General features: G+C 41.4%; 6 protein-coding genes across 8 annotated transcripts; 2 read left to right on the top strand and 4 right to left on the bottom strand.

Annotated features, from left to right (window-relative positions):
- Positions 1–41,669: 41,669 nt before the first annotated feature.
- Positions 41,670–48,285, bottom strand: otomp (otolith matrix protein). Its single transcript, XM_072365496.1, has 9 exons — positions 48,154–48,285; positions 47,801–47,937; positions 46,723–46,825; positions 46,367–46,552; positions 45,719–45,893; positions 45,096–45,163; positions 43,997–44,181; positions 43,576–43,747; positions 41,670–43,403 (listed from the first exon to the last, which is right to left on the bottom strand). Exons 1-9 carry the CDS (start codon positions 48,242–48,244, stop codon positions 43,393–43,395), a joined length of 1,128 nt encoding a protein of 375 aa, XP_072221597.1. The 5' UTR covers positions 48,245–48,285; the 3' UTR covers positions 41,670–43,392.
- Positions 48,286–53,531: 5,246 nt separating this feature from the next.
- Positions 53,532–59,742, top strand: acvr1l (activin A receptor, type 1 like). The gene is made up of 10 exons (XM_072364994.1): positions 53,532–53,690; positions 54,435–54,518; positions 54,945–55,199; positions 55,338–55,549; positions 55,803–55,902; positions 56,615–56,761; positions 56,881–57,156; positions 57,563–57,760; positions 57,903–58,033; positions 58,776–59,742. The coding sequence occupies exons 2-10, from the start codon at positions 54,446–54,448 to the stop codon at positions 58,905–58,907; spliced, it is 1,524 nt and encodes a 507-aa protein (XP_072221095.1). The 5' UTR covers positions 53,532–53,690; positions 54,435–54,445; the 3' UTR covers positions 58,908–59,742.
- d2hgdh (D-2-hydroxyglutarate dehydrogenase) lies at positions 59,738–64,182 on the bottom strand. The gene is made up of 10 exons (XM_072364993.1): positions 64,052–64,182; positions 63,235–63,589; positions 63,064–63,121; positions 62,840–62,979; positions 62,568–62,761; positions 62,299–62,467; positions 61,990–62,133; positions 61,772–61,914; positions 61,034–61,199; positions 59,738–60,925 (listed from the first exon to the last, which is right to left on the bottom strand). The coding sequence occupies exons 1-10, from the start codon at positions 64,052–64,054 to the stop codon at positions 60,663–60,665; spliced, it is 1,635 nt and encodes a 544-aa protein (XP_072221094.1). The 5' UTR covers positions 64,055–64,182; the 3' UTR covers positions 59,738–60,662.
- A 907-nt stretch (positions 64,183–65,089) lies between these two features.
- LOC140270333 (RNA polymerase II elongation factor ELL-like) lies at positions 65,090–74,345 on the bottom strand. Its single transcript, XM_072365467.1, has 12 exons — positions 73,954–74,345; positions 71,141–71,185; positions 70,904–71,025; positions 70,145–70,305; positions 68,893–69,191; positions 68,572–68,696; positions 67,515–67,998; positions 67,342–67,429; positions 67,200–67,257; positions 66,624–66,795; positions 66,285–66,329; positions 65,090–66,176 (listed from the first exon to the last, which is right to left on the bottom strand). Exons 1-12 carry the CDS (start codon positions 74,086–74,088, stop codon positions 66,048–66,050), a joined length of 1,863 nt encoding a protein of 620 aa, XP_072221568.1. The 5' UTR covers positions 74,089–74,345; the 3' UTR covers positions 65,090–66,047.
- A 6,412-nt stretch (positions 74,346–80,757) lies between these two features.
- Positions 80,758–82,601, top strand: LOC140270649 (uncharacterized). Its single transcript, XM_072365847.1, has 2 exons — positions 80,758–80,968; positions 81,754–82,601. The coding sequence occupies exons 1-2, from the start codon at positions 80,758–80,760 to the stop codon at positions 82,599–82,601; spliced, it is 1,059 nt and encodes a 352-aa protein (XP_072221948.1).
- Positions 82,602–83,173: 572 nt separating this feature from the next.
- On the bottom strand, positions 83,174–118,753 carry LOC140270074 (single-stranded DNA-binding protein 3). 3 transcript variants are annotated; one of them, XM_072365150.1, is made up of 18 exons: positions 118,427–118,753; positions 110,500–110,572; positions 109,745–109,806; positions 106,725–106,809; positions 95,536–95,625; positions 91,799–91,882; positions 90,443–90,502; positions 90,264–90,330; positions 89,896–89,960; positions 89,678–89,739; positions 89,271–89,316; positions 88,983–89,018; positions 88,821–88,872; positions 88,535–88,605; positions 88,078–88,156; positions 87,951–87,979; positions 87,690–87,791; positions 83,174–86,299 (listed from the first exon to the last, which is right to left on the bottom strand). In XM_072365150.1, the coding sequence occupies exons 1-18, from the start codon at positions 118,480–118,482 to the stop codon at positions 86,270–86,272; spliced, it is 1,149 nt and encodes a 382-aa protein (XP_072221251.1). In that variant the 5' UTR covers positions 118,483–118,753; the 3' UTR covers positions 83,174–86,269. The 3 variants fall into 3 exon arrangements, with proteins under 3 accessions (XP_072221251.1, XP_072221250.1, XP_072221252.1); XM_072365149.1 differs by having other exon boundaries at positions 88,818–88,872; positions 118,427–118,751; XM_072365151.1 differs by lacking the exon at positions 91,799–91,882 and having other exon boundaries at positions 88,818–88,872.
- Positions 118,754–144,179: the final 25,426 nt, after the last annotated feature.

Below are 144,179 nucleotides of genomic sequence, written 5' to 3'. Positions count from 1 at the left end.
GCAATCAATGAGTGTGAAGGGAGAAGAGGAGATAGAGAATTGTATGTCTGTGTGTGTGCCTTACCCATGTGTGTCTCAGTTGACGGAGCCCATCTTCCCTGGACCTCCATCACCTGTCGAGTCTTTAATAAAGTCTCCATGTTGGGGATTCATTGACTCTCAGGTGGCACCGCATCTCTCTGCATGAGCTGTCTCACACATGATCAACAACACTATATATTCTTTTAGAGTATATCTATGCCCCATGAGTATGGTGTATAGCTTTTAAGTGTCTATTTGTGTGTCAGTTCTGTCAAGTTCTGTTCAGTTCTGTTATTTTGGCATCATTAGCTCATTGTTTCTGAAAGTTATTTCGGATAAACTAATTTCTGTATGTGCAAATGAATATTTTTTTTATCAAAGGGGTGCATATCTAAGAGCTAACTCTTGCTTGGTACACTCCAGGGTTTGGTTATCCGCGTTCTGTAAAAGATTCTTAGAAAAGTTTCTGATGTGATGACTATGAATCAGAGAGTAAGTCATGTCTTAGAATTTTTACACATTCAAAAACACCGAATAAACTATTTAAACAAGACTCACCAGATATTTCTTTTCACCCAGAAACATCATGGGAGTCTCCATATATAAAATGTTAGGCAAAAATAAAGAAATTGCATAGGTGGGATATCACAAGAGGTTTAAACAATTCAGTTTATTATTTTTTTAATTTATTAATCTGAAGGTAAATGCCCATGAAGCATACACCTAGACCAGAACCATTGTCTATGACATGACATGATAATCCAACATTTGCCCTGTTAGAGCCTCTCATGTTGCACGCTTTTTTATTAAAAGCATTTCCACGCAGACCTTTATCTAACCTGACCAATTTCAAATCCCCTTTAGCCCCCTGTTGGACATTATTTTCTTTAACTTATTACCTAATTTAAAAACCATTTCCTGTTATTGTCATTTATTGTATTCTGTTTCATTGTATGCAACTGTAATTGTTTTCTTTATCAAATTTGTTCAAAAGCATTTATTTATCCTACATAAAAGATGATACAGAGAGTTTACCCAGATATTGAAAATGTGTAACAATGCAGTCTCCCCAATTTGTCCAGTGTATTATTCCCCTAATTCTCAAAAGATGAACCTACTCTGTTATCACATGTCATCATTTTCCAAATGATCCCAATTGCTTTGGTTGTATTGTTTGGTTGTATTGTTTCTGAACTTTTGTTCCAATGAAGCTCATTAAACTGAAATGATGCACAGGGATAGAGGTTGATTTGTGAGCTTGCAGCATAGTGAACTGATAAAGCCATTCCTATGGAAACAGCTCTCCTTATTGGTATTCAGCACCTGTCTGCCTCACAGACCCATCATAGATCCAGCAAGTTAAAAAAAAAAAGCCCATTAAGAAGCAGTGACTTCACTGCTGTAGAGCAAAGCCACACACATACATAAACACACACACACTTGAGCATCCTGTCTTTAATGTGCTACAGATGAAACACCACTACATACAATAAGCCAATTAGCTCCAACACCAATAGACCCAATATCAAATTAGCAAGAGAAGAAGTCATTAAGTGGTCTGTGCTGTAAATGTGTGCACACAACTGGTGGCTGTTCACCATTAAATTTGGACACCATGCCATTCTGTCACAGAGAAAGGACACTGGTTTGGTCAGAGAATTAATTTCTCTCCGGCTGTTGTCTTAGGGTTTGGCTGCAGTTTTAGAGAAATAAAACGATTTTCAGACTCAAATGATATCCCAACTGACTGAAGAAAGCAGTGGAAATAAACTGTGCACACACACATGCATTAGGACGCTTTCTAATCATTTATCTTTTAAAAACAATAACAGCAAGTTATAGATTGCACATAAAAATAGACAAACCTTTCATTTCTAGTGTTTTGATTAATGAGCAACAACCTGAACTCTAAAAGGTCCTGGCACATCTGTTGACACAAGAGAAGCTAAAATGAACCTTTTTTTGAAAATATGCTGCCTGATGCTAGGTACATCATAACCGCGGTAGGCTCCAGCCCGCCTGCAACCCTCAGTTGGATTAAGCGGGTCTAGAAAATGGATGTATTTTGGATGATTTTACACCATTTTCCCACCTAGCCCATGTCACACCAGGTCCAAATCAAACAACTATTAGTTCTGGACTAGTCAAATGTGGATGTGATGAGCAAATGGAGTTTAGAATGTTTCAACACAAGTTTTCTGATATTTAAAACCGTTACATTGGTTAGGAGGTATTTTATCAAGACATGGCTGTTTGCTGTCTGCCTGTGTAGTCTCACAGAACATTGTCATTTAAGTTTCCTTTACCTGCTGACTTAGGCTCACCTATCTAACATCAGATCAGCAGTAAGATGACATTATGAATTCTGCTCATTTCCAGACATAGGTTCAGAGGTTGAGATATAAAAATATGAATATTACTGCTTTCTCAAAAACAAATAAACACACACATGTACTGTGCATCCACGACCACCACTGATGAAATTGCACATAATACAAGTTTAAAGTTAATTCATAAGCATAGACTATATAGAATAGATAGATATTGTTGAATGTTGCCTTAAATTAAGTGATTAAATTGAGACTGTTTGGTGCAGTTAAGCGAAGCTATAAATGTGAGATACTGTCGCACCACTTCTTCCTGTGATGAGCACATCTCGCCCCTATAAAGACTTGTGCTGTTAGGCAATGAACAGACTTAGGAAACTGTTTAAAAGATTTGCTGTCTGACAGGGATGTTTTGCATGTTTACCCCCTGGTTCCTCTAGCACATGTTCCTCTCCGATGTTATTCTGACAGGGGCATCAATGATGCATCCTTGGCTTAGTGTATCAGACACAAAAAACATACAACGGGTCAGAGTAAGAGGATATTTTGCAAACTGGAGCCCTTATCAGTGCAACTGAGGCTTTATTGTTAAGTGCTGTTGTTTCTCTTTGGTAAGAGGTGAAAAGAGGTGACTCAATACCACATCAGTATGTACTTACACACAACAACTCAGGGTCACAGAATCAGCAGAGTGATGACAGCTTATTGATTAGAGTGACGAATTTCGTGACGTCAGCTCTCCCTTAAGCTCGGTACAAACTTTGGAATTCTTGGCTGTCCCAGATGAACAATGACCGACATGAAAGAATTGTGGGAATATATTTGATTGTGGCTTAAAACAGTAGTCCTACATAAGACAGTGAGTAAGGTTCAAAGAGCATGGTCTTCCAACCAAAGATAGTAGGAGATAGTCAGAAATTTAGGATGATCCTTGCACTGTTGATCAACATGCACTATACTAGCACTATTGTGTAAAAACCGAAACATACCTAAACAGGTAAAGAGGCAAAATTGGTTGATTTTAGACAGCGAAACCTTGTCTGTACAATTTATATTATGGCCTTAACATCAAACATAAAGTCATAGCCAAGCTCTTTAGATAGCTGTTACACAATGTAGCCTGCTATGAACTTATAATATTCCTGAAATTGCAAAGTGTGCAGCTGCCTTTACACATACTCTGTTTTACCTCTGTTACGACCTCCCTTAGCGGCCAAGAGGCATATTAGTGGCAGATTAACTTCGATCCCCTCCCCATTCTGCCTCTGTACTTTCACACAAGGCACAGATGCTCAATGAAGGCGCATTAGTCTGGGCTTGAGAGTGATATGTAAAAAGGCCTACTGACACACATGCACCTCAAAATAAACAGCCAATCAGCAGGCTTATACCAGTAGCTCAGACAGACTGAGGCAATGCATCCACACCTTTCTCCAAACAGTGTCATGGAAATTGGTGTTACACAAGAAAGGGTGAGTAAAAAGTTATTCAGCTATATACCTATATACTAGTTGAGAATTTATGAGCTCACCAATTAACTGTAAAGTTTAAGGGGAGTTTTTTATGAGTTTTTTTTGGGGGGGGGGTATTGTTCAAAGAACCAATCATGAGCTCACTTTAACCACTTCTCCCCTTCAGACCCTTCAGTAACTACTAATCTTTTCTTTCCGACCATCTCCTTTGTCTTCTTCTTTGCTTTCTTTGCCTTGTCCTGAGGTATTTCTCCTTTGTTTCACTCACCCTCCAGTTCCCCCATCCTCCTGCAGTCCTGTCATCTGTTCCGGTCTCTCCTCATTCAGTATCTTCATAACTCGACCTTCCCCCTCCGTCTTCTCTCGCCTTTCCTCTATCTCTTCAAAGTCATCTCAGTCTTTGCTGTCATTGCACTGAGAATTACACATCACTCAAAGCTGTAACATCTGACAAAATGCTGTTAGCTGACATTGTCAGTAGTAACGTACAGTGATAGAGAAAGTTCACTCAAGCAGTCGTCCTATTATTCCAGCAGACACACACATACACACACACATAAAGTGTACCTGCATTTTGACAGTTGTACATACGTCCAATTTACCTCATAGTGGCCTCCCAAAGGGACGGCCACAACTGAACAGTAACTCAAAATAACAAACACAAGCGAGTGTGTGATGCATCACACAGACTTCCTCTTCGACTCCCTGTCCCACAATGGTTTAAATGTATTCAAGAGGCTGGTAACAGTGGCAGCATAAGGTTTTTATCACTGTAATTTGCAGTCATACATCAGGGTGACAGTGGCCAGGGCAAGACGTTGTCGGCCCGCTCCCAGGCACTAAACTCCACTCTCGACTGACACACGCCAAGGGCAGCCGGATAATGTAGATGTATGAATTCAACAACATAACTTTGATGTTGCAGATCACAGTGCATCATTCATTGGCATCCACTGTGAGACACAAATGTGTAGGATGCTGTTCATCTACAGCCGTGAGGATGAGATAAGGGATGCACAGGATAAGCGATGCACTGGCCATGGCTGGACTTCAATCAATGGAGCTCCGGTTAGAATATACAGCTATTTATGCAGTGTCTTCCTTCTGCGTTCAAAGGAAGATGGCCAAGGGTGGGGGTGGATTTATACAGAGGGATGGAGGAGAAGATGAGAGGGATAAAATGTCATAGCTTGGGTTGATAGACAGGGAAGTTCCATCCACTCCATCTACCAATGTACGGAGAGTTAGAGATGAAAAAAGAGGGAGGGGATGAAAAAGGAGCATAGAGACAGCCACAGGGTAGAAAGGGACTGCATTATGGAAAATCTGAACAGAGGGAGAAAAAAGGGGGAAAGCCAAAGGATTAGGGAGGCAAAAGAATCGAGGGGCAATGTTATAATTGTCTGTCGGAGAAGAGGAAATAGAGAGAAAAAATTTGCAGGTTGATGAGGTACAGGTAGATTTGAATGACAGTCTGAGGGAAGAGAGAAGGAATCGTAAAGGTTAAGAGGGATTTTCTCCAGTCTGTTTTTTTGCATTCTACTTTAGACTACTTTCATCTTGTGTTTTTGTCTCTTTTTGTATGTTCTAAGTGTGCACATGCCTTTGTATTAAAGGAACTGTCTGCATGTGTGTCAAGTGTACAGGTGCAGATGGATGTGTGTGATCACCTGATCATTTTAAAGAACTGCTCTTAGTCAGTGCGAGTTCAGTCAGACCTGACTTTATGTCTGGTACATTTTGGACTTAATTGAGACCAGCTCCAGTTGGCCAAGTGGCTTCTCATTGCTGAAGTTGAAGGGAGCATAAGGAATGAGAGCTGAAAATAAAACAAAATGTCACATAACCTGTTTTATTCAGATAATCAAAAATCATTTTCAACCTGTTGGTATTGCATATGGTGGGGTGCATCATCATTGTATGTTTATACATTGTAATTTGTATAGGACTGAGACAGCAGTTTTTATCTAAAGAAATAAAATAAAAAAAGACCAAGACAGCTCTACCCAATCTTAATAAAAAATGATCTTGTATGTGGCTCTAGATTGAAATGAAAACTTTATCACTTCAGCTTTGGACTATGCCAGACATCTGGTAAAAGTTTTATGCAACGCTACCCTTAACATTTTGACAAGCAAACAAACCAAACCAACCTAATAACCTTGGCTGAGGTAAGAATCGCTGCTGTTCAAGATTACCGGTGCTCCACTTCATGAACTTCTAAGAAGACTTCTGTTGGACTTCTTACATCCTTGACATGTTGAGATTCTGTGACTTCAATCAAGGCAGAGGTCAGCACTAAAATACTTAGATTGCCCATTGTCTTATCTGCTGTTGGTTCTTAATCTATAACCAAGGATGTCATCGCATTCCCCTTCTTTTTCCCAATTCCCAATTCAATAAGACGATAGCCAAATTTGGATCTTGAACTGTTTGGATATACTGTAATGTGTGTTTTTGTTGAACTTCTGTAAAGCAAAGTACTCCATGGGGACAATAAACATTGTTTATGTGTTTTTCCTAATGTAAATTAGCTTGTTTCTTGTGTACATTAATGTATGCCACTTTGTGTTGAGGAATGTATGTTGTTTTTCAGTTTATCTGTAAATAATTATGGTTGGTATGCATGCGTGTGCACGTGTACTTTGTATAAGTGTGTATGCGTGTGTGGTCGTGTTTGTGCACCCATGAATCTGTCTATCCCTGTAGCTGTGCTTGCACTATATGACAGAGTGTGAATCACCAGAAGCAGCAGAGCCATAAAGCCCAGAGCTGTTATGCAGGATGGCTCCTGGAATGATCACAGGGTGGCTGTACTTCCATTTCCTAGGCAGCTGTCGCTGTGGGAGGCTGAGGGCTGCTGTCGTTATGTTTGCAGGGACCTGAGGGTTAGCCAGTATATAGTCACGCCTGACAGCTCAGCCAATGGCCATAATGTCAGCGACAATGATTGAACACATGAAATATGTGCTCTTTGTCCGTGGTACTGGACAGGGTGGAGGTTAGAGGTAGGGTCAAGGTAAGGGTTAAGGCAAGAGGAAAATTGCCTGTTTGAAAAGAAAGCATGCCTCTCTAGCTGTGCCTCCATCTTTTATTACTCTGTGTTGAGAGCTTGCCTCAGTGACAAACAAGATTTTTGTCAGATCTGATTTCTTCTTTACAGCAGAACTTTGCTGGTTACCCCAGCATAACACTGTAATATGAAGGTTATTAATAATGCATACATGCTGACTGCCAGGGCGGATCTATATAATTGCACCAGACAAAACATTCTTCTGATATTTGCTAATGCAGCATAATTTTGAATAATATGACTAGCTCATTTGGTAAAGCTGCTATGAAAATTCCAGCTGTCTTTGATGGAAGCAGATACACCATTTACTAGTGAAGAAAAGCTAACTTTATCTTCATTTTCAAACAGTAAGTTTTTTATTTTGACAATACACATTTTCAAAGGCCATCCATGAATCAGGACAATATGGATTGATTAAAAAATGACAAATACCATACATATGCACTTTAGCTGTAACCTTTTTTGTGTTTATGCCTTTTCCTTTTATCCATTATTCAGTTTTTTCCTTTGTATGCGATCATTCAATAATGCCAGTGTTTATATAGCACCGTTGGCACTTGCTGCTGCCATTGCAATATGGGTTGCCATTGCTTTGTGTGTTTGTAGTATTTATATTAGTCATAGGATATTTTGTGGCACGTCTTGGGTTTTGTCATTTACCTTCAGCTTCAGAGACTACAAGAAAGCTATAAGGAGCAGTGAATGAGAAATAGCAACATTATCATTGTTGAGTGTTTCATAAGCTTTTTTGCAGGCAAGCACATCCATCAGAGCTCCGGGGTTGGGTGGAGGCGGGAAGCTGGGGATGCAAGAACCTGGTATGAGGGGGGCTGCACTGTTGTTTGGTGGTTGTTTCTGCCTGTGTCTAACTATTGGTGACTGGAGATAGCAGAACAGTGTACAGAAGCTCAATGGTGCCATCAACAGGTGCAGGAGCACAGTGCTGCTCACTAACCAGCTCAGAACAGTCAACAGGGCCATATTCAGTGATCTCTTTTTGGGTGTAATGGTGAAAATTTATCAGAAATATGATCAGGCCTTAAAGTGAAATATCGTCTCTACATGGGATGATGAAGGATTTATTGGACTCAGGGATTAAGGTGAAGATGAGACCGGCTGGTGTTCAGCCTTTTCTCTGCCAAGGTTAGACTCTCCTCTGGCCTTTAAAATCCTGTCAGCAATGCTCCTTCAAATACATGCACACACTCAGAGCTTGGCCTTATTCTGCCCAGAAGCAAGGTCAAGGTTGGAACACATTTCAAAATCAAGAGACTACCTCACCTCACGCACTAATTTACCAGTTCCGTAGTCATACACACACACTCATACATACTAGATCTCACAGTAAACCAATCACACGACACAGCAGAGTTTTTTCCTCCATATATAAGCACAGCCCATCCATCACTGAGCCTCAGTGGACCCTTTGTGCCCTCTGGCTAGTTCAGCCTAGCAGCAGCAGCAGATACGGACAAAGAAGGTCATCCCAGTCCTCAAAAAGGAGAGGAGCAATAATAATCTCTACTCCTCTGAGTTTGTCTGTGTGGATTCCAGCTGGTTCCCTCTGATCTCTCAGTTTTTCGTATAGATTTTCCATCTGACTGCAGTAAACTGTCTAGCGGAGTGAGTGTAAAGGGTTCGGTGTATATTGCATGTTTCAGTCCAGTCAATGTAGCGCTGCAGGGAACACACACAGATTCACCCCTCTGATAGCACCACCAGGGAGATAGAGGAAACGTTGGAGTGTGTGTGTGTGTGTTAATGAGATTCACAAAGTGCTTGTGTGCCTGTGTCTTCTCCATTAACCAGTCTGTCTGAATGCAACATAATAGATGAATGAAAAGCAAATTAGACCTCAATAATTTTGAAATACATATTTGTTTCTGAAGTTGAAATCTGAATTAAGACTCTGCTCAAGGCAGTGTTTGGGAGAGTGCCAGACATAAAACTAATTAAAGGCTAATATGATGAAGGCGGGTGTGACACTCTGTTGAGACCAAATGGAATAAGTACAAAGGATTAATACTGCAATGCATTACCACATTGTACAGTATCATTATGTATGATCTGATGAATGTCACAAGACCACAAAAACATGCTTTTGTACTTTGATGAAATTTTCCTGATAAATCGTTGCATCTGTCCTCTTAATTGAAAATAAGCTCATTATAACCACTAACCGTTGTAACGGTCAAATAATGTGGAAAATAAGAATTGTTGTGTTTACATTGACGTAGATGGAGCTTTTCATATCTACACACCTTGCAGATCTCTCCTAGACAAGCTAAAAAAAGCCTCTCGAGAGCGGCTATCAAGTTTTCAAAGATTCTTGTGTCTTGATCTGCAGTCTGCAACTTCATCACCAGATGCCACTCCATCTTACACCTTATGAGCTTGACAACTCTTTAAATAGCAATCTGCAATCCAGTTTGACATCAATCATTTTTTAATACTTTTGCTGATACCTTAGACTGCAAATAAATCATGGATAGAGTTGCTGTGATGTATCATTTTGCTGCCTCGGTTAGTGTAAGCTTATTGACATCTCGTCATCTCTGGAGTCAGAACTGACCATATTTCGACAAGAAGCTGGAGCCAGAGAGTGATCCTTGAAAGCTGAATGGGCTGAATTATTTTCATATTTTTAAATGGGAATCTGTTGGAGGCAGAAAAGATTTTGAGCCAGGGCCAAGTGGCCATCGGTGGTATTGCAGATACATGACTTCGTGTCTGACAACTGATGGTTAGGCCAATGTTTTCCCTTTCATTCTATGACCACAAGCTGCTTTCACATACGTTACACACTGTATTCACCTCAGGGGCATGGCTCAGAGCGGGAGAGAAGTGTGCACAAGTGTAAACCGTGTCCAAGTTTGGTGGAAGTTGCTTCGTGGCTAAAAATATACCCAGGAAGTAGCTAGTTTTTCCTGCTGCAGACTTGGATGCAGGATGTATCTGTCAAGGTTTCAGAGGAAAACTCTGGCATCACTTTTACTGATGACGATAATGAGGAGGAGTTAAGGAGCAGATAAGAAGTTGTGTGTTCATAATATCCTCAGGGCAATACAGGAGTTTAGAGAATTTATGACATGTGAATATGTTAAGGTGTTGTCACAGAAACCCCAAACAGCTAAGCATCTCAAAATATTACAGTTTTTTTTGCTTTGTTTTGTTCACAACCTAATTTTCATCCTGCCCTGTTGAGACACCATCATGGGAAAGCTGTCTATCCTCCAGAGTGGTGTAGAGATTGGTTTGTAGAATGCCATCATAAACAGCAGGAAGGATGACCAAAACGTAACATATAAAATGTAAAATATAACCCCAGAGTGAAATCCCTTGTAATTGCTACATGTTACCTCATCTCCCTTACCCTCCACACCCACAGATCTGAGATGAATAGCATTAATTATTTTAACAGCGTCATTTTCTCCCACAGTACATTTTTCCGCCAGCGCAGGCAAAATAACTTCAGTGCTACTATTCACTCATAAAATACATAAAGCAACTTTAATGGAGCAAACTGTGTAAATGTTACCTGTTTTGTGTTACTTGCATGTAGTGACAACAAAACAAATGCCTCACTTTTTTTGACACAAGTAGGTTACACCTCGAAGCGTCACAACAGTAGTGTCGTGTTAAAACAGACAGAAGTGGTTCACACTCATCAAGTCTCTTTTGTCTCTGCGGACTAATTAGGGAGTAATCGCTGTCAGTTTAGTCTGTGAATTTATGCAACATGACGCATTCCGACAGCGCTCAAGGGTCTCGTGTATCCTAATCTTGATCAGAAACCTAATGTGGTGCCCTGCTTATTTATAGCAAGCTCTTAACCTTTAGAATGGCAGGGAATGAGTCCAGGAACATTCAGGGAGCTCAGGGATTTATGCTCCATAATAAAATAAGATTAGTCTCAACCTCATAGGAGGACTCTTCCCCCTCTGTTCAATACAATGTTGCAATTTGTTCGGCTGATAGAGAAGATAAAGGAGAAACTATCTGATACCATCATTTAAATGAATATGTTTAATGATCATTTTCCTGTGGGCAAAATGTTTGTTTTATTTGCCAGTTATTTATAATATACTGTAGACATTCTGCTTGTTTTACTGTTGATCAAAGATAATTAAAAAAAACATTTCAGTTAAATCAACCATTGTCAAATGCTACATGACACAGTTTTCCACTAATTATAAAGTCCTACATTTGTTAAATGTGAAAAAGAGTGTATTTTCTTTTGACAAAGCAAACGTGGTGTTTTGAATTCAGTATCATGTCCCTCTCTCATCTGAGAACACCTGTTTGTAAAATGAGTCTCTTCAACCACTGGTAAACCTCTTATTATGGAGTAGTACTTAACAGATGTTTGGAAATGCTGGTTGAGACTCTCACTACTGCTTTGTGACCGTTAACAGCTTAGATGTTGTGTGCCTCTGTGATGTTTTTCCAAACGGAAATCTGTGGTGTCACTTATTACACTTCTAAAAGAATGGTATCTAATTCCTGTTTTTTTCATACGTTTAATACTTGTGTTATTAGAGGGTGGGCTGCAGACAGTTGTGAACACTGAGCGGCAATTTGGCAATTCCATCAAATAAATTCATCAACATGCCTGCTGTACCCCATCTGAACCACACTGTTTTAGGATGTTCCACCGCATAATTACACCTTTGTCCTTAATCTGATCAGTCTAGGCCGTTAAATTACCTGTAATTAGACCATTAAAAAAGCCCATCTTGGACCTGATGTTTTAGCTAGTTATAGACTTAACTCTAACCTTCATTTCAGTTTGCCCATTTGCAGAATAATGGTATGAATGATGTGACATTTAGTCTGGATTTAGTTCACCATAGCACTAAAACTGCATTTTTTTTAAAGTAACAAATGACCTTCTTATTGCCTCTGATAATGGTCTTGTCTATGTGCTGGTCATGTTAGTCCTCAGTGCTGCATTTGATTGTACAGATCACAATATTTTATTAAAAAGGCTTGAACATCCATCAAGATCAAGGATATCAGGAAGTATCCATACAGTACATGCATTTTCATTGTCATGCTGATTACATTCAGCTCAATTTATCAATAAAACCCGAGGAAACTATTCATTTAATGAAGTTACAAGTTTGTCTGTATTAATATTAGGGCCTGGCAGACAGTTTCTGGCAAAATAAAGGGAATTGTTTTGGGCCAAAGCCACGTGTGCTAGCGTTATGAACCTTGGAGTTATTTTTAATCAGGATTAGTCTTTTAATCACGTAATAAAAAAGTGTCAGAAGTGGCTTTCTTTCATCTCTGGAAAATGGTCATCCTTCCTTTCTCAAATCTATGCTGAAAATCTACTTCAAACATTCATCACTTCCAGGCTGGACTACTATAACACCATTTCAGCTGAGTGTTTAATCAGCTCCTCCAAACCTTTTAGCTGATTCAATAGGCTGTGACTAGAATACTCGCTAGTATCATCAAGTCAGGTCACAAATATTTTGCCAATGACTTACTTTTTGTTTAATTTGTCTGCTTGTTTTTTCTGTTTGTTCTTTATCTGTGATGCACTTTGGGTTGCATTTTTGCCTGAAAGTTATAATGATATTATGAAGGTACAATAAGTTCAATTCCCTCTTCCATTTTCTGATGGCTTTTTGATTGTGTCTTGTCCAGTGGAAAAAATAAAAGTAGTGTGATGGCTTTCTTTTTTACGAAACGCACCAGATTTCAACACAAGACCTATTAATTCACTATGGTCTCATAAAAAAAGTCTTATCTATTGCACATCAAGTTATGTGGCGTGTTTTGTTTTGTATTTGAGGTTTCTGTTGTTGATGAATAGATGTGACTGAGGACCTGAAGGCACTATACACATTCACAGTAATGGCTAAGTAAAAGGTACACTGGTCCACAGTGCAAAATGTCACAATTTAGGCTCCAAAATCACTATATAACTAGATTTGCCTTTAAAAATCATGACATGCCTTTGCGACAATACACAGGAGAGAGTTAGATTTTATATATATATATGTATGTATGTGACAAACAAATGGATGGTCTTTGTCATGTGAGCATTGCCAAACAAGTAGCAGCTTTGCTGTCACACAAATTTGTAGCACATTCTAGAGAGAGACTGAGCTGGCTGTTAAGTAAAGCTGAGGATTTTAGTGTGAACAGTGATGGCCTTTTTTGGTGCCTGGTTCAAGCAGCCATTCAAGAAACAGCAGTTTCAACACTTTCTGTTATTTTTAATCTCCAAAGACAGCAGCTTTGTCAGTTCACTAAATGCTAAATTACTTGGTCCTTTGATGTTTAGATAACGATTGTGGCGATATCCCAAAAGTTTGCCGTCTCCTAAGCCATACTGCCTGTATACAAATGTACACATAAAATTGTTTTAAAGGCTTAATCCAGTGTTTTTAGAATAATTATATCAAAGTCTGAATCAATAACAACCAACAGTAAATAAACTCATATGGGAAATAGCATTTCAACAAGATATATCTGAAAATACATCTGAATTAAGCAAGTAAACAGTGTTTCAAATTTCAATCAATTTATGGTTTTTTAACGTGCGGTCACCTATGAAACTGCTCAGCAAGTTTGTGTTATTTGATACAAATCATGTGGTTTTCACAAAGCTGTTTCCTTACAGTGCAATATGTGTAAAAATGTGTGTCTATAGACTAAATAGAATAAATAGAATAAATTGCGCATCCATACTGTGATTAAAATACTTATCACACCACAATTCTACAAACCACACTTTTACAGGCTTTGAAGAGTGTTTTCAGTGCTGATGATAATGTATAATCTGAAAAAAATTAAATAAAATTCCCGTTCATTTATTAAATTGGGCTTCATCATATCTTCCCTCCTTAGGCTTACAATGAAAATGACTAATCCTATTGTCTTATTGTGGAGTTGTACAGGAAGAAATAGAGTAATGTTGTAATGAAATCAGATTTTGATTCTAAAAAGACTAATGGTGTTTAAGGATCTATGAAAAGGCAAAACAGTCATCTACTGAACGTAAAAAAAAATCTGTGAGCTGTTTTTGTCAGCTGTTTAAACTCTTACCCTACTAAAAGGAAGCATAGTGTCTTAGTGTCCCAATTTTACAATTCAAATTAACCACAATTTTGTGTCGAGAGTCAATTCACCAGTAAATGAGATTCTTTTGTGTCTTTAAAGAATACCCTTGGCTTAATACAGAGCCAAAAGTTCTTTATGCCCACGTTTTCTTTCAGTGGTCTGTGCTATTGGATATATGCATGGGAAGCACTAAAATGGCTCTTTATAATGGTTCAAGGACACTTAGCATTGAAGAACATAATATATGCTTTGCTGCCAGCGCAGAGAGGACGGTGGGTCGAAGCACTCAAGGACAGCAGAGCACAGTGTGAACATGCAGAGTGTATTTACAGTGAAGTAGATGGCAGATGAGATGAGGGCTGGCTTTAATAGAGCAGAGACCTGCTCTCACAGCCAGCTGCCTTCAGAGGCCCCAGAGGACAGGTGCCAAGGAGAGGAGAGGACCAGTATATGTATGAGTGTGAATAAAGTTTTTACAAGTATGTGCAGACATTAAAGTACAAAACTTGGATAAATGGTCATCTGTCAGGGCTATGACCAAGGTCTCATTGGAGAAATGTGATTAAGACTGTGTGAACCCTGGAATGTCAGGGAGGGAACAAGAATTTTCAAATATAGAAAAATTATTATTACTAAATTATTCAAATACGGTTGACTGTTATAATGGTTTGTTACTAAAGTAATCGCTGCTTCTACCTTGACTATCCCTTTAAATGTATAAATACACCATAGTTTAGAGAATGATATAGAACATTTTCACTGTTCTGCTGTATATTTGTCTTTATCTACAAGCTCTGTAGTAGTCCATGTATCTATGTGAGTATTTTTCTTTATGGACAATCTATTTCCCAAATAGAAGTTTAAGTTTAAAAAGTTATGTAGTATTTGAAATATTGTCTAATTCTTTTCATTATTTTGTTTTGTTTTGTTTGATTACGGCAACAAGCTGCTTATAAATGGCTTGTGTTCACTTTTCGTGCTATTTCACACACTTTCGCCTCTGTTCATTTTTCTTAAGTGTAAAGGCTGACAGAACAGCACGACTCTCGGATTTAGTTTAGTTGCAAGAAAGCTCATCTTTCAAATCCAAGTTTACCTATTTAATGTTTAACGACATCAAACTGATGTTGATGTTTAGTTTGATTAAATTAATATAGTAAACAAAGGCATTCATTGATCACGCTGCAGTCAGGATAAGATCTAAAAATAACGCAGCTGTAATTGAAGTGCTCAGTTCAAGCAAAAAGAGGACAGCAGACAAGGAAACAGACTTACCAACTGTATAACAATGACTGATGATGCTAATGTTCCATCTGCATTATTAACAAGATAGAAGTTAAATGCAACAAATGGCCATTTGAGAAGGAGCACGAAGCCCTAAACCTCACCTGAAATCTGACAGTTATTTATTGTTTTCACACATGGACTCACTAGGACATTTGGGAACTGTCTGTGTAAATTCAACCAAAAGTCTGGTCTGACTAAGTTGGACATTTGTGTTCTCACACACAGCCATTGTCGTTATTGCCTGGAACATCTTACGGCTGCCTTACAAGTGTGAAGGCGACTCTGTATGTGTGAAGTGGTGTGACATTGGTGTTTCAATATGGGGGCAGCACAAAGGCATCTCTCCATTTATCAGAAGTGGCCTGTGTAATATTCACTTCTACATACCTGTTTTGTTAGAAAAATTACTATGCTTATAAAGCCTAACTCTTTCCTGGTTGGTGTAAATATAGCCACATGTCCTGTTAAAAGGTTCCTTTCCACAGTCGCCACAGGCACGCTCATGACGGGAGATTGGACTGAAGACAAGTTTTGGTGCAATCTGTTGGTTTCCTTAGCAAGGATATTGTTTTTTGAATTGGCTCTATATGAATGAATTGGGTTATTTTGAAATGAATGAATTGGATTTAATTGGATTATGATTACAATGAATTGACTTCCATTGGCTTGAATTGGACCATATTATTTAAGTGCTTCGAGATGACAATTGTTGTAATTTGGCGCTTTATAAATAAAACTGAATTGAATGTCACAATTAAGTTTGTATGTCACAGGCTACAGAAATATTTTGCACAAGTGTCAATATCTGAGCTGATCTCTGTCTCATTTTTCAGTTGAGCAGTGTGAGGGCAGTCAGAGGGCCATGAGAGTGACAAAGAGGCCAGAGAGGCTGCAAGTGACCTGGTCAGCCATGATAGCAATTAATGACTAGACAGTGTCATCTAAAGGACTACACTGTCATTCGGTTAGGGCTTCAAATGCCTCTTCAAATCCAAGGTGTTCCCTGCCTTTTGCCCGATGGCAGCTAGAATAGGATCAACATCCTGGACCCTGAATTGGATTAAACAGCTGTTCACGATGTATGTCACCAGACATCTTGGGTCTGCCTTCCATCGTGCTGCTCATAAGCACAGCCTGCAGGTCCTGCTTGAACAGAACAGAACCTGTGTGTTGGTGTTGTGGATGATGGAGGAGGTGGTTGAGTACAAGGTACAAGGTTTGTAGGGACACACATGGCTAAGAAAAAAAATGTTCATGTGACTAATATCTTGCCTTCATATACAACGTTCATACTACAGTATACCATGAAAGTGTTTTTTTTTATGCTTTTTCTGGTGTGTGCCCTTGCCAAATTCTCCAGATATTATTACGGCTTCCAGATCAATTCTTTGCACATGATTTTTTTAAGGGCTGACGTCAAAAGATCAAGGGGACTGCGGGACGCTGACAGAATCATTGGAGGTGGCTGAAGTAAAAGTGGAAGGGATCAGGGATCAGTGGAAGGTCAGGAAAGGACCAAAGAAGAACTTGTTTCTATTATTTTGTTATTGCTACTGATCTACTTTTAAGACTGTGTCACTAACCTTCCCTCAATTCATTGTGAAAAACACTGCTAACACAGCACAAAAGCTTAAACTTGAGATGAGACTGTGAGAAGATGGTCTGTTTTACCAGGCCTTTCAAAGCAATTGCTCCCACTGTCGTGAAAGAGTCATCAATCTCGTAAACTGATCCGCACTGGAATAGATCATAATTGGTATATGAATACCAATGTATGTGTATAGATACACATACAGCTTGTGCCGCCTGGTCACGAGTGGTGAACTTACCAAGATGATCGGCAGTGTTTGAATCTAGCTTTCCGGTTTAAAACAGACACTTCAAATGCATTCAGTAACATCATACAGCCTGATGCATTATTAATGGAACGGCTGTTAAAGGATAAAAGATTTCCATATCAGGGTAAGTTTGCAGCCACCCTTTTCACCCTGCATATTGATCTGTGCATCTTAGTTTGAGTACATCAGCATGAGTCAAGGAACCACAGCATCCACATTAATGGAAAATATGTCAGGATAAATCTGAATTTTCCTTTAAAGCTGCTGATACCACTATGCTTAAAAGCTGCTAACACACCTGACTGTAGAGCTCAGATATACGCAGATGATGACTTTTAAATGGCTCCACAGTGTTGATGACAACATGTTATTATATTTAAAATATATCAAAGAAAATCAGACATTGGCATTTCATCATCCCGTCACTCTGCTAGCTGATTTGAATGTGTTCTCTAATAAGAATTATAATACCAGTGTTGTATCTGACATTTGCAAAAGGTTCCTAAAACCTTTTTGAGATAATTTGACTTTGAACTGAATTCTGTTCAGCATATTGCTGTGATGGTCCGAGCAGTAAAGGATAATCAGGCACAGTCAAGTTCAGGTTCAAGTCAACAAAAAGGGTTTTTTATTTAACCCAAATATAATTAAAATCCAATCAATACAAAGAACAGCAAAGCATTGGGCCCACAAAAGAGATCAAAGTAACAGAACTGCACTCAACCGGTAACTAAACTTACTCACACAAACTGACCTAACTAAATGAGACAGAAAAACTAAGTGAAACCAATAACACAAACCCAATTCCCCCTGATGCTGGAGTGTGGAACTGTCCAATCATCAGCTCCACACTCACACTGCCGGTTCCTCAGCCAAGGGACTGGAACAGCTGCAGCAACTCAAACAAAGACAAACTGAAATACCAAGACATGACAAAACAATGTAAACTAAAAGGTGCGCACTCATTTCAGAATACAGTGTTTGTCAGCTTAAATAAACTAATGCCAAACAAAACCAGTTATAAATTGCTCTACAAATGAAATCCTATTTATGAAGAAACAAAATATAAACATTATGTGTATAGTTGTATGTACTGCAGGTCACCACATTTGTGTGGCTGTAGAAGCAGCCATCACAATTCCATTGAATAGACTAGAGTATTGTACTTTCAGAAAAGACAAAGAGGTGTCTTTGTGATGAGTACAAAGAACTTAGAACTTAGGCTCCACACATCAAAGGAACTCAGAAGGCTCAGGAGAAGGTAGGTGAGCTTCCAAGCATCATTCCAACACACCAGGTGCTGACTTACTGAGAGTTTGAGAAGCAAAATGCTCATATTCAGACATCATATTTGATCATACTGATTTTCTGTCTCTGACGCTTCAGTGGCAGAACTTTAACAAGATTTATCTGCGTTGCGGGTAAGTGCTCTATCTGTCTAAAACTAAAGGGGTGTTTGTTTTTGACAGAAACCTTGGTGTATATTTGAGAAATGTGAAGAGATATGTTATTTCAATTCAGCTGAAACACAGAATAGTTCGTCATCCCTCTCAGAGATGGTCAAGTAAATGTAAAGTTTTTAATGTTATATTTAGCCCAAATGAAAATGCTATTCGGTGATCAATGATCAACCCTGTTACTCAAACCCTGTCATAAAAAGTTATTTCATTACTTTATAGATCCAGCTATTTCACGCACTAAAGATTGGACATTGCTTTACTTTGTATGAGTGACGACAAAGTGAAAGACAAGTTTCTACATTTTGTGTCAAGTAAATCTGGGGTTCATAGCTCAGCTTTTTCACTTTGAGTACGAGAGTATTACTTCAGCAATGTGCTGTGGGATCGATGTCAATCTCAAAAACAAGTGTGTGCAAGTTTTAAACAGCCAAAAGAAATAAAAGGATACTTCTTTTTTCACTTTACATCAAATTCCTACACACATTAATCCAAGTTTAAAATCAAATTATTCTGTAAGTGTCTTTTTGATTATAACTTAGACATAAACTGCATCATTTTACTCAACTTTGGTTAAGATGGCTATAACTTGATAAAAGAGCCATAGAGCCACAGAATTTTTTTTTTTTCATATAGATTCATTTTCTGAATAGAAATATGTTGTGTTATTGTGTGGTGGAGAAGTTTTAAAAACTGGTTTAAGTGACACAGAATACCCACAGGCACTGACAATTGAATTTCATCCTTAAGAGACATGTGCTTCTTGGGCAAAAATAGTCCTGACATGTGAAGGTAGATGATCCCCGATCAACCTAATTATGCTAAGATCAGGTTTGTGTGAGTACAATATCATCTGCTGCAGTAGTTTCTTTTACTTTTTGTAGCTACAATTTATCCTGTTGAAGTTGAGCTGTATGTTTTGAGCCATTGTCATTCTTCAGAAAGAATTTATGATTGATTCGTTGCCTATTTGATGGTTTTATGTAATGACATGCTTGCACAGAAATCAAACTGACAGATGGATTTATGATCTGCCATTCTTGGTATGTGCAGACCATTTGACGAGGAGAGCTTTAGAGGCCTTATTTAATCCAATGAAGAATAACAAAACCAAAGAATCATATGCACCACAATTTGTTTCAACTCGTCAAAGTGTATCTCGGCTGAGTATTTCCCATAGGTACAGATCATGATCTACATTTATGCAGAGAGAAAAGCTACATATATGCTTTATATGCTAACATTAAGAAGCTGTTTAATTGATTGAAAACACCCCATAATCATGTCTAAATATATGTATGCTTCTAGAAAATTTCTGCAAAAGGGAAAACAATCTCATCACTTCAGCTCTGAGACTGTCAGAGTGTCCCATTAAGATCAGTATGATTTTTCATATTGCTCCTTCATGTGGAAGGAGCTTCGATGTTAGGAAGCACACATTAACAAGAAGAAAGAGGAGCTTGAGATGGAAAGACTCACCACGGCCAAAAAAAGAGAGAGTTCCAGAGAGAGTCTGCGCAAATGGAGGAAATCAGGAAAGCCTAGAGAAAAAGGATAAAGACACTATGTATGATGAAAGGAATGGTTTTATTAATGAGAAGGAAGAGATGGATCTTGTGACTGATATAAAGCAAAATGTCATTTTGAAATGATCCCTTTGTTAGGGATCAATATAACAAGAAAACCACAATGACCTGGGGCTTTGTGATTTGAGCATCTGAGCAAATGTCAGTTTAGCTGCATTAACAAAGTAATACAGGTGTCTGCATTCACACTGGCTTTTGTTTTTACCCCCTCTTTTTAGATAGTTCCCAATGAATAAAGGTTTTGGGTGAATATGGAAGGTGGATACTTCTGGTGGAGGGTAGAGGTAGGTGCAGGTAGAGATCGAAGGTTGATTCTTTGTTGTGTTGGTGGATGGGGAAGGTAACAGATTGAGATTATATTTTTTTTCTTTTCTTTTTTTGCATTGGATGGTAGAAGCTGAGGGTGGGGATGGAAGGTGGACTTTTCTGAAGGTTAACAGCATAGAGTGTAGGTGGAGCTGCCTCTGTCTGTAGAAGGATAACAATTATGCTATCAAACTAAGATGAAGCTGATGGCAGACTACATCATCTTGTCTGCAGGTAGAGTAGAAATTAAAACTACCTGCAACAAAGGGAGATGACTCAAACATGTTGGAAGCTGGAGATGAAAAGGGGATGTGATGGGTGGAGGTACTACAGAGGTTTCAGGGTGAGGTTACAGAGTGACTGACTGCAGAACATTGTCTGCTTGAGTACGATGGAGAATAAAATTGGATATGAAAGGCAAATTTTTTTCTCAAGGTGGATGGAAGCTTCAAGTGGAGACAGGAGGTGAATTGTTGTACAGGTAGATAGTAGAAGCTCGAGGGCGGACATTTTTGCAGCCCTTTCAACCCACAGACTTCTGTTGTCACTAAAAAGTTTGCTATAAAACAGTTTGTCCTCCATATGTGTCTTTGTTTGAATGGTAGCTGTTTCATTATAAACTCAAAATAATACATTAAGTTCAGGTTTATTTAACATGTAAGGAAAAAAAAAACTTTTCTCTTTAAAAAGAGATGTACAACAGAGCATCACGGTCTTATTAAAAAGGCAGATTCAGCTTTGGAGCTTTATCATGTCAATTCTCATTGAGTTTTGCTGCCTGATACTTTATGAAAATGCATGAAGATTTTTTGCACACACTCAGCAGCACACACATATACTACTGATAAAATCATAGGAGAAAGTGTTGAATATTCCCACTGACTGTGTTTAAATGTTTAAGTTGTGCAGTACTTTGTGTGTAACTGGTGGTTTGAGGAGGTGAACACAGATCACCCACATTAAAACCACCTGCTGTGAGTTGTGCAGGACCACCTGAAGGCTCAGACAGCTCTGACTCCTCAGGTCATGGACACAGGATTTCTGGCGCTGCAGTATTGGCAGCAGATTGTTTTGAGGTTGGACCTCTCCTCTGCGGATGGATTCTCAATCACTTTGGGGATTGCTGTCTCAAACTTGTTTGAACTATCTCTGTCTGCGACAGTGTTTTGGTGGGTTGCACATGTCTAAGGTTTGCAAGCAGAAAGTTGTACTGTCACCTGAAGATTGATAGAATATTGATGGAACATTTTTTTTCTTGACATTCAGTTTCGGGTAAAAAGATGACATCATGGCTAATTTTCTGGCGATTTGTTGCTGCAAATCAGCATGAGGGACACTGCTGACCTTTTTTTGTATTAGATGAAAAAAAACATCTGTGAGAGCAGCTGTCCAGTAAGAGAGACCCAGTTAGTATGAAGAAAACATCGACTAAATTACTGAGTAAAGTGAGAATATTCTGGATTCTCAGTGTTGGTCAACTCAGAACTGTGAACTCTGTGAAATTATTTATATTGATGCTGCATCACTGCATATTTTAATTTGCTGTTAATTCCTAAAATTGCTATTTGCTATTAATTAGAACAGTTTAAAGCATTTGGCAAACAAATAATGAGTTAAATAGGGAGGTGGCCATGTTGAAATAAAGCTCCTTTCTGGTGTTCATGGACAAAGATGGAAAAATAAAGTTACACTAAGAGAATATGACTTCTTTCTGATACTTTAATCAAGGTTTGGTCTCTCCTTTCCAGAGCAAATTTATTTCTAATGCTGTTTAGCTCTTCTAACTGGTGTAATTGAATATATTCCTCTTTACACATTTGTTAAGAATAAACTGTAAATTGTATCTACTCAGTGAAAGGTTTGTCCACCCCCAAACATGAATACAGTTCTTCACCATTATCAGCATCAGCAAAACATTTAAACAAAACAGAAATAAGATGTTTTACGCCAGAGGTGAAGAGGGAATATTGGGGTTGGAGGTCTTACATTGGTTTCAGGTGGAAGAGCTGGAAAACACTGTCTGCTGATGTGTGATGGAACAAATGGATATAAAAAGCAACATTTTTTTTTTTTTTTGCTGAAGGTAGATGAAAGAAGATCATGATTGAAATGGAAGGTGGGCTTTTTTGCATGCAGTAGGTCAAGAGCTGGAGGGTGGAATTTTCTACAGGAGAGTAGATGGTGCACTTCAGTGGAAGTGGAGATAGACGGATGGTAGGTGCTGCATAAACTGATTTATATATATATTGAATTATAATTTAAATGTTTTTGTAAACTCACATGTCTGTCTGAACAGTTATACAGATTATACCAACAGATTATACCAATTTATTTCTTATTTCTCAGTCAGCATTGAGTAAACCCATTTCTACTTTCTCTCTGATGAGAATCACATCCTGCAGTTTGCTGCAAGTTAAACAAGTTTTCCTCAGATGGTAAACATGTGACTTTCTCTACACCTGTCGAATTTACTTTTTTTCTCATTAGATGGACTGGTTAAGTTTATGAATTAGAGCTGACTAATGCTTAATATTATAAGCCAATCACAGGCAGAGTAAAGAGGATAATGCTTCACCCAAGTCACCTGCAGCTCTTTTGCTTTACCTGAATTTTCCTTGAAGTGCAACTTAAAGATTAACAACCTCAGTGACTTTAAGTGTAAAAAGATCCCTTTTCAGTCCTTTTTCATATATATATATTGTAGTAAAGTGAGAGATGCAGGGCCCCACAAGCATCACGCTGGTCAGGAGGTGTACAGAGTACAAGTTGACTTTTATTAACTCATCCAACGTAGCCTTTTAACAAAGGGAAAATGGGGTGTTACTCTTCCCATAGCACATAAAACATACCCCCTTCCAACCTGACAGAACAAATCCCAACAGACATATATACTCTGATAGGCCTCCTCTCCAGTTCAAACGAGCCTGTCAGAGCAGATCTGGGGATAAGAGGACAGGCATCATTAACAATGAAATCATACAAATCTTAATTTGTTTGTGCCAACAAATACAAATTAACTCCTGCAAAATAAATAAAGAAAATATAGTGCATTCAAAACTAATCCACAAAATGTACAACATAAATAATTCAACTTAATTAACTGAAAATATTTCCACCCATTTTGTCTACCAATCACAACAATCCCCACCTCTTTCTGGTCTCCATAAAGGAAGACCTATAGAGGCGAGCTCCCTCTTTGAGCCCATGCCCAGATGCAAACAGGACTGGAGAGACCAGGTGACAAACCACACCGCTCCACACCTACAATCCGACCCAGCATACAGTGAGAAGGTTAGCACTTCCTCACATTTCACACCTCCTCCCCCTCTGGTTTGCACAGGTCCGGCAAACTGGACAGATAATCAGCAATAAGGTTTCCCTTACCTGGACAATGCTGTATGGTAAACTGATATGGCTGGAGAGCTAGACACCAACGCAAGATTCTTGCATTCTGATGCTGTTTTGATTGCATCCACTTCAAGGGTCGATGGTCCGTCTGCAATACAAATTCTCTTCCCAGAAGATAATACTTCAATGAATCAATAGCCCATTTTATAGCTAGTCCCTCCTTTTCTACAGTCGAATAATTTTTCTCCCGGTCAAACAGCTTCTTACTTAGGAATAGGACAGGTTTCTCCTCACCTGGCTTTCCCTGGGCTAACACAGCACCTAATCCCACACCAGAGGCATCAACTTGCACAAGGAACTGTTTTGTGAAGTCCGGGGTCTGTAACACAGGAGCTTGACAGATCTGTCTCTGTCAAGGTTGGAAGGGGGTATGTTTTATGTGCTATGGGAAGAGTAACACCCCATTTTCCCTTTGTTAAAAGGCTACGTTGGATGAGTTAATAAAAGTCAACTTGTACTCTGTACACCTCCTGACCAGCGTGATGCTTGTGGGGCCCTGCATCTCTCACTTTACTACATATATGCACTTTACATTAACATTCAGACACGTTTTCATATCAAAATATTGTATTTTTTTTCCAAAATTATAACTCAGCAGTGACACAGCTGAAGACAGTTCGGGAACAAGTTGAATAACAACAACATTCATCATTGTTGCTGCTGTATTTTTTCAAAATGTACAAAACTCTGCTACAAAAACATATCTAAATGTTATAACATATATATCATGTTTGAAAATGCAAATGTTTTTCGTACTTGTGACTGGTTGTTTTAAATGTTAACACAGTAAACTCTAAAATATCATTGAACATATTGAGGATGATAATAGTTTTATGCTTATTTCCAAATGTAAATATGAAGCTCAGGTCTGACAGTCAATATCAATACATTTAAAAATGACTTTGTCCTTAACACAGGCATATTCTTTAAATAACAGATCTCTGAAAAACACATTTTTTCATGACTTATTTTCTTCCATTAACCTCTGTACAATGTGACCTTTTTGTGGACTTTTTTAAATGATAACAAAGTCTGGCATGCGGAGGACTTTAAGAAAGTAATTAAGAGGATAGATACTCAAAGTAAAATGTTCAGAATTAAAATGACCTGAGGATAATAACTTTCAAAATCAAATTTCCATAGTTAAATATGAAGCTCAGGTCTGACAGTCAACATCATTATAGTACAAATGACTTTCTTCTGAAATTAGACCCACTTTTTTCATACAAACATGTTTTCCCATTTGAATTAGTCCAAATATTAATATTAACTTGACTCTTATTTCTGTCACAGTTTCCACAGTAAAAAAGAAGAAGAGAAGACTGTAAAAGTGCTCAAATCTCACATTTTCCATGTTGGAAGTTTGTTGAGTCAAAGGGGATCTCTGGTTCTTTTGAAGAAACGGTGAGTTTTCAGTGGAAGTGCAGAAATCAACAGAAGTGTGTTTGTGTTTAAATGATGATGAGATCTAGAAGATGCACCTGAGGAGGAACCATAGCAACCATGGAATGCTGGGTGTCCATTTTGTGCATTTTGTAACTCAAACATTATTTATATTGATTCTCCATGCACTCTAAGGTTAAAACCCATTAAATTTAGCTGAAGATTTCAATTAGTAGATTTTTTTTAAATCCTCATTATTTGATTGTCCATTAGTCCCTAAAATCTTGGAGCCTAGTTTGAAGCATTTGGGAAACACATAATCATTTGAAGAAAGGTGACTGTGTTGAACTAAAGTTCCTCTCTGCTGCCCATGTTCAAAGCAGGAAAAATAAAGTGATACTCAGAGATGTGACTGGATGTTTGAAGATCTCTTTTAATTCTGTTCCCTCTCCAAAGCTTGCTACCTTACTAGCTTTAGTAAACAAGCTAATAATGAATTAACAAATTGAGGAGAATTGAGGAGCCTGAGCAGCACCTTGCATGAGGTTTTGTGCAGTACTGTACGAGGTGAAATGGTAGATGGTAGGACTGTAGATGGAGCTGCATTTGTTTGCAGTCAGCAGGAGAATGAAAATAGTGGCTGTCAAAAGCTAAAGATAGAAGACTACATCATCAAGGCTGCGAGCAGAGTGGGAACATAAACCTACCTGCAGTAAAGAGAGATGGATGGAAGATGGAGACAGGAAGTGAAAAGTGGATGTGACTGGTGGTGGTGGTTGATAGGATTCAGTTAGAAATGAGGGCTTGACATTTTTTTTCTGGTGTATGATGAAGGATACATTTGGATATGAATTGCAAATCTTTTTTTTCTGAAGTTGAATGGTGAATGCTTCAGTGATTTAGAGGGACAAGGTGACAATGGAGGGTGGACTTTTTGCTCTGCAGCTTGAGCATATATATACATATATATATACATAGATTTTTTTTTATTATGCAGGTGCATGGCAGAGGCCATAGATGGAAGGTGATTTTTTTTCCTCCTGAATATTACTGGTAGAGACCGGTAAAGACTCTGAGTTGCTACATTGGTTTCAGGTGTAAGTTAGGGCTGGAGGACATCATCAGCTATTCTTTCCGAATGTTGATATATGTAGTGCCTCAGACAGGGTGAGTCACAGCACTCACAGACACGACACTGATTTAGTCTATTTGAAAATAAGGAACTGGGGTGGAGGTGGATGGAAATCCACTTGCAAAGGTAGACATATTAATGCAAATTGAGTAAATCAGTTCTTCCACTGCTGATGTGGGCTTTTTTTTTTTTTTTACTTCAGTTTTACTTCAAGGTTTAACCACCCTTATTTAAGATATGTAAAGACATTTAGATATTTTAAGTTACTGGTGTCAAAAATTGCTTAAAGAAATAGTTGACCAATGGACTAGTAGTAAAAGTAATAGTAAAATACAGTAAAATGTCTTGCCGCGACACTTTAGCTCTTCTTCCTCTCATTGCATTGTCTCGGGTAAGGTACTGGTTCTGCCACAGAATCTTTTTTTAAATTTCATTGTAATTAATTTTTTTTTTAACATTTTTTTTACCATTATCATAATGGGAAGTGTGTTGTTATCATGTTGCATAGTGCATTACGTGGTAACGTAACGCAAAATGGTGTTGGGCTGGACGGGAAAGCAATGTTATAAACTGCGGAATCACAGCCTCTGGCTGTCCAGGGCAAAGTCAGGTTTGCAGTCTGTGCTTAACAAAGGGGGGTGTGCTTCAACAAGTCAAAAGCACATAGTTTTAAGGTTCACAAATTTCTGCAGTGTTGCTTTAATTGACTGATGTTGAGTGATAGCTGACAGAAGGCAGGGAGTTTGGGGAGTTCTGAGGGCTAGTGGATGACAAGTCAGAAGGAGGTGTCATAGTGGAGAGAGGGAGTGAGTGATGTCGTGGCTGAGCAGGTGGGGGAATAGAGCTTGGAATAGTAGTGGAGAGCAGGCGTGTGACTGGTGCAGAGGCCATGCAGGATGACAGAAGGCTTGGAAGCAAGCAAGTCTGATTATGAGAATAACAGACAGGCAGATGGCTGGGTTGAGGTGAACAAACGGGCAAGTAAAGTAGACTGAATCTGAGATGCCTGAGTTAGCTCACAGTCAACCAAATGGAACAAAGCTTAGAACCACATTAATGACTGTGACCGATGGAACAATTTGCTAAATAATAGAAGAGTCATTTTGGCTTTATATAATGCAGAAGTTGATAAAGTAGTGATGGAGCAGCCTGCACATGTGTTGCAGCAGGTTGCTCAGGAGCAGGAAGTAGTGGTCATGCCCATGAGTACTTTCACATACAGAGACTAAATAAGTAAGTACACAAGATAAATTAAAAACCTTTGATTCAGTATGTTTGTGGGACTCTTATTTAGTCATGCTTTAAGTATCACTGGACAGCTCTTCCCAGCTGTCTAAGTAAGGACACCAGTAACTTAAAAAAAAAAAAGAAGCCAAATGGCAGTGGTCAAAATGCCTAACTCTTGGTTTCAAAACAGCATTCTCTAAACAATAGGTGGCATTGCGGTGGTAATTCTTAACTGAATTAAAAGAAAAGAATTCAATTAAAAGGAGCTTGTAAAAATCCTTAGCTATTATTTTGTGGTAACATGGACTTCATTTCTGGAAGGAAAGGTTGTACTGTCGAACACATGGAAAGCAGGTCACGGTTGCATATCTTTGTTAAAGGAATTCATGTGAGATAACCATAAGTTAAGATGCTTTATCATGTTCATTTGACACGGACAGTAATTCTTTTCCAATGCTGTGTTTGGTTATAATGTCCCTAACAGTGTTGTGATGATGACAAGACATATCTAGAAACCGCCTTATTCTTCCTCCATCAGTTTGTACAAACACACACTCAGACAGACATACACCTATTCACGGTTACACTTAGTACATCACCACCCTCAGTCTCAAACACCATTTTGACAGCTGTGGAGCAGCTTACCAGCGATGTCACAGAGAGAGAGAAAGCTTTTAACACAGAGAGGTGTGTAATATTCATAAGAAGTGTTCCACTTAATGTGTAATAGACATCGGTGAGTGTGAGCAACACTGATCTGGTCCTTTGGCAATGTGGTCCTCTATAATATTTATGCCAGTTGTGTGAGATAGCATCTACCCTGCTGTTCATTCTGCTCCACTTCTCACATGCAGCATGCCCCCACGTTACACCAGAGAAGTGCGATGGGAGCTTGTTTGGCCCATAGCAGGGTGCTGCTTTGCTCCACAAGAGCATAAGTTTATGGGTGTACTTCTTCAGGGCTTTGTTCTCGCTGGGCTATGTTCTTGTGCTCACAAACACACAACTTTCCACAGTGTAGACGTAATGCAGTGATAGATTGGCTTGGCATGAAAACAAAGTGCACTCTCGTTGTTGCCAACCAATTTAACAGTGATTATCTAAGGGCACGGGCTCAACTAAAGTTTGTTGTCTTTTTTTCATACCATAGTTTAAAAGTTCACTTCATTGGATTTTTGTAATTGGTATTTTTATGTTCAGACTGCCCATTTACAAGGGAGCTGAGGCTTGTAATCGGGAGTCACAAACAGTTCAGCTTTATTATGTGGCTTTGCCAATCTGCCATCCTGCAAGTTGAGAGATTAAGGCAATTCAGAGGAGTCGAAAGAATTAGTTCTTGTAACTTCAACAGAGCATGAAGGAATTTTGCTGTAATGTGGTTCAATTCCCTTGGTTCAAATCAGTATGCTAGATTTTCCAAGTACAGGTAAAAGCAGACTGCCAGATGTACAAAGCACAAATAAAACACTGGAGATATATGATAAATGCAGATGGTCTCATATAACAATAAAAAAAAGTGAAAAAAGAGTGAAAATTGCATGAATCATCAGCAGTAGCCTTTAAAGTCAGATCTCAACCTTACTGAACACAGCGTGGAAGATTTTTTAAGCATTCTCATCTACAAAGATACATTTATGTCAAGTTCACCCCTATTTTTTTCCTTTTTGTTTTGCTTATTCAACTTATACAACTTATTTAACAGCAAGTTAAAGAACAATTTTCATGAAATAACCAAGCAACTTCTCTATTCCCCTCACTAGCAAATGGTAAGGTATAAGAGTTAAAAACACAAGGTTACCATTAGAATTCAAATACATGGTTAGGATTCATCCTTAGAAAATCAAGTAGTTTTTTTGAGAGGTGGACAAATACACAAATTCTAAGTTGTCCGGTGAGACTGAGCTGATATATGATGAAAATTATCTGACTAGTTTAGTCAGACTGGAACTGACTTCTATGCCTGGCTCTCTGCATGGTCATCTTGCATCAAGCTTCACTGTTTCATTTGGAGCAGAGTTAATATAACCCAATTAAAGTTGGTACAACAGCATCATTATAGCAATGCTTAAATGGTCACTTGTATTAATGGCAGATTCACAAGCTATTTGTTGATAGTTTTGAATGCATGAGGTTAATAAGAAGTTAAGTAAAACAGCTATGTGGGGATCAGTGGCAGCTCCTAAGCCTGCAAACACACTATAAGAAAGAAAAGAGAGTGAAAAGAGAAGTTGAAGAAGAGGGATGTGGCTGGGGAAAAAAACAGGTGTGTAAGGCAGGAGAGCGTTTATATACATATAGAACGAGAACTAGAACTAGAATAGACTCAGAACTGTCTGCTTCTAAATTCAGACAAAACTGAAGTTGTTCTCTTTGGACCTGAGCGCTTCAGGGAGAAATTGTCTAGTTATATAGTTACTCTATGGTATTTCTTCTAGTTCTACAGTGAGGAACCTTGGAGTTATTTTTGGCCAGAATTTATAATTTGACGCACATATAAAACTGGTTTCCAGGACTGCCTTCTTTCACCTTCATAATATTGTTAAAATCAGGAACATCTCGTCTCAGGGTGATGCAGAGAAACTAGCCCATGCATTTTTTACTTCAAGACTGGACTACTGTAATTCTTTCTTATTGGGCTCTCCCACATATTCTCTGAAAAGCCTCCAGCTGATCCAAAATGCTGCAGCCAGAGTTCTGATGAGAACTAACAGGAGAGATCATGTTTCTCCAGTTTTAGCTTCTCTTCATTGGCTCCCTGTTAAATTCAGAATAGAATTTAAGATTCTTCTCCTCACATATAAAGCTCTTAATGACCGAGCTCCATCATAACTTAAAGATCTCATTGTAAGATTATGTACAGGCAGTAAGACATTGTTGCTGTCATTAACTTGTGTTTCCCTGTTCCAACAGGTATCCTTTGAATGGTGTTATGGTGTTTTTTCCCCCTCTTTTCCCTCTTTTCTGTCCTCTCAAACCCCAGCTGGTCGAGGCGGATGGCCACCCTTCCTGAGTCTGGTTCTGCCAGAGGTTTCTTCCTGTTAAAAGGGAGTCGTTCCTCTCCACAGTCGCCACAGGCACGCTCAGGACAGGAGACTGGACTGAACAGATGTTTTGATGCAATCTGTTGGTTTCCTTAGCTAGGAAGTTGTTTTTGAATTGGCTCTATATGAATGAACTGGATTCATTTTTAAATTAATTGGATTTCATTGGATTATGATTACAATTAATTGAACTCCAATTGGTTTGAATTTGACTATATTATTTAAGTGCCTTGAGATGACATTTGTTGTAATTTGACGCTATATAAATAAAACTGAAATTAATTGAGTTGAATATAGAAGGAGAGTGGTCTGTGGTATGGTCCAGTTCGCAACACTCAGATTAAAAAATATCTCCATTAAGTAACCCATAGGTGCTCAACAGAATATGAGATGTAGAAGTGGAAACATACACCTTGTCTGGTAAAACTCTGCGCCATTGTACACGTTTTGAAGGCCAAAGCCACTAAATAAATTATGTTTATTTTCCAGTCATCCCTTTATTAGTTTCCTGATCACAATTTGAACAAGCATATAAGGAAACCATTCAGCAGAAAGTTTCTTTCTTTATTGTACTATCACAGCACTTTAATATTAAACTGTTCAACAGTAAAGTGGCAACCAAAATTTATTTCATGTATCGCAGCACTGCTACACTGGTTACACCAGTGTTTTTCAACTCCGGTCCTCGGGACCCACTGCCCTGCATGTTTTCAATGTTTCCCTCCACCAACACACCTGATTCAAATTAATGGCCCCTTATCAGGCCACTGCTGAGCTTGATGAGGAGCTGATCATTTCAATTAGGTGTGGTGGAGTTGAAAAACACTGGGTTACACTGTCATAGATAGTGATAAAAACATTGTTTTGTGGAGGTAAAATGTACAGTATAAAACAAATAGAAGAAGAAACAAGAATTTGAATTAAATTTGTATTAAAAAAAAGAAACTGAGTTGAAAAGATTATGAGAACACGGTCCAAAGGCCAAACTTGGTGGATTTTCTCACTCACCTTGGGCTCTTTCTCTTGGAAGTCGACCAACATCTATCTATCATACATTCAATTCTTTTGTAGTATGTTGGTGAAACCTGAATTTATGTCACATTATTCTCACCTGACTTCTCACCACATCAAAGCAAAAAGAAACAAAAAAAAACAGTAAAACAAAAACACTCTGGAAATTTAACCCAAACAAGCAGTGTAGATGCAGAGTAAATTAGTTTTCCATCTGTTGTCTTTTCCTCCCCATCAGCCTCTCATTTTCACACTCAATCGCCCTTTCTTTCCTGCCTCCTCGCCATCACGTACTCCTCAATTTTCACCCCTCTCCGCTTCCTGACCAGCAAGCTCCCTCCTTCCTTGCCATTTCCCTATGCTCCCCCCATCTCTCTCTAACTAATGGTCCTTAAACGCAGCTCCAGCTGTCATGGTGTTGGGACTAAATCACAACAATCATGAGTTATTATCTGCGGCGTGCTGACTGATTGTGCTAATGTCTGCTCTGATCGCATTAATATCGTGCCTGATTGGAACACATCTATCATAATATTCCCGGCAATGAAGAGGTAATAACTAACATTATCCTGATGAGGAAAAAGACTGTTAGGCTATAGATTAAAACCAAACAGAGATAACAGGAGACTTCATGTTTGGGAACTACTGAGAGCAGAAGGAGAAATCACCACTCTTCTTCTCCTATTGTGATTCCTATGCCTGACAATGTCCTTGCCTCTTCTCCTTCACCTTCCAGTCTGTTTACTGATCATACACTAAACGCCACATTTCGCTTCAGTACATTCTCCTTTTTTTTTCTTTTCCTTACATATTGTTCTCATTTTTCCTTGTCTTGTCTGCCTCTCTGTTTGTTTGTTTTTTCATATCCTTAATTTTTAGCTTTTCTCGTTAAGCCTCCAAACTCATCCTCATCCCTCCTACTATTTCCGTGTCCTTCTCATTCAACACCCCAGCAGCTTATTCTCCCTCCTCTGAACTGTTTGTCCTTTCTCCCGTCTGCTCATTCTTCATCCTATTTGTAGAAATCCTCCCTCTTCTTTCCTCATTTTGTCTGCTTATTCTCTGACAATCCACCTTTTTTTCCCTCTCATTTGCTCATCTCCTTTTGTTTGACAGCCCACCTGCTTTAACTCGTCATCCTCCCCAGATCTCTAAGGATGAGTGTGTGTGCATAATTCTTTTTCTCACTTCACACCATCCCCACCTCTGTCAAACAGTCCACTTGTGAGAGAAAGAGACTGATGGGGAGGTGTGGGAGGGAGTTTCAAGAGTTTTAATGAGCCAGTGTTCACACATATGACAAGAGGGGTAAGAGATGGAAAATTAATCTGTTTTAGAGAGAGACAGAAAGCCAGGGTGTTGGTTGTGTGCTTGTGTGCATATGTCTATATGTATGGAATTTTGGTTATGTGTGTTTGTGTTCAGTTGTCCTATGAGAATTCCCTGGTTCACCAAGCAGATACATTTTTAACTTTTGCAGTCAATACGAATGGGTGCATGTATACACAGCGAGTGAGTGTGTGTGCTGTATTGATGAATGGCCCCGCTCTTAATGTTCTCAACCACTCTGTGGACTAACTAGACTATTTAATCACTCTCTCTCTCATCCCTGCCTCTTCCTCTCTGTTTTTGCATCTCTACCAATGCTCAGTGTTCTGCTGAGGTTGGACAACACTTATTGCACAATACATTACTCCTCTGTATGTGTATTTGTGTGTGTGTGGGCGGAGCATGCGAGCATTAGCACTGCATCAGTCAGTGTCCAGCCTGCTGGCTCGTACACCTGCCGGCTCGTTATGGAGCGCAGGACCAGACAGAGGTGGTTCACAGAGCATAAATCTAACACACACCTACTGTACCCAAACACACACACACCCTATGTTAAACTTGGGTTGACTTACACTCAGTAGCTTAGCTTAACTTCTCCTGTCACCACTAATTGCCTGACTGTGGCCATTACTTTACATTTCATGTTTAACAGTAACACTTGGAATAACCCATTCCTTAATGAGGTTTGGAAAGGGCTGGTCTCAAAATGATTCTTTTATCTGGACTGTATAAGGTAGTGAACATACTGTTAGACACATGCGCACACACACACGAGTGCACACCTTGAGGACCAGACAGGTTATCTACCTGTAATTGGAGGTGGGTGATAGCACGCAAGACGCACACTTTGTGGCGTGTGCTTATATGTGAATAGGTGTGTGGGCAGGTTTGTGTGTGCCTACAGCAGTAATGAGCACTGGGCCATAGGGTGCCCAAAGGCAAGGTTCCATAACAGGGTCAGACTCAAGGACGGCTGGCGCAGATCCACACGCCTACCCACAGTACGCACACATAAAACATATTGGACCAGCAGACCTCAAGCTGATCCAGCGCCATTAAACAATGCGAGGAAACAACATGCTTTTTGCACATCACACCCACCCGTTGTTTCCTCTACTTCTTTCTCTCTTTTATGTGCGCAGGCACACACACCAACACACACAGTGAGACGCCCTCTATTCGTCCCCAAACGGACGAGAGATTCACGCTCCACTAGCAAAGATTCTCAGAGTGTAGGATATTAATGAGAGCATGTCCTAACAACATTACAGAGCTACTGCCCCATGGAGCAGAGGAAAGTAGAGGAAAAGACAGGGAAGGGAAGGGAAGGGAAGGATGGGAGCAGAGAAGAGACAAGGGCTGAAAAAAAGATCATGGAAGAGAAAATATTTAGTGGCACGGCACTGAGAAGATGAGAGGGGAGAATACATTGCCAAAGAGGAGGAAGGAAAATTAAAAGATTTAATGAAAGTAGGAGGGAAAAGAGTATGAAATAAGAGAAGAGATGAAAAAGTAGGAGGTGGAGACGAGTACATGGATCTCACTGGGTGACACAATACTATCTGTTCATCTAGTGGCAGCTGTTGCATTTACATCTTGTTCAAAGCGGTCACAGTCTTCCAGTCTAAACAACCACATAGGTTGTTTGTTTGTACACGAAATACAGTGCATTCAGCCTTGGAAATCTTTTTTAACTTTTTTAACCTAGTTTTGATTAAATGTAAGCACTAAAACTTATCATAGTCCATATTTTTGTGGGGTTTTTTTGTTTTGGTTTTCTATCTTTTGGCTTCTTAGTCATTGCTCTGGTTCAGTTCTTTCTTGGTGCCTTGGTTTAGTCTCTGTTCTGTGTTCTTCTTTGATTGTTTAGTTTTGTATGTTTTTGGCTTTATTCTTTTCATTCTGTTTTTGTCACAACTTGCAAAGCCAATACTGAGCAGACTCTTAAGTAGATACCAATGGAGGAAATCAGCTGTATAAAAGATTTATTGATAAAGGTGGTATGAGCTGGGTTGTTATGGAATCCATAAATCAGTCCAGCAGGAGAGCAGTATCCCAGACTCCGCCCAGGAGGATAAACTCACTCTCCTTCCCATCCCAACCTTCAGCTAAGGGGGAAAAAACACCTCAGATGTCTTCAGTTGTCTTGGTCGTGTCACATCGTCTCATTTACATCTGCCTCCTGGTAATTACTCACCAGCTGTCACTCAACTCATCAACCTTCCCAGTATATATAGCTCTCTGGTCACCTCAGGCATTCACCAGATCATTGTAGTTGGCATCCTGTGGTTCTGTGGTCAGTCTGTTCGTCTTCCGATTTCTGTTCATGTGTTCTGGTACTGTCTGACTTCGGTTTTCTATCTTGCCTCGACAGCACCTTTCATTTAGTTTAAACAATTCTTTGTTCACCTGACGCCTATCCTCGCCTCCTCATCTGGTAGTCCTGCGTTTGGGTCCTTTACCTTAAGCTCAACTTGAATCCAAATCTACTTGGTTAGGTTGAGTAATCCAAACTAATGGACACTGCAGTATTATTGTTTCACAACAATACTGTAGTGTCACTACATGCCATTTGTATTTTGGACTTGTTCATGCAGCCATCAAGATTTTTTAAATATAACATTTAAATAGGCCTGCTATACCTGCTTCTTTTATTTTTCTTTTGCATAACAACCTAATATAATATTTAACATATATATAGCTACATATTACATGTAATAGGGAAATCACTTATTGACACCAAAACTATTTTCTGGTACCTAGAATTAAAAAAAAAATTCTGCTGTAAATTTGGCCATTCTAATATTGGGATCAGCTCAATGTCACCAGAAATGTTAAAATACAGTGTTTTTATCCACAATTTTTAGGTTAGAAATTGTGAGTTGCTGTTCTTTTTAGGGCAGTTGTATTGTGCTGGGTAGTGTCATGTCATGTGACAGAGACGGCAGCCAGTGAGTATAAAACTTTGTAGTTTGTACATTAATTTTGACCCTAACCATGTACGTACCTCCTAACCATTAGCAGGAAGGAATGAAGTTGAAAAGTTGGAATCACAGAAGTTTAAAATCTAAGGTCAGGGACATGCCACCCACCTTCCTCCCAGTATAACATTTTATGTTCTACTCAAGAATAGCAGCTGTCGGCATCATCACATCACGAATTTAAAGGTTAATGGGGGATGGACCTATATTTGCAGTGTTGATTTCAAGAACTGCAGATTTTGGCACTTCTGTGACAACTAAATTCTAAAACTGGCAAAGTCTCTACTTGAAAAGCAACAAGTACGTTACCTAAAAACAGTTTTTAAGGGTCTTGTAGTTTGAAGATGTCAATTCTATTCTACTTATATTCCAACTCTACCCTGATACAATAAAACATCACACTTATACTTTACTACCACTACTATTTCATTTGACAGCATTCGTAACTTGTTTCTTTTAATAAGAACATTTTACACAATGGATGATATGATCAGCTTTTGAAATAAAACATACTGTTAAATATTAAACCATTTTTTTCAGCTTTTTAGGCTTTATGCATTTTCCAAAACTGTGTTAGCTGGGCTCATTCTAAGATTTGTGTTTTTAATCGGCTGCATTAAACATAGACTAAACAGGCCGCAGGCACAGTCATTCAGTTTGTAGACTCAAATGTTGAAGCTTAAAGTTTAGAGTTTTTGTTGCAAGCGAGAGACAGATCTGACTGAAAACTGCACAAAGGATGCATTCTGCACATGGTGGCAGCTTGTCAGTCACAATGAAGCCACACCCTAAATCACCATCATCATAATTATTTTGCTGTAAGTCACAGTATGACCACTTTATTCAATGAGACATGAAAAGAGTGAGTAAACCATAAACTAATTAGACTATGGTGATTTTGCACAAACACCAAATAGAAACAGATGTTCACCGACACTTTGTTTGTGCTCATTAGCCGCATTGGGCTGTATCAGAAAAGTATCTAACTTCTCACTTGATTTGCAACATCAGTAAAAAAAAAATCCCTGATTCCATCTAAGTAGATCTCTTTTTTTGCCAATTCAAGATGCAAAATCCAGTCTGCTGTTGAGAGAGCTCAGTTTGATTGGCTGTTCAGCGTAGCAAATGAGGGCGCAAGAAGGGGGAGGCAGTGATGACAGAAGATTGACTAACTTTACATTTCACGCAATCTTTTCTCATTCCTTATCCTTGTTTATACAAAATAAGTAACACTTTCAAAACAACGTGGCTATGTGGAGTGAAGAAACTGAAGACAAATCAATTTTCATGACTTAAGAGAGACAAGCTTTGTAGGACGTTATAAAAAAAATAACTGTGAAAGATAATTAGTGAGTTATGTCTCCTTGCGCATGCTTAAATTGTGTGTCCTTGTTGGCAGTTTGATGTCTTTGTGTCTTTGTCTTCAAATGCTATGCTGTTTACCCATGTAGTGGTGACACAAGAAGACCCAGCAGGGGCTCTCAAGCTCCTATTTAAATGAGCTAATTTTTCCAACCACAAGAGTTGCTTCCTCCTTGGCATGAAAGAAAACAGATTTATGGAATTTCTTAATTCGCCTCTCTTTTAAGAAAGGAGGTCATGTCCACGATTATTATGCAGTCCATGCAAACTTGGATGTATACGATTCAGGATTTTATCTTATTTTATGTTATATAAATTACTTGCATGCATTCATTTCAACAAATGTCCAAATGTTCCAGCAACCAAAAGAGTAAAGAATATAGAAACATTTATGTCTGATTTTTCCTTCACTCTTCTGCTTCTTTATCTGCTTCTCCTGTATATAAAACTCGGCTTAAATTAGATCAAATTAGCTCCACTTCTTACAGTTACAACCGTAACATGCTGTTTGCTCAGTGATGAGTTTATTATCAGTAATCTCATGATGTCACATCAATTTTTCCCTTCAGTGAACCAAACAAGTTCTTTTACTTAAATACTTCAACTATATTTTGTTACTGATACTTACATATTTTTCTTACATGACTTTTACCTCCAATTGAAAGTTTTGACATTGTTATATTGTTAGTTTTTGTAAGTTAAGCATCTGTATACTTCTCTTATGAAGGACAGTTACATAAACAGGAGAGTAACAAGATTTAGGAGGAGAAGGGAAAATAGGAAACAGCAAAAAGACGATTGCAACAGATGAGTGAAAGAAATGGGGAAAGACAGACGTGTGGGGAGGATATGAAAGAACACAACAGTAGGGAAGAGGAGGATCCTGGAACACATGATGTAAAAAGAGCCCCAGTAAAATATGTTCCCTGAGGCATTATAATAGTTGTAGGTTACAGGAAACGTCATGATAGATACACTGAGCACCACTGGGGATGCAGTGCCATCTAGTGCTTTGTGTTTACAACTCTGTGCAAAATCAGTGAGCCTGCAGCCTTGTGTCACACCCCTTTTCACGCACACCTACTGCCATGCATAAACATCCTCCTCCCCACTGCTTTGCACTCAAATAAGCTGTTGCTGGCGGTCATTTTTCACCCAGTACATGCATCATTATGGATGCAGCATGCGCTGTCGCACAAACCAAGTGTAAAAATGTATTTTGATAGCTGGTCTCATGAGCATTGTTCCATGTATTTTGTGTGCGTATGTGTGTGTTTGTGCTTGCTCTGCTTGGCTTTTATTGTGCAAGTGATCTCGAGAGCATTGTGGGAGCAGAGCGATAAGACTGGTGTCACTGGCGTCTAATCATACTCTGTGTTCCTTATCAGCTCTGGGCTCAGGATATGGAACGAACTGTGAAGGCAGAAAAAAGGAAGAAAAGGATATGTTGGGAATGATTGGAGGGAGAGGTGAAGAACAAGATGGGGTTAGGTGGTAGCAGGCAACAGGGAGAGAAATAGTGATGGGAGATGTGAGGCGGAAGAAGGGGACTTGAGAGAAGAAGGAGAGGAGATTTAAGGGTCTACTGCACTAAAAGCATATAAGGAACCAGAGCCATGTCCTGTGTCCTGCCTCACCTCACCACCCACACAGCACAAACCCACCTTGTGTAAAAGGATCTGCTAACCCAATGCTGCTTCTCACTGTGTGCACATATGTGTGAGTGTAGGCTGTGTGTGGTTTGTGTGTGTTGAGGTTATGAAGAGTGCTAAGGATGGGTGGTAATTGAATAATGACAGTAAGGCCTCTGATGGATTACCTGTCACTCTCCTCCCTTTTCTCCCTCCATCACTGTCATTTCGCTCTTCTCTGCTGTCCTCGCCTCACAACCTCCGGTCAAATTGTGTCCCATCCGTGCCATCACCCGTGCCAGCATAGATAAAGACACCCGCAAATACAAGCAAGATGACAATCTTGTCTGTGCCTGCATGAATTCACACATATCTTGATTGTGATTGGATTTCACAAGAAGAGTGGGAAGCACTCAGATATAGATATACATTGTATATTTATGCTGATATCCTTGCAAGTGAAGAGCATAAATACTGTGGAAGCAAAAGTGCTACCTGTGCTTTAATTTTGACAGAGATCTTTGAATTCCAAGTTGGAAAAGTTAACTGAAGTTGGATTTCAAACTTGAAGGAAAATCACCAGCCGTTGCCGCAGAATCCAACATGGCTGTCCTATGCAAAGTGGTTACAGCTCCAGTAGTATTAACTATTTGTTAGTACTTGTTTCAGATTGTGTCTAATTAAATCAGCTGCACACATAAAAGGTAACTGTTTATGAGTAGCATATTTCAATGGGTTTTGTATCCACAAAATACTGAATAACGCCTTGTTACCAGTTTGTATTGCTAGCCTGGTCAGTGAGCATAACAATGAGCAAACCTTACTTGCTTTTCAATCTGCAACAGGAACAACATCAACTCGAATGTGACTGGATTTCCAGCTTCAAATTCTGACTTCTAACGGCAAATGGGATGCAGCATTGGCATTAAACTCAGATGTACATTGTATTGACAATATGAAGCTGTATCACACCATGTTACATGCTGTGAGGCGAGAACCTTCTTGTAAAGATTTCTCTCCTGCTACTTTTGCCTACTATCATAGTTGCTCGGTTATTTTTTGTCTTCCTTGGCTAAAAAGTGGAGAGACCGGGAGAAACTGATTTGTTCTGCTGAGGGTAAGATCTGCCTATTAAGTCTAAGAAGCTGATCTTATTATTTTTATATTTTTTATATTTTTTTATATTTTATTAAAGAAAACAAATCATAATATTACCAATTTCGTTCAGCAGTTTGCTTAATTTATGGAGTCATATGCAGCCACTTCAGTCTCTATATTGATGATAAAGATGTTTTTCTTGAAAATCATTTAAAAAACTATTTTTCAGCTTAAAAGCTACAGATATTTTTAATATTTGGTTATGAGGAATATAAATGTCCTGAGATATAATTCTGGAGGTTAAGGGAGCTTAACTATGTAATAAAATCCAGTGTAAAGAAATGTATATTTTCAAGTATGGATGCAAGTTTTACTTTTTATTTTCTTCAAAGCTCTATGAAATATGTGCAGGTAGTATTACTGTCAATTACAAAAGTGCAATTTTTTGGAGGACTTGTATCTATTCAATCATCAAATTAATTTCTGAATAATCACTGAAACTCGGATCAAAAAGAATGAATCTAGCTAACAAGACCATAATGACTTATGGAAAAATGTATCGACTGCATTTTTTATGAGCTGCTGTGGAGACAGTATCTTGTGGTCTTCGCTGGAGTTGCACTTTAAGTCACTTTCATAAAGGTTTCCTACCCGACAGCTTTGTCCATCATTTATACACTCTATGGTGGGAATAAGGCATTAGCCTCAGTTTTGATGTCAGCTCATCGCTTGTTTTTTAGTGGTATTTTGTCCTTAGTTTCTTTCAAGTTGGTCTTTCATTTCATCATAAAACATTTGAACAGATTTTCTCCATATTCCTTTCTCAATAATATTCTGTGTTGAACTTATAAAGTTGTGGGGGGTGTTTTGTTTTAATTGTGGTCATCTTTTGGTAAAGCATTCTAAAAACTGCTCTGTTTACTGTCTGATTTTTTTAATTATTAAAACTATTAAATTTATTATAATCACTTTACACCACAAGCAGTGACATACTTTCCACTTTTTCACAGCCACACCTACCTGGCTGAGAGGACAGTGCTGAGACTGTGTTAGACATGTCTTTATTGGTGCATTACAGCACAACGGGCAGCAAAAGAGCAGAGGATTTAGAGTGATTGCAGCACTCTGCTGCAGTGCAGTTCAATCTACAATATCTGCTCGCAGCTAAATGGTACTACTCCATCAAGAGCAGCCTTTCTGTATAGGATTAATGTTGTAAATGAGATGAAACGGTGCTTGTGGGGCCACTGGGTCTGTCCTGAGTAGGGGTCGGTTTCCTCATGGGGACCACCTATGATGACGGTATATCCCTGAGTCACCGGCCTTGCTGATAAGGGATTTTCTGAGTGAGTTAGATTCTGAATGAAGGCCTTTGTGTCCTTGGTCTTTTCATCCTGATGTCTCTGCTTGTTCATTTCTTCCTTTCCCACATAGAAGGAACAAGAAGAAGAGGATCGAACTGACTGCTTCTGAGTGTAAGTGTGCATGAGAGGCAGAGGCACTGAAAGTGTTTGATTGAGCAAGAAGAATGATATCAGGCATAATTAATTTCCACACGGATATCATATAGCTGTGTCAGGATAATTAGAAGTCAAAGAAGAGAGGATTATTTTCTTTATCATGGTTCATTTAATTGGTTGATAAAAAAAAGAAAATTTGCTGCTCAACCCGTTCAGGCAGTGAGGACGATTTACATTAAGCCTTGTTTAAAGCAGTCAGACAACAGTGTGGAAAAAATCAGCACCAATGGTACAAACCAGAGTTGACAAAAGAGACACACAGATGGCAAATTATGAGGTTTTCTTTCAAAGCAGTCCTTCAAAAACCTGCAACCGGGTCTGTTCTACCAGCTGTTCATTTTTCCAAAACAGTGAGTTAAAGGAATACAGCTTAACGAGAAGAACTTCTGCTTATCAGTTTATCCCTAAGCTCAGAGGTGCAGTAAAAGATGGACAAAAGCAATGATGGATGTGAAGTGAAACGCACAGTTACAGTCTGCTATGCATTTTTACAGTACATGATTCATTAGGTCAAGTAAGGCCCATAAACTGGTTGGTGATTTTACTGTGACTCCACAACTACAGTGCCTTAAACATGTCAGAAAAATAAATAATCGCCATGCCTTCATACATAACTGGACTGAATAATATCTACTGGTAACCCTACCCTCGAACATCCTCCTGTTAGTAATTCTTGCTGCCTATCATCATCAACATCTTGCAATTTGCACAGTGTTAAGGTAGAAATGATAGTGACTAACACACAGCTGTTTATGTAGATAAAAGCAAAGGATTTTTCTTTTTTGAGAACCTGTAAGGGGAAATCCCAACAGATGAGAAAAAAAAAAGGTTTTCTTAAGAGTCACACCAGGTTCATTGGAAGCAACTCAAGCCTCAATTCCCTTTCTGCTCAGCGTATAGTGTTACAATACGCCAGCAAGCTGGCACAGTCCAGCCTACCGTACCAGACGTGAGAAAGCAGTGATCCAAAGCAGTGAGTTTTGCGAGCCATGGGAAAGTAGCAATCTTTTAAACACACACACTGACACATAAGAACACAAATGCACACACACACATTTTTTCCTCAGTCACACACAAACAGTATAATATGCCAGACTGCCAATTAGAGCAATTATGGCTGTGGGAAAGTATATGTTCTTGCAAACACACACACACTTACAGTAACTGAGATACCTAAGCTCAAAGTTAATAGCACCCAGTTGTTCAGTGCCAGAGAAAGTAACCCTGTTGGGAGGAGGTGGGAGGGTGATGCTGGAGCAATTTCCCAACAAACATACAGGGTGGAAACAGTGATGCAATGTTTTTGGTGTATGTAAATAAGTTTTGGGACTGGGGACGCACTTTTAATTTTTTTTAATCCTGACAAAGACAAAAAAAAATCCTTTGAAAAGTGATAATTTGTCAGTAACATCAGAACCACAACAGCCAGTTACTTGGATTTGTTGCACTTCTACTCTATTATCATACATTTCAATCTAATTACTCTACATTCCCTACCCTTTCTTTCCAGAGTCCTTTTATGAAAATTCTAGGCTCAATTTCGTGAACATTTTAATAGCTGATTATCCCCTCATAGCATTGTCCTACCCTGCCAGCCTGCACATTAGAGGACATACTAAGTTGGAGGAGGGCAGAGATACAATAATAGCGATTTGTAAGCTGGTGAAATGCAGAGAGAAAACAAACAAGAAAAGCAAAGCAAAAAGACGGAGAGATAGTGAGACGGAAGGACACAGATGGCAGGGAGGAACGGCAGAACTGGAGGATGGAGACAGTGGGGTGGGGTGGAAGTTGATGCGCTGGATCTCTTCCCCTTCCTCCATCAGCAGAAGCCTGTTGGTCGAAAAATGCAGTAATGAGAGCAGCTGCAGTGGATATGCTCACACACACACAAAGCAAAAAGAAAAAACACTCCTCCAGCCACTTTGCCACCCACTCTGCATCAGTAAATCCACATAAACACACTTTTATACACAAGCCTAAAACCACGCATAATCACTCTTACCCTCACACTCGAAGGCTTGCAGCACGGTGGTATAAGAGGGGCCCAGCCAAGAGGTGTAGCTACCCAGAACTCTCTGCAGGTGGAGGGTGGCATCACTGAACAGCAGATCGGATTGGCCATAGCCTGCTGAACTGAACAGGCTGAAGCCCACGGTGGCGTTGCCAAACACATTCTGCAGCAAGGAGACAGTGTGTGACGGATGAAGGCATGCATAGATGTGCGTTGGCGTGTTCTGTGCACGTGTGTCTTTGAGATTGCATGTTTGTGTAGCCAGGGGATCAGCACAGGACTATCAGTCCTCTTGGCATCCCACACACCAGTAAAGAGGGATCACAATTTTTAGCACAAACCCACGTGGTGAGATGTTCAGATCAATAGCTCTGATTCCACAGAGAAATGACATAAACACTCATACACCCACCTGTAAACGTTCCAGGAATTTCCAGACGCGGCACTTATCCTCCATGCGCACCACCACAGCGTTGGCAGGGACCGCTGCCAGGTGACATTGTTCATACTCATCCAGACCAGCCTCAGTTCCATCTGGACACAGCAGCTTGAGGTCCTCCAGCTCCAGATCCAGGGCCCAGGACTCTTGGTTCTTACCTGAGAAAGACGGTTTGTCAAACTCAATTGAATTAAAGGGGCTGGAATATGGGAATATGTATAAATTTGATGTCTTGGCCAGACAAACACTTAAAGGCTGATACCACTCTCTACCAAGAACTACTTTAGTGTGTTTAATTGTTCTCCTTCATCAAATTTTCAATGACACATTTATAAAACAGTATGTTGAGTTCATATGTGGAATATCTTACATTTAACTTTGGCAGAAAACAGATCATATGGAGTTGACCATCTTGAAGTTATATTGTCCCCATATATCAGCACAGACCTTTTGTGTTTTCTTGACCTCTCTTAATTGGTGTAGCACAGAACATTTTTTAACCATATGACAAAGCACGCTTCGTTAAACAGCTGCAATGTTTGCAGATCTGGCATGAAACTGCTCCTTCTCAGCTGTACTCGCAGAGTCTGTGTAGCGTGACGGTGATAATGATCGCCATTAATTTTGGACGTTGCCCAAAGCAGGGGTGCAGATGCAGTAAACGGAGAATTAGGACACAAGCTGGACAAAAATGCCGGCACCTCTGATTCATTCTCTCCCTTCTAATTTGTTTTATTCTTATTGTTCATCTATCTTAGTCTTAAAAGCAGACATGCTATTATCCACTATATTTCTTCAATCAAAAAAGCAACCAACATAAAAACTCAAATAAATGGACATTTAAATGTATTATGGTATACTTGCAGTTGATAAAATGAAAACTAAAATGTAACTGAATGTTGCTGGCAGTTGGAGAAACTCAACCTTGTTTTGCCCGTTACATACTGGATTCCACAGACTTTTAAACACAAAAACAGACTGTGAAACACTGACATCTTGTGTCTCAAAGCAGCAATACAGCTGCATCAGCAGCTGCGTATTCTCTAAAACGCTCAAGTGTTCAAACACTGACCATCCGAGTTGTCAAAGATCGTCGTGTGTTTGACAAAAGCAACGTCGCCAAGGTTTTCAGCCACACACCTGAAAGAGAAAACACATTAGATCTATCAACAGCTCATAACATTGAGAAATAAGCACTGTTAGGAATGGCAAGCTTCCTCTACCATCTTTTTACACTTTGACAAACTGTTTAATCCCCTGTAGTTCTTTCACTCCCATCTCAAACATGACTACAATGTCAAATGCCTTTTTACAAACCACCTCTGCGCAGCATTATCGATAATTATAAAATGCAGGCAATGAGTGGAGGTCTCATTAAAAAGCAATCACACTGCACAGGACTTGACCATTCTTGTAATTGAATGTCTTTTTTATATGGTTACAGTCAGTTTGACTGAGTGCTTTTTTTCCTGTTAATGTAATATTCTATGACTTCATTAAAAAGACAGAACTATGATTACCTTTTCATCACTATCTCAGTATTATCAACACTGTATTCTTTTAGAGCAGGCACATTTTTCCTGTCTGAAATGGAAGTCAAGTAAGGGAGGCACAGAGGCAGCAGACATAACAGATATCCCACCTCTGGGTGCTATTAACAGATCATTTCCCATGTTATTGTTGTTCGTGTTGTACCTGAGCGCCCCTGCCTCTCCGTAATGCCTCTCTCTGTGGTTGTTGGCGCAGATGTGTCTGTCGTTCTCGTCTCCAATGCAGGCCTCGCAAAGGTTCTTTGGGTTGTTGCCTCTGGGATCGTGCTGAGGGTCCTTAACACCGGGCACGCAGCTGTAACCGAAGAAGTTTCCCACAGCTGGCAGCAAAAGCAGAGAACAAGCAGAGTCAGAGTAAAAGGAGAGCCCAAAGAGCTTTCCGTAAGACTTTCTCGGTTGGTTTGGAAGAAGGTGACTAAGGCCGGTTGAATCCTCCAACTTTGGAGCATTTTTAGGTATTAGACTAACTAGTTTGTCAGTAATGCATGAATTCTTGCTGTGAAAATGGAAAGTCAACCAAAACAGAATTTTTTCCTTCTCAATTTTACAATTTAAAGAATTCTACATTCATTTAACATAGATATTTGGAAAGTGGTTTTTGGTTAACAAATTTAAATTTCAGCATGTACCTGTGTTCATCATCACATCCCCACACTCATACATCCCACCTCTCCTCACCTCCTCGTGTCACATTGCTGCTTCCCCACTTCCTCCCTCTGGCCCTCTCAGACACCTTCCACACATTGACACATACAGACACATCCCAGCACAGACATGTCAGACACAGCCTCACCTCTGGGGAAGTTGCACTGCTCTCCAACACTGATTTGAGATGTGTTAACCAAGTAGCCAATGGGAACGGTCCATCCCACTGTGGTTCTTATGCCAGGGTGACAGGAGCTGCGCTCATGCATCTCCAGTAAGGACAGATCTGAGGAGGAGCGACGGGCCATTGCCACCACATAGTAACTGATACCATCTGGACAGAGAGGTTGGAGGGTTTGGGAGACAACAGTCAAGGATGAAATATCAATTAGTATTCTGCATGACACCCTGATTTTGACATATTAGAGTGTCGGAACCGGCTTACATTAGAGTCTGAAAGGTCTTCCTCTACTGAATGCTACAGAGCTCTAATGTGTGACTTACCCACTCCATTATGGGACTCTCCTGCCGCCAGCTCCAGGCCATGGCATAAACCAGCCGCATAGATGTCATCTCCAGACATGGAGGCTGCGTCTGCTGTCCCGTTCTGAGGAAAACAGATTTAGGCTTTTGTAATGGCTGAGTCATACTAGTTGTTCTGGATGCCATGAAAAAATATAGACAAAGAGTCCTTCAGTTCCTTAAAGGTGAAACTGTTTAAATTACATATACATGACAAATGTTCATTAGAAATGTGAAATCAGACAGAAGTAACAGGGAAAAGAAAAATACCAAATATAATGCAAAATACTACATTTGAAAAAACACACAATTTGGGACGCCAGATAGATCAAATGGTTGGGTGGGCGCCCCACGTAAAGAGAGGCTGAAGCTTCTAAACGCAGCCGGCCTGTGTTTGAGTCCCACCCTGTGGCCCTTTCCTGCATTTCAAGCCCCTCTCCTCTCAAACTACTTTAAAATAAAGACCACTAGAGCCCCCAAAAAACCTTGAAAAAGATCATGATAAACAAAAAACACACAATTTCTCAAAGCTGAACAATACAAAAAACATTGAACAAAATGACAACAAAGAAAACAAATTTTGTACAACATAACAACAAAAAAACTATTTAAAATCACAAAAAATGTAAATGTTTGCAGCATAATTATTTGTTTAGGCAGTGTTGTATTTTTGGAAATGTTTGTTTAATGTTTCATTGTGTATCATTTTTTGTCCCTTTAGTTTTCTCTTTCTTTTGAAATGTGAACTGCGTTGGGTTTTACCAAATGGCATTTTGTTTTGGGTTTTTCCTTCTTCTGTTTCTGTGTCTTGCTCTTGCAATCTGCACCTTCCGAGCATTTGAGAATCATTACGAATACACAACTGACATTTCTATGGGAATTTTTTTTTAATTGAATAAACTGCATACACTGGACAATAGACTGCTGAAGATGATTAGAGTAACTATTACATTTTACTCTGAAATCCACCATCTAAGATAAATGATATATTAACCCTAACCCTTAAGCCTTAGAACACAGACTACTCAGTCCACCGTTTCATCTTTATATCATTACATACCTTGATTTTCTCCATACAGTCCCCCGTGTGTAGGCCACGGACACACAGCAGTGTTCCTCTTACTTTCTGGGCTGTGGCATTGCCAGCCAAATCCAAACACTTCTGCTCCTCCGCATCTGACACCACACACCAGGAGACTAGATGGGGAGGAAAACAGTAAGAATAAATTTGTGAATTCAGTGAAAAATTAATGAAAAACTTCATGTTACAGAGCCAGATACTGCGGGCTTTTCAGGGAAACCACGTCTACCACTTTAAAACCAGTTTGAAAATCTCATGAAACATTTCAGATTTCAATCAAGTTCTGTCAAGCATTATCAAACTATCTATCAAATCGTCTCAAATTGGCCCACCTGTAGATTTTTGATTGGAGACACAGCTGACACTCAGAAGAGGCAGAAAAAGCAGGAATGCAACATGCAGTCTTCTCTCGGGACGCTCCATGTTGGCTCTGGTCGGAAACCTGCTTGGAACTAATTCTGTAATTCAACATAGATGAGGAGCAGGTAGAATTCAATGAAAAAAAAAAGTGATTCTTCTGCCCCCTCCCTCTCTCACATCCTTAAAACAAGGAGAGGGAGTATAAGGCAAGAGAATGAGGCAGGTAGGCTGAATGTAGAAAGAATAAAACGTTGCATTATGCCTCCATCCCTGACTCTTAACCTGAAGTTCTCATTAGATAATCCTTTCTCCATCTCATGATAGCAGTATAGCGTTTCTCCCTCCAATTATCCACTGATACCCCGTGGAGAGGACTAGACACACGTAGGCTTGGAGCGGCTCGGATCACCTGGCACAGAGTGTCAACCAGGGGTCTTTAATTAAAAAAGCTGCGGACAATGTGTCTCTGTGCTGGAGCAGTGTTCATGGAGAATAGATACTGGCCGGGTCTCGCTCCGACTCACTGGAGACTGAAGCCCGAGGTAAGCAAGAACAAACAGCACCGGCTTTTGTTCATAGCCAGAGGACCCAGTGGAGGGAATACATATTGGATACAATTCTACCTTTTTTTTCTCTCTTTGCACACATCTGTGAACACACATACACATCAGTGTTTCTCCTGACAAACAACAAGCCAGCCAAGAATTGTATTCTTTGCAGGTGAGAAGTTAAATACATTTACCTCCTTATCCATGTTTTAGATGCAGCATTACACAACTGCAGATCTGCATGACTGCACAGGAGATGAAGGCTCAAATTTGTTTTCATGCAGATTTTTTTAGAGAGGTTGGGTAGGATGTGATATCTGATCTGCAACACACTTGAGTGTGCATGAGAACAGAGGGACTTTTCAAATCAAGTATTCACAAATGCTCAAAGAGCAATGGGAGCTTTTGAGAGATTTCCAGTGAGAGTAAACATACTTTTGCCCATAGAAACTGCTTAGCTGAGATGGTAACAGGCCCAGATTTTAAGACATCTAATTTTGTAAGCATAAGAGTTAATTATGTGTATCAAATTTACAAGAGCAATATGCAAATCACCCCTGTTTATTAGGGAAAGTAGTCCAAAAAACAATATATTTTGTGTTGAAACTGATAAATCTCTCTGAATAAGAGGCTGTGTATGTTGCTCAAAAACCTGGAAATAGCATTCAGCATTTACGGTGCCTTCACAGATGTGCAGGTGACTCGTGCCATATGTCATATCACTATGGACGCTGACTATCACTAAGAAGCCAGCCTGTCCCTCTCTTCTTCAGCCTGTTGGACCTTCTGTCCATTATTTCTGAAAAGAAAAGAAAACGAAACAAAACACAAATTAGCTTTGGTCCAGAGAAGGCAGTATGGATCCTGGATCTTGTTTATGTATTTGTCTTCATTTCTTTGGATGTCAAAGTTTTAATTTGCTTTTGTGAGAGCAGTAAAGAAATGTGTTCGCTGGCTGTGGTTACCAGAAAAGTTCATGATCCCAGCCTCCAGGCCTGTTTTCAGTTGATTAAGATTGTTCTGAATATGAGCCACAGATGATCAAATCCACAAACTCTGCAGTTTCATGTAGAGAAACACCCTCCTTTCCTTATTTCTTGGAGGAAAAAAAGTCTCTCTGGGATGCTCTTTGTATGCTTGATCATGTATAACTAAACTCATTAACTATACTTTAAATTACTTCAAAATCTTTGCATTCTGTCTCTTTTTCAAAACTTGGTTATATGATTCACTTAATTCACAACATGGATATTAACACCATATGTCAATGGGAGCCAGATGTGCTTGGCTACTTTTCACCTGGCATTTACTTCTCAGAGGTCAAAGGCAGACTCCGTCGTTTTCAGTGATGATTCAGAACGTGAATTATTGCTTATATTTGGAAAGTAATAGCTTCAGTTAGCATTATCTTATTCTTAAGAGGTGCAGAGGCATGCAAAAACTACGTAAGAGTGATAAATAAAGTTAGTTAGTCTGTCACTCAGAATAGATAAGCAAGTGGATCGAATGACAACTGGTTGCTTGCTCGCAGAGATTTAAGGATTTATCTAAATTTAGCAAAAACTGCACCGAGCCAACTTTCTAAATACCTGTCCCAAAACGTAATGTGTTATTGCTATAAAGTTATTCCCAGTTTATCAAATAAAGTAAGCAAATAGGCATGAATTGATGTTTATTTATGTCACTGTATGTTCATTTCTCCAGAAATAATAGCTGTCTGTTCAAAAAGCAACCAAAACAGAAGGAAGACTGCTGATTGATGTTCACATACCCATGCAATAGTGGACAGGACAATAATCTTAAACTGACCGAGGTGTTTTGAGGATAATTCTTACTCAGATCTCACATGTCTTACTTGAGCAGGCACGTGTTTCATCAGATTTAAGTAGAAACTGTTTCTAAATGCTGTAATCGTAGCTGTTTTGCTGCATTTCGGTCATTAGTGAGCAAAAACAGACCCACACAGACTGAACTGTGACATAACTGTAAGATTTTTCAGAGCTAAAATTAGAGGATAGTTCCTGACTTCTTCCCTGAGGCTGTTACAGTGACTCATATAACTTGTATTTGGAGGGGCTGCGCTCACACACTACTCCAAATAAATCTGAAAGATCTGATTTATTGACCAACAGAGTAAATAAAGTCTCAGCCTCAAGGATTAAACATCCAACTGATCAGATATTGGTAAAATGAGTTATAAATTAACACATTTAAAAGCGAAATGAGCTATCTTACTCCTGTCAGTGTAAGATTTTACATCACATACAATATGCTCAAATAACTGGATATCTGCAATTCAGCATGTTTTAAGCAGATACAAGTTGAACATTTTTCCTTTCAAGTCTTGTAGTGCACCATCCTTCCTCACTGTTTCCATAGGAATTAAAGGGGTAAGTAGAAGCTGGTTGCCACTTGATTAACTGATCATCAGCAAGTGTGAGCACCCCTATAAATCAGAAGTTTTGGCAGGTTGCTGGTCTGTAGACATCAGCAATTGTCTTAAAGAAGCAGTTTTTGCTGCCCATCGATATAGGAGGAGTTATAAGGCCATTTTCAAATTATTTGGACAGTGAGAAAGATTATTCACATGTGGAAACATTAAAGAGAGTTGATAAACTTCCCAAGAGTAGACGTCCCAGCAAGTTCACGCCAAGGTCAGATTATACAATGTTCGGAGAAACTGGAAAAAACCCAGGAGCTACATCTCAGGCTCTACAGACCTCAGTTAGGATGTTAAATGTTAAGGTTTAAGGCAGTTCAAATGGAAAAAAGACTGAAGAAGAATGGCTTCCCTGGGAGCCTCTTCCATCTAAAGTTAACATGGCAGCATGGCTTAGGTTTGAAAAGTTGCATCTGAACAAACCACAAGACTTCCGCAACAGTGTCCAGATGAGATCAAAGTGGAGATGTTTGACCACAATGCCCAGCGCCACGTGTGGAGTAAACCAAACAGCATATCAGCACAAGCACCTCATACCAACTGTCACAACATGGATATTAACACGATGGTGGAGGAGGATGTGTGCTTGTTTTGCAGCACCAGGACCTGGATACCTTGCAGTTATTGAGTTGACCATGAACTCCTCTGTCTGCCAAAGTATTGTATAGTAAAATGTGGCCATCTGTCAGACAGCTCACACTTGGCTGAAACTGGTTCATGCAACAGGACAATGATCCCAAACACAGCAGCAAATCTACAATAGAATGGCTGGAAAAGAAAATAATCAATGTGTTGCAATGGTCCAGTCAAAGTTCAGACCTCAAGATGAGTGAAATGCTGTGGGGGGACCTTAAGAGAACTGAACATTAAAGAATGCCGGGAACTGAAGCAACTTTGTAAAGAAGAGTGGGCCAAAATTCCTCCATAAAGATGTGAGAGACTGATAATGCAGCCATGTTTCAAGGAAAAACACAATCTCAAGTTTTGTGTGTTTAGCTTTAAGGCACTGGATTCTGTTGTTCGTCATCCAGAAAATGCTATTACATGGTAAGATTTAATGCAAGTCATGATGTTTTTCTAAGCTTAAACGATTATTTAAGAAATAAAACAGCAAGTGAAAGTGCAAGGAAACACAGAATGATTGCAAAAAACAACATTTCAGGCTAAAGTTATTTGAAGTATTCTGGACAGGACACAATCTTGACTCTCCCACATGTCAGTCTGGTGTGCAGCAACTGTCTCCCACCAGTCCGACCTCCAAATGCAGATGTTTTCAACTGTTAAATGCAGAGTAAGAGTCAATATATAACTATATCAATCAAATGTTGTGACGCAGTGTCACTCTATGGAGTCATTTCCGTGTGCAGTAGCATGAAAAAAACAGTGAAAGTTGAGTCTGTGAACAATCAATAGATTGAATTAGCATAACTATTTTATGTTTTTGCCATGAGATGGGATTGGATAATGTCATACAGAATGTCATACTTGAATTTAATGCTGCTAAAGGAAGTTCTATAAATCATAGTAGCATAGGGTTTACATAGTTTTCCACACCCTGCTGCCACATTTTGGCTTAGTTTGTGTTAAATAAGCAAAGGCTCATTGTTATGTTATGTGTTGTTGCTTATCTGAGGTTGTATTTGTTACATATCTGGTAACTAACTGATGATTTTTATCGATCGTGTGCAGATATATAAAACCATAGAACTAACTGAAAGAGGGTGTGCTTCCTTTGTCTACTCACTGAGTGTGATCTGAAAAGTATCTAATTAATTCATTTTGAGGCACAAGAAGGGCGATACAAAGACCCAAAGGTGCAAAAATAACAACATACCACAAAACACTACATAACAGAAAACACATTCAACAAATTACAACATTTCATAAAGCATTACTTTTTTGTTGTGTTGTTGTTTTGATGTTATGAAATACTGAAAAAATATGTGTGTAAATGCTTGTTTTGGGGGGTGTTGATTTTATCATGGTTTTATCTGACATTATTGAGTTCTCACTTAAGGGTTCACTGCTACTGTCCTCTTAAATTTAGCTAAAAGAGTGGCATTAAAAAACAATAGATTAGGAACAACTACTCATATTGTGCAAATATACTCACTTTTTTTCCAATATGGACTCAAATCCAATTGCTTACATAGTCCTGGAGTTGATGGAAAAACACAATGATCAGAAGCCACTGAAGAGGATACTCTCTTTTTGTCAAAGTTCACTTTGATTATAAAGATGATTGAAGTCCTACTGTGAATTTTTTACATGCATGCCGCTGATGTCATAGTGATTTTACAACCTGTTGGAGGACTCTGCTGCCCCACAATGCATCTCGAAGATAATGTTTTGGAGACGTCATGTATAGCTGGAAAGGAAAACAGCCAGTGGGTGGGCTGGGTTGTACCCCCGCTTTCGGCTTTTTTACATTGCAAATCAGGCTGGTATGACTATTTGAACCTTACACGAGGATATACAAACTTTCCATGATGAGTTAGACGTTGTGCTTCGTGTGTGCCAGGTAAGTGGGTGTTTTTATCTCTGGCTTTTAGCAGTCCTCGCCCTGCTGCCCGGCTGCGCTTTGTGCTGCACGGCTAGCTTAGCTTGCAGTGCTAACGGCATCGGGCAGCCGCCTGTCTGACTGGCGCCTCTGAGGCGCCGTGAACGGCCAATAAAACCGTCTAATAACGACCTGTTTGTCACAGCAAACAACCAGGCCTCCAGTCTGTGAGGTTTACCTTAAAGAAATGGCTGCTAGCTTTTCTCGTCCAGACACTGCATCAAAACTGGAGGTTGTGACATTGAAATTTAAAGTGTTAGCTTACTAGCGGAATGAGTATTTTTGTCCATGCTAAGTTGACTGCTAGCCTGCAGATAAACAGATACAGTAGATCAAGTATGCTATTTGGCTTAAGCTTATTTATCAGCAACCCAACCACGTGAATATCTTATGGTGGCCAAACAATAATAACAGTAATAATGGTATTTTTAAAAAATCTGCCAAAACTTGGTGGTATTTTATGTCCTTTGTCTTTGTTATGGTTGCAATTTCTATGATGACAACAATGGTCCTTTATTTTTACTAAACATTTGAAGTATGAAAGTATGAAAAGCCCTCCGCCTTGCTTGTTTTGTGTCTTCATTACTGTCTGAAGCCATGACACGATCATGAGAAAAAAAAAAGAGGGAGTAAATGTGATTATCCACTTTGCAGCAGTGCACTCATTTGAACTCTCCCTGGCTTCTTTTCCTCTCTGTCTGCCAGTGCACTGAAACATGGGTGTTTGCAGTGTCCACGTCCTTCTGCTGCTCCTGCTGCAGACTCTGCAGACTTCAGCTGAGGGCTCAGGTACTGCGCTCAGTTGCATTTCTCCAGATATCGTGTGCAGCTTCCACTCTGATGTCTGTAGTCTTTTCTTGTTTTCTGTCCAAGCCAAACGATAATGAGCAACATCCTGCATATTTCTGGTCGCTTGTCATTTTCAGTTAGAAACTGTTCCCAGCAATGGGGAGCAAAAGTATTACTTAACGCCCCAAATAAGAGTTCAGGGCTTAATAGTTTAACTCAAGTTGTGTTTTTAGTTAATCTGCTAATGACTTTTTTACAGTCAATAGCATTGTAACATGCATTATTTGACTAAGATGACTTCCAATTGTTAGAATGGAACAATTAGGCGTAAACAACATAGATTTTACTGTTTGATTCTGTCAGTGTTAAGCACCTGCAATGATTTAATTTGTCTTGTGTGTTGGACTCGCATCCTGTCTTTCTCAGATGGGCACCTGGTGTGTCTTTGTGAAGGTCCAAAATGCCCCCAGGCCACACAGTGCCACGGTACTCAGTGCTTCTCCTCCGTTAAAGTCGGAAGCAATGGGGTTTTGTTTGAACGCGGCTGTCTGTTGGGGCCAGACAAAATCCGCATGATGTGCTCCACAGCTCCATCCTTCCACAAGGCCATTCACTGCTGCTCCCAGGACCGGTGCAACAGCAACACCACCAGGAACTGGCTGATGTCTCTTCTTCCATCAGGTCTTACGGCAACTCAAAACCTGCTTCATGTCAACATGGAAACTGCCAAATAGAGTAATTGTGCTTGGAATATAGTCTCATATAAACTCTTTTTTTTTTTTTACTCTGCACCTCTTTCTCTACTATCTTTTCCCACAGCCCCAGAAGGTGAACCAGTTCGGTATCGTGTAGAGACATTGGCTCTCTTTGTACTCGGCCCAGTCGTAGTTCTGGTTTTGCTGTCTGTGGTGTCAGTGCTGGCCTGCAGGAGGCTCCACCACGGCCGTCTTCAGAGACTGCAGGAGTTTGACACGGAGCAGGGAGCCATAGATGGTCTCATCACCTCCAATGTCGGAGACAGCACTTTAGCAGTAAGTATAATAGAGGTTACTCTCCAAGCCATGAAAAGTCACAGTGGAGTGAAAAGAGTTACTGTCTAACATTCTAACCCCAAGCATTGTCAGTAGCCACTTTTTAATGGGACATAATAATAATAATATTGATCAGCTGTGTCCCAGTATAATGTCACAATGGAGATTTAACTATAAAATGTTAGTAACGGGGATAGTTTTTTCCTAATCTACATAGCGACGCAGCATCACTGATAACTCTCTCTATCTCCAGGACCTTTTGGATCACTCGTGTACATCAGGCAGCGGCTCGGGTCTTCCATTCCTTGTCCAGAGAACTGTGGCCAGGCAGATAAGCCTGGTGGAGTGTGTAGGTAGGTGTAACACACAAGCTGTATGGAGGATGGATTCACATCTCTTTGACTGATTAGATTTTATTTCAGTTCCACAGAGGTAATTAATGTCAGAACCAGCTAAATCGTTTTGTAACATACAAAAAAAAAGCTAGAATCTTAATGAAGTAGACGTTTAAAACATGAGAATACAGTTGCCATAAGCATGATAATAATCAGGAGAGAAAATCTGTTCACCATTTGTCAAATTCCTAGCAGTGAGCACATCATCTTGGTAAGTGTTGAGTCATTCCTGCCACATACAGACTGCTCTATTTCTGTTTGCTGCTCATTTTTTGGATGACTGTGTATATCTAACCTGTTCTATCACCTGTTATAGGATACAAATCTGACAGCAGTGTCAAACAAATGATGTGCGGATAATAAGATGTCACACGAACAGACAAAACACGAGTTCCCTTTTCCTGTCCCATCATGGTGTGTTGTGACCAACTGACAAATTTCAGCTTTGGCAGTCAAATAAAACCATATAAGTAAAGGGTGTTAGTTTTAACAGAACTTTTACCAGTTTTTAATTGTGCTGCTGGTGTGGAACATCAGATCGGTGTCTGGCAGCTGTTGTATGAGTATAGCTGCAGAATAGAATGAAAATACCTTTAAAGAAAAACGCAGACAGCAGTTGCCTTTTTTGTCTCTCTACTTTGCGATACATTTTTTCTTTCTTCTCTCGCAGGTAAAGGACGGTATGGAGAGGTGTGGCGAGGCCAGTGGCAGGGCGAAAACGTGGCTGTGAAAATCTTCTCCTCCAGAGACGAGAAGTCCTGGTTCAGAGAGACGGAGATCTACAACACAGTGCTGCTGAGGCACGAAAACATTCTCGGTGAGTCTGACAACCTCCAAAACACATGACGGTGTATTACACAGACATGCAATAAAGTAGTAGATTGATAAATGGTTTACAGCTTGACAATCTTTCGCATTTTTGTTTTCTCCTGTCAGGGTTCATGGCATCGGACATGACTTCCCGAAACTCCAGCACTCAGCTGTGGCTCATCACTCATTACCATGAAAACGGCTCCCTTTATGACTACTTGCAGCGAGTCGCAGTGGAGACATCGGAGGGTCTGGCGATGGCGGCATCGATAGCCTGCGGCCTCGTGCACCTCCACACCGAGATCTTCGGCACAGAGGGCAAACCGGCCATCGCACACCGGGACCTGAAGAGCAAAAACATCCTGGTGACCAAGGAGCTGCGCTGCTGCATTGCAGACCTTGGTCAGCCATGTTTCACCTCTTTATGTCCCACTACTATTTATCTGTTTGTCTTTGGTATTTGTTCTCAACACTTGAAGCACAAGGTCTGCCTGATCAAAGCAATGATAATTAGTTTCTTAAACATGAACAATTTGAACCTGATGAGATACATTATACACATTTGTAGTTGTAATGTTTAGTTTCATTTCTTTTTTCTAAAGATCGAAGGCAGGCTTGAATATTTTTGAAATGTTGCTTGTTTGTATAGTTTTGCACTTGTCTCCTATTCATGGATCCCACGCTGCCTCGGAGCCTTTGTCAAACCTAACAGCTATGTGTGCTGCATGACCGGGTGGCCAGGGTTTCTATTTCAGGATAGATCTTAGTCGAGACTTGCTTTAATACTTTATGTAACGGCGTGTTACAGGGCTGGCTGTGACCCACACACAGGCTGACAACCTGCTGGATGTGGGCAACAATCCAAAGGTTGGCACCAAACGCTACATGGCACCTGAAGTGTTGGATGAAACCATTCAGACCGACTGCTTTGATGCCTATAAGAGAGTGGACATATGGGCATTTGGACTGGTGCTGTGGGAGATAGCGAGGCGTACATACAGCAATGGTGAGTGTTTTTCATGCGTCTCGTTGGTATGGATTAAACATCAGTGTGGCGTAGTTAAGCTATCTGTGCGGACAATATTACAAATATACATTGTTTTAAACATCTTTCCTGTCGCTCTCGTCTTTCGAATGTAATTTTCCAGGTATCGTGGAAGAGTACAAACCTCCGTTTTACGATCAGGTGCCAAACGACCCCAGCTTTGAAGACATGAGGAAAGTGGTGTGTGTGGAGCAGCAGAGGCCTTTCATTCCTAACCGTTGGTTCTCGGATCCTGTAAGTCATAATATGTGACTGCACTTCGTTTGTTTGTGTTCTCATTCGCTTAACTTTGGCACATAAACGTGGTAAAATTGTGTCAAATGAATAACTGAATGGGTACATGGATATAGTAAGAATTTACAGGTATGAGGAAACTGATGGGGCGATAATTAGAAGAATCATTCATCTAAACCAATTTGATTACGTGTAACATAGGCTTTCTCCCACTCTCTAAGGTCAACTTCCATCAACATACCTCTGTTCATTTTTGGCTCAACTGGTGCTCTTCCGATCTAATTATATGTAATATAATCACATTACTGTGCTTCTGCTCTGGTCCATGGCACCTGACCTGAAAATCGATGTCACCAACTGTTTGATTATTTCTATTATTTTACCTTTTTTTTTTTCTTTTCTTTATATTTAGTAAGAATTTGCCCTTCATTCGGATTTAAATTGCATTAAGCATGATGTGGATGCTTTGGAGAACAGTTAAATGAAAGGTGATCTCCACTGAGGAAATGATGGGAGATGGGTCTTAATATCGCTTCTGTACTTTTGTGAGGTTCATCCTGTATTTATTTGCAGCTGAAATGACAGACTATAATATATTCGCATCAACACTATTAGGTTAGCTTGATATTTTCTATGAATGTTCTTATTCATCTGACGGCTCTTGGAAGCACATCGATGATTTTCTAACAGTTATCGACCGCGTGATTCATCTCTTTTTTTTCTTTCTTTCTTTCTCCCTCAGACTCTCTCTGCTTTGGTAAAACTGATGAAGGAGTGTTGGTACCAGAACCCGTCTGCCAGGCTCACAGCGTTGCGCATCAAGAAGACCCTAGACAAGATTCACAGCTCTCTGGAGAAGGGCAAGGAGTCGTGAGAGACCGAGGAGTTCAAAGGGCGATGTCAGGGATTGGTTTCAACAACTGTTTGTCAAAGCAAGAAGAGGAGGTGAGAGGGACAAAAGGACGAGAGGACGTTTGCTCCATCGTCATCCAGCTCGCTCTCGGTTTCTCTGTGGTTGCCTTCCATTGACACCCCGCTGAACTTGAACAGACGTTTGGACCTGTTGTGTCTGAAAAAGCCAGCCTTTGCTGTGGGACATGCACCAGTTCCCACTGCGTTCCCACTGACCTGAACTGTGGACTGTTACTGAGTGTGAGCAGGTGGCATATTGTAGTACCCCATCACAATGCTGTAATGCCCATTTTAGATCGCTCTGGGTTTGGCCTTCCTTCACACGCACCAAACACTACATATTGAGCGTCTCTTTCGGTTCTGATCTCCAGCCGGTGCTTCTGGCGTGTGGATGTGGCATTCTGCTCAGAGACGATCAAAAACCGACCACTCATTTAGCTTTATTAATAAATGCCAACTGTTGCCACAAATACAACAACAAAAAAGAAAAAAAAAAAAAAGTTCACTCACAAAAGGAAAAGAGCCAATAGAATCAAACTTTTTTTTAAAAAAAATAAAAAAATAAAAATAGTATGGTATTTATCTATTGACTCTCCACTGCTACTGAGGTAGAGACCAGTGGCTGATGACGTGTGAAACTGACTGTATACATATATAGGCATTAACTCTACAGGACTATCTGTACACCTGTTGTCACTATCGAGTAGGAAAGCATTTGTTGACATATACAGAAAAAAAAAATGTAGGAAAATTGTTTCAGCTGACCTTGTTTGTTATATATATGGGCGGGGGGGGGGGGGGGGGTAAAACACTTGAGGCACATTGTTACTGCAGGTGGTTCATGGAGAAGAGAAAGAAAGGAATATGTCGTAAAATGTGCTTTGAAATGAACTGATCTTCCCTACTCGGCATACTTCCTAAACCTTTTCAACGTCTGAGCAAGCGGGGACGAATCGAGACGAACTTGTTTGCGATAAAGCAATGTGTGTGTGTGTGTGTTTTTTTTTCCTCTCCCTTCCCTCTTTCTAAATGATGACGGAGGTGAAAACTTTAAGTAGTGAGCTGGGCCTCCTATCGTCTCCAGTAATTCCACACTTGGTTACCTGAATAATGAAAAACGACACACTTTATCTTCATTTGGAAACTGTTTTATTGAATACTGGTTTTAACGTTGCCTAGATACACAGAGGAATTAGTTCTGGCTTTGTTTTGAGGGGGGGGGGGTTGTTGCTTCATCTTTTTTACATGTAATAAAGCAGTTACTGCACTCTTGCCTAATAATTAGCCAGGAAGTGTCATGATTTCATGGTATATCTACGCAAACTGAATCACACGACTTTACAGTATATGAATCGATTCACTCTGGTGTTCCATGACTGCCCTCTAGTGGAAACAAGTAAGCACATTAGAGAACTGTTCTGATTCTTTAGAGAGTCTGTTGTGTGCCTTACAAGATGTAAATCCTGTTACCCCAACGGAGCAGATACATTGTTTGTAGCAGCTTGTTGACATGGATCATTCAGTCAGCCGTAAATACTCTGAAGGAACTGCTTAGTGCACATATAAATTAAACAGCTAAGTCTTGGAAACATAGAAAGAAAGAAGGAAAAGAAAAAAGTAATCTCATATGACAGCAAAAGGAATCAGTTGTCACTAAAACCATGTGACAGAAGCTTTGTAAAGTGCTGCTCTGCAAGAGCCAGAAATGACCCCACAGTCACTTCAGATTATCTGGTAGAGTCTTGTATGGGTTGAGGATGCCTTTGGGGTCCAGCATGGCCTTGATGCTACCCATCAGAGCCACAGCCTGGCTAGGTTTGCTGTAATAAATGTAGTTCCTCTTCTTCAGTCCCAGGCCATGTTCTGCACTAATACTGCCCTGAAAGTTGGCCGTCCATTCATAGACGAACGGCTCGATGGCAGCCAGGAGAGCAGGGTCCTTAGCGGGAGAAGTGATGTTCAGGTGGAGGTTGCCGTCACCTAGAAGATCCGGTGGAAAGCGATGGGATTTGGATTATTGTGAGAGGTGGGAATGACATGGAAAAGGTTCATACAGACTAAGCAACACCTTCCATCATGTAGTCTTACCTACGTGTCCGTATCCCACCACACTCTTGGCCCGGTCGCCCAGGTGCTGCCTCATGTCTGTCACCAATTGGTAGATCCGCTCCACCGGAAGGGAGATGTCGTACTTGTAGGTGAAGCCATCGTGAGTCAGCGCCTCTGTGACACGTTCACGCATTGACCACAGAGCCTGGGAAGGTGCAAATGGAAAGGCATCGTCATCATTTGCTTCGACTTGCTCTATTCCTGCGAGACCGAGAACTCTTAACAGAACATGCCTCTGTAGCTTTAATCAAATTTATTTCACAACTCTCCACTGTCACCTTGTCTGCAGCCGGAAGGTGTTTATGTTTAAGTTTAATTAATAAAAATGGGGGAAATATTATTTTTAATCTAAAAAGGCTTTACACCAATGTAAAGCCAATTGATTTGTCCTCAAGTGCCTGTTTGCAGGACTTTTACCAGAGTACTGTGAATTGGAAGGCGAGTCCTCCAAGAATTAGGTTATTTCTGGCACATTCTGCTCAGCTGGATTTTCATCTGGGGTGTTTGAAGGCTGGGTCGAAAATGCAGCAGTGCATGTGGGACTGACTCAACACAGACCAGAGTGTCAGAGTTCGTTATAATGAAGACACAAGTCACCCACAGCCTCACTCTGCCTCTCTGATGTGTTTTTAATAGTTCTGTCAAACTGGTGAACCTCTGTGGCACAGAGATATATCATCCACAGGCTTTAGTTAGGGAATAAAAGCACGAGGTTACCTTTATTTTCGCTTCCTCGGTTGCTACGGTTCCATCAGTAACTAGCAATGATGTCATTGCTTCCTCTAGGAAGTTGTGGAGTTTCTGTGAATCGTGGTCCGCGTCAGATCCAGATGTTTCTATGACAATGTAGAATGGGCAATCTGCAGAGCAGAAGGAAGGATCTGCTCTGTGTGTGTTTAATTAAGTCATGTGCACGGGAATGTGTGCTCACGTACCGGAGATAGGATTGGGTAGTTTGAGGTGTGCGTTCAGCAGCCTCATACATTCACTGTCCAAGAACTCGAAAGCAGACAGAATTTCTCCCAGCATGCATCTGCAGAGCTGAAATGTCTTCAGCAGCTGCTCGAAGGTCTCACAGCCTGGAAGCACAGGCATGTGTGAGCATGTGATCGTGCCGGTTGAGCTTAACTTCTGATCTCCAAAATACAAACACATCTAAATTTCTAGCATCAAAATATAATTTTCTTCAAGAAATCTTTTAGAAATAAAATGGGAGAATTAGAGAAAAAAAGAAAAAATCCTACCCAGGAAAACCACATTAACAGATTTGGGTTTTCGTGGGCAAAGGATGGACACTGCAGTGATGACCCCCAAAGTGCCCTCTGACCCGATGAAGAGTTGTTTGAGGTCATATCCCGTATTATCTTTCCTCAGCGTGGCCAAGCAGTCCAGCACCCGTCCATCTGCCAACACCTTTACAAATCAAAGATTTTAGCCCTCACTGTCGGAAAGACAACATTTCATTACTATGTCTGTTAGAGAAAAGCTAAGTCTCTCATTCATTTCCACTCACCACCTCAAGACCCAACACAGTCCCGTGTAAGGAGCCGTATCGTAGCAGCCGCAGCCCACCAGCATTAGTCGCCACGTTGCCCCCAATTTGGCAACTTCCTTTTGCCCCAAGATCAAGTGGCATCATGTAGTCTCTTTCGTCTAGGTAGAGTGACAAGTTCTCCAAGACACAACCTGCCTGACATGTCAGAATACCTGTGTGGAAAATTTTTTTTTTTTTTCAAAACACCTTCTTAGAGCAAAAACTTTTTTTTTTCTGTGAAATTTTCTTACCAGAGATGTCATCAAAGGTAAGTATGTTTTTCATAAGAGAGGTGGAGAGGATGATCTCATCGTAAACTGGTACGCTACCACCAACCAGCCCAGTATTACCTCCTTGAGGGTTCACTGCCAGGTTGCGACTGTTACAGTAACTACAGAAGGAGAGCAACATAACAAGAGGAGGCTGATTAACTGACAAACACAATGCGTGCATTTACTTACAGCTGGCAAGCTACCTGAGAATTTGAGATACTTCCTCTGTTGTCTGAGGTCTCAGCAGCACTTCGCTTGAACCTGCAGGAGGTATATAAAAACACAAGAATGACATCTAAACTATTGTTCATTTCTATAATAGGTTATATAGTTCAAATCTGACTAATTATTTTTAATTCAGCTCTGGGCTTCACCTCTTACGGAGTTAAGCCAGTCCACATTACTGGACTCCACCAAGTCTGGGTCAGTGATTGTTCTGCCAGGTAGGATCTTCCTGAAATAGGCCAAATCTTCCTCTGTGAGTCTGGAAAAAGGCAGTCTCTTTGGAACTGTACCAGGGGATGACTTAGACTCCTCTGACCCAACATGCAGTTTACGACATGAGCCACAGTTGAGGAATGGACTTAAGAAGGCTACAGGTGGAAATCTGGCTTTAGATGAGACAGTGCTGTAGAGAGACAGGTTTCTCAGAGATGTTCTCAGCCTCAGCGTTCTCTGGAAAATTCCCACCATGACTGGACGGATAGTATGGGAAGGTGGCTTGACACACTGAAAAAAATTAATCACATGTTGGATAAATCTTTCCTCCTGGACGTGGTGTTTGAAGCTAAGTACATGATAGTTAAATTAGTTTTCAAATTCGTGCCTCAAGTTGGTTTAAACGTTTTACCAATGTAACAGAAAACAGCAGTTCAGACAACAATAAAATGTGTTTTGTCCGTCGAGGCTACCGTAGTTTCAAAACAATGTTAGTCCTAATGCCTCTTTATTCCCTCTACGTGTTGCTCTTGCAGGCAGGAAACAACCCGTTTGCTTCAACAAGATCCACCGACGTTAGAGACCACAAACGTAATAGAATTCCCTTTGTTTAATAAGTCAAACTGTATCGCAGTTTCAACCACAACAAGCTGTTAATTGCTTGTCTGACACCTGCAATTTTGGTTAGTTTAGCTGGTGTGTTTATCACACTGACTGGCAAGACGTGAGCGAGCTATGTCTCCTTTTACTTACCATAAACGTTCACTTGACTGTGCATATCTCTCCGCCCATGTATCTTAATTTCGTGTCATATCGTGGTGCTGCGTATGTTACAAAGTTCAAGGACAGCTTTCAAACTTAAAGATGGCACTGTTTGTTTACAACTAGCAGGAAGTGAGTGGAGAGTAAAATGTCACGAAGAAGAGAATTAACTAATCAGAAGCTTTCTTACATATCTAGCCAATAGCGGCAAGGCTTTCATTGTCATTGAGAAGCCAGTGACTTTGAAAGATAAAACATGACAAACGTATTCTACATGCAGAGTACAGGGGAAAATAAACAAAAGTAGGTGGTTTAGATATATAATTTTTTTGTTAATGCTTTCTACTAGAGAATTGGTTATGATAAACTAAGAGGGAACAAACTGAAGTATTGGCAGGTAACTGTTCACAGACAATGTTTTCAATTTCAGTGCCTTTTTTAAAAAAAGCACTTATAAAGCTTCCTCTTAAGAAACTTAACCATTTCTTGAAAGGTTACCAATTAGTTTGAAAATTGGTAATAGATCTCCCAGTACAATAATTTAATATAACACAGTAAGTATATGCTCTTATTTTCAAATGCACACAACAGAAGTGACTACACCCCTGTGCAACACTGCCAAATTGCATTATCTCTTAAGAATTGTGTCACAACCCTAAATAAAATACAAGCCACAGAGTAGGCCTACAACAACAAAATGTGGTCACCCGTAAATGCTGACCACATGACCCTGACAGTTAGGGCACGTGAGGTAACACCTGTGATTTCTAGTTATCGGCACTGCACTAAAAAAATAAATTCACAGCGATACTTACTGTATTAGGAGCCATAGTATTGGAAAATCTGAGAAACTGATCCTAAAATTAAACTACAGAATGATCCATTTGTGTACTCCAACTCTGAAAATACAGTCAGCTGCTATTTACTGGCACAAGAAGAGCAAAAGTTTGAGAAGTAAAAGATCACCTGATTGAGTCCACCGACACTGATTTTGTAACAGAAACACTGAATAAAGAAAATAACTCAAAATCAATATAAATGCATTTATTTGAAACTCAGGCAAGATCTTTTCATTTATTCATCATGCGTTCTGTAACATATACAGCATGCTCCCCCCCCCCCCCCCCCCCCCCACAACGTCGGCCTGCAGCCACGCCGACTCTAAATTTGTTCCTCTGGTAATTAATACCAGTCATAATTTACACTTTTAATTAGGCTCATATTCAACAGTCCCTGAACACACTTAAAGGTACTGATATATGTATATATTTTTTTTTTCATAACAGTCAACTGTGGAAAAAACACCCCAAAAAAGGATGAATTCAGCGAAATACTACGAATCCAGCTCAGAATGAGCGTTTGAGGTCCGGGAAAAACTGAGGAATCATTAAACCCGAACAGATGGCCAGCCAACAGCGCTGGTGATCTCAAACTCAAAGAACACTGAAAAGAGGACACATCTGTGTCTCAGCAGCCATCAGAAGAAACCCTCACCTGCTATTCATATAACCTCTATGAATATTTACAGCGTGCAGTTTTTCCTCATGCTTCCAGCTTAAAAACGTGAACACTGACATGGCTAACAGAACACATAAGCCAACACTCAAATCGATTTGCGTCACTAAAAAGTACAATGTGTGATGGGAATCTACAAATGCTTTTCGCCTTAGCACCTCATCTCTGCATCTGCTTGCAGTTTTAAGAGCTTTTGCAGAACTGTTGCTACTCATTGTGTCCGTAGTAATGCGTTTCTGTAGTAGCAGCCCTTCAGTAAAACCAGTCTGAAAGACGATTTCTCATCTCTTGTCATAAGGCAGCTTTCCGCCTCCTTCCGACTCGCTGAATCCCACAAACGACTCCCGACCTCTGCAGCGGGTCTCTTGAGACTACACTGAGCCGTTAAGTTGATGGCTCTGAGCTCAGCAGCGTGAACCTTCCTCTTGCCTCAGGATGTTTCGTGTACTCCCCCAAACTCAAGCCGGGTTCTTCATTTGGAACACGAACGGTCCGCGGTCAGCTGCTGCTGGTCAAAGTCCGAAATGAGCTTCTTGATGTGGGCCAGTTTGTTGTGCAGATATTCACAGCGAACCTTGTCCTGACTGTAGTTAGGGTTGGACTACAGGGACAAACAAATCACAGCTTCATTACATACCAGCCAGGCATTGGAGCGGCGTTGTTCAAATTCAGCGATCTTAGACAAGCAAAGTTTTTTGGAAGAAGTTACCTTTTTAATTTTGCGGTACTCTTGAAGAATTTTATTCCGAACCGTCTGCCAGAGAAAATACAGTCATGAGTGGATATAATAGATCACTGGATCACTGTTCTACACTGGAACACACTACTCTGGTACCCTAAAAGTGACATGTATTCAAAGTGAATCTTGGAAATGTCCATTTCAGCTGCACTTTAAACGGGTTCAAACCAAAACTGAGCAGAAAACAACGGTAAAAGGTGCAGATAAAATTAAATCTGGGACAACGTACAGTAGCTGTATCGAAAAAAAAAACTGATTTTTGCTAGCTTAAACTCACAGTTTTAGTAAGCTTCATTTCTTTATGCTCACCTTGTATTTATGTGAGTCATGGGGAAGCTGTTTGAGCTGCGTATCCAGTTCCATGAACTGCCGCGTCACGCCGTCGATGCGAGCGTGTAAATCTCTGTACTCGCTGTACTCTTTGTTAAAGTCCTGTTTGTAACTCTGCCGCTGGTTGTGGCTGCAGATCATTGTGTACTTCCTGCACAGACAAAGCGAAGGGAAGCTGCCTGTTAGAGCAGCGGGTTACTCATTTACAGAGAACACATCCTTGCGTTTCTGCATTCGTGGGAATCCACCGTTGACGCAATATATTCCCCGGTCTCTCGAAATCACAACTGGATGCCTGACCTGACCTCTGACCTTCAAAAACCACGTTAGTTCCAGCATTTTATTCCCCCCCTTAAAGCTTTCAGAACTCACAAGTTGAGTGAGCTCCCAACTTTTGGACCCCCAGACTATAGAAAAACAAGTATAAACACACACACACACACACACACACATTTTGATTTCCTGAAAGCTAAACTGAACAGAGACAGCAAAACGACCCCAGACTAGTACCAGAATGCAGCTTAAAAATAATACGAAAAGGTAAACGTGACTTACGATAAATAGTCTGCGGTGTCAGCGTCCACTTCGGAGTCAAACAAAATTTCACTTGGCTCTGAGGGAAAAAGAACGACGTCAGTCCATTGAAAACGACAGAAGAATTAACGCCTCAGGTCACCGGTAAACCGTCCACCCTCACCTTTGCAGTCCAGGCAGACTTTGCTGGTCGGATCCTCTGAACTGTGATCTTTCCTTTTGTCTCTCCGGTCCTTCCACCCATCCTTCTCCTGGATGAACAAAAAAACAATCCAGATTAGCAATGCATTACAGTAAAATGGGGAAACTCGTAGAAAACCATAACTAGATTCTCACGTGGTCTCTGTGTTTGTGTTTGCTCTTCTTCCTTTTGATTGTGTGCCTGCTCAGTTCAGGCACAATCAGAGGGGATGGGGGGCGATCAGAGGTGGGTTTACGGGGCTCTTCTGGGTCTTTAGGGCCCTCCTGAGCAGCGTCAGTCGGCTGTAACCTTTTGGCCACTTCTGCTTCCTGCTGACAAACTGCTGACAGGGATTCAAAAAGCTTTTTAGGATCAAGCGAGTTTCTCTGCTTGTCATCTCCTTTCGATTCCTCGTCTGTGTGAGCCGCTCGTTTCGACAGCCTCGAACGCGACTTTTCACTGGCTCTTTTGCTTGACAAGTGGGATATCCTGGGCTTCTTGCTGGCCAGAGGGTCGGTGTATTCCTCAGGCAGGGAGTGTTTCGGATGGTGTGCGGGTGAGGAGTTGGGAGTTTCTCGCAGTGGGCTGACCTGGGCCTCGGGGACAGTAAGGAGGTTGTGTTGTGGTTGAAACAGTCTCCTGCAAAACAGAGAAAAAAAAAACTCAGACCTTTCATTTAGTACACGGTTAAGGTAAGGTTAAGGTGGTACTACTGTCCTTTGGAGGTTTCTTCCATTTTTCTTGGCAGAATCATTAAACAGAAATGGATCGTGCTCAAATTCTTCCACATATGCCACTGAAAAGAGTATTTAATCTTTGTTTTGTCAAAGGAACTCTCGATCTCACTCATAGTGACTTTTGTCTTGTTGGTTTCCTGTATGAACGAGTCATACCCGATGACTCAGCTGGGGTGTGACGCAAAGAAGTTTTCTTGCATCCTTCCCTCAGGTCAGTGTGTCGCAACAATCCTGTATTAAGGCTAACAGGCAATTCTCAAGATCCTCTGGTTTAGATCTCACTCCAACACACTAAATTCTAGAAATTTCAGTCATTTCTCACAACAAATTGCCTATAAACAGTGGAGAATTCTGTTTGGTTTTTATGAAAGATCAGCTTTAAAACAAGCCTGAAACAGGACAACAAGCATCCTTCCATCAGCGCTGCATCACTTTTATTCTCAATAGGCGTTTGGTTCACTCTCATCTGCGTTACCTGACAAGGATGCGTTTCAGAAGCTGCTGGTCCCCTGAGGTGTAGCCCGGCCAGTCCTTCTGCAGCTCCTTATACAGACCGTCCTTCAGAACAAATGTGCTGTCTCTAGCACTGAGCTGACCGACCTGCACGGAAACACAGGAACGGAAAGAGCTGAGATTCATCACCTTTCATTCATCCAGGTTACTTGACTTGTTTTTTTGGGGTTTTTTTTGGGCAGCTTGGTGCTGGATCCCCAAACTGTGTCCAATATTCTTTGTAATGACTGTACAATTGTTGAGATAACAGAAAATCATTTACAATGGATTAAAAGACAATTACCTCTATCAATAAAGAATCGAGCCCATCTTTGTCCCCTTCTGTCAGTCCGTCTTTCTGCAGCCTGAGGATCAGCTCAGGCCTCTTGTACGGCCTCAGGCCCAGCAGGTGCAACACTCTCTCCCTGAGGGGCCTCGCTTGCACATCACTCACATCCTTCCTGTTTGACGGACAGGGGCCCTTCTTTGGCTTTGACATGCCAACCCCCTTCTTGATGTTGCTGAGGAGGGAGTGGGGCGAGTGTTTGGGCTTGGTCAGTTTGGCCAGTGAAGGGGCCGGAGCTCGCACAGTTACCTTCTTGCCTGCAAGGGAGCAGAGAATCTCATTTTAAAAGACAGCCCTCCTCAAAATGGCTTCATGAAAAGGTAACCCTTTGCCATTGTCCTTGTTTTTTCTAACAATGCTGCTCATTGCTCAGCGCCTGGCTTGTAAATGTATAGTAACTCCTGCCATTTCAGGCAAGACGAGGCATGTTCAGACACGAGCCAACTCGACTTTTTCCACCGGCAGAATTGTGAATAAAAAGAGACGTCCTCCTCTCACCCCGGCAGAAACCCACAGTCAGGTTACAGAGATGCACAACTGAGCTAGCAAAAAAAAAAGCAGACGTCTAATTTAAGAAGAAACCACAAGGTTGCACAAGCTTGTCGTGAGTAAGACAGGTTTTTGGGTTTTTTTAAGGCTTCCTCTAAACTAACAGACTCATCAAAACTTACATGTAGAACAAAATTAGTGTGTGTGTGCGCTAATGTGTGCGTTCAGTGAGAGAAGAGGACACACTTATCCGTTTAGAAGGAAGTGGTTTGGTGGTTGGATGTGCAAAAACGACAGTGGTGAAAAAAGAAAAGAAAAAAAGAAAGCCAAATCCTCGACTCTATAACGCACACATGTGATTGGTCAGCCTGTGCAGAACCCAGCGGGTGTTCTGTTTACGTTTGTACACAACAGAAGATGGTGTGCATCCGCCTGCATGCCTGTGTGTGTGTGTGTGTGTGTGTGTGTGTGTGTGTGTGTGTGTGTGTGTACTGTAAAGAAAAGTTTTCTAAGAAAAGCTACAGGGGAAAACAAAATAGACCTTTACAATGTCACCGGTTACTACGCGCGTTGCCACGGCAACTAATGCAACATGGCTGACTCTCGTTTTCGGGAGATTGTCAGCTCAGTGCAAAATTGTCTTCAGGCCAGCCTTTTCCCTTCGCTGGAGTCATCTGTTGCTCACTTTGAGCACATGCGAGGGGTTTTCTATACGTCTCACCCTGGAAGCGACCTCCGTTTTTGATGACGATGGCCCCTCGGCTGCGCGTCTCCTCCTCAGCTTGGGCCATGCTCTGACGAGCCTTGTCGTACGAGTCATCTGTGGCGTTGACTGTCATCTTCTTCTGAATCACCCCAAGACATGACAGCTCCTCGGCAGCGCTGAGAGGAGGAGGGAGGAGGACAGCGATTACAGACAGATCCAACAAAGCTTTCAGGACTCTTGCAACATGTTGTCTATTCCTTATTAAAAAGCTTGTTTTCAGTGTGTGGATCTTTAGGCAGATGTTTGCTTGCGCCAGCTAACCTGTTTTAATCCAGGGTGCAATTTCATTTTGGGTAGAGCTTGAAAAAGTTGCTACTGTATAATTGCGCCTGAGGAAAAAAATCTTAAGAATTATTCCTAAACTTTTACTAACTCTTGACATTCATCCAATTCACTTCTCAGCTTTTTCTGTGCAGTCAGGAACTCTCTATGTTCTCTGGCGACTAGCACCAGGGAGACGTCACCGGCAGGGTAATTTTCTCACTACAGTCGACTGGAGACATTTTTTATTGAATATTAAAACTCACACAGTCAGTCGCCTAATTCAATATAATGCAAGTAAACATGAGATGATGCAATAACTGGAGACAACCTGTACACAGCTCACAAGAGAAGCTTTTTCTCAACCCCTTTGGGCTAAAAACTTTTCCTATAGCTTTACTGAGTTATATCGGCATTTTTTTTATTTTTTAATGACATTCTTTTGTGTTTTACCCTGTGCTCAGCTGCTTCACACAGTCAAAGCTTCCATGTGGACTGTCACGACCGACGTTAGTCACGCCAAAGGTGAAAATCCTCACTTCGTCTCTATTCTCCGAGCACGGGATGGTGATTCTCTGCAATATGAAAGGACAAAAGACACGGATTGAGATTTCACATCTTTTGTATTCACAAAAAAGGTGCGAATAAAGCAAATTAATCCCTGTAATGTCAGCAGCAAGTTATTCTTACCCCTTCATTTCCACTAAAACAGATGGTGGTATTTGAAGACCAGCCCTGAAGAAAAAGAGAAAACCGTATGAAGAGGTTTGTTGTTATTCGCTTCAGTGTATGTAAGGGAAGAAGGGGAGAACTTGGGGAGATAAAGGAAAAACAGAAAAAAAAAAAAACAAGAAAGGTAGAGGCTGGACTAATTGATTATCCGCAGTTATGCATGTTTGGTGTCTGCAGCTGACAGCTTATCTGAAATACTGCAACAGCAGTGTGTAGGAATACATTAAGAAACCAAAGCTTTACTGAACTGGGTAGTCTGGATCCTGGTCAATCACAAAAAAAAAAGAAAAAGAAGAGACCATTTTTGTTTGAAAACAGAATACAAGAGAATATGACATGAGCAACCAAAGCTGAGAAGAAATGATGTGTGTTTTTTGCATCTTATATCTATTACATCTATCAATATCTATCAATAACTCCACAACAAAAACAAACCAAGTGCCTCCAAAATGTGTTGATGAATGACTATCGTCCAGGTTACTGAATTGTCCATGACTTTACAGAAACAGCAGCACGTGCACTGATGACCTGCTCAGCTGACTGCGTGATAAAATCTGTTTATTTGCATACAGAGCAGGTAACTGAGATCCCATCACAAGAGGTCAGTTGTGCCGCACCAGGAGCGGATTTCACTCATTCGTTATCTCGGATGAAAGGTGGGTTTTGGAACTTGCGCCTTCAAAAGCCGTCACCGCAGTAGAGCAGAATTTTACCAGATGAGGCGCACGTTGCCCTTCCTACTCGCTGTCGGTCATCGAGCTACATCCGTGACGTGAAAAAAAGCTTTTTATTCAAGTTACAAGTGCTGCGCCGTTTCTTTACTGCTAAAAACACGTCTCTGGTGAAGAAAAGCAACATTTACTCTCGCTTTGATGCTTTTTTGGGTCAATTTTTAGGTTTTGCTACTGAATGTGGCCTCTTTGTGGGGGGCAGGGTGGTGGCAAAGGTAGCGTTTGCTTGCCAGACGCTTTCCCAGTCGTTGAAATTCCTGCTCTTCTCACTGTTATTCGTTTCTATGCAGCTTTTGCTTGACCGTCTTCCTCTGTTGGCTCTCGGGGGACACTTAACACTGTCGTGACTCATGTTGTGGTGCAAAGTGGCATTATGGGAAAGTCCAGTCCAGTTTCTAAGTTGTACATCTCACCAGCATAGAACATAGGCAGGGTTTACACATTTTTTTGTCAATTTTGTTGATAGGATTAGCTAAATTTTTTAAGTTTAATCAATTTTCTCAACAAAGGGCATTATCAAACGTGACTCAATACCTCACTAGCTTCTATCACCTCAACTCACCATCATACAGGTGGGTTTTGAAGAGGAATCACAAGTTTTGCTGCACTGACGGTGAAATGGAGTAATTCTAAAGTTCAGATGCTTATAACACTTTGTTATCACTTTGTGATCATGGTTCAAGTGCTTATAAGTCACCTGTTTTTTTTAAAAAACCACATCATGGTTTTGTTTCTTCCGAATCAAGTGAACTACCACTAATCGTTCTTTGGTACAGCTCCCTGGCGACAGCTGCAACTGGTTTATCGTGACGCGTGTGCATCATGTGCTCTTTGATTAAAACTCTCTCTGATCTTTAAGACAGCTCTGCCTAAGGTTGTTACGCTGCTCAGATACAGCAGCGTGCCACACGAGAGCTCTTTGAAACCGAGCAAAAACAAAAGACTGTCCTCTATCTCATGGGCTGAATTAGCCTGCGGGGGAAGAGGCAGACGTGACAGAGCAAAGTGACACGTTAGCAGGACGCATGGAAAGTATGCGATGACTAGAATCTAAGTGACCTTTTCGTGGAGAGGATCTGACAGTCCACCTGTTGATGAGTGCGGAGAGCGAGGTGGCAGCCAGCACAGAGTCTGGCTCTGCTACATGTGGAGGTGTTTTTTTTTTTTTCCCTACATCTATGATCAGGCCAAGAATGTTCTGAACAGCCACGCTTAAAGCTACATAAACAGAAACAGTATTGTGTGCATGTTGGACTGGGCTTTGTGTCTGGTGTTCTCCCCTCTGTCTGTATCATAAAGGCAGTATTACACTACAGCCATGAACATGACGGAAGCAATGTGGTTTTCACCGTTTCATCATGAAAGATGCAGTTTCATCACTGAGGAGTTTCCTACCATTATTACAAGGAATCACTGAATTGAGGAAGTGCACATGACTGTTCTCTGCTTAGACTTCTTAAAACGTGACTCACCTGTGATTAACTGGGTCAAACGTTTGATTTGGAGTCTGTCCATCTGGACGGGATTTCCATCGTGATTTTCCATTAATAAGACAGGGCGCAACTCAGGTAACTGTTTCACAGAAACTATACGCACCCAATTTCTCAAATGCTATCCCAATAAACCCTCGTGCTACTAGCCGCCCTCCTCCCCGCCTCACACAGCCTTTCCTCCCTTCCTTTCTTCTCTCCTCGACTCCACCGACACTGATTAGCATTCCTAATACTTGCCAGCAGCCTGTGAGGACTTGGCCAGCAGCTTCTTAAAAGCTTCCCAACACAGAGAAGCGTTTCCGCATTGTATTATGCAACATGTATTCCCATTTCATATCGACAAGGGGGCTTGTAAGAAACAACAGCCGGGGAAGGTACTAGAGAACTTCGGCCGAGATACAAAGCACAGACCCGCCGTCGTTGCCTTATCACTTTGTTTTAAGTCCGAGCTGCCTTGAGAAAGTGGCTCAACAAATCTGACTGCAACTGTACACAGTGGGTAATTACCTGAAGAGAAATAACAAAACCAAAAAAAAAAAAGACCCACCTTGCTGCTCTGAAAGGTACCGATGGCTCTTGCCGCGCTGTCAGTGAGTTTCACATGAAAGACGGAGATGTTACCTCCGGGGCTCAGTTTACCGCTAGACAGTCCGTAACTCTGGTTCTCCTTCAGCGCCGACATCGCGCCACGAATCCCTCCCTGCGTGGGCTTGGTCCGAAAACAACAAACAAATGCGGCATAAAGGAGCAAACATTGGCCAGACGGTCCACTGAAAGAGCTCTACGGATCCTTGTTGCTGCTCCTCCGCCGCGCGCTATTCTGGAGTAGATCGCATTACGTCATCACGGCTGAACTCAGCGCAGATTTTATTGGCCTAGAGATGTGAATAAACCATTACGTAGAATTTACGTAACCACTTCTACTTTTCTGTTTCCCCTCGCATAATGCTGAGTCTCTTTCTTTTGTAGGAGCGAAAACGGGGAATCACAATTTTGTATAGGAGTGAGTGGACGCGTTGGCTTAAGGGTGGCTTAAGGGTAACTAAATGAAGGCCATCAGAGGAACGTGATTAAACTTGTTGAGCGAGATTTCTGTAGTGGAGAAACTGTTTTTCCAGGGTCGTTGCCAGGATCTAGTAAGGCAGGGGTTTAATAAAGAAAAGTGAATAGAAAACCATCCTGATCTGTGTAGTTATATCAAGATCAAAACGATGGGAATTTGAAAACGAGGTAACAAATGTGGTTCGATTCGATCAAGATAATACCAAGACTGTATGTATGTCATGAATGAGGAAGCAGAAAAAAAATGTCCACACAACATTATTTGTTATCTGGAGGCACTTCCAGTCTGATAAGTCCTGATGCAACACTCCAGACCTCACCTCTCTCTCTGCTACATTTCAACTTTCAAAAGGTTTTCTCACTGACTTTAATTTCATTTCATTTTGTTGTCTATCAACATAACTGACATATCCCCAGCAATTATATTTACCGCAGAAATATAATTTCCCTAAGATGATGAATAAAATATTGAATTGAATTCAGTTCAGTTCAGTTCAACCAAATGGATTTATCATTCTCTCATATTGTTCTGGAGGAATTCGGGCCCATTCCTCTTTATATTGTTGCTTCAGCTCATTGAGGTTCAGTCAGGTTGAGGTCCAGACTTTGACTGGACTACTGCAAAACATTGATTCTTTTCTGTTGTCGATGTGCTGCTGTGCATGGGATCATTGTCTAGTCGCATGATCCACTTTCAGCCAAGCTTTTAGCTGTCAGAAAGATGGCCTCACATTTGACTCTGCAATATTTTGGTATACAGAGAAGTTCACGGTGGTCCAGGTCCTGTGGCTGCAAAACAAGCCCAAATCGTCACCACTCTACTTCTGAGGTTAACTGTTAGTATGAGCTGTTACTGCTGATATGCCGTGTTTAGTTTTTTCTTAACATGGCACACTGCATTATGACCAAACATCTCCACTTCGGTCCCATCTGTCCAAAGCACATTGTTCTAGAAGTCTTGTGGTTTGTTCAGATGAAACTGTGCAAACCTAAGCTGTGCTGCCATGCTCTTTTTACAGAGGTGCAGATTTTTCAGGGCAACCCTAACGAAAAAGCCACACTGATTTGATTTGGTTTTTTTTGCAGTTTCTCTAAGAATTCCACAATCTGACCTGGGGGTGAACTTGTTGAGAAGATTGGCTGCTGTCTTGAATGTTTTCAACCCTTCCCAGATCTATGGGCAGCAATGATTGCTTCTCTAAGATCACGGCTGATGTTTTTCCTCCTTGACATGGTGTTAATGCACACCTGAGTCCTTCAGAACCAGCAAACTGTCAAAAACCTCTGCTTTCATAGAGGTGCTCACACTCACTGATGATCAGCTAATCAAGTGCAGTTGATAAGGAGGTCTTGGCTCCTGCTTAACCTCCTATTTGCTATGGAAACAACAAAAGTGCACTCAATCATTTGCACACTGCTTTTGCATTTTGGCCTGTTACAATGTCACGTGTATTATGTTCAGAGTTGTTGTTGATCCTAGATTGCATTTCAAACGACTATGTCTTGGATGTAAACATCTAGTGTAGTCTACATCAATCTGCCCTGTCAAACTGTCCTGTCAGAGTTATTCACGGCCTTGTCCAAATCACATAGATGGGACGTTCTGTACTCCTCAGGAAACTGGCAGGAAGCCTCCATTTTCCACACCCAGAGGCATGTCTGAACTGATTGGAGTTTTATACTCTTATACGAGTATAAATCACGTATTTAGACTTGGATGATAAAAGTGGAGAAAAAGTGTAAAGGTGAAAGCACCAGGATATACAGCAGAAAATCAATATACTCGTTATAAGGAATGAAATATTTCAGAGTTATTCACATTCTGTTATATGATTGGATCATGATGATTGATAATTAAATGTATGTATCAATTTGATTTTACAGCTTGCAAATAAGGAACAGACTCTGCTTTTTTGTGCAGGCTTGTTTAATCTAAATAGAAATAGTTTTGGTTAGTTTTCATTTGTAAGTTATCTTAATTTGCATACTTGCTGTGTTAAGGTTTTTGAAATAAACAAAGTAGATATAAACATACAGTATTTGCCTTTCAAATGATGTTGTATAACAGAAATAAAAAAATCCCCAATGTGGACAACAACTGCTGTATCTTTGGAGCTTGGTTCTAAATTTCCGTTCATCTCACTCTATTTTTTAAGTTCTTATGTTAATTCTTGTTTATGCGAGATGTTGAGAACTTTTGGGGTTTTACTATACTGAATATATTCCAGTGTAGAGTTTTAACTCAATAGTTATAACATCAATGCAAGTTCATTGTTTTTGTCGTGATAGAATTCATAGCTCAAACATTAATTACACTAATCCATCCATCCATCCATCCATCCATCCATCCATCCATCCATCCATCCATCCATCCATCCATCCATCCATCCATCCATCCATCCATCCATCCATCCATCCATCCATCCATCCATCCATCCATCCATCCATCCATCCATCCATCCATCCATCCATCCATCCATCCATCCATCCATCCATTTTCTATACTTGCTTTATCCAATTCCGGGATGGCTGGAGTTTCTCCCAGCTGTCATTAAGCGAGAGACAGGTGTACACCCTGGACGAACGTAACAAATAACCATACACACTCACACTCCCCTCTACAAGGGGTCTATTTAGAGTAACCAATCACCCAACGCCTAACAGTCACCTCACATGCATGTTTTCCGATGGTTCGAATCTCAGCTGGGGTCTATCTGTGTTGAGTTTGTATGTTCACTCTGTGCTTGCATGGGTTCTCTCTGGGCACGCCGGTTTCCTCAGTCCAAAAGCATGCACATTAGGTTATTTAGATATTCTAAATTGACTGTATGGATGAGGGGTGAATGTGCGTGTCTGTTTGCCTCTGTGTTGGCTCTATGATGGACTGGCGATCTGTTCGGGTTGTACCCTGCCTCTCACCTAATGGTATGTGGCATAGTCTCCAGCTTTTGCTCTGCCTTTGTTCTGTTGTTGGCTTTTGGATTGGAGACAGCCTTTGGAAGTAAATCAAACATGGTCGTAAAAAATTTTCTTTATCCTTTCGAATGTCAGAGTTTCATGAATATATGTCTAATTCTGCTTCTTTTATGCAGATATGCATCTTGATGTTATTTTCTGGTGGAAGATATTGTACACATTTTTCATTTTGCTTGAAATGCTCATATGGGGGTTCTGATATAAGGTTGCTCTCTGTCTGTCTGTGCATCCCCAGAGTGTGACCCAGTATATGATCAACAGTGGGATAAGACATATATTTGATGTTTTGTGCTTCTGTACTTACACAAGTGAAAAAAAAAACTGCATAATATCCCTGACTGCAGCCTTTACTACCTGCTAATTTTGTGGGCTCTAAGTATTTGTGGTTCGACTTAACTGTGCACCAGGTATTTGGGATTTGCTGGAATGCTTTCTGGGTCTCTGACAGAGACTCTGAGTTTGTCCTCCTCCCCTTCTCCCATTCAAGTCAAATGTGTTTATATAACAGGACAACCACTCAGTGATCTGCAGAGAACAAAGGACATAAAACCAGAAAAAGATAAAGGACGTAACAAGTGCAGCACAAATTTTCAAGCCCAAATGAGCTCCAGTGAGTTCATGTGTGTGTTAGTGCATTATGTGTTTCATCTGTCTCTCCCTGCCTGTGTTTGAACACAGATGGTGGTCACAAGGCAGATGAGAGCTGTTCAAAGCTGACTCATATCAAAGGGCCTCTGGGTCTTTGTAGTGCGGTGTTTGCAACAGGTGACATTTTGGGCTGAAAATCGTTTATGACTTTGAAAGCTCACCCTGTGCTGAACTTTTCCACGATCCAGCAGGTAAGCAGAGGACATATGAGGACAGTGGAGCTACAGAGCGACACTCTCACGCTATGCTCTTCAGTTACAGCTACATAAGGATGCTTCAGCCAAAAACCAAATGTTTTTAAAGGATTATTGTAAATTCAGAAGTGAAAAAAATCTGAATACTTCCCTACAGAACATCTGAACGAAGTCATGATAATTGTTTTCTTCTCGTTTTGTAGAGGAGGAAGAGGTGAATAACCACTCAAAAGGGAACGTCGAGGTGAGTGATGTTTACTATGTGTCCTGTGGGTGTGTACTCACCCCTCTATACATAACTTTTGTAATTTACCGTAAGGGCTGACATCCATCTCCCAGCTTTGTCTTTAACATGATCTTCACTTGCAATCTTCAATGTACTTTGGCTGGTAGAACTTTTAGCACCTTTGTGAGCATTAATTACAAAAGACTGACTGCAAAATGAAAAGTATGACAAATAACTGAAAAACAACCAGTAGAATATCATTATTGACAGAAAGATAGCAAATAAAAGATGTGCAGCTGGCAGTAGAAGTTTTTCTCTGACTTAGATCAAGTCATAGTAATTGAATATATACATGTATATATACTGTATATGTATATAATTTAAATCCCATCATGACTCCTTTGTCTCCCATGAGATGGAGGACCCCCTGTCAGACTGCAGCCCCCTCATCAGTGCAGCCTCCTCTGGTAAGCTACGTCTGCTCCGCCTGCTGGTGGAAGGTGGAGCTAAGGTGAACGGGTGCAACCCCAGAGGAGAGACGGCTCTCCTGGCTGCCTGCAAGGCCTTGAGAGGAGAGCCTGCTGGGCCTGAGACTGTGAAACTCCTCACATACCTCCTCCAGAACAAGGTCGGTCTGCAGTGACAAGGATCTGCACTGCATGCATGTTTAATGGTCTACTGATTTAGGTGTATTTGCAATGCATTAAAACAACTCTGTAACAACCATAAGAGGGATGTGCTTATAATGCATAATACTAATGCACATGCATTTATAATGCATAACTATTTTTCTCATTTGTTTTGAATGGATTGTCCTTTAATATGTCCCCAGTTGCAAAAAAGTTGGGATGCTATGTAAAATGATTTGCTAGTTTCACAAACCAATAGTTTTTGTTCAACGATAGAATATAGAAAACATGTCAAATGTTGAAAGTGAGACGTTTGACTTTTTCCACAAACATTTGCACATTTTAAATTCAATGGCAGCTACATGTCCTAAAAAGCTGGGGAAATGAATGGTGCTAAAGAGGAATAATTGGAGGAATCACAGTTTGTGATTCAGTCCACAAATGCAGGTTAAAGCTCCATCATGAACATGATCCAGAGACGCCACCTGTTACAACAGCATGTCTTCGTAGCGGAAGAGTTGGGGTGCTGCACTGATCAGCATGCGGTCCAGACATTTCATCAACTGTTGGTGCAACATAAACAGGAAAATACAACAAAGAGGACCCAGGACTGTTGAACAGTAATCCTATATATGACTATATAGGGCAGTGTTTCTCAATTCCAGTCCTCATGACCCACTTGCCCTGCATGTTTTCAATGTTTCCCTCCTCTACCACACCTGATTCAAATGAATGGCTCCTTATCAGGCCACTGCAGAGCTTGACGATGAGCTGATCATTTGAATCAGGTGTGGTGGAGGAGGGAAACATTGAAAACATGCAGGGCAATGGATCATGAGGACCGGAATTGAGAAACACTGATATAGGGCAACATTTCTCTCTCAAAGGTTCTTCAACTGGTCTCTTCAGTTCCCAGACATTTAAAGATTGTTGTTAAAAGTTGAAAGGATGCTACGCAGCCCTGTCCAAATTAAAAATGTCTAATTTCCAACATATGATACATTTTCTAAACTGTACTGATAATGAAATCCAGCATATCACTGGATTCTGTTTCAATCAAAATTTTACACAACATCTTAACTTTTTATCTATTATTTTGGACCATTTCCCTTCCAGAAGAGTATTTTCATCACTTACTTTATAATATATTCTGTACCAATCAGGCAGATCCTAATGCCCAAGACCGGACTGGCCGTACTGCTCTGATGTACGCCTGCATGCAGCGAGCAGGAGCTCAGGTGGCCTCCACCCTCTTGTCTGCAGGAGCCGACCCCAGCATGGAGGACTTCTCTGGAGCCTCTGCTTTGGTCTACGCCATCAATGCGCAACACCAGCCCACAGTGCAGGTCAGTCAGAAGGAAAGGAATCCAGAAAACTCAAAACTTGTGATGTCTTGCGGTGACAATGATAACTGGAGCTATATATGTAAATAAAAAATGTGAGTTAAAAACTATATCTCCCTCTGAAATGTGGAATATGGAAAACATGGAATCTTCACCATGAAAACCATCAAAGTGCGTCAATACCTAACGTCTCTGACTATATCAATATGAGGCACCTTCAAAGCCTCAACAAGAGGTCAGATCTGATCAATAACTCATCTACCTCAGGTGTTGATGGATGCCTGTCGGGCCAAAGGTCGTGACATCATCATCATCGCGACGGAGATGGGTGTGAATGGAGGCCGAGTGACCAGGCGTTACCTGAATGTTCCCCCGTCCCCGGACACCTCGCCAGTGTTTTGCATGTCCCCATCTGACATCGTCCTCAAGACAGGCTCACCCAACTCACCGGAGGGAGAAAACATCTTCAACTTCAGAGGAGCAAGTGAGCAAGGATTTATTCTACTGCAAAACCTGAGGAAACTGCTATTTTCTTCCGCTGTTTAGTTCATAATGCGTTTGACTCAAAGAAAGTGCTTGATATAGGCAGTTACAATGTCCAATTTTGCTGAAACTCACATATTGTTTTTTGGAAAAATGCATGTGAACTGTCTAAATCACCTGGATGTAGTTATCAGAGCCATCAAAGGTCCCCTCAGCATACCACAGAGCTGAGTTTAACAAAGGCAAGTGTAGACAGAAGACAGCAAATGCTATGTGGTTGAAATCATTCGTTTTCAAGTTCATTCCAAAAAGAAAAAGACTATAAACATGTGCTGTCAGGGTGAGATGAGGCTAAGTCCAGACGGTGGCCGCAATGAAAGAAGCTACATCTTTTGCACAGGAACTAATGCATGATTCATACCAGGGAGAAAACCTAAATTAAGTCAGATGGTTGCTGGTGAATAGATGTGAGGGTAAGAAATGGTTCAATGGCTGTAAAAGATTAAATTATTATGAATAGAAATGACTTCACAGGCAGTCAACAGCAAAGGTGCATTCATGGTCAAAGGAAAGCAAGTCCTGTTGCGCTTGTAAAACCTAACAAGTGAAGCGGGGAAAAGCAGGGTTTGCATATAAGAACATAAAAGAAATACAATTAACTTGTCAGTACCAGGTCTTAAAATTCACCCTCAAATGAGCAGCAATCTACCATGACTTGAGAATGTCCCGACTTGGATGCATATGTAGGACTTTAAACCAATAAACTGTCTCATTCACTTCTATTAGGCAAACATGGAAGTAGAAGCAGCAGCAACAGCAGGCACCACTTCTGTGAGCCGACTCCACCGAGTCAGGGTAGCACTCCAGCTCCCAGACAGAGGGTATCATCTGAGCCTTGGCTAGCCATTCACAACCTGGCCTGCCTGAACAGAGCTTATGAAGAGGGCATGAGGGAGAGCGTCCTGAAGGAGGAGGGAGACGGACAGGATTTAAACTGGAAAGGAGGAGGGAAAGAGGGTGAAGATGATGAGCAATACTTTAATCGGTCCGGGGTCGACGGGAGTAAGGAAGGCATGGTTCAAAGGAGGGATGGCATATATGGAGGAGAGAATTACAACAGCTGCCTCGGGGATTTCACTCTGGAGGTCTCTCAGGCAGACCTCTCACTCACTGAGATGAGCTCATCTCGTGCTCAGTCAAGCAGCGCTGTCCATAAGAGGTCTGCAGCACCTGGAGGGCCAGCTTTGGACAAAAAGCTCCCAGCCTGCCCGCTCCCACACTCACAGCTCCGCAGGAATACCCTTCCCCTCGTCACGGTGGTGCCCCCTCTCCTTCACCTCCCCCCCTTAGTGACCCAATCAGACTCTCACCTCCAGCTGCCAACCAAAGTTTCAGCCTCTAAGAGCAGAAGCATCACGTTTCTCCCTCATCCACCCACCTCCCTTCCCCCTTGCTCTCCATCCAAAGCATCAATAAGACCAACCTTTCTCCCTCCACTGGCCCCCGCTTCCTCTGCCACCTCCCTGGTTGCTCCTCCCGCCTCCTGTTACAGCGACAGAAGCAGGAAGTCATTTCGTCGTCACTCGGCGCAGCTCGAACGGATCGGAGCTCAGAGGAACCCTTTAGACTCCTAAGACTTTATTTTGTCTGAGGTAAAGTTATCTATTCTTTTTTTTTTTTTTAACCCTTGAATGACACATAAGGATGCTTAATAAACATCTTTTTTGCATCATTTTTTCCAATTTCCTTGAGAAAATGTTTTGTTTTTCCCACGGATGTTTGTGCTGATGCTTTATGATAAAAGATGCACATTTTTTAAAAAGTGATAACTAGCAGAACTTCTGCTTCCTTCTATCATTACACACAGGTGGCTTCGTTTAGGTGTTCCTCTACAAACTCTGAATATAGTAGAGTCACTGAAAAATGTGCTTGGCCAAACTGCAGAGCAGGACAATAATGGATTCACGTTGTGAATTGAACAAAAATGTATATGTTCACCATATTTTTTTCACAATTCACAATCACCAGGACAAATTCTGAGTTGCCTTTTTAAAACGGAATAAAAGGAAGATTCCGACAGCGCCACCACCTCACCTCAGTCCACATTCCCTGGATGTACAGTGATGAATTCCAGTCTTGTGAAAAAAATAGCGTTTGGAGGAGACTTTTTTAAAAAAAAAAAGAAAAAAAAAGAAAAAAGTGAATGTTCATGGCAAAAGGAGTGAAGTCATTTTATTTGTTTTTAATATGTATCTACAACAAGGGGGACACAGGCAAAAAACGACTGACAAGTTGATGAAAATTAAAACAAAACAAAAAAAAATAATAAAATACATTAGTTATCAATGCAGATTTCCCACCTTTTTTTTTCTTTTCCCCAAGAAGCAACATTTTTTTTTTGTCTAAAGAAACTTTACAATATAAAGAAACATACGAAGGAACCTCTTATTTTACTACACGAGACATTTAGGATCTGAAACTACCCTAACATGAGATACAAAGCAACTCCCCAAGGACAGACTGCCTCATATTCAATACTGCTTTGTCATCAAGAGGGAAAAAATGAGGAACTGAACAGAAAAATCTTTTACTTCCAACCCCCCACCCCCAAAAGTCCTCTTAACCCTCCCTTCCCCTGAATGTTACAGTATTATACATCAGCACAATAGAAATACAGAAATGATCGACGCTGTGACGGCTTTACTTACAGGACAGAAAGAGAACTTGGACTGTATTTCATACAACAGTATTTCATAGCACAGGGGAGGAAACGCGCGTCTCTGCACTCTCTCCACCGCTTCTTTGCAACAAATCTGTCCCACGTGTCCTCTTTCCCGCTCTCTTCCCCAAACATTTCTCCTGCCCCGTTTTAAATAGATTAAAAAAAAAAAAAAAAAAAAAAAAAAAAAAGTCCTTCATAGTAAAAGCGTGTACTCTGGTCCCCGGTGTGTTGGATTGAGAGCCAGTGTCCCGTGTGTCAAAAAGGAGCCGAACCGCGGCGGCGTGTCTGAGGCAAAGACGAAGGAGTTTTATTCTAAGAAAAAAAAAAAAAAAAACATCTTCTACCATTTCCATTGTTGCAAATTCTGTCAAAAAATATTTTCTTTTTTTTTTTTTTTTCCTTTTTTTCGCCCCCCCCCCTCAAAAACAAAATCTAGGGAGAGTCGTATTACGGTGAATCGTCACGGAAATGCGTGCGACAGCGAGTTATCCGACACCGAACCACGGTTTCCTCCCTCGTTACGCTGGACCCCCTCCACACAAAAACTCAGATGAAGTGTAAAGCCCCACGTCTGTCTGTGATGAGGTGAAACAGCGTAATAGTCTATAGCAGCTCCAGTTTCTCACGTTTCATATTATTTCTGAGTTAAAGACACACCATCTCTGAACAATTACACACAGTTGCCCACATCGGCATGTTTCTGATCAACTGTTAAGTTGTGATTTTGAAATATCAAAACATGTCAATGATATCAAAATGCATTTTACAGTATTTACAAAAAGAATGAGTCAGAAGATGGACAGTTGTACAAAAAAAAAAAGAAAGAAAAAGGAAAGGAAGATAAATTTCAGAGGGGCGGTGGTGTGTGACTGAGTGTCTGTGTGTGAATCCCGGCCGGATGGAGAGTGGAGGAAAATTTAGAGGACAGAGGAGGGGACGCCACTGGTTACAGCCAACAGACCCGATGCCTTGCTGCTTCCTGACCCGCCGTTCTCCAGCATGAAAACACAAAGGATCCAAGAGCGACCATAAAGAGGAACCACAGCGAAAGTAAAAGTCTGCGATCTGAACCGACAGACGTGTAAAAGAAAAACTCCAATAAAGCACAAACATACATCACAGTGTGTTGAAAACTCATCAGCCAAAAAAAAGGTGTCCACTATGGGTCAGAAGTAAGATGGTAACAAAACCTAGTTCTACAAAGGAGTGAAGATTGACCTAAGTGGGAAGCGTTATTGGGAGCAGCATGAATGGGGTCCAAATGGTTGTTACGGGCGATGACTTCAGCACCCATGGGGCTCGGATGAAGGGATCTAATGATCCCAGACAGAGATGCTGATGAGATACTGATTTTGTAGTTGATAAAAACCTGGGATAACACTTTTTAAAAAAAAAAAAAAGTAACAATGATTCATCAACAGATTAAAAGAGCATAAATAAATAGAGCTGTGCATTTCACTGCAGGGAGGCTACTAAAGCAGGAGATGCTTCTGCTGGTGAACAGGAAGTTTAAAATTTAGATCTTTTAAAAAGCTTTCCTCTGTGAGAGATAGAAAAGGAAAAAAAAAAAAAAAGAACCAATCAGTACCATGATGGACAAACTCTTACCTGCAGGGGGCAGTGTGCTAACACAAAACCACGTCACACAGCAAATGATTTCTGACTTGTGTGCACATATACTGTCATTATGATAATGTGCCCGTAAAAACAGAAATTACAACCTAATCTGAAAATGATCATACCAATATCATTAACAACAATAATACAATAATAAAAATAGCAATGATACAATACATACACACAAAAAAAAAAAAAAAATATGGAAAAACATATTCACTGGTCATCACAACACCTCTGTTACAAATGTACACACACGGAAAACAACGTTGGGGGGGGAGCAAAGGTGCCATTTCATCCGGCCCTGCACTGAGTCCGTCAGGAACAGCAACAAAAAAAAAAAACAAAAAAAAAAAACGACATGATGATTGAAAAAAAAAAAAAAAAAAAAATCCAATGTTGTGGTTGAAAAGCTTCCAGGCAGCTGCAAAGAGAGTCGACACTGCGTCTGTGAGGGAGGGCTGTGTTTGTCAGTCTCCTCTCTCCCTCTTTCTCTCTGCCTGTCCTCCTTCCCCTCGCTCACTGTCTCGACCCCGACAGGAAGCCAGAGAGGCTGGGGCCGGAGTCAGAGAGGAGGCTCTTCCTGTTGCTCTGCGACTGCTTCCTATTCACACCGGCAGCCATTTTGCATGCTCCAGGAGGGCCCGTCTTAATCAGAGTCCCAGCATGCTCTAGGGCGGTCCCGGAAGGCTGCGTGGCCGTACAGTTCCCGGGTGAGAAGAGGAAAGACAGTGGCGGGTTGGGTGGTAGTGGATCCCGTTGAGGGCAGAAGGTGTGTGTGTGTGTGTGTGTGTGTGTGTGCACGGAGGGGAGGTGGTCCAATCCAAGGTGAAGTAAGGATTGAATTGAAGAAATAAAAAATAAAAAAAATTTAAAATTAAAATCAGGTACAGGGTTAAAAAAAATAAAAACAAAAAAAAAAATAGGGGAGGGAACAAAATGAAAAAAACGAAAAAAATAAAATCACACACTCATCGTCATGTTGGGTGAATACTGAAAAGAGAGAGAGGGAAGGGGGAGGAGGGCACAGATGAGTGGAAATGTCACCGACAACATTTAAACACCAGAGGGCGCTCAAACCCAGCCCTGCAGAGCTCGAGGAGGCGCAGACTTCAAGTTCCAGCCAGGCTCCAACACACCAGTCTCAAGCAATCAGATCTGGGATGATAATTCTGTCGTCTTTCTCATGACGTCGAAGCGTTTTCAGGTACAGGCAGAAAATTCAACCAAAAAAAACGTACAGAGTTGGCTCGTCATGCTCAGATTTACAGAGCAGACACAGCAGGAGAGCCGTTTGAATATTGAGATTTTTTTTCAGATGATCCCAGCCCTGCAGCTGATCAGTTGAAAGCGGTTATTGGAGCTCAGCTGTGACTGCAGCCTGCCCCCCCCGTGGCTCTCCAGGCCGAGGGCAGGACACCGTCACAGATTGACACAATGCAAGAAGCAGTACCCCCCCCCACCTGTCGTGCTCCTAACGCATAGCTTCACACATACATTATTATGTTCACTTCGTTTGAATTAGACAAAAAAGCATCTAAGCAATTAGATACAACAAAGCTCAGTCGGCATAGATACCAATCAGCCCCGATCACATCAACGATACAGAAGGCACAAAATGAATTCAAGTGATTAGTAAGCGGCCACAATGCAAGCAGAACACAAGCTATGGTAAATATCGTCTACAGACATTCTTTTTTTCCTGTTTGAATGATTCATTCGATTTTGTGTGCTACAAAAGACTGAAGCACGCTTTGCTTTTCAAATTTACAGTGCTGTGTCCCAAGTTAAAGAGTATCAAGACGTGGAGATTCCACTTAAAACCACTGTTTTAATCACATCTCTGCTTAATACCACGGGCCAGGTACATGTTACCAGCTTAGCACTAAACTAAGTTCCTATCTTGTGTCATAAAAGGTGGTAATAAAATGGGTTTCGTTATCAAATGACCACCTGTGAACTTCCTCTTTATTTGGTCCAAAGTGTTCTCATCTGCACGGGTCTATTTCAACGAGGTCTGACCATCATTGGATTGGATTACAATGAGTTGGTGATGACCCCTATTCAGAGATGCTTTTCAACTACCGCACTAGCATCAAGAGATGTCTTTAATAACATAAAACATTAAAAAAAACTGCCCAAAACTGCAGCATCAGTTAGAAAGTAACTCTGCCACCTCTAAACTAATAACGAGTTAAAGTGATTAACATGGCAAAAACAGCAGAATTGCTATCAAATGCAATTAGGGACAGGACACAGATTTTTCCAGGACATTAACCAATATTTAGTCTCACCCTCTGCTTGCATTCTTCCACTGGTTTATGTCAGGGCAGCGAGGATAACTGTTAAGGGTTGTGAGAGGTCATTAACACACTCTACTTACACTTTCGCTTTGGAATGGGTTCAAGAAGTTGCCGCCCATTTCGCCATCATCTCGCGGCGTTCCGGGAGGGTTGTTCATGCCCCCCATATTGTTAGGAGAGCTCTGGGGAGAAATGGGGCAAAACAAATTGATTCTGGACTGAACTGTGGCAGAGAGGAGAGGACGTTCGACGGGTTCTTAATGTTAGTTAGTTAGTTAGTTAGTTTGCACTCTGCAACCAAATCTCTGCAAACCAAACCAATAAAACTGATGTTTACGCACCTTTGGCAACCCGTCCATATCCCCAGACCCTGAAGAAGCAAACAAACAAAAAAAAAAGTGTCTTTAACTTGGCTTAAATTCAAAAGAAAACAATGTGTCACATGATCCACGCTGTGTTACCACCCACCTAGTGATCCATTCATGTGGTGTGGTTCCATGGCTCCCATAGCTCCCATAGGCCCGTCTGGCCCCGGCCCCATAGGGAACTGGTGAGAAGATGTGGAACTGACTGTAAGATTATTCTCCATTTTTGGCCTCTCAGACATAATTGCAATCTTTTCAGCTTGAGGCGAAGCAGAGATTATTTAATTCATCCCCCAGTTCATTTCTAGTCTATTCTTATTGAGTGGAATATGGTGGCGTAATGTTCCTTTAATGCTGAACTGCGCTGCTACTTGGTGACGTGCTTATGAGTCTTATTTGAGCAGGATTAAATGCTTCATTTTTTTTTTTTTTAAATCATCACAACAGCCAGAATCAATCTGGAATGTTGAAAACTCAAACAAGCCTGTAAAACTAAACTTTTAAAGTAACAACATAGAACTTTTTTGTTAAATCTCTCAATTAAATCACAGAGGACTCACATTGGGTCTGTTCCCTCCCGGTCCAATAGGATTCATCATTGTGTAGATGTTTTCACTGGAGTTAGTCGAATCTAATCGGAAGAAACAAACTAAATCAGTAACAGAAATCGGTGTCAAACGTCTGAACCACTTTAAGATTTAAAAAAAAAAAAGGACACACAGAGAGATGGGACTTGGCTGGTGAGGACATGTTCATGCTTGGTTAGTGAGGAGAAAAAAAATGGGAAAGACATTTATTTTCTGAGACAAGTGTTAGTGCTGGGGACATAGTTAGGTGACGCACCACCTGGGCTGGGCATGATGGGAGTTCCAGGTGGACCTCCTCCGCCTGGGGGACCCTGAGAAACGAGCGAAGGCAAAGATTTAAAACGGACACCCATACAAGTTAAAGTGCATCCTGAAATGCTGCAGTGCTGTTTTTATCTTTTTTTTTAGATCAATAACTCACCACGTAGTTTCCTGGAGATGAAGAGGAGTAGGCTATCTGCAAGGTGGACAGAGGTAAACAAGCGTTTGAGTCATACGACTGTCATACACACCAGTGAGCAGTTACAAGAAACACCAACGAAGATAGACTGACTTAGTGTTCAAAAATGAAAAACTTTGAGGTTTTTTTCCAATTCTTATGGTTTGAATTTTGCTTCGGCTACTGTACAAGAGATGGGTGTCCCTATAAGTTCACCCACCACCTGCAGTGTTTGTGTTCAGCGTGTACATGCAAAGGCTTCTGACTCACAGAGTTAGCATTAGGCCCTGGCCAAGGCCCTCTTCCTCCGGGGCCCCTGAGAAATAAAGAGGAGAAAACAAGGCGTCAGAGTAGGAAGGCAAGAGTCAGAGGGAAAAGCACTGAAACTACGGTAAGAATATGTCCAGGAAACGACAAGGACTTTGAATAAACATAAAATAAACCTGCCTTAACAATGAGTCATTACATAGTACTTAAAGCAAAGGTGTAGCCACAGAAATGGATGCTGGAAACACCGTGTGTAAGCGGCAACAATGGATGCATTCAGAAAAACACAATAATCTGAGACTTTTTGTCCTTGAAAACATAAACACGAAAGAAGAGAAGAGCTGCTGCTGAAGCTACCAGGAAACTACTGAAGGTAAACGCGACAGAATCGGGCAATTCGCCAGACTTACATGTTCATTCCTGGCATGGGACCACCCATGGAGTTTGGAGGAGGCCTCATGCCGCCATAATTCTGAGAGAGATCGAACATGAACAATGTCAGAAAGTTCTTTACTAAATGATTCTGCAGAGAGAGCCACCTGTTGTCCTGATATTAGGGACTGTAAATGTAAAGTATGACATGTATATATATCGCTGGACTGGCACTTGGATTGCAGAGTCATCCTACCTGTGGGCCCATGGCCATTCCTCTGGGAGGATTCATTCTCATTGGTCCACCCATGTTAGGATGCCCTGCAAGAACAGAGCCTTCTTAGAAATAAAGAATTAACTGGAGCCACAAACAATGCTTGATCCAACTCTCTTGAGCCCTTCAGCCCTTCCTGAGCTGAACACACCCACAGATATTAAGTCAAATAAAAACAAATTCATTTGTACTAAATCCCAGAGAAATAGATAACTTAGAAAAACAGAGTGCAGTTTTGTGCTGGTGTTGGTGATTGAGATCATAATCATTAATATCCTTCACGTCTACTGAACAAAAGGAGTCGTGTTGTAACAAATTATCCTCACACTCGACACACTTCGCTGCCTTACCTTGCGGTCTTGTTGGGTCCAGACTGTTTGGCAGGAGAGGCTGAGATCCTGGGATTCCCCCAGGAGGCTGAGAAGAGAGAAGACAAGAAAAGGCATGAAAATGCTGGCAAATTGTTGGGAACATGGCTTCTTCAAGAGTCGTCAGCTTCAACATGAAATTGATCCAAAACTCGGAATACCTGATTTGGCATTCGGAGTGCGGGGCGCGGTCCACCTGGATACCGCGGTGACATGAACGGCTGCAGAGAGAAATGGAAGGAGGAGACGGGGGTTTGGGGAGGGGGTTAAGGAAGGACACACAAAAAGAAAAGACATTTCCATTATTGATAAATCCAAAAGCTCTCAAACGGAGGTAGCATTGACAACACACAGGTGGACACAGCGTGGATGGAGGATGGAGGATGACACAGCAAAACTGCAAGTTTGTCAACAATTCATTTCAGTTCTCAAAAAGGAAAGAAAAAGAAACAAAAAAAACGGTTTCAGTGATGTGAATTTCAACAGCCTGTTTTTAAACACGATGCATTCAAAGCGCGTGTTTGTGCGAGTGTGTTTGTGCGAGTGTGTTTGTGCGAGTGTGTGTGTGTGTGCGAGTGTGTGTGTGTGTGCGAGTGTGTGTGTGTGTGCGAGTGTGTGTGTGTGTGCGCGCGGGCGGCGCTCCCCCGGCTCCCTGCACACACCCAGCCTGCTCTCACTGTGGTGTAAGCTGATTCGGTCTGTGGTCTGCCTGGCGTAGTCTGAGACACCTCAGGCCAACAACACCGTTCAAAACCTTAGCGGAAGCATGTCCACACTCTCTCGCGCACAAGACGGAAACCAGAAACCACAAGAATGAAGAGCTGAGCTGCCGCAGTTAATGGGCAAAGGCTAGTTTTACCTCCACAGTGGCATCTGTAGCTACTGTTCTGGAGAAGTGTTGAAACACGCAAAGACTGAGGAGGAAAGTTCTTTTGGCTGTGTGCGTATGAATATGCAGTTTTCTATTGGAACACTTCAGCAACCCAAAGTTCAGTCCTTTAGAAAGCACAAGTACATTGGTGTACCCCTGTGTTTTGTGCGTATATGTGACGTGTTTATACTGCTTGTCCTGTGTTTTATTTATAAGGTGCAAGAACAAGTAAGGAAGGGGGGGGGGGGGAGGGGAGAAGTGTGTGTGCTTTCGTGCATGTGTGTGCTAAGAGTGAAGGAGAAGATAAGTGTGCAACCCCCCACAAGCTGCTCCGGGGGAGGGGCAGGGAGTGAATTATTCATCCCGCACAGGGACAGCCGATTCTGGGCCTTGAAGAGGAGCGGGCCCTGCTGCCTCTGGATGCTCGGCTTTCATAAAAGGAGCTCGTAACTGGAGGGGCTGACATCTACGGGGAGTTAGCCAGAACTAAACTCGAGCTCACAGGGCTCAAGGGTAGTCGAAGAAGAGGGAGGAGGAGGAGGAGGAGAAGAAAGTGTGCAAGTAGTGAATGGGAATAAAAGGCTAGTGTGTGGGTGAGGGAATGAGGGGAAAAAGGGGAGTTTGAGAGAAAGCTTTTGCCTCTTACCTGGCCATGGGGTCCCATCATGGGGTTGCTGGGGTTGTGTGGGGGGGGCTGTGCGTGGGGGGACTGCTGAGAGCCGGGTGGTCCCTTTAAGAAAGAAGAGCGACATCAGAGAGGGGAGGGGGCAAAATGTGGGTTTACACCTGGAGGAATTACCCGATCAAAATCATAGGAGAGAGGAAGACCATGTGTGGGTGGTGGGGGGGGGGGACGGGTATCCCATCTGTGGGGGGTCTTTAGTTTGAGGAAGTAGAAGAGAAGCAGGAGAAGGGAAAAAGCTGGACATTTTGGGGCAAATCCTCTTAAATCTGAAGATAAAGACACGCCTTCACAGAAGAAAGAAAAACTTTATTATAAAAGAATGAGAGTGTTTCAGGATATGTGCGTCTGGGAGTCCGACAGCATCAGCAGACTGATGTCTTCTGGCTGGATGGCATTACAACAGTGTCGCTCCACCATAAAGAGGGGATCACTGGGACCCTCTGGTCATGGGATTCTATTTTTGTCTAAACCACATGAGGGCAGTATTACCAAGGGCTCACAGAAACATGGCAGGCACTAGTGGCAACTTCAAACCAGAGAGATGATGCTGATTCCAAAAAAAAGAAAGTAAAACTTTGAGGCTTTCTATCTGTGGTGGCCAAAATCTCGCTCCTGTGGGCAAATTCACCACCTCTCCAAAACGCCACTGCATTATTGCCGACTCCTCACATCAGGATAAGAGGTGAACAACCTTTAATAAATAAGTCATTGTGCAACAGCCTCTTCTTGCGTTCCGTCAGCGCCTGTGCCTCCAGTTCAGTTTTTTCCTTTTCCACTCGTCCGTGGAAAACAAAAGGCGGCCCATTTACAAATGGCAGATGGAATTTTCCACCTATCCCTCCGAGGCATTCGGACACTCGCAAAGACAACACATCGATTACCACAGTGAGCCGGGGAGGGCGCGTTCTTACAGCTGACCACTGGAAACGTGCTCTGACAGGATTAAACTCCGCTGACATTTCTCTCAAAGTAACACCCGAGTCGCAGAGAAAACGATATGAAGGCAAAAGGAGTTCACATTCCGTTATTATTCTCAATTCAATTCATTAACACCTGCTCTGTAAGTAAGTGTATCGAATAGCAGTACTTCTTTAGCAGTGTGGTAATGTGCGAGTACAAAAGGTGAGCTGAGGTTAGTCAATTAACCAATTAGCTGACCAACAGAAAGTAAAGCAACTACTTTAGATAATTGATTAATCATTAGAATCACTTCTTCAGCACGAGGCTAATTTCAATTATACCGTTTTACACGGTTAGTCAGACAGCTATTTATCAAAAACCGACAGAGTTTCTGGAGCTGACATCACGTATCGGGTTCATAATAGGGAACGTTCCGCTGATACATCAGCTGAGGGTGCAGTGATGAGCCGGAACGTTCACAGGTGTCTAATATTGTCCGGGACCCTCCTGCAGCCCAAACGGTGCTGGCCTTTTGAGAGGGCACCCGGTGGCGTCTAGCGCCGCACTGCAGTGTAATAAGACGGCCATCAGTCATCAGTTCACCTTTTTTCAAAGTAGTGTCTGACAGTTAGACGCGTCAGCATAGAAAAGGAGCGGTCCGACAGCATCTAAACACTGTGGATGGGCCAAGAAACCTTTTTTAATGTCACTTCAAGACTTACTTAAAAACAGTAAGTCTCTCAAAAAAGAGAATCTGAAACATTTGTTGTTGGCAGGAACAACAAACCACTGTTCACTCTAACATATAACTAACTGGAACTAAGTTCTGCCGATATTTTCAGGTGAAACGGAATGCATTTGGATTTTGAATTGTTGGTTTAGCAAAACTGCAGCTGCAAAATCATTAAGATCATTTATGACGATTCAAAGCAAAACAATTGATAAAATCTATCAACTGGGTTTAAAAAAAAAAACAAACGTTGCACAACACAACCCGAGGCTATGTAAACCAGTCAATCCAGCACTTTGAATAGCTCATGTGCTGAATTACAGGAAATGACGCCGTCGCCTCTCTCTGGGGAGGAAACATTAGAAAAATGGCGGAGGGTCTGTTTTCTCTCCGTTTTGAGACGGTTCAATGCAGCTGACCCTTCGACTGCCTCTGAACCAGCCAAAGCTTATTAGAGCGTCATGTACATGCGGTGTTGAGGGAACCAAGATGTTTGTTTGTAAATGAACCAGAAGTTGTGCGTTGCTCCATCAAACTGACCGCAAATCTGCCAAGTCTGCACATTTAACAACACCCAACTGGAATGAACCAGAAACAGAACCTGAGGTTTATGATTGTTGCCTTATGATAGTTCCGTGTGGCTGCTTGTGTTTCAACTTTTTAACATTTGAATAAAAATAAATAAACACACACACACACACATATTTAAGCATTAAGGGCTGACATTAATCATAACCACACTCGGCCCCGGTGATGAGCACAAATCGTATTTGCAGCGAACGACCAAAGCTCTCGGTCACAATAACGTCCGCTGAACACACACAAACCGTCGCTCAATCTCACTCCCCCACCAATGGTAAAAATAGCACTTCATGCGTCTCTCGTCACCCTTCTTCCCCACCCTTCCCTCTGCTTATTCATAGTCGTCCTCTCGGATGCCCTCTTCCCCAGCACCACACCAGCAAACAATGGGCCATAGTGGGCAGCCAGAGAGGAGAGACACACACTGGACAACAGCACCGGTGGTAATGATCTTTCACATTCCCCCTCTTCTTCCTCCCCACTCTCATATTATGTCACTCGCTTTCTCGCTTCCACTCTTCGCCACCACCTTATCATGCCTCCTGCCAAATGCCACAGCTGTCCATCACGCCGCTGCCTTACGGAGGATGTGAGACTATGCGTTTTTGTTTGCCAATGTGTGCATTCTCCACTCTTCAGACAGCCATCTCCCACACTGAAACCCCTTTCCTTCACAGAGCCGGGACGGGTCAGAGACAGACGGAGATGGGGATGGAGGGGTGGAGGAGAGGATGAATACGGGATGGTTGAATCATAAACGGGTTGTGAGCAGCCCTGTGAGAGCTGAGCCACAGATAAATGGACAGAGAGAGCCCCAGAGGCTCTGCTGGGAGGGAATATAAGAAGTGGAAAAAGCACTTCTGTGGAAAAATGTGCGGAAGAAGAAGTTGTGTTGTGTCATCTGATAAGATTCAATCATCTATCCATCCATTTATCTCTGCCTCTCTCCGTCTCTTAATTATACAAAATACATTTGAATAATAGTTAAAGAAACTTCGCCATTCAGTCCACATCTCAAGATAAAGTTTAGGGTGAGAAAATCCATAATAAACCAACTGGATTGCTCAAATTCCTTCTTTGAAAGGGGAAATCTGGCTGGTTTACTTTGACCGTTAAAAAGTTTGGAATAGAAATGGCTTTTAGAAAAGAGCGACCACTAAACAACACAATGAGGAGCGTTCATTTCAGCAACAAACATGAATAAATACACTTTAATTAAGACATAACGCCCTTAAACTTCTTTTTAAGATCGCCGATTTGTTGTTTCTTTAACCCGTAAATGAAAGATGTCTAGAAGGCACCTCTCTTCTGCCTCTGCAACAGCAGCAGTTCTCTGTTTTTAGGTCAGCGACACCGGCTGTCACCTCTCCGAAAAATGTCGATATTTGGACATTTTTTGGGAGATCAAAATGGATGAATGAGAGACAGCGGAAAGGTAAGATAAAAGGAGAAGTGGGTGTGGAGGTGACGGGCGGAGGGGTCATACCTGGAAGAAGCCTGGGGGCATGGGACCACCTGGCATGGCGTCGTTGGGGGGCATGTTGCCCATCACTGGGCTGGGTGCTGCTGCTGCGCTCTGAAACACACAGACACAGCGGTTAAACCTGGGGCTTTACATGCCAGGTTTTTTATTTCTCTATCATCTCCAAAGATCATGCACCGGCCACCAAATTACTACAGGGGGCAGTGTGTGCATAGGCAATCATTGTACCCCCCCCCTATTAAAAAAAGACACTCTTTAAAGTTTAAAAGTATCTTCCTCAACTGTTAACTCATCTCATAGAACAGAAAGAGTAGAGGAGAGGGACGTTAAGCACCTCCTCCGCCGCACACAGGCATGGAAGAGGAGGGGCTCCAGGAGAAATACCACCAAAACATTTCTCACATGCCCAGAGGGAGAGACATTCAGAAAGTTGACATATAGCTGATACAAAGCTGGGAAGAGAACGGCAGCAGCAGCACTGCCGTTTACAGCGCAGCGTGCTGAGGGGGAAAAAAGTTTTCATGACAAGCATCAAGTCAAAACTCACTTTTTATTTCATTTAATGTCATTCCGTTTGGATTGTTGGGGACGTTCATCACGTCTCAGAAGCTCCCACATGAATCTGTAACCGACTGATCTGGGAACAGCGCTACGTCAGCGTTCACTCGCTCCAAAACAAGAAGATTCAATTCGGTTCAAACCAAAGAGGCAAAAATTTGGAGAAACAAATTCGGTTTTTTTCCCCTTCGTCTGTCCGTCATCTTGGTCGACGTCGGATTGAACGAGAACGAACAAAAAAAGGCTCACAGGAAGTGACTTGTGAAGTTAAAAGGAACAAGCGACTATGTAAATATTTTCTGGAATTATACAGCTAGATTTGCATCAAAAGTGACAGATGTGTCAGTACCTGGCACATCTGTAAGGGCCACGATTAACCTCATTAAAAACAAATTTGAAATCAAATATTCCATTTTTATTTAGCTAAGGATTTGATTCATTCAGCGGTTAGAATACAGGCAGAGACAAGATCTTGCCAAGAAACAGCACAACAAGATTCCATTCAACACCAATATAATCTGAATGTTCTAATAAAGTCTTAGAAAACACCTTAAGCACCCTGAAAAACCACATTTGATTAGTTAGTTGGAATCAATTCCTAATAAATATTTATGCCACTTAAATAAAGTGACAAGTCATCTGCAAATAAACTGATTTAATTTAAGTTAACTAGGAAACTTGAAATTCTTTAAGGTTTCTTCTATGAAGAAGAAGCCATTTTCTTTTTTTATTTTACGGTTCTGCTTAAATTCAAATAATCCAACTCTTCAACCGTGAGCAAATCAAAAGTATAATACAGTTATAACTTTAAATCTGTACACCTTTTGGTTTATTTCATTCAAAGGAAGGTAGATTTTCCATTTAATGCCTTGAGACAGAACTTTATGGAAATTCTAAACCCATAAAGTATGTGATGACCGTTAAAGTCTGGAGAGCAAAGACCGAGATGTTCAGAAGCTCCAAACATTTGCAACGTTGGAACTTTTTTAAAGCGTCTGCTTAACAAACACGAATCATAGCAACACAAGTAACACCGACAGTCCCCTGTCTTCAAGTCAAACACCGCGAAAGAATTACAAACTAAAATAGAAGGGACGAGAATGAAGCAGCCTGGGAGTTAGATATGATATAACTGTATTCTTGACAACGCGCACAGAAGGAGACGCATGTTGAGGGTGCTTACATAAGCGAGCCGGAACAAACACACAGCAGCACCCAACCGAACCAACGCAAAACCGCACAAACACACAAAGAGTTGCATCACAGGCTCATAAAGTGCAGAGAGGCAGACAGGGGAGGACCGCAGGCTTCAGGCCCGAGCTGGGGGGGGGGGGGGGGGGGGGGGGGGTAAAGACCCAGGGGAGGGAGTCGCTCCAACAAACACACCCTCTTCAACATTCACCGATCCACCAGCAGGAACACCTAACCAACACACTGCATCCATGTGACACAGACTGTATGCTTGGACAACGAGGCGTACGACCAATTACACGCATGTACACAAATACACTCGCTGCCCTTCTCCTATCTGTTACCAACACACAGAAAAACTGAAGAATCACACACCTCCCCCCATCTTTATGCTAATTCTGCTTGTGAACATGAGCAGGCCACTGAATCCCTGGGGAAGAAGCAGGGTCGGCCGCCTCTTTCTCTCCCTCTCCGTCCTCCCTCCCTTCTTCTTCTGTACAGTTTTCTCTCCATCTTTCATCCCATCAATGACACCCCCCCCCCTTCCAAAAAATAAAACCAAAAAAAACTAACCCCATCCCACACATACACGCACTCAAATTTGTGGGTAATGACACACACACACACACACACATACCTACCCTGTGCCCCAACCCTTGTACTATACCTCCCCATCACAACCTCTCCTCCTCTCAGTCCCCCCTCCCTCAGTAGGGTGTCAGCAGCTTGCAGAAGCTGTTGCTATGGCGACAGGTCCTATCTGCACTCTGTCCCCCTGGCATCCCCCGCTCCAGGAGCGCAGAGAGAGAATAAGAAGATGCAGGAGAGAGTGAGATCGAGAGAGTGAGTTAGAAGATACAAGAGTGAGACAGAAGAGGAAAAAAATGAGGACGAGGGGAGGAAAAAAAAAAGAAAAAAAAAAAAGAAAAGAAGGTAATAAAGAGGGAGATTTGGGTTTGAAATCTATCACCTGGTTACATTATCGTCAGAGACTATAACTGATATAACCGATCATTTGTCTGCATGTACATTCTCAAGTTTGCTGAGCTAAAAATTAATGTAAACTGAAAAGTGCGCAAATTGAGCACAGTTGCCACCGGCAAAAAGGAAGGTAGATTTTTAGTATGCAGTTGGACTTTATTAAAACCAACTGGCCTGGGGAAATACAAAAGAATCCAACAGTGCTTTCTGAGTTCTTGCGGTGGCACGCAGAACTCTCTACATCAACCTGTCCATTTCAACTCCACACCATGACGTAGATAGTCAGATAAATCTTGCAACAAAGCAGCCACGGACAAAATAAATAAATAAAGCTGCTGAAATCCGACTGAAAATTTCTGCAGACGAACAACGACGGCTGACGCAGGAAGAACCTGCCGGTAGACCTTTACGTCGAGAAACACGTCGAAGAAGACACAGCGATTAGTTGATTTCGTAGTTTTTCTGCTGGTATGGAAAACTCAGGAGATGAAGGAATGCGCACGAGAAGAACAATGACGGCGCTTTTAATCCCCGACATTCAGTAGGAATGAGAAGAACATGTTTCTTTCATTGAAGGCAGCTGAAAGTTCAACAAAACCCACGGGACACCCTTTGAAATGCCTGGGAATATTTACACTGTTTAAACCGTCAAACTACATTTTAATGGCCTTCCCCTGCAGCGCTGCACAAACACTGTGTCACAGCCTTCAGCCGCGCAAGACAGGTTTTTAATGTTCCAACACAGGACCTGGACCAGGCAGTCAGACTGCAGCTTACTGCTGTGGCTAAAGACCAAACCACTGACCACTGGTAAGATGAGTAATACTGATAACTATGAAATTATCTGCCGTTAGTTTGACAGACAGCATCTACCCAAAGATTGCAGAGGACCAGCTAACACATGGCTGCTGCCTCTCTCTGTAGGACACTCTGCTCCCCTACTTGAAGGAAAAAGACAAAAAGCCTAAACCCAGCCAACAAATTCCCCGGATACCAATCCGGAGCATCGCTGTGACGGAGATTACGGCAAACGTAAGTAGAGCTGATTGTCTTCGACTGAGGCCAACTCCGAGTTAAGCAGGTTATTATTTTAAAAAGGACAGGATCCATAACTTTCTCTTTATGTAATGACACCGTGCCGATGAATGAACTGGGTGCACAGGTGGCCGGGGGAGCTTTGTACGCATCATGCCAGTTTCTCTGCTCATACTTCCTGTTTCTCTCTACAGGACAAGCACACAAAGGCGACAATGGGCAACCTGGTGGACAAACAGCTGTACTGTAATCAAAAGTAAATGCAAGTCATCTTCTTTCTTTCCCCTCATACTATGTCTCCTGTCACTCCCTGGGTGTCAGAAGAATCTGCCCTGCCCCGTGAAGTCGTTCATTTTTATTTTTGCATTTTTACCCCCTTAGGTGACTTTTTCCTGGATGTTAATCCCATTTCCTTCAGCCGGTTCCTCACAGTCTGGTCGTCCTGCTTCTGCCAATTTGTTTTTAAAATCTATATTGCTGCACATTTCCGATTTCCAAGACGTATGCTTTGAATTATCTGTCCATGCAGATGATGTCCTTCTTGGTCGACCTTTAGGTTTCTCTTTTACCCTCTTCCCATTTTGTTTGGTACTTTTTCTAAACTTTAGACACAGCTGACGAACAACCAACAGCTTTTGCCACACTCTGAGTTGAACTAACTCCTTGACAGAGTTATATAAACCTTTCATTTGTTTCCACTGACAGCTGTCTTGCTGGGGATGTTTGTATCAGTCAGCCAGGTGCAGCAGCTCCTTAAACTCTGCAAGCACTTCTTTTTATTTATTTTTTTCAAAATGCAGACTCATTTGCATATATCTGCAGGTTTTAGAAATGAAAAGGTGATTTCATATTTTTGTCTCTTCTTCTGCTAAAGTTAAAATCAAACACACTTAATTTTTTTATGAAACTTTCTTGGGGTTTGATTTACAAAAAAATGAACCAAAAAAAAACACACAATTGAGCAAGAATTCTGAAAAAAAAAGAAAAAAGCAGATGAGCCAATTCCAATCGTTATGCCACAGAGTGGAAGGACTCAGTTGCCTGCTCTTGTGATATTTAAGTTATCTGGTTAAGTCTACAGAAAGCAGGTTTCGATCTCCTTTTGAGTAGAAAAGCTCCGCTCTGCTCTTTGATTCGGATAATAAACGCTCAGCTTTAACGGAGATAAACCAAAAGATTGCGGGAAAGATGTTCTCCACCGCTTTGAGGCCAAAGACTTTAAACTGATGTCTCCTCGAGAGGACACCATGTCGTGCTTGCTGTTTGGACTCAGTATAAACCCGTGATGTTGATGAATAATCCATCGGAGAACAAAAGACTAAGGATCTGATTGGGTGGTATAGCACAGTATGTAGATGGGTTATACAGAATAGCATTGATCCCTACCTCTCCATTTCCCTCTTTCCTCTCTCTCTCGTTCGTAGGACCTACCGGACAGATCAATAGTGCTCAACACATTATTGACCTCCGCCTGATACCTTTCACAGGGATAAAGACAGAGACATAAACACTGGATGGAGAGAGGGGAGAGGCAGGAAGAGACAGCGAATGTATCGGTGTGTGTGTCTGTATTTATGCGTGTCCCTGCCTGGAGAGGTACTAATCTACATTCTGGTTCACACTGATATGTACCTCATCACTGTCTCCTTGACCTGCTGTCCTTAGCACACAGAGGAAGAAGGAGAGGGGAGGGGGGGTAAAAGGAGTAAGGATGGGATATGGGAGGAAAAATAGCTGACTGTGGTGGTCCTGCTAATTCATCAGCCCAGTCAAAATTGCGTCTTTTGCTCGAGAGCAACAGGATATTGCTGCTTAGCCTCTCCATCAGGGTCTGACCAACAAATGCGCACACAAATATATAGGCACACAATCTCTGAAAAGCCAGCTGGGCTTCAAAACTGGCACAAATTGCACAGTTAACACAGAATTCCACAAAAGGTGCCGCTGCCAAGGCAGCGGTGCTGAAGCAGGCAGACGGACCTGTGCGCACACAGGCACAAGCACCGGATGACGGTGCTAATGCATGCTGCAGACACAACATCCACTTAGCCAACGCTCCGGAGGACAAGGCAGAGGGGCAGAAAGACCAGAATACAAAGTGAAGGAGAACAAATGGGAACCCGATTATCGCTGTAATTGGAGGAGGAAATTAATGAGTGTTGATTGTTGATGGAAAAGCTCGAGATTAGGGCAAAAAGCAGTGTGATAATCCATTGTCTTTTTCCAAGGAATATCCTTTCTATACACAAGCAGGAATGCAAATACCGTGTTGGCGTGAGGTAAAGCGTGATTCTGCCAGTGTAAGCTGGAGTACTCTCTGTTGATTCTGGAAGTGGGATAGGAACTCTTCCCTTGTCCCCTCTCATCAGTGACAGTAGGGAGAGCTGCAGGTACACAGTTGTGCTGCTCCACCTGCACTAAACAGGATGCAGCAGGACAGGTGGATGGTGCCGACTAAGAGCAGGAAACTCAGCTCCGTCACCAGGACGACTCAAATGTTGTTGGTAAGCATATCGAGACCTAAATGCATCGTTAGCATCCCGTCTGCTACTCATGACTACCTGGTTTGAAAAGTAGCTCATAATACAGTTATTACAGTCCTCTTCTGTCAGTCAGACTGTGCTTTACAGCGAGCTGCTCGGCTTCCTGGGCTGAGCTAACACCTCCCTGGGCTGATCCCATTACCCAGGTTATGGAACTTTTCTGCTCCACACCGAGACCATCATCAAAACATTGATGCAAAAAGCAATCATTTTCGTTCAGATTAAGACTTGAGATCGATAAAACGGTTGATAACCCATAAAACACTCGGGCTGCTCAAACTGCGGCCGGCAGAGAAGAGGTTAACGACACGCTGCAGTTAACCGAATCTTTCCATACGGCTGCGTGACACACGATCTGCAAACTGTCACAGCCTCTTCATTAGATTTAAACATTTCATCAACAGCAACACTTGATGTCATCACACCGCTTCTCCCCTCCAGGGGCATCAGAGGGCACCGAAAAGCCCAACCAAGACGCCACGGTCGCTGTATTATTTACGTGTGACCATAAATGTTTCAATCTAATAAAACAGTTATGAAGCAGCATTGCAAAACAGATTTTGTTGTTGCATTTGATGACAATTATGTTTATTCAGATTTTAATCCAATTTCTCTTAAAACAGCCCCTGTTTTAACTTTTTTTTGTACCTCTTTGCTCCCTTTTCAAAAGCCTTAACCATCTATTGGTTTTCTACTTTACTTTGTGCACCTTACATGGCACAACTAGGCACTGGGGGTAAATTGCACGATTAGTCAAACAATTTTCTCCAGGGAGCAGAGTGGAGCAGTTTTGGTGGCAATGACGAGAATGGGGAGGGAGGGAGGGGGTAGAGATAGGGACAGAGAGAGACAAAAAGAGGAGAGACAGCGAGGCAGAGTGAGCGATAAGCCAAGTGAGGTGAGGGGGCAGCGTGGTGCGTTAGGTGAAGGAGAGAGTAAGCGATATAGTAGGGACGAAAAGCGAGAGAAGAGGAGCAGAGAGAGGAGGAGGGAGGAGAGATGCAGATGTGGAGGTGTCCCGGAGAAACCACGGGCTGCGGGAGACACGACGTGACGAGGTCCAAGTTGCACGAAATGCAAGAGCAAAGAGGAGTGAGAGGAGTGACAAATGAAGGCAGTTGTCTTAGGAAGGGGTGAAAAGAATGCAGAGTCAGAGCCTCATGAGGGAATCTAGAAGGGACTCAGAAATGTGAAACAGGATAGCTGCTCTGCTCTGTTTGTTTCACTCTGATCCACATTACACTACAGATATCTACTAATATCTACCACGTGCTCCTCTAGAACCAAGCAACGTGTGCTTGTGACCCTTCATCTCACTGGGTCCATCTCTGACCCCGACGCTTGGCTTCAACGTATGCATCTTCGGTGATCCCATTAAGTTTTCATCCAGAGGTGGCGGGGGTCAAGGAGGACCGCATTCGTCTAGCTTTGAGAAACATCCAGGCACCACAACAGTTGCAGCAGAAAAATAGCAATGAGCGCAGCTTTTTCAGGAATTTGAAGCTAAATTTGAAGCTTATCCATATTACTATCACTACAGTAATGAACCAATAACAAGTCTGAAAACAAAGTAAAGCGCAAAAACCGCCTGGTGCCAGCATGACCCGCTCATTCAGTGCGTGATGGTGTCCTGACCCAGCTAAAGGGCGACTCAAAGCGCACTGCAGGCGCATCCTAAAGCCAGAGTGAAGTGAGACACAGATTTGTTCACTTGTGATCGGATCACTAAGGATGCGTGGTAATGCAAGGTGTGATCGGCTCTGAGCAGTTTGACTAAAGAGATTCAGAGAGGGTGGAGTACAAGCCTTGTTCCGCAGAAAACTGCCTGCACCAAAGCCAAAAATAAACACCCCAACTTTAGCAGAAATGTCAATTTGTACAGCACAGGCAAACGATTTGAGCCTGTTTGTATGATCTGATTTGAAGATTAAAACGTGCAGAAATTAATTGACGCACAACACGATTGAATCTTTTAGCAAACTGCATAATAAAGCAGGAGGTGACCTGCGTGACAGGCGAAATTAACAGAGCGTAACAGGAGTTTGAGTAATGCAACACGATTACAGACAAAGCGCTGCTCCTGACATGTGCTGAGGAAAGCTCCCGATTCCTTCAATTTCTCTGGTACACAGAATGAACTGATGAACCATAATGAAACGGAGACTCTGCATTTAAGGAACTTTGGATTCAGTCAAATAAGCCATTAAGCTCGAAATAAAAGCCTGTATTAAAAGATCAATTAAAACAAACATCAAAATAATTACAAAAATCTTTCAGCAAGGGAAAATCTAGCTCAATCTGTTCTCCAAATGCTAAACCCCGTAAGCCGGCCTCTTTGGTGAATTGGTTATAAAAGCAAAGATCAACAATATGACAGCCTCTGCATTGGTTTTTAGCAGTTGCCACTTAGGAGGGAAAAAAAAGTGGCCCAGATAGTAACCGAAACCCTTTACACCCGCCATAGAAAACTGTGATAATGTTTCTTTAACGCTGGCGTGCAATCCAGCAATCCTCACCGGACCAAAAGTCTTTTGAGGTGAAATTTCTCTTTTTTCCTCCGTTGCCTCTAACCAGCTCATTCTTTTGAAACCAGTAGAGAGGACCTGTGCTCAGAGACTAGCCTCAGGGGGCTGGAGCCAAAATTAAACTGGTCCCGTCTCCTTAGCTTTATCACTGTTAGGAGCAGACAGCAGGAATTCATGTAGCACACCCATCTACATTTATACACAGGGTTAACTAGAAGGAGGGTGTGAGCCCATCTACCCTTTTATGGGCTGGTTGCCAAACACCCCCCCCACACACACACACACACATCTAAACACACACACACACACATCTAAACACACACACACACACTCAAATCCCTGGCTTAGCCTCGGCCCAGTGCTGGGATTACCGGATTAGAACTCTATTCCATTATCTCCCCACACTATACAGCACACACACACACACACACACACACATACAATGACACACTGTCTTGGTCAAAGAGGACAGGCTGAAGACAAACCACAGTGTCAATCACAGCAGATGACATTTACACACAAGAGCGGACGGCTACAGTTTCTCCAGCATGAAAAAAACAACAACAACAACAGGTCCTCACATCATTAGACTTCTTCGGCGAAATGCTAAAGTGGGCGCAACAGTAAGAAATGCCCTCACGCAAAACACCAAACTCTCACCCAACTCCAGGAAGTCAGCCTGCCCTGACCTTTGATCGTCACCGAGAGCGAGACGCGAGAAGCCGACTTTCTCCTTCAGCGTTAAAAACTTTGATGAACAGCAGAATAAGCTATCAGAGCATTCCTGCTTCTCTCACAACAGCTGAAATAACTCATGACTTGAGGGGCGGGAGAGTTTGTGATTTTGTGCTGAGTAACATTAAAGATTTCTCTGACACACGGGACTGCGACAGGAATTTATTTAAATGAGCAAAAACGGCAGAGATTCCATCATTCCGACTCATTTCCTTTTTATTCTTTCTAGCCGTTTCTGATTTTTTTTTGTCAATGTTTTGGCTGTTTATTGATCATCCCTTTTTTTTTTTTATTTAAACAGCCATGTGTGATTAGAAACTTGGGGAAAAGAATAGAATCCCATGATTTTGAAATGTTAAACAGATAACTAAATATTGAGTCTTTATTTTTCGATAATTTTCCTTCTTTTTTTGCATTTTGTCTTTATTCTATTAGACAATTAATCCAGTAAACACGCAGACACGAATCATCATTCCAATCAGAGTCACTGTGTGTTCTCATACAGATCGAGGGGAATATTTTAGGAATGAATGTTCAAAATATGGGGTAATGTTATCTATTATCTTTGTCACATTAAAGTGATTATCTTCAGGATTTGTTGTATGAGATGACAACATTTACAATTTCCCTACAATTCGCTGAATGAGAAATTAATCAACAAGTCAAGAAAGCAATGCTGATTACTTGATAATCAACGATGCAAAATGAGTCAGAGCTCAGATCCCTGCTGAAACACTGCTTGTGGAGTTGCATAAAATAAAAACATTTGCCACATAAAAAAAAAATCACGATTTGTGCAGACAAAGTTGCTTCTGGTCACTTTGTTCCCGGAGATGCAGGAAACCACGAGCCAGTGGCTGAAGCTCAGCGGTTTTTAGGCTGACCAGTCACACGTGCAGCTCATCCTACGCCGCTCAACGTTAGCAAAAAGAAACAGGTAGTAAGCTCTCCGTTCATTTCTCTTCCAAGAGACACAAGATTAGAGAGTACAGAGAGCAGGCTTTTTTTTTCCCAAAAGCAAGACATGCGCTGCATCGTCTCAGGATTGCGAAATGACTCCATCTATTTATGCTAAAACACCACAGATCACTCTTTTTCAACCGCCATCGGAAACAAAACGGGCCATTTTCAAAGCTGGACGAGAGCCATTGGTATCAGAGTGTTGGTGGCTGTGAGATGAGCACACAGAGTGCAGCACTTCACTTATCTTCTGTTAGACAAAGTGAGAGATATCACAACTAGTTAGCAACTGACCTCCATCCTAACAAAACGCTCCGTCCAGTTTCTCTTTGCTCTGTGATCCGACTCCCTGAAGGAAGTCTTTTTAGCTAGTTAGCGTCTTATCGTGAACATGCAGTTGAACTTTCCATCGAAACAAAATAACCAGGCTTGCAAAAGTGTTTGTTTTGCTGCCCTTAACAGCAATCCATTAAGGGCAAAGAAGTTATCTCCATCTAGTAAAATAAACGTGTTCCCAGCACCAGACGAGGCCCTCTACACGTTGCTTTTTAACGCCTCAACATTCACCTACAAACAGACATTCGAAAAAAACAAATGAATAACAAAAGTTTCATTGGAGTGTGTAAAGAAACAGAAAGATTGGCAGAGCCCATCCGTCACTTACATAGTCGTGGAAGGCCTTTGCCTCACTGGAGTGTTCACATGTCTCCCTTCGGTCTGGAGCCGCACAATACAAATCCCAGAATACACTACAGTGAAGAGGGGGAGAAGAGGTCAGAGGTTACCAAACAGAGCAATACAAGCATATGTGTAACAGCTATTCATAACCCATTCACACACTCTTACTATCTCCACAGCACTCTTAAACCGTCTCTCATACACTTGAGCATCTTTGGAAGAGGGACACGATGCCAGTGTCACCCCCTCAATCAACCTCTCACTCACTCAACATACACACACACACACACACACACACACACACTTACATTATCATAACCCCACACATCTCTCATTACTTGCATGTATTTCTTGAATCCACAACCCACTGTTAGAGTGGCTTGAAAATGGATCAAAAGTCCTGTGAATGAATCTGATCCTGACCAGGATATATTTAAAAAGTGGGCACACATATAGATAACGTTTAGTTTTTGTTTTTTTTAAGTATCCAGGCACCATAAGTGAAGTGCAACAAGGTGCTTACTCGATCATTTTTCTTACACTGATTGAACAGGAGTGCTATAAAGCCACAGGAACACCAACAAGGGTAATTAGGCAGCCACTTCATATATCCTGATGTAAAATGCTCTCAGACGTGCTGAAAGCCAAAGAGCTGGATGTTTACGTTCCCTTATTTAAAAGATACACTTCTACGACACCAAATCCCCCCCCCCCCGTCTCATCCTGGACTCCGGTTTTTGAGCAGAATAAAAAGAATCCGGCGCATCCCAGAGGGTGAGGTTTTCTAATTGCTCCCCTCAGGAGGAGCATGTGATAATGATGTGTCATCATTACAAGCTGGGACAAGGAGAAAAGACCAGCAAAGATAAAGAGGGAGCATTTTCTTTAAAAACAAACAACAAAAAAAAGGGTGAAATGACGTGTTCGCTTATCAAAGAAAATACATACAGAGGATATTGATAAAGAGATCTTAACGCAACCCACCTCTCGCTACAGGTGGGAACCCTTTGACCCTGAACAGAATGAAGCAGGTATAGAAAACGTAACCCAAGAAAGAGGCTTTTTATTTAAGTTCCAATTGAATAAGAGGCCAAACGTATCGAGATTTGCTTTGCGTTGGATGCTTTTAAATGACTTTTCTGGTCCTTCAGTTTGTTCTTATTAAAACGAGTCCTTGGTCTAATATTGCTGACGGTGCTCTATATGTCTGATGTTGGCTCTTCTGACTCAGCAGAGCCACTCCAGCGGGGTAAAAAGTTACCCGAAGTTGTGTTCATTTTAAGACCATTTAAGGATATAGAACAAGTCGGTACTTTGGAACGACTTTTAATACATTACCGGCAGGTTGCTGGTTTCAGCCCCCCCAAACAAGATCTGATTTTAAAGATGTAAACCAACTATAAAACTAACAGAAATTACACTGAAAAAGTAAAAAAGAAGAAACTTCTGCACAGACAGGCATTTGCTAAAAGCTTTTTTTTTTTTAATCCTCAGAATTATTTCAGGGGACTCGAGAGAAGATTGATTTAACTTTTGGTGTTCAAAGGGTTTCGGTGCGGAGCTTGAGAGGTTGGGTGTCGTGTAATGCGCTTTATAAATGAAAAGTCTTAACTACAGTCAGACATCAGGCGTTGAGTGGACTTGACTCGGTTCAATCGTGAACCACTGAGCGGTCGAGTCAAGGTGAAAGATTTTGTGGGATTCCGCTGGAACTGGAAGAGCTTCGTCAGTGCTGGGAATTAATGCATTTACAGCAAATGGATTCTCTGGAAGAAACCAGAAATCTACTGTATGTGAATGTGGGTCTTAGAGTAAAACGGCGGGTTTTTATGTTTATGTTTATGTTTAAGCAGACGCTTTTATCCAGAGCGACTTCCAATGCAAGCCAACCCTCTGGCTCAGTTTTCACTGACATACACCTCCAGCTGATAAACCTCAGACAGGTGTGCGCCTTTCCTAATTCTGTCTAATGAATTCAATTAAGCACTTAAAAGCATCTCAAGGACCACTGACAGAAGCCGCAGACACCGGAGCTAAACTGTCATTTAAATTTAGACTCATTAAAAAAAAAAAAAGGGTTTAAATACTCGTGTAAATGGAATACTTAATCGTCTGACTTGTGATACGTTTACAGAAGACTCCGGAAGCCACTTTGTGTCATTGTGGTGTATTGTGTTGATGAAAAAGAAAAACAGTTCATTACAAATGGGGGGGGGGGGTGGAGGACACAATGGGGTGATGCTGAGAGAGATATGTGTGAGTACACTGCTGATCAGTGCTAAAGGTGATTTGACCCTGGAGGTCAAATCTTAGGCAGAAGCAGAAATGACTGGGAGGGGGGGGGGGGCACAGGAGAGGGAGAGGTGACACAAAGGAAACTGGAATGCAAAGGGTTAATCTGCTAAGAAGCCCTCTACCATGTGAACAAAGGGGGGAAAGCAGGAGGTGGAGGGGGCACACAAAGGGTGATGAGGGGGGAGGAGGGGGAGGGGAGATTGGGGCTCCATTGCCAAACCATCTGGATCTATTGTTTCAGAAGTGGCGAAGGTTGGAGAGCTGGAGGAGGGGAGAAGACAGGGGGGGGGGTCACGCCCTCGGCGAGTCTGGTCAACCCCAAGGCTGAGACTCTGCCACACCCTCCCCTCATGGAAGTCATTTTTAATCAACACAGTCACACACCTTAAATTCAGCTCAGATTTGGGACTTCTGGTCATCGGAATATTCACGCAGACACTGAATGAGAATGTTTTCGAAAATCTGAACGCGGCTCAAACGAGGACAGCACTTGTGCGTATTACAATAATGCTTTATGGCAGTTCAAGATACACACCGCAGCCTTATCAAGTGTGTATGTGCCAGGCTGAGGGATATAAAGCTTAAGACATGTACAGTCAAATCTGCTTACGCAGTCAAGCAAATGAAATGGACCTGCGTTTCCAATAAATACATATCAATAAAGACATAAAGGGAGAAGTGGCCGCTGATCAAGGTGAAAGTGATACTTACCACCACCATGAATGGAGGAATCCAGGTGGCTCCCCTAATGTAATATTCTTCTCCCATCGAATCTGTGAACAGAAAACAAGTCACTTGCGGCCACTATAGAGAGGATTATGTTAGCTGCTCCAGGGGTTAAGAACATATAATCAGTCTGTAAATGTCAATGTCCTCTGATGTGAAGACAGACATCTTTCTGTCTCTGGCGTCCACCATGCTGCTTTTTCATTTTGGCCCTGTCCCGCCTCCTCTTTTTACACGTGACACGCGTTCGTGAATCAATAGATTTAGACATTCGCTGCTGGCTTGCCGGCATCCGAAGGAGTTGCTGGGAGGTTTGGAAATTTCCGACCGTGTCCTTTAAACAAGGAAGCGTTGCTCCGGTTTTCCTTCCCCACCTCCCAGCGACTCGCCATGGTGGGCGCCGAGCACGATCTGGTGCAACTTTATAGGATTTCCTTCTGAAAAATTTATGCAACATCTTGCACCCTGTAATCACGTTTAGCATGTTTCCACCGACAGCGGATGCTGCTGTAAACATGCACCACAGCAGATACACCGCATTTTCTAAAGCTGAGGAATGAAGAAAGCTGTTTTGCATTCAGAAGTAGTCATGGCCCGTCTTTCAGGCAACGTGTTTCAACAGGAGTCGGCTGAAGTTAAAGCAGAAGTAGCAGACAGGTGATTTCCACAGACAGGCGAAAAGAATGAAGGGCTCTCTAACCTGTGAGTTTGAGCATAGTCTAATGTGGATGCCATCTTACCTCGGACAGGAAGGTCTGTGCTGACTTCTGTGCTCCCACGTGTAGCAGGTACTCGTACACATATAACGCTAACCTGCAATTCAAAGAGGACAAGGTTTCAGCAGGCAAATTCTGACCATCAGAGCGAGGTCAAACTCCTCTTTAACATTAAGAACATGAATATTATGCATTTAAAGGACCGTTTGGCTAAAACATGAACAACACGGTAACCTACTTTTTTAAAAGTGTATCAGTTAATGCTGGGATGTTTGAATGCAACATACAAAGATGTTGAGTGTGATTAAAGATAACATAAGACGCCTCTCTCCAAAGTAGAGAGAGGATGAACTCATGATCTTTAGTACACGACCTCTGACCTGTGCAACCTACGAATGAATGAATTAAGTTTTTTTTCTTCCTTTTCTCACGAAAATGTCTGGAACATTAAGTTTTACATTAAATGAGCATTATTATTGGAAAAAAGGCACTTGGACTACATGCTCTGAGACACAGACATGTGAAGAAGTTTGGATGGTCACTCGTCTCTCCCTGCAGCCTCCGGTCTGAGAGGCAACCTCACAGCTTCCTCCTCCAACTCTCCACCCCTTTCTTTTCGATTAATCAGCTGAAATCTGGCGACATCCATTTCAAATAAACAGCAGATACCAAACCGCTTGGTGCATGCTGTGCGTTTCATCATCAGAGCCCAAATATTGCGCGGGGAAGAGATTTTGGAAAAGGGAAAGAGTCTCTGAAGGACCAAAAATGGACGTTTATTTTACTACTTTTAGTATGTTTCGGCTCTGTAATCGAGACAGAGCCCAATAAAAGTTTATGATGGAGGGCATTGAGAAGAAACAGAAAAAGGGAAGCGCTGCAACCAGAGGGGGGGGGGATTATGACTTCACAAAGAAACTGAGTGTAAGATAAAGAAATGGCACACCAGTGGTTATCATAAATAAATGCCATCAGCATGCATGGCCAGCAAATTGCCTTGTTGTTGTGGGTGCCACAAAGGCAAAGCAAAGGTTTTTTTCATTCTAGATTCAATCTCTGTGCAGTTTACGTATTGAACCCTGGCCGAGCTATTTGGTCCTCAGAAAGTTTCTGAACATTAGGCGACCTATATATTTTTTTCCAACTGCTACAGTGCGATGTATCAGTCTTAATCCTTTAAAGCCCTGAAATCCCAATATAACTCAAAATGAGTCAGAGTGAAAAAAAAATGATGCATTTGCCACAGACTGCGCAGAAACACCTGTATATAACAGTCCCACCGATTCCAACAACATTTTCAACAGCTCTCGTGCGACTCTTTCTTTCAGTCAGTGCTTTTATGAAAAGGTCAACAACACTTGAAATGGCACCACATTTCAGTCCACCACAGTCTATTAACATACACAAGAACCACGCTGTGGAGTGGGAAACCCCCACTGGCCCAATATTGTACTCCTAACTCCTTCACTTAGTCATGTTTAATAGGCTGTTAATGGACCATCAATCGACCCGCAGCGTGGCTATGACAGTGCCCTGTGTGCCCAGTGCAGACACTCCTCTGACAGGCCAATAAGGTCCTAATGAGAAGGACAGTAGCTCAGTGTCATAGTCCCCATCATTAGTCAATGAACTGATCAATGAAACATGGTTTTGAGACAATTGGGCTGTTGTGCACTTTGGTTTGAGCCACTGATAGGTCTGTAGCTTCTCCGATGCCACCCTTGCTGAATAGCGAGATGAAATTAACATCTATTTAAGCACATCTCCTGCATTTACGCCTCTTATGATGAAACACGGTCGGACAATAAAAAAACGGAAGTTGATAAGCTCTGTGGGGATGTCCAGATAAATGACCGGGAGGCGGTTTAATAACTGAGCACTTAATCTGCAGATGCTGAAATGATCTGCATCGCCATGCTTCTTTGGTGACCACTGACAAGGTGAGAGCACCGAGTGCTTCTATTCAAAAACAGAAGACATTCAGCAACTAATTGAACATAAAAGTCATTTCTCATGCAAATACGCCAGAAGCGTGACAACCTCAGCTGCAACCCTTTCTCACTCTAGACGGGATTTTAATACGTCTAAATGAATCAAAACATTTAAATGGAAGCCATGGTGGATCATTTTACTATAACCAGCATGTTAGCGATTGATGGACCTAACTGACAACTGTGGAAAAAGCAGCCGTGCATGAGCATCGATTTATCTACTTCAAATTCTTGTGGAAGTTCAGCTCAGAAGCAGTGTGCTCCACTGTGTTGTGTTAAAATGTTGTTTCCAGGGGTGGAGAAACAGCCTGGCTGTTACAATGCTGGCAAAGACAGAAGTTGTTACGTCTACAGCCTGCCTCAACGCTCGCCTCGCTTTAAAAGATTAACTAGAAAGTTACTCCACGCTGTACTACAGCCAGGTGGTGCCCCATGCACCCGCCGCCTTCGTATTGGACCTGCAGCTTCTTTATTCCACCAACAGAAAGTCGTTATTTGAGAAAGTCGGTTTCTGGCTTTTCAAGTCGATTCAGAATCTTGGTGCCAAAAAAAACAAAACCTGCCATGACAATCAGTTCTCCTCACCTGGTCCTGCCAATCACAGCACAGCCATCACATCACACTCTCTGCAGCACAACACTTACTACGATATGTGATCTATTTTTAAAAAGTCACAGACAAATGTGTTTTAAATAAACACCCACAAAGGGTGAATCAAGGCGCAGGTTTCTGTAATGCTCAAGTTTAAATTGCTGCTTTAAGAGAAGAGAAATGACAGCCACTCCAGTGTGTTACTGCAGATATGACCCGTGCCTGACCCGTTTTTACTACAAATGCTATGCAAATGCTTTGTTAGTATGCAAATGTAGTCTGCAGTCGATTTGAATAGGCAAACAGCGACTGTAGCGTGGAGGCGATGATGCCCAAATGATCATACATCACTGTACAAAAGTCCTGAGCTGTGTAATAATTATTTGAAGTTGCCAGTAAAACAGGAAATAGGGGCAGTGGTTCATTGAAACGTGCAGAATGAAAATACTGTTTAAAGGGGAAGAAAAAAAAAGTTTGGACAACTCTAACGAGCTTGGAAGTCAATATTTGGTGTGAAGACTTTTACTTTCCAACAAACACAGTCTGAACCCTCTTAGACAGGATTTCTTGCTATTCTTTAAGCAGTCTTCAGGAATAGTTCTCCAGGCTTCTGGAAGGACATCCCAAAGCTCTCCTTTGGATGTTGGCTGCCTTCTCTTCCGTAATGTTGAGCTCCTCCAGGCTTTGGGGAGGATTCACCATTCCTGAAGATCTCTTGCCACTGTTTTTCAGCCCAGTTCTTGTATCGTTTGACATAACCTCCGATTTTATCCCCATTTCCCTGCCTTGAGAATGACCTGTTAACAGTCACCTTTTGCTGCAGTTTGTTTCCATTTCTTAAGCGCATCGCTTTTAGATACTGTTCACCTGCTGTAGATTCTTTTCTTTTTCGTCTTCCAATTATCCAGCTTCTTCAAAATTTCTAAGGACACTCACAATGTCACTTTGGGAATCACTTTGTTAGCATAAAAACTATTTCACGTCTGTCAAACTGTCAAAGAAATTGGAGCAATGAACACTGAGTTCGGTGCCTTTTTATGCTTGAATCATTCACAGGTGTCCAAACGTCCAACATCCAAAGAAAAGCTTTGAAAGACCTTCAGAAATCCTTGAGAACTTCTGCTCAAGACCACTTAAAAAGAAAAATTACAAGAATGTCTGCCTCCTCGGAGGTAATTTAGGGCGACACGAGATCTCGATGTTTTAAGCATTTTCAACATTGAACAAAAGAGCTACGTTGGAGAGTAATGAATATCTCATTGAAGTGTCTCATGTTGCCAGTTCTGCTTTAATATCATATGACTTTAGGTTTATTGAACGGTGTGGAATCTGCACTCAACACATCAATGAACGCATACTACCATTACGTGACATTATTATTATTATTTACACATTAAAAGAAACAAGATCATGGTATCAAATGTAGACAGTAAGGGTTAGTTTTTTCCCCATCGCAGGCACCTTTTACTCAATCCAGCATGTCATTATGGGTGCTCTCTGCTGTCCACCTACAGTGTACATGCCTAGAGTTGTTTAATGCCCAACAACACGTAGGCTCCAGAAGTGACACTGCCTGTTGACTGGTTGAAAGTTTGCTTGAGCCTGCTACATCCAGGAAGGCCCCACAACAACAGATTTCATAACATAAAAAAGGAGGAAATGCCAAAAAATCCATAAATAACAAAGATGAGCAGGTGAGAAACAATGACAACACCTGCACTGGGCAACCTTCGTTATCTTAACACTCTGTTCCACTTCAACACAAAGCAGATCTTTGCCCACTTCTGTTTTTTTTCCCCACCATAAAAGCAAAGCTTAAAGGACCAACAACAGCGCTAAAGCAGCCAAGAGCAGCCCACAGACTGTTGCACATGCTTATGAGAGTGCCCCCAAGTGGAAGCAAAACACTACAACATGGAGACGTGTGTTTGGGAGGAACCAACAAAGGGCATACAGAGAAATATGTTCAGCCCTTCAGTCTACCAGAGCAGCTGAATGGGTCAACAAGAGGCCCCAGATGAGGCCTCCCACTGACCTGCAGGTTGGATAATACTACTGATCAGGTCTTATGTTATGGGTAAGACATTTACGCTTATTTTCTTTTGAAATATATTACCCCCAGGTGCGGACATGCGTCAAATGAGACCACAACAATCATATTTTAACATGGAACACTAGTCTTTCACTGTAAACGAATCAGTCCAGGTTGGACCTTCGTGGGTCACAGCATCTTCAGTGAAAAGCATAATAGTTTCAACATGTAGTGCATCTGTTTCTGTTTATACGTTCAGTGGACTGTCTTTCTCCGAAGGTAATAAAACAGTAATGGGTGTTTCCCTCTTGCCGATAACCATCAAGATACGAAAACGCACACCAGCAGATATACATGTAGATGAACAAACAAATTTAAAAAAAAAGAAAAAAAAAAAAAAAGGCTGTGACTCCCCAGAGTTGTCAACTACCCAAGTGGATTTTCACTGATTAATACCTGTAAGTGAATTCAACACCCCACAGACCAATAACATACCCTACAGACATAATACACCCTGGCTTAATTCAGTTCATTCAACAAGTACAATGGGTCATACTGGTTGGTTTACAATTGGCCAATGAGCTTAGGCTGCTAAAGACTGCACTTCTGCTGGGACACACAGTAACACTTGACCACTTTAACAGCGGAATCTGACCACTTTCTGAGGCTCCCGGCAATTTGTAGGTCACAAAGCTCACTGTGACCGCTGGTGTAGAGTGTAAGTCACTGCCACTTGCAGGTCAGTCTCGTATAGGCCCACACACACACACACACACACACCGGTCACCTACATCCCAACACACATAGATACAATACAACACAGAACATCTGCCTGTTACTGAGCTGCTGAGCAATCTCACCTAAACACTTCTAGATCCATACAGTTTTTGGAAATTGTATACGGCCAATCTAAAGCTAAAAGGAAGCTCTGGAATACAACAAAAGCTTCAAATATTGACACACGCTGCAAGCTTAAGGGCTTCCTCAACAGAAATGCCTCCTTAAAAGAAGAGTTTGATTTGCTGTAGGAAATGGTTAAAGACTTGGTCTCATGTCTGGGGATGGGAGGATCACACTGCAGATGCCCCCCCTATGAGGCCCTCAATGAAATTTTTATGTGTGGTGGTGGTGTGTGTTTTTCTGTGGGTTGCAAAAGGGGCTGCCTGTGCATGCACCTGGCCTATTGCATTATTAAAGCTCAGAAGCTAGCTCATTGAAAAGGAGGAGAAGTTCGAGAAGTGGAGCCACTATAGGATGTTTGAGAGCAGGCAAGAGGAGATGGATTCCCTTTGAGCAGAGCTGGGAAGGGACATACCAAGTTTAACAGAGGAAGAAACAGCAGGTGGTGCAGGGTGGGGGTCAGAGGAGGAGCCGAGTGGAAACGTAAAGCAAGAGCACGGCGTCGGTTTATCTGAACAGATAAAATGTTGCAGCGTGTTCATCAGGAAAGGTAAAAGAACCTAAAACGTTGCACTCGTAACGTAAAGCCCGATAACATCTGAACTTCTCCTCGTGAACAGCATTTCTCCACTTTCACCACACACTGTCATGCTTAAGCAAAAACTCCTTCCTTCTTCGCACCCTGTGCGGTGGCCCTTGACCTCCCTGCTGGCCTCTGCCTCAAATGTTCTTAAATGGGACATCAGTGCGTGCATACGCTTACTTCCATAGAGAGAGAGAGACGTCCCCGATGTGCACGCCCGGCACACCTGACATCCTGCCCGAGGCTCTCGACAAAACCCCCTTTTTAAACATGGATGAGTCTGCCCACCACATCTCCCTCTTTTCGGTCCCTTTCTTTCCCCTCTGTCTGTCAACTCTGACGCAAAGCTGAGAGCAGCTGCTTCAGTCTGTCTCAATAATTCAACACTCAAGTGAGGGGATGAGGACTGAGGAGCAGCAATAGGTGGGAAGCAAGTGTTAGGAGGCAGATGAAGGAAGATGTTAGAAGAGCGGTGCGCAGAAAAAACACCACAGAATAAGGGTTCTCAACACGGTATGGAGGAAATAAGGTGTCTGATGAGTCAATTCCATCCCACTTCAGTTTCCCAACCTGAGGACTGACTGTGAGCTGGTGTGCCCCCCCCCACCCATAGCTGTGAGGGTTAAAGCCATGAGTATTCACCAGTTTACTTTCCTAGTTGATCAATTGTTAAAGAAACAATTGTAAAAACTACTAACACGGCAAAGAAAGGGAGATGAGTCCAAAAAAAAAGTTCATTAAAGGTCTAAGCTGGTTTGTGCTTATCAACAGAGGAAATTGGCAGAAGATAGCGGTCCCTGCTTCGCTACTAATGCACCGATGTTTGTGGGATACGCATTTAAAGTTGGTCTGGCAGCTCTGCTGTGTTGGTAACCGTGCGGCACGTATCTCCTGTGCGAACAACAGGCATCTAGACAGAGGCATGCAGACAAAGGGGCTGAAGGGCTACAGCTCCACATGCTAACACCGTCCAAGTTTCCGGACAAATCAGCCACAGATAAGCCTATCTTTGGGACTCCCATATCGGGAGGTGGCAACAGCAACGAACGGTTCACCCCCCCCCCCCCCCAACGGTGCTTCGCACAGCTCGGGGTCACGGAAGACAATCTGGACGGACCACAAAAGTTACGAGGCGAAGCTCTCCTGGTACAGTGAGCCGCCGAGCGCACGCGCTGGATACAATGTAACCAGCGCGTTCAGAGCCGCCACTATCACCGCCGAACGACTCTCCGACACGTTCCTGCGCTACTTTGTAACACAGCCCCAAACAGCTGTATCCTATTTTTAATCGGCCGCTTAAGCGAGGCGGACACAAAAGCCAAGCGAGCTACAATGCACAGCGTCACTCCAAAATGCATTGTTCCCTCACGCTGGGGCGAGGAGAGAGGTGGAACTCAAGTGGGATCCCCATCAATGCTGCTCACAGCCACGAGTGCACATTTAAATGCATTACAGCTCGAAACACGTGCAGAAAACACTCCCGCTTGGAAAAGTGGTGCAACTTTAGCGACCGGAGCTGCCGCTCTCTCTTATGCATTGGGAAGAAAGAAAGAAAGAAAACACAGGAGTGAAACTGGCAGTGCAGCTAGCAGCTTGGGCTAACTTAGCAGCCATGCCTGTAAGTTGGAGGATGCAAAGGAAGAAAGGCAGTTGCTTCAGATGCTTACAAAGTCCTAAACACAAGGCGCAAACTCTCACAGCTTAACTTTTTGCAGCAGGTTTGTTTAAATAAAAAGCTCGTGCATGACTGCTGAAGTAAGTGAACAGTTTCACATCAGTTAGCAAGTTTAGCCACCTAGCACACTCCTCTTTCTTTGCTGGGTATGTGATGTGACACTGCGATAATTTACTTACTTTTCTCTTGCTTGGCTATCGGAGGGGACCACAGCTCCTTTACCCTTGCCGTACATCTTGGAGGCTGTTCTGATACTTTATTTTATCCCACTCGACACCTGTCAAAGAAAGCTACCAGGAAAACCTACTATCTCCATAGCTACCCAGTTAGTGTTGTCTCCCTATCTCTCCCTTGCGCTCTCTTTCCTCCGGTTTCCTTTTTTTCTACATCCCCAACATTGCCCACAAATCAGGCAGGGTTTCAGCCGGGGGGAACTTGAAACAGTCCAGTGGTGGAGCTTTTTTTTTTCTTTTTTTTTTTTTTTTTCAATCGCTGTTCCTGGATTCAGCACACGCCCCCCCTGTTGTGAATCGGTGGGGGCTTCTTAAAGCCGCAGTGCCAGATTATTTTTTTGGTAGACTTTGCCTAAGTTCAAATTCTCTTTTGGAGATCTTCAAGTTCAGGTCTTACGATGTATTTGTGTTCATGTACTGTACCAAGTTGTTAAAACGAAGTGCTATCGCAGTGTTGAAGCATTTTTAAACAGTCATGTGTATGTATGTATCCTACTGACATGATTCAGGGTGTTGTTTTTGCCCTAATGTTACACCAGATGGACATGTGATCAGCCACCTTTGTTGTACCATGTGTAGCTTGGGAGTTTGATCCAAATACCTGACCTGTAGAGACACCTTACCACACAAACATTTACCCAACTCCTTATTTCACACGCAGAAAGGCTGTGTCTGATGATCTTTGGCCAACTTCACCTCTAAACAGTCCATTCACACGACAGATGGATGCTATTATATTGCCTAATTTGATTACTTAACTACAAATTGGTGGTCATCATAAGTTTTTATTTTTTCCACTTTCATGTAATATGTGGATACTGGTTCCCATTGTGGGTTCCGGAGCAACCAGAGGTCCTAACTGAGATGAGAACTAATTGAAGAAAAGTCATTGTGCTTTTATTTGATTTTTTTCCTTCTTTTTTGTTTTCTTTTTTGTAAAGGCAGCTGCAGATTTCAATCCTCATGTATCGACATTTGATCTGATGTCATAGACGTGCCTATTTTAGGTCTTTTGAAAGATGTAGAGGAAGTTTTAGGATCGTTAGCAGACAAGTACACACAGACTAAGCATCCTGACATGTACCAGTAATTTGAATTTTTTGTTAAAAATGCCCTATTCGGCTTCCTTTTGTGGCTCAAAGTTTTCTGCTTTTCACAGATTTTCAGCAGCTTCATACCAGCATTACTTGTCCTCAATTAATAGGAGGCTCACCATTTAACTGACTAAAATGTAAGCATTTTACTCCTATTTAGTCCTTATTAACACAATTGCTGGCTAATTAGATTTCTATTATCCTTGGCATATCAGCCTTATTGTACAGTGCTCATTTAATCTAAACAGAAAGCATACAAGCTGATGATTTGATTAACAGAGTGATGAGGGCATAATGTATTATGCAACATTAGGAAGCATTCCAAGCAAACAGCCACTCCCAAAAATTCCTGCAAATGTTTCGTTGTTCACACTTTGAATAATTTTTGGTCATAGATGCAAAAACATTTAGCCACATTTCCATAGAAAAGAAATGTTAAAGCCCTTGCTCATCTACTTAATAAATGTCCACACAGGGTACCGGCACTTGGTGGTGAGGTAGAAATTTTGTGTCATGTCCCTTTAAGAGTGTGTAGAAGGCTGTTGCAGAGTTTGCGTGTGCACATGTGTGTGTGTATATATGTGTGTAAGGCAGGGACAGGCAGTGTGGTCTGTGTTCGTGCTACTAGCTGTGGGAAGGGCACAGCTGACTGTCTGCGTTCGTGTATGTCTGTGCGCACGTCGGTGTGTGTATGTGCGGGGGGGACAAGCGCATGCATTTCAGCATGTGTGAGAGCTAGGCAGAGAGAAAATACATTTCTGTATGTGTGCTAAGGCCTGATTTTTACATGAGGATACAAACACCTGCTCTGATGAGAACAGCGTTATAAAAGAATAGAGGAGCGAGGAGGCCAGAAAACAGACAAAGAAAAAGGAGAGATGAGCATCATTTTCATGAAGGACAAGCGTTTTTTTTCTTTGGTGAACTGGTTTAGGCGACATATAACAACGTAGATAACCTGAATTTTGCAACAGACACATTGCAAAAGTAGTAGGATCTCCCAAGTGAGACCCTGTATATGCTAACAATATGCGTAAACTGATTTGTACTTCAACTAACTCAAATACAGGCAAGACAGGGTTGAAGAAATGCCATGAAATCTTCTTCTTTCTGTATTTTTTATGTGTTGGTTACTGTATTTGGTATTACCTAAAAACATACAGGCACACAATAAACAATATCAATATCTAACAATATCTAGCTGTGCTTGTACAGGAATGAGCGCTGCATTAATGTTTTCCAAAAGCTTAATTTCCAGTGTCCACACTAGATTAAGAGGGTGGCCATTTCCACATCGCAAGTTGCACAGCTGGAAGATTGAAAAGCACACAAATTTCATATGTTTTCTTTTTAGAAATATATTTTCCATATCTGCTTCCATTTTTACTGGACATTTGTTGTTAATCAATCATAGTTAATGTAGTATTTGGTCTTTCTTGCTTATTTTCCCGTGTCATTTTATCTCATTGTTATCGAAACCCAGCCTGCCATAGTGTGAACATATATATATATATATATATATATATAGAGAGAGAGAGAGAGAGAGAGAGAGAGAGAGAGAAGGCGATGGTGCACGTATCTTTTAAGCTCTAGACCACAAACTCTATCACTGTCTTATCATAGCACCACTATTGATCCAAGAACCCAATGATTCCCGGGAAAACTGGCTCTTCCTCTTCTGCACAGAGCAAACACAACCAGCAACATTGTGTCCCTTCTCCTTCTGTTTCTGTTTTATCAAATGCAGATAAGGTTGTTTGTATTTTGTTCATATGCTGTCCATCTGTTTCTCATCCTTCTGTCTCACCCTCCCGAAATAGTTTTTTTCTTTTTTAGATGAGCAAAATCCTCGTGTCTGAATGATATGTTTGTCATGAACGACGTGCATTTAAATGGTAATCCAATTCCCAACCCCTCCCCCCTTCAAAAAAACATAACATTTCGAAATAATATTTCCAAAATTGAATAAAGTCAAGAAATCAAGGAGAAACTAGGTTTAAGCAGAACCTAAAAAGCAGACTGGTGATCACCAGGACATGAACCTCCTGGTATGAAGTCCACATCCTCCTACTTCCTGTTTATATTTGAGTCTAAACAGTGAAAGTGAAGCGAAAACCGCAAGCGAAACAAAAGCAAAATGTCAAAAAGAAAAGGTGTTAAAAGCACCGACCTTGGTGACAAATCCAAGTCTCTTTGACCAAAGTCACTTGTAAATTCCAGCCTCCTTACACCGACTTTACCTCTAACAATTGGAAGCACTTGTATATAGAATCATTTGTTTTTCCATGTTCGTATAAATGTAAAAGAGATGAGTAGTGTAGTGTAGTGTATAATCTATGGATAGTTTTGCAAACTGCTGTGAGGCTGTGTTGAGCTATTGCATCATATCTTTAAATTTTCCTCGGCATGGTAAATAGTTTATTTTCTCAAGTTTTGTTTGGTGTATTTTTTGTTTTTCTCGGCACCCAACAACTCTGCCCTTCAAGTTATCTGCTCTCTATCCGGCCCATCTTATGTCCATCCCTTATTCGCTTGTCTCACCATTATCTCTTTCTCCATCTCACTCTCTTCTTCTCCCTCCTTACTATCATCCTCTCCTCTGACCCACTTTAATGCCTTCTTGCCACTATCTCCCTCTGTTCCTCCTCACGCACCAACATCCTCCGTCTCTCTCTGTTTCTCATGCTTTCTCCTCCCCCCTTTTCTCTTCTTCCTCCATTTCATTTTTCCCTGTTCATGCTTCTCCACCTTCCTTCCTCTCCATCTGCTATTTCTGTTCCATCTTCCTCTCTCATCTCATCTCATCCTCTCACCTTCTTCTGCATCTTCACTCTTCCCCTACTTTTCTCCCCAGTGCATCCCTGTATTCTTACACAGTCTCATTGAATATTCGCAGTTTCACCATTTCTTCTCAAAGGCTTCCTTTCCATATTTTTCCTTTGCATTCTCGTTCATCTCTCACGCTCCCACTTCAGCCCTACTCCCCATCTTTTCACCTTGTCTCCTCCCTCCATCTCCCCCCTTTCTCCTTCCACCATGAGTCATTTTGTGCTCTCTCTGCTTCCCTCACTACGCAACAGAGCCATTCAGGACAGACATTCATCAGCAGCCTGAGATGATAGATGCTGCTCACCACAGCTCCAGCAGCCAGTTAGCCCGGAGTGATGCCTTATGCATACAGATATCACCTGGCTGGCTGTAGGCTCTTGCCTCAACCAGGATCGAATATGCGAACGCTCTGAAGTTCACACACACACACAGACACACACACACCATGCACTGCATGGTGTCTGAAACTGGCCTTTGGATGGAATGGAAAAGTTTGGTTCTTCCGAAAATCCGAAAAGTACATTTTTACTTTAAGTGTACACGTGCAAGCAGGGATGTTTGAATGGATTTTGTGTGTGTGTGCAGATGTATGTGAGTGCTGGAGATTGTTAGGTATGTAAATTCCAGGGGAGTTGGGTTAATTGGGGCTGAAAAAGAAGTGGGTGTGTCTCTCTCCATTATGACAGCCTTATTTACATAGCAAAGCTGTAATTACCCTAACGAAGCCCCTTTCCTATCAGGGAAAGTGTACACACACATACACACCCACACACATGTGCAATCCCCAAACAGGTTTGAACTCAGTCATGCCAAACCTGTATTTTTCATCACTCCAGATTCCTCTCAGAAACATTCCATTCACATGTTCATTTCTAATTGAATGGCATCTTTTGCGCTGCCAATCAGTTGGTTTGTTGAAATTTCTCTACCAGAGCTCACTAGCTTCTTAGAGAGATGTGGGACTCCTTCCAGCTCTTTGGAATCGCTTCCTTCCTTCTCCTCTATTCTCTTTTAAAAACAGGCTTCCCCTTTATGAGTTACAGCGAGAGAGGAAAAAATAAATCCTGCACAGGGTAGAAAGAGCCTATTCCAGGTGACATTGGGTGAGAGGCGGGGTAAACCTGAAACAGTTTGTCAGTCCATTACAGGGTTGACACAGAAAGACAGAACAATGCACGTTTATAATCACATCTCCCGCCATTTTAGAATAATCGAATAACCCATCATGCACGTCTCTAGGTTGCAACAAAGAGCACAGTCCACACAGAAAGGCAAGCAGAGGGTTCAAACACAGAACTCCCTCTGAAAGGTGACAATGTAGATTGCCATTGCATCCCTGTGCCACCTCTCCATTCAATCAACTGTGAGCAAATAAAACGTTTCTCTCTGGTTATGTTCAAGCAAAGTAATTATGGAAATTTTCAACCACAAATCTTCAACTCTCTTTAGTTCCTGAGGTGCTATTTCTGAAAGAGGTGCTGGTGGATTTATTTCAGCGGGTGCCAAGCTCATGGTCAGGACCACACAAAATGAAATAGGGGTTTCAAAAGGATACTGAGAGCGTTATAAACCATATCTTTGCAATACCTGTTTGCGTTGTTTCATTTTAAGTGGCTGTTTTCCTGAAAGTTTACTGTTCAAACATTAACTCAGCGGGCCTTATAATAACCTGTAGACATGAACGACCTGCATGTGGCAAGCTAAAAAATGTGCTGAACTGCTGCGTCAGCCTTTGGCTAATGTGCACAAACTTGCTGACATCAGTGCATGTGCAAAAGCAGAGATCAAGGAGATAAGCAGTTGCTTTTTGAGAAGTAATTTCCAAAAATCTATGGTGTTATGCATTAAGCTTCGTAGCTGCACTGATTTGAAGAAAGAGGGACTTGTAGGCTCTGGGAAAATGTTGGAAAGTACAACAGATTTCATCATACTGGGATTGTGTTGATGCGCTTATACTCCAAGTCACAGCAGTAACTATGTAACTCCTGAGATAAACACAATTAAAACACAAAAAAACGCTTTTTATTCTGGTCAAAAAGCAAGTAACACCCACTAACACTTGCATGTAGCTTTGAAGAGCACGGGAAAAGTATTTAACTTAAGTCCCCTGCCAAATCATGCTGCAGTAGTGGCAGTTATTTATCAGCTACGGCTACAACTGGCATCGATGAGAACACAACACCCAGGCACACATGATACATTTGATTGAAGGGGCTGCACGCTAGGCTGTAAGAGTGTGCACTGCTAACATGCAAACTAAAACAGACAAGATTGACTGACTGACTTACTGTGTCATTGGTGAGGCTGATATCTGCACTTCAGTCAAAAATAATAAACAAGACAATATAACTCAGTAAGTTCTGATTGTCAGAAACCTTTGTCCACAATAACCTGCAGCATGAAGTGTAAGGCTGTCCCTTCATTATGTTGTCTAAACACTTTCTCTGGCAATGGAAAGGGATATCACTGGCTTGTTTTAGCAGATGTAACCACATTCAAAAGGCTTTTTTAGATACACTACTTTTGGTTTGAAAAAGATATAAGATATTCAGCAAGTAATATATATATATTGCTTAGAGGGATGTAATATTGTAGCAAATAATGGCTTTTCTCTGAAAATGGTTCTCTGTTCATCAACTTTTTAAGCTAATATTAGTCAGCTTTTTGTTGGTTCATGCAAACTAATTCAGCTACTTAAGCAGGCAATAACATGTTTCAAAGAGAGCTGAGCCACCATAATATCAAATAAAGCACTGAATGTACTAATATGTTAAAAATACATCAGGCTTTTTTCTACATCCATTACCACAAAGAAAGCAATTGTAGGAGTTTTAATTATTTTTTTATTCAACTAGTTATACCTCTATAAAGAATGCATCACACCACATACCGGGTTTAAACACACATCCTCACTGAGGTATAAGTTTAATCCTCAGAGTTGCTCTGAGAAGTCCCCACAATTGCTCTAAAGCTTGAGTTCCCTCTTAAATTTTCTCATCGGTAACTATGAGTTCATTCAGCATTTCCTACAACTGTACAGGCTTCATAGGCCACTGATCCAGGTCAAAAACTAAAACTAAAGCCATATATATGTGACTCTTGGCATGACAAGAGCTCCTCAGCTTTAAGGGTGTAATTCAATTACTGGGAAGCAAGGTACAACAAATCAAGCCATATGAACAATAAGGTGAATACCAAATGTAAACACCAACACGGTGTGCGTTTCCTCTGTTTCATTTTTTGTTCCACAGATCCAACATGAGGTCTGAAAAAGAAGAGAAACACTAGTTTTCTCAGAATGCTTCTGAATAAGGCCCCTGATACTATCCATTAGATAATTGCATGTACTTAAAGGGGTGGTTTATCCAATTAACAAAAAAAGATCATGTTCTCACTTTTAGAAGGGAAGTGATTCTCTCAGCAATAAGATAACGAACAAACTGTCATCCCGAAAATGCATGAGAAACAGACGTCAACAGATGCAAATTCGCACTATAGTCAAATTATGTATTGTGCAATGTACGCTGCTGTCTGGTTGCCTGGTACGTCATTTTGATTTCAGGTAGATTATTGTCTGTGTTGATCGTCTATTTACTGATCATTTATGAAGGCGGATACTGTGACAGCACTTGAGTCCGAAACAAAGTTCCCCAAGGGGACAAGGAAGCGCACCAAATTTTTTCGGATCACATCGTACCATATTGTCCTATAACCTGTTATTAAAGTATTTTAGCTTGAGTAGAATAATGCATTTGCCACTCAGTGTTTTTCACTCCACGAGTATGCGAGTGTATACAGTACAGCACAGTGATATGAAGAACATGTCCAAAGTTTGGTGGAAAATAAAAGTTCCTGATGAATTTCAGCTCTACGAGCAGATCACTACACAGTCAGAACACACATCTGTGCTATACGTGCCTTGGGAGAGAGTTTATGTTGTTTGAACAGATTGGATTGCACTGATGTACCATTTAGATGCAAGTATAGAAAAAGTCTGGCTGGTGACAATCTGAATGTGGGAATATCAGCAACTGCATCTGTAGATTTCTTCTTCTCTCTATCTCTATCTCTTTTTTTTGCCATTTTAACTTAAGGTTATCTTCTCATAGTATCTTTAATAATTCATATCAAACATCCAGTTTTGGCCAGCTGTTAATTGATACCAAGGCACGCAGCATTCTTGGGGGTAGAATTTGAGAATTTCAGTCAATCTAGCCAAAATTCTGAAGGCAAAACCAATGCCTTTACCCAGTTGTCCCATCTCCTCTCTCAGTATCTGCCCTTCCCTCTCAATGCACTTCCTATTCCAACAGGAATTTAATCTTTCAAGCCATCGTTGTTTTTCCTCTCCCCTATTTTTACTGCTGCTGCTTGAAAGACCACAGACTGCCTCTGTATGCTGATGCCCCCCCACCCCACCCCCTCCTGCTCTTAGCCTGTCTCTCTGCTTCTTTCTGTATCTCTATTTGTCTAACTCTCACACTCATATCTTTCTCTTATCCTCTCCTTTCTGTCTTCATCTTTTCTCCTTTTCCCTCTTCTCTTCACTTGTTCTCTTCTCTACTTCTACGGTCCGTCCCCCGCAGCACACACACTCACATCCACTTTTTCTTTTTTTCCTCCCTCCCTCCCTCCCGCCTCCCTCCTGTCTGTCTATCTGCTGTTTCGTAGCTCTGCTGTACGTGCCACAGATTCAGATGGCAGTCAAATGGTAGAGTGAGACAAACACGGAGACACATGCATGCAATTACACGCTCACACAGACACACACACACATGCATATGCAGACTGGGAACTGCACACATGAAAAGAGACACACCTGCACACACCAATGTGAACACTTTTACAACAACATATCAGTGTCATATGAATTCAAGCATTTCACTCACTTCCCTCAGTCACTTTAGGGAGAAGAATATTAGTCTTGGAGCACAAAGCTATCAGAAAACACAATGCAGGAAATATTAATGAGAACTGAGACTTTTGTGAAAGATTAAAAATCAAGAGTGGAAGACGTCGGAAAATGCTGCAGTGAAACATAATCTGTGTGAGAAGTAGACTTTTTACTTTTCATATTATCATAAACATATGTGATAGTACTTTTGTATTGACTGTTACAATGTTTAGGTGAAAGGGAGGCGGCAACGCCAAGAGACAGAGAGGGTGGGGGGGTGGGGGGAGGCAGAGAGGGAGAAGCAGAGAGGAAGGAGGTCAGTCTCAGCTTATGAAACATTTTCTAACCTAACCCGGCCTATTTCTGACAGGGCAGGACTGTGGACTTACAGTCAGACACACAAGTTCCCATGGTTGACAGCGACATGCCTTCAGGGGCTGACACAGAAATACACACAGGGAAAAAGATTCACACTGTAACCAACCACATAAGTTAAAAAACCTTTCATGTCATTCAGATGTGACCTGTTTGAAACAGCAACATCAGATGGCTGTTTAAGCACCTTAAAGAGCGTGGATACAATGAAATAGAAAAAAAAAAAGAAAATAGCAAGATCTGTTTTCAAGATTCACATGGATTATATTTCACATTATATATAGTCTGATAGTTACATATTCACCAGGTTGCCCTGAAAAAGTAAGCTTTACATTTTGATTGTTCAAGCGTTACATGCTACATGAAGAGGCTGAGCAGTGCTGCCCTGCCTTTGATTTAATGTGGGTTCACTTTCATGTCAAGATGCCAAATTAAATATATAAAAACTATGGAACTCCTTATGTGTCGCAGGACGCATAGAGAGTTCCATCACATCTACTATCTACAATGCATTTATTATCAGACGTGTTTTTCTAAATACTTTTTGGGCTCTGCATTAAAGGGGAACTCCGGTATTTTTAAACCTAGACCTTATTTCTGGTATGAAATACGTTTAACTACTCACCGAGAACAGTTTTATGAAATTCGGCGTCCTTTGGAAGATATTTAGATTCCTCGAGATCCATATAACGGAGTGAACGGGGCTTAGACGATGCAGCCTCTAAATAAGGCTTTGGTCTAGGTTTAAAAATACCAGAGTTCCCCTTTAATCTAGGTAGGAGCATGGGGTCACTGTTATCCCATTGCTTAATGTGTTTGAAAGCAGAGTGGCCTCGTAAATGCCCAGTCAGAAACAAAGTCTCCTAAACAGTCAACAGAATCATTGCAACACAAAATGGGATTACTAATAACTATACTAACTAACAATGGTAGCTGTTTTCAACACAGATACTAAAGCACAGGGGTCATTTAGTCTGCTGTGAACTATCATGGATTGATTTTTTAATGTCTTAGAATGCCCCCCACTGTTTAAGTATGATTTATGAAGTTTTTGAATAAATTAATTTCATACTCAAGACCACGTTAGCACAATAGTATGCATATGGGCAAAAAAAAAAAAATTGAGTGGGATACTTAGTATGCCATGTACAATGACTTTGACCTCAAAGGATCAGTTCACCTTAAAATCAAACCACACATGCCTTCATCTACAGAAAGCAAATTGCTTGGAAGTCTTTCGAGGCTCAAACGAGCATCACATGAAACAAAGCAAAATATAACAACTTCACTTGAATTGAACTGAATTGAACTGTGTCCTCCAGAAGATTTAACAAAAAGACAGGCAGGGGGTTAGAGCCTAGGATTCAGGTAAGGTCAAAAAGAGGCAGGTGATACAAACAGGCAGTGAAATGGAAGAGAGCAAAGACTAAGAAAGAAAACCAATCCAATATGACACAAGTGGTGAACCACAAGTTGAACTACAGAGACCACTATCCTTGTTCAAGTATACATGCGCAGGAGCAGAATTAAGCTGTAAACCAAAGGATGTTTGGTGCCACAACTTGTTGGACTGTGTGAAAAAACGTCCAAGATATTATGCCGTTTCTTTGTCTGTGAGAGACCATCGTACATGAAAGTACAACCAAATTCCCTGCATAGGACTGTGTTTGCATACAATTTCGGTTGGATGGACATTCAAAATGCAGAAAAAAATTTTTACATACCCATTGATTTTCAAGCTTCGGTTTCATGTGACATGTTGCTGTTGATAAACCTGTGCTTTTGTGTCAAAAAAGTGAGCTGCACCTAATCATACAGCCCTGAGCTTAGCACACTTGTTATGAATTACTGTTAATGGAATTACTTGTTGTGAGTTTTCCAATCAATGCCGATCAGAATCAGAGCCAATAAATGCACATGACTACTGCTAAGTGGTTTGGCACAGAATGCTAATTAAACACATTCCTGTTGCACTTAAAAGTCAGAGGCTTGTGATTTTTAGCAGGTATTATTTTTTGTGCAGTGGAGAGAAGAATATTTTTGCAGTATGAAACTAGTTCCTGACAGTTAGATGTTTTCAGCTCATTTAAACAACACCAGAAATCAGTATTGTACTGCATTTCAAGTATTCTATTCTTCTCCAGTTACCTCAAGTCCTCAGTGGTGGGTTAGAAAGGTTCAAGGTTGCAGAGAAGCAAAGCTCTGACATCCACCTAAGTTGCACGATGGGGACTTTTCCACCTATTGGCAAGTTCGGATTTGAATTTCTCTTTGGTTTGTGACTGAGAGAAATTTCTAACTCACGCTCTCCCTTTGAGTTTGAAACCAGACATATGGCTGGTTTGTTGTAGTTTTTCAGTTGTCCACCTATTCATCAAAATCAAGCCATTAGTCAAAATCATGTATAATATAATAAAGGTTTTCAAACGTCAGTTCAGATCCCAGTAGGTAATGGTCACAGTTGTATCACCATTCTTACTCAACTTATTATTAGACAGCCCCTAATGTGCTAATTGTTGCAGCACCTCTTGTCAGCTTCTGACTTAAATGCTGTTTTTCAAGGCCCTCCTCCCAAAGAGCCCAGTCTGTTCTGATTGGTCACCTAACTATTGATTAAAAATGGCAAAGTGAGGCAGTTTCTCGTTCATTATGGCAGACATTATGTAAACATATTACCTGGTGATGTCCATCAGTACAAGAAGACTTTGGCCTTTGAAACTGTCTGAGCTTTTTACATGGGCAAAAATGTTACACAGTAAAGCACACTGTAACAAAGAGGAAAAACCTGAAAAGCATAAGCATTGTAAAGATTAGCTGGTCTGTGGGTATCGAGAGGCCACAAAGGGGATCCATGGTGGAATGTTTGTGCTCCTAGTTTAACCTGTTCAGCCCCAGGAGTGTGTCTGGGGTTCCTGCTTGAAAATGAGATGTTAAAAATGAATTGACTATTTCTCTGAAATGCTCTACAAACTCTGTGTAAATCAGCTTGGCTTCACTCGGGAGACTTCGTCGGAGCCCAATCAACCCGGATATTCCCCCCCATTACCGGGAGGGGGGGGCTCCAGGGTTGAAGAGGTTAAGGAGATATTGCATGCTGTGGCTATTTCTTTACAGGCAAACGTTTTATGCATCTGTTGAGTACCTCAGCACAAAGCATCTTTTCCAATGGTCATAGTGAGCCATCTTGACTTATTCTCTTATTCAAGAAGAAATGATAGTTCGTAACTATTCTAAGAGTCAGCCCTTATTTTTTTCCAATATGTCGCATGAATATTCTCTCTTTCTTTTGTCTACGTTTTCATAAATTGGTGTGAAAAACGTTCATGTGCCGTCAGCAGTCAGTTCCAGTGTTCTAAAGAATGGAATGTTTGCTTGCCGAAACACAGTGCTTATTATAATCAGATAGTGTGATGATTCTAACAGATTGGTATGGCAAATGATTCTTTGCTACTAAGAGTCAACAGCCAGAATTTCTGCTCGTCTGCGTGCTTCTTTAACGACCAAAGGAACGTATCAGGGGGAAAACTTATCTAAAACCAAAACTAGTCTACAGTTCTCAGGTCAAACCAAAGCAGTCAAATCAGAAGTAACTAAACAGAAAATGTGAGAATGGATTCTGTAGTTTCAATGCAGCATTTAACTCTTCGCTTATACCAAAGGGCAACGCTTCATTTAAAACTCTGTATAAGCATATGTCATACATTTGGTATGGATTCAGCAATGTGCCAGTTTTCTTTTTTTTTTTCTGCTTTTGTGTGAAGAACTCACAACATAAGGGGCTCACAGTCTTTTATTTACATTTGACCTGAAACCGACAGAAACATATGTTGCCCTGGATGTCAAATTGGATCCAGATTGCATGTCCTCTAAAAAGCGTTTGAACAGTTACAAGATCCTTTTACTTTTTCTTTTTTTTTTTTTTTTATCAGAGACACAAACTGAGTGTGTGGTGGTATAATTGGCTGCACAGACAGTCTACAGATGTTATTTTCTTTCAACTAGTAGAGTAATTTCAGATGCTGTTTTCCTGTCACCTTCTGAGATTGAGAATGGGAGTTCAGCAGACATTTTAAGTGATCATGGCGACGTTTCCCTTCACAGGTTTTTAACAACTCTTAATATATAAACAGCTGCTACCGTAGAAGAGTGTTGATGATTCTAAGCACTTTTGGGGATGCTTTTTGTTGTCATAGCTTAAGACTACCTAATGAACTGATGAACAAACAAGTCATTAACTAGTAATCTCTCTTTTCGTGCCATTTTTTTATTTTTTTATTATTATTATTATTTACAAGCATCTGTTTTAATGATTGTTTTCCTGATAAAAGGTCATCTTTAGTTTCCACCAGTTTGGTATGCCAGGTTGCTCTTAACACTTCAATACCCATCTTGGTCAGATGCTTTTGGAATTGAAGTATTTCTGAGGTGCAAAACTAGATGAAGTAAATTCCTAATGCATCATTGTCAGAGACTGACACAACGGCTTGTTGATAAGTCCATGAAAAAAATCCTAAATCAAAACCTCTTCACCTTTAGAAATTCTTGTTGGCCTCGTAGTGAAACAGCTCAAGCATTAAATGTTATTTCATAGTTCAGAGTTTCAATATAGGTGAGTGGAAAATGTAAGCTGACAATATTTCTGCTCTCCTTATTAGGCTATATCAGCAGGCTGGCGGTAACATTAGCTTCACTGGGCTTAAGGAGTAAGAATAGTCACAAGTTATACTTTGCAACCTGCCAAATTTAACAGAAGCTACCCCTGTTGTAAACAGACCATACAAAACACAAGTGACAGCTAGCTTGTTCTTGGAAAGTGGCTGGAACTCTTTATCAGTGTATATTGTCTGAGAAATGACCAGATCCTGTCACTATTCTTGACAACAAATGGATAATGTTGCTTGGTGAGTCATTTTGTGGCCTTTACACATATGCCACGGAGAAGCTAAATGTTTATACAAAAGAAAATCTTTGTGCACATAATCCTTAGATGCATATAATCATGGTCTTTGTGCTGTTACATAAGATAAAGCCTCCTGACAAGTGATCAGAGTTTTGCATTTTAAAACACGAAGTGGGCACTGCAGAGACTTCAATGCCTTTGGGACTTGTGGGACCTCAGTCTGCCCTTTTTACTAGCTGGGATTCACAATCTTCTTCTGTTATTGGCAAAGGGCTGTGATCCCCTCTGAATAATTTCTATCCGTCTTTTGCCTTGTCATATCTACTTAGGAGCCTGGATCAGCCCAACAAACCTGGATGAACACGGCTTTCTGCCCCATAGTTTCACAAACACCTCTGTAATGAAGTTGCAAGGAAACTCATCCATGTTTATGGCAATTTTAGCTTTTACCTCATGTTCCTGGTACGCACGACACAGTTTTGAGCTGGGTGATTCTTACAGGTCAGCTTACTTGAGTCTTTTTTACTTACACAGAGAGAGCCAGTATACCTCCTGCTCAGCACCAGACATGCAAAATGAGGTATTACCTTGTAAACATAGAAGACCATTTAAGCACCCTCAGAGCTATTTTTGTTTCTCAAATTGGGATACCAAAATGGGGATAATAGGTGCAAACACTGGACTCCCACTATTTAACCATACACACTAGTCATAAGTAGAGCTATCCGCAAAAAGGCAGCTGTTTACCTCGGTGTTAACTAGCATCAAACGGTCATCATATGTAGGATTTATTCTGTTAATTATCTAATTAATCTTCCAACTCATTTCCATCCACTGGCACCAACATCTGTAGCCTGAGAACCGGATCATTCTGGGAGGTCTCGTTTCATTTGCTCTGGCAGAATGCTTATCCTCCCCCTCCCATATAAACAGATTTCCATCCAGCCTTTCCCAAGCTTGGCCAAATACAAATTGATCTAATATTGTGTAGTTTTGACAGGATGAGACTGCACAAAGGAGTGTCATCGGGTGAGATTGCTCAGCACCACCTCACATGTTTTGTTCAGATGGCAGGTGAGAGGTACTGTTTCTTTTTCTAGAGCTGACAACAGCATTGATTGTTACCTAAAGAATCTTAACTTAAAGCTGTAAAAGCTTCTCAGGGTAGTATGAATTTTCATGGTAATATTACAGTTTGGTTTTGATATGTTAGAGTAAGAAAACTCTGGTCACTTGATGTAGTGTCCAATTTCATGCAAATGGAAATTATCCCAGCACCTTGACTCTTTCCGTCAATGTTGTAGGAGTGTCTGAATAAAGTCATGAGCACAAATGTGAACCATGTCTGGTCAACAGAATGATGTTGCTTCAGCAGACTCACGAAGCCTGCAATGTTCCATATCTGGAAAGAGATCACAACTAGTCTTAGCTGTTCTTCCAGTCCAATGTTCAGGCTTGGTTGATCATTACTTAAAAAATGTTTTTTTCTGTTTTGTTCAAACGTCAATCTTATGTGAGATGTTATTCTTGCTCGAGGGTGTGTGCGAGTCATCGAACAAACCCCTGATCATTCAGGGTGAATCCGGATTCCCACCAGTAATCATGACGGCAGCACTGATGCTTCAGGGGGTCAACGGGAATCATTTGCTTTATCAGAAATTGACAGAAATGACTAAGGGTAAAGCTTCATAGTTTTAGCTCTCAGTGATTGTCAGAATGAAGAGATTTGTTTAAAGGTTTGGATACATGTGTTGTTGACTGTCTTGCCCCTTGGCCAAAACTACAGGGCCTCCTCTCCCCCCTGCGCAGGGCCCCTCAACCTCCCTGCCTTTCTCTCCTACTCATTCTCGGCCACTCACTCTATCCTCCCTGTCGATCTTCTGCTTTCTCTCCCTGACTACTCACTTTCCTTCTCTTTCTCTGCAGTGCACACATACACACACACACAGTTCTTCTATCCTTTTGCCTTTGCTCACTGCCCATATCTTTCTCCTTTCTGTTTGTGCCCCCCTTCTTCTTATTCCCTCCCCTCCCCCTTAGCCCACCCCCCACCCCACCACCACCATCCCCCACCCCTCTGAAACGGAGTGTGTGTTCTACCACACACACACACACACACACACACCCACACACACACACACATGCTCACAGAGAGAAACTGGTGCTTTACCTCCCCTAGGAGTTGTTCTTAACTCGCTGACAAAGGCACGCTCTGTGTGCGTATTCACGTGCACGCGTCAGTGTGTCTGCCTGTGAGTACATGTGTGTGAATGCGCACCGTGCATGGGGGGTGGGGGTTAGCATGTTTTTGTGTGTCTGCACTGCTGACTCTACACATGATCCCCATTAGAGGCTGGCGGGAGTAGACACAAACACACACAGCACACGTGCTTTTATCTTCACCCGCGCACACACAAAATATTCATGCTCACATACATACACACACACTTTTAATGAACACATGCACGCTCGTACAGGTATATGTGCATCCACCAAAGACACACTTGCACGTTGGGGTTCTGCAGGGCCTGATTCTATTTCACCCCTGAGGCATTTCCACTAGTGAAGGGCCAGTGATGGAATCAGATTTTTACTTTTTTTTTTTTTTTTACATTTTTCGTGTGTGTGTGTGATAAATAGACTCTAAAATATTAAAACTAAAATGTTATAACCGAGCTTGTTCCGGCAACTTAAACCTTATTTCCAAGAGCCAACACCGAGGAGAGGGGTTTGGAGTGGGGGTGGGTTGATGTCGTCACCAAGTAAAACATTATTCCTAGGCAACCGAAAGTGTCCTAGGAAACCAGATGTGCCACGAACATGAAGGCGAGTTCTAAACATTGCTTCATTAAATCTGAAAAGACCAACGCTTTATTCATAAGAGACTTAAAAATATCAATAGATGAACACAGAAACAATACTGGTGTCAAATTTGAGATATGAAGATCATATATATATATATATATATATATATGTCACTCTTATAATAGGTTGACCAAATTCATATGTGAGAATTGATTATTTTCATATCACATGATGTGATCTGCAAAATATCACATCCATCCATCCATCCATTTTCTATACCGTCAATCCGTCAGTCGGGTAGCGGGTGGGCTGGAGCCTATCCCAGCAGTCATCGGGCGAAAGGCGGGGTACACCCTGGACAGGTCGCCAGTCCAAAATATCACATATTTACTGTAAAATATAATCTTTCAAAGCATATAAAAGTGATGAGACCGGGGGCATCACTAATTGGCTGGAGACATTTACTCATGGTATGATAGTTTGCTATCATAAAAGTAACAGTAATCTAACATAAAGTACAAAAACAGCACAACACGGACTACTGCACAAAGAATGATACTTTCAAGTGACTTAGAACACACTCAAACACAACTATCGCTTCACAAACACGGTGTCACAATGCATGCTGGGAATACTCAACCCAGATACTCCCCAACGCACCACAATATATATACACACAGACACACACAAACATATGTATATACATCCATCCATCCATTTTCTATACCCACTTAATCCGTTGGCGAGAGGTGGGGTACACCCTGGACAGGTCATGTATATACATGAATATGTTTACATGTTGTGGAAAACTGTCCAAATGTATCCTCCATTTTTCATACATACATATGTTCCATCAGTGTAGAATGTCTACTTCAACATCAGCAGGTCCTGGTCCCCCAACAGCAGTTGCATGCTATAAAAGTTTAAAAGAGTTGGGAGAGTGAGATGTTCACAAAAGACAAAAAAATGGCGTCTTTGTTAACCTGCCACTGCTCCTCCTCATAATTCACACACGTCAAACAGAGGTGGGTCAGCCCCGCATTGTTGTGTCCTAACACACATCAAGCCAATGCCGTAGAATCAGCTGAGGGACAACAGCACCGCTGGTTTGAGTGGCAAGTTCCGAAATCCCAGCTTGACATGTGTAAGCACATGAGGCAGGATTGTTTCACCTCTGTTATCAGCAATGCTCAGAGGTATATCAGCAATAGAATGACTTTGACCCCTGTTCCACCTCTGGACTTTCACACATGACAAGTTGTGCAACAAAGGAGCATTGGTCCCAGCGTGAAAAGGCCTATGTGAAAGAGGTTATAGTGTTACATCACCATGTGTTCACCTTTAAATTATATGTTTCAATTATTAAGAACCTGAGGATAAAAATGATTTCAGTTTTGCAAGAGGAATCTGGTTCATTCTTGGTCAATACCAGAGTTTAGCTGCTCACCTGTCTGGGGGCATAGTTGGATTCTTCTCATGATGCATGAAAACATTTTGAATAGGAAACAGACCTGGACTTCAGGCAAGCCAGTGAAGCAGAAACGTACTGTGCACATGAAGCTCCGTTGCTGTAATTTGTGCTGAATGATTGTACTGCTGAAATAGCCACTTACCTCCTAGGAAAATATGTCATCTTGACTTTAGCAAAAACACAGATCATCCATACCATTATGACTACCTGCCTAATAGTGAGTAGATCCTCATTCTGCCAATGGAGCTCTGACTCTTCAGGCCATGGACAAAGAACACCTGAAGGTGTCCTCGGGTCTGGTTTGGGGCGTTAGTAATCAATGCAGTACCCAGCAAATAAACAATAAAGACTTTGATATTGTATGATAGCTTTGTATATTTTCCCAAAATGTTGTCATCTCACAATTTTTAAGCCTGGATTGTGAAACTACAACGTATTAGATGTGTGGACAAGCATACCTATATAACATTTTCTAGTGAGACTGGGCTGTAGCAATAGATTTTTTTGGGTCATTTTGGTTGTCAAGTCGGGTCTTTGACATCTCAGATTCTTTATGTTTGGCTTTTTCTTAAGCAGATAAGATAAGATAAGATAAGAAAAGATAAGATAAGAAAAGAAAAGAAAAGAAAAGATAAGATAAGAAAAGATAAGATAAGATAAGATAAGATAAGATAAGATAAGATAAGATAAGATAAGATAAGATAAGATAAGAAAAGATAAGATAAGATGAGATAAGATAAGATAAGATGAGATAAGATAAGATAAGATAAAATGAGATGAGATAAGATAAGATAACTTTATTAATCCCCACAGTGTAAAATCATTCACCAATCCAGAGCAAAAAAAATATCACAGCATCACATCTTTATACACACAAAAAAAATCAAGAATTACAGCAAAGTAGGTAAAGATAATATAACACTAAGACACAACTCTAGCCATGATTTGTATCCAGAATTTCCAGTAGCTAAACATGTTTCTAACTGCTGCCAGAACAAAAGACCACCAAAGCCATTCTTTGCAGTGCTGAAGCATCACCAGTGTCCTTCAAAAAAAGCTACCTCGTCCATTAAGAACACCATAAAGAGGGTGGCTTTTAAAACGAATAACAGCCTTCAGTTCGGCCCTGGTTCTCTTTTCTATGATGACCTCAAGAGAATCAAGAGTAAGGAATATGACAGAGCCAGGCCTCTTGATCAACTTAGTGATCCTGCACTTGTCATCCATCACAATGTTCCTGCCCCAAGAGAGCAAAGCGTAAAAAAGAACACTTGCCAGAATTCCCTGATAGAAAACACGAAGAAATCCTCTTACAAATATTAAAGGGGCTTAACTTCCTAAAAAAGGAAAGTCTAGATCGAGCCTTTTTGAAAACATAAAAGTAGTTTCCCATGCCCAGCAGGACAGTAGGATGGCTGCTACAAAAACATTTAGTGAGGTTGAAAGAGTCCAAGCAACAGCCATGTGAATACAGTTAGACAGGGTTTGCACATTTTGCTGATAACATCCTGAATGGTCTTTCTCATCTTTGGCTTGCCGACTATAATGTCCATTTTTTACTAAAGAAGCTGAAATGTGGAATCATCTGATGACCAACGTCTCTGTCCATCTGAGATGAAGTCATGTCCAGAGACCAGTGTTTCTACACAGAGTTGATATATATATATATATATATATATACATTTTTAAGTTCTTCGGAATTTGACTTTTTTTATGTGATCGATGAGTCTGTTTTGAACTTTAGTACAAAGTGCTGAGCCGCAACCTATCCTTGCTTAGAAAAGACTGAGCCTTTGGTTGGGTTTTCCTTTTATACCCAATACTGACACCCTTACCCAAATTAATCTGTAGACTCTAGAATCTTCCAGAATGCAGCTCCTTGTATCTTCTATAAACTTGTATTACTTTGTGTTGCTGCCATCAAATTCCACATCTGTTAAAGTTTTAATACAATGAAGTTGGTCAGTAACAAGAGAAAACAATTTCCTTGTGTCTGTAGAATAAATGTTAAAAATTAATCAACAAATCACAGAATTCAAATTTTTTCTTTAATTTTTAAAACTATTGAACTTCTCTGGAAATGGAGTTTGTAATTGTAGTTGGACTATAGCTCCTACTGCAGAATCATCAACTGACATCCGAATGTCATTCAAAATTAATAATATTTTGTATTTAAACACTGTGATCGACACATTTGGTAGCATTTGAACTGAGGCTTGTGGAGATACAGATGCAGGGATGGCTCTCTGAATGGACCAAGTCATGAAGTTTCTACTTTTTATGGTTTGTGCTGCAAAAACAGTTTTAAAAGAAGAAACATTTACAAGCAATTAATGCAACTGGTCTCCTGTAGCTTAACTGTTTGGTCTTGTCTCACTGCCACCTTTTAATGTCAGAAACACTATCTTAAAGCTATATGGTGAAAAGATAAGAACACCACCGTAAAAGTTAACTGTCCTCGAAAGCAAAATCGTGATCTGTTGGATCGTGTTATTTGAAAACGGCTAACAAAAGAGCATTAACCGTGATGGCAGTCCACCAGTGACTGCTAAGTTAACATCAGCTTTCTGATGTGCTGCAAGTAAGAGACCATACCAGTAGAAAAACAGTTAAAAGGCCTTCCCTGGAATTGACTCAAAGCTTGATATGTTTGTTTTTTTTTTTTAAATAAGCCATACCTAAACAGAAGTGAAACATCTTGATATGCTGTAAATGAAAAAAACGATTTACCTACCTGTCCCCAATGTTTGAGCGTTTAGTTTGCCAATCTTTAACTGCTTAACAGTATCACTATACGGAATCAGCTTGGTTTTAAAGTGTCTGCTATGCTTCCGGACTGTACACTATAGGCGCTCTGTTTGACCGAGGTCAGGGCTCTAAAAGGACAGATCTTTCTCCAGTGCAACATATTCCTTCAGAAGGTGGCTTGCATTGGACTATCCACTGAAAGATCCACATCTTTCCCACAAATAATTTTGGGACTGATTTCCATTAAGCTTGTATCTGAAATCCTGTGTAGATATACACATTTGTTAAGAAAACAACATTAATCTGACTAAACTGGACTCATCCCAAACAAACCTGACATATCTCTAATGCAATCCTAATGTTCTTATCATTTGCTCTTCTGAATACTTTTCACCATATTCATCCATCCATCCATCCATCCATTTTCTATACCCGCTTAATCCGTCGGTCGGGTCGTGGGGGGACTGGAGCCTATCCCAGCGGTCATTGGGCGAGAGGCGGGGTACACCCTGGACAGGTCTTTTCACCATATCCTTTTCCCTAATACAACTGAGCCTTTGAATGGGTTGTAAGCTAAACTTTATTGGGTCATTTTTAATCAGTCTCTGAAGAATTCCTTGCTGATTTCCATCCCTCCATCCATTTTCTATACCCGCTTCCTCCAACTCAGGGACACGGGGTCTGTCGAGCCTTTCCTGTTCTTTCAGTGTGCCTCCCATTCACACATCCTACTTTTTTTCACTTTTTGACAAAAGGAGTCTAGTCCATGTGTAAGAGAAGGATAGAATAGAGTGGTCTTGTTTGTACAAACAATGTTTGACCTTTTTTCCCTGCGTGCACTTAACCTGGCTTGGCCATTTTTGAAATTGCCTTTGACTAACCACTTAGAAGTCAATTTGCAGCGAATGGATAAAGTTAATTACACTTGAGTTCACACAGGTGTTCCTAACAGACCGTCCATGTGTGTAGTTCATCACATTAGTAATGGGCTTGTTCCACCAAGTTTCATAATCAAAATCTGTCCAAATTTTTTTCTGTTGCTATGTAGATGGGCTTGTTAAAGCTAACTTATATGCTAACTGGATTTATGAGACAATCTTAAAAGAAAAAAATGTTGGTTTTCATGTGTTAAACTATCAAAAACCTGTCTGTTATTATTCGACATTCTTAATTAACATCTTCTTAACCCTGTTGAAGTTAATCTGTCCAGTTTGAGAGCAATGTAACGTTAAATATTTTCTACCATTGCTGTGCAAGACTGATGTTCTTTTTTTCCAAACGCACGAGATTCAAATGAAGCAGTGCAGCATGTAATACAGCGTTACTGTTTGTAATTTTATCTCTTTGGTATGAGCTTCGCTGTTTGCTGTTCACTCTCTCAGTGTTTTATCAGTGCTGCAGGAAGTTTCCATTCTGGAACAAATACAATTTCAAACTTCTGCTGCTTTACCATAAAAAATTGTTCAATTTGCAAAACATTACTGGAAATTTTTCCAAGTGGTCACTGAGGTTTGCACCGACTGCAAACACCAATTCACATTCTGTCTTGTTCTCTTTTTATTGCCTTGGTTGTGTTTCTGACAAATAAGATGTTTAAAGGCTGTTTGATGAAGTATTAAAGCACTTTTGCTTTCACTATCAGCAATCACTGAACCACTGATGTCACCAAAACAACCAGAACACAAGTTCAGCTTCGGGATAGTAAAGATAACTTTTTTTCATGATTACTTACAGATGACAATGCTGAGCTACGCAGAACTTCTGTTGTTTTGGAATCAGTACATAAACTTAATGTAACATAACTGTCAAACCAGTGAAAACATGTGCCAGTTTATATTAAGCCTACAAAAGCGGAAAAACCCCACATGATGTGTGTCTTGTTTCAAAAGCCATTTTCAGAAATCTATTTTGTTGTATGTCAAAATAAAAGGGAAAACAACGAAAGAGCCACCAACGAAACAGAAAATAAGCTGATGGATGTAATAGGAAGTCTGTCAGAGACATAACTATATCAACTCGCTGCTTGTGTTTCATGCATTAATCCATTATCCAAACTATTTCATCCATTTTAGAGTTGTGGCAATTTCTCTTCCACTTAGGTGGGAGTCAAGATGGAGGTATGTAATTGTCGCAGTTTGTTTGTCTGTTTGTTAGCAAGACAGTTGAGGCATGGACAAAGTATTAACCTTTCGAATTTTGAGGCTGATTGGTATCACTTTTGTTCAAATTGCAAGCCCCAGCACTCGTCTTCTGTGGAATATGTTCTGTCTGCTGAGTTTTTATTTGATTTTTGTTACAAACATTACATTTTTTTTCCCCAATCAGTTACGGCATGCCAATAAACCTACAGGGTTGAAAGTTCCTCCCAGTGTTACAGCCAACTCAGCTAACTATATGTGGTTCTCACTTAAATAGTATCTTAACCTTGCATGGGTTCTACAAACAAAACCTTAGCAAGGTTTATTTCATTGTAAATGAGGCTTTACGGTGTGTTTCTCAGTCAACCATTCACACACACACACTACAATGCTTCTTTTATATGTTAACACTGTAAACGTGGAATACTTTTCTCTATAATCACACACCAGTGAGCATATTGGGGTCAATGAGGGGTTCAGTTTCTCATCCAATTTCAACAAAGAGTTGCTGGGGACTGAACCGCCAACTCTAGACTCTGAGTCCCAGCTGCCCCAAGATACTTAACTACAGCTCTGAAAGCACCCACCTAACAATGTGTTAACAATGTGTTATGGAGGTGGCTGTGCAGCCAAGACAGCTCTGGCCCATTCGGGCCTGGACACAAGACATCTAGAGGTTTACTGTGATGTCAGGCACCCACATCTACAGCAGATCCTTTGGGTCCTGTGGGTTGTGATGTAGGGCCTTTGTGACTGGGCTTATTCTAAAGGATCCAGCTTGCGCTCAGTTGAAATGTGAGGAGTTAAGAGGTTGGGTCATTCCTTGGGTTATCTATTGTGTTCCTTGAGTTATTCCTAAACAGTTTTTGCAGTGTGGTAGCTGCTGTCCTGACATGCACAGATAACCTGTTATGTCCCAGGCAAAAACAAATGACAAAGAGTTTCGCTGTCAGAAAACAGGCACCGTGCTGAGCAGTGACTTAGCTCTGTGCATTTGGCACCCTTTACTTATTTTATAAATGACATGCATGCTATCTGTTGGGGTTATTCTGTACTTTTTCTGGTCTATTCTTGTATTCACAAGCTTTTCTGCTACTTCTAGGTCAAAGCTCGGGTCCTGTGCAGTGCACCCAGGCCAGTTTGAGTCCAGTTAAAAGCTGCAGCGGACGCTGAACTCCCAGAGCAAGAGAAAGCAAATTCTTAAAACCCCACATCTGAAAAACTCTCACCCCTACCCTCACGGCTCCTTCCTGAGCTTCGTCTCTAAAACGTGTGCATGCTTACTGCCTGTGTCATATAGAAGAGCAGCGAGAGTTAGCCTTGGGCAAAGACTGCCATCAATGGTAAAGGTTGTCAATGGCTAACACACAATGCAGCTACATTTAAATGCGAGCTGTATGATAATGACAGCAACAAAGCAAACCATAAACATTACCTGTTCAGAAGAAAAACAACCATGGTGTCAGTTCCAAGGCACTGTGAGTCTCAGAGTTGTCACTATATTGAAAAAGCTGTCCCGATGTTGACTACAGCTGGACGTCTTTCCTTATCTAGATATATTTTTAGTTGTAGTCTTTTCTGATACACTCCTCTTGACTCCTGTAGTTTTGCTTGATGTTAAAGGTTTAAGTGGAGCTGAAACATACTCCAGCCATTGTTGTGCTGTCTGCTAGCTGCTCTCACTTTGCAGTTGGCCAGGCAAACAGGTGGGCCATCCAGTCATTTCATTTAGCCTAAATGCAACGATAAGCTGAACTGTGGAACCCACAAGACCACAACACTTTATTAATAACTTTTAGGATGTGAAGACATTTATCAGTACATCAGACAAAAGAAAATGCATCGAGAGTGGACAAAATACTGCACCTACACATGCAGTAGATCAGTTTCCAACCGCATTTCTGAGTGTGTTCGGTTGACTTTGAAAAATAAGATTTAGTATCTCGGTACGACTAATGTGGCTACGTGTTTTTAAAAAGCTTTTAGTTGGATATACACAATAACAGGATTTTGTCAGGTTACCATGTTGACAATGTTCAAGTGAGTGGGCATATATATTGCTATCTTGTCTGGTAGCAGTGTTCCATTGTTTAAGTGTCATCTCTCAATAAACATTAATTTCGTAGTGTCTCTGGATGATACACAGAGGACAGCACAGGGGAAGAGGAAGACAGATGTTATTTTAGAAGCCATGTCCACAACCCAAAACTCAGATTACCTTCACTTTTTAAACCACCACTGTCGTTACTCTTTGCTCTCTTTATAGTACCATAACCATCCCTTTCACCCGACATGTGTAGAAGTGGAACATATACAAATATATTTCTAATATTTTTTTACGGGTCCCAAGATTAATGAATCCTAAAAAGACTATAGCTGTAGTGAGGATCATGTGAGTTCATAAAAAGGAAGGCAACCTCTGAATTCACAATAATGTACTGCTTA

This window comes from Leuresthes tenuis, unplaced genomic scaffold (genome assembly GCF_036924035.1).
Source record: "Leuresthes tenuis unplaced genomic scaffold, fLeuTen1.0.hap1 SCAF_15, whole genome shotgun sequence".
Classification (NCBI taxonomy): Eukaryota; Metazoa; Chordata; class Actinopteri; order Atheriniformes; family Atherinopsidae; genus Leuresthes; species Leuresthes tenuis.
The sequence above is the reverse complement of the archived record's forward strand: the minus strand, read 5'-3'. Positions and strand labels throughout refer to the sequence as shown.

Excerpts from the sequence above, each read along its gene's own strand:
- d2hgdh (XM_072364993.1), bottom strand. Across the intron at positions 62,980-63,063 it reads GAAGTATCTCAAATTCTCAG|TTACTGTAACAGTCGCAACC; the intron begins GTAGCTTGCCAG and ends CTCCTTCTGTAG. Across the intron at positions 60,926-61,033 it reads GGTGGGATACGGACACGTAG|GTGACGGCAACCTCCACCTG; the intron begins GTAAGACTACAT and ends CGGATCTTCTAG.
- otomp (XM_072365496.1), bottom strand. The coding sequence starts at position 48,244 with ATGGAGCGTCCCGAGAGAAGACTGCATGTTGCATTCCTGCTTTTTCTG. Across the intron at positions 47,938-48,153 it reads CTCCAATCAAAAATCTACAG|TCTCCTGGTGTGTGGTGTCA; the intron begins GTGGGCCAATTT and ends CTCCCCATCTAG. Across the intron at positions 46,553-46,722 it reads AGAGTCCCATAATGGAGTGG|ATGGTATCAGTTACTATGTG; the intron begins GTAAGTCACACA and ends CTCTCTGTCCAG.
- LOC140270649 (XM_072365847.1), top strand. The coding sequence starts at position 80,758 with ATGGATGCCTGTCGGGCCAAAGGTCGTGACATCATCATCATCGCGACG. Across the intron at positions 80,969-81,753 it reads CTTCAACTTCAGAGGAGCAA|GCAAACATGGAAGTAGAAGC; the intron begins GTGAGCAAGGAT and ends CACTTCTATTAG.
- LOC140270074 (XM_072365149.1), bottom strand. The coding sequence starts at position 118,482 with ATGTACGGCAAGGGTAAAGGAGCTGTGGTCCCCTCCGATAGCCAAGCA. Across the intron at positions 88,873-88,982 it reads CATCTCCAGGAAACTACGTG|GGTCCCCCAGGCGGAGGAGG; the intron begins GTGAGTTATTGA and ends CTCGTTTCTCAG. Across the intron at positions 87,980-88,077 it reads CCACATGAATGGATCACTAG|GGTCTGGGGATATGGACGGG; the intron begins GTGGGTGGTAAC and ends TTGCTTCTTCAG.
- acvr1l (XM_072364994.1), top strand. The coding sequence starts at position 54,446 with ATGGGTGTTTGCAGTGTCCACGTCCTTCTGCTGCTCCTGCTGCAGACT. Across the intron at positions 55,550-55,802 it reads TCGGAGACAGCACTTTAGCA|GACCTTTTGGATCACTCGTG; the intron begins GTAAGTATAATA and ends CTCTATCTCCAG. Across the intron at positions 57,761-57,902 it reads GAGGCGTACATACAGCAATG|GTATCGTGGAAGAGTACAAA; the intron begins GTGAGTGTTTTT and ends GTAATTTTCCAG.
- LOC140270333 (XM_072365467.1), bottom strand. The coding sequence starts at position 74,088 with ATGTCGGCGCTGAAGGAGAACCAGAGTTACGGACTGTCTAGCGGTAAA. Across the intron at positions 71,186-73,953 it reads GTACCTTTCAGAGCAGCAAG|GGCTGGTCTTCAAATACCAC; the intron begins GTGGGTCTTTTT and ends CTTTTTCTTCAG. Across the intron at positions 66,177-66,284 it reads AGTACCGCAAAATTAAAAAG|TCCAACCCTAACTACAGTCA; the intron begins GTAACTTCTTCC and ends TTGTCCCTGTAG.